The sequence below is a fragment of the Fistularia commersonii genome, chromosome 12 (assembly GCF_037954325.1).
Source record: "Fistularia commersonii isolate RoL2024-O1a breed Wild chromosome 12, RoL_Fcom_v1.0, whole genome shotgun sequence".
Classification (NCBI taxonomy): domain Eukaryota; kingdom Metazoa; phylum Chordata; class Actinopteri; order Syngnathiformes; family Fistulariidae; genus Fistularia; species Fistularia commersonii.
Genome location: NC_141295.1, coordinates 14,198,838 through 14,323,252, shown reverse-complemented (window position 1 = coordinate 14,323,252; position 124,415 = coordinate 14,198,838). Strand labels below are relative to the sequence as shown.

At 40.1% G+C, this 124,415-nt stretch overlaps 7 protein-coding genes and 1 long non-coding RNA gene across 13 annotated transcripts; 5 read left to right on the top strand and 3 right to left on the bottom strand.

Moving 5' to 3' along the window:
* Window positions 1–3,093: 3,093 nt before the first annotated feature.
* LOC147228937 (uncharacterized) lies at window positions 3,094–40,165 on the bottom strand. The gene is made up of 6 exons (XR_015106967.1): window positions 40,039–40,165; window positions 39,327–39,467; window positions 30,646–30,823; window positions 18,954–19,011; window positions 4,094–4,184; window positions 3,094–3,625 (listed from the first exon to the last, which is right to left on the bottom strand). It is a non-coding gene; the product is annotated as an uncharacterized LOC147228937 (long non-coding RNA).
* A 2,547-nt stretch (window positions 40,166–42,712) lies between these two features.
* On the top strand, window positions 42,713–55,121 carry psip1a (PC4 and SFRS1 interacting protein 1a). Of its 4 annotated transcripts, none has more exons than XM_086157265.1 (17): window positions 42,713–42,850; window positions 43,228–43,300; window positions 44,181–44,257; window positions 45,322–45,460; window positions 46,161–46,250; window positions 46,601–46,741; window positions 48,010–48,069; window positions 48,153–48,213; window positions 48,339–48,432; window positions 48,859–49,042; window positions 49,164–49,243; window positions 49,423–49,478; window positions 49,917–49,987; window positions 51,239–51,340; window positions 51,454–51,655; window positions 52,462–52,558; window positions 54,529–55,121. In XM_086157265.1, the coding sequence occupies exons 2-17, from the start codon at window positions 43,229–43,231 to the stop codon at window positions 54,557–54,559; spliced, it is 1,557 nt and encodes a 518-aa protein (XP_086013391.1). In that variant the 5' UTR covers window positions 42,713–42,850; window position 43,228; the 3' UTR covers window positions 54,560–55,121. The 4 variants fall into 4 exon arrangements, with proteins under 4 accessions (XP_086013391.1, XP_086013393.1, XP_086013394.1 ...); XM_086157266.1 differs by having other exon boundaries at window positions 42,804–42,850; window positions 43,577–44,257; XM_086157267.1 differs by lacking the exon at window positions 46,601–46,741.
* A 115-nt stretch (window positions 55,122–55,236) lies between these two features.
* snapc3 (small nuclear RNA activating complex, polypeptide 3) lies at window positions 55,237–60,631 on the bottom strand. The gene is made up of 9 exons (XM_086157269.1): window positions 60,395–60,631; window positions 59,267–59,350; window positions 59,081–59,159; window positions 58,885–58,989; window positions 58,437–58,586; window positions 58,245–58,327; window positions 57,387–57,545; window positions 55,604–55,711; window positions 55,237–55,521 (listed from the first exon to the last, which is right to left on the bottom strand). The coding sequence occupies exons 1-9, from the start codon at window positions 60,619–60,621 to the stop codon at window positions 55,374–55,376; spliced, it is 1,143 nt and encodes a 380-aa protein (XP_086013395.1). The 5' UTR covers window positions 60,622–60,631; the 3' UTR covers window positions 55,237–55,373.
* Window positions 60,632–63,034: 2,403 nt separating this feature from the next.
* On the top strand, window positions 63,035–68,447 carry LOC147228934 (tetratricopeptide repeat protein 39B-like). 3 transcript variants are annotated; one of them, XM_086156174.1, is made up of 18 exons: window positions 63,035–63,118; window positions 63,366–63,397; window positions 63,594–63,698; window positions 63,823–63,954; window positions 64,096–64,172; window positions 64,533–64,662; window positions 64,750–64,855; window positions 64,984–65,049; window positions 65,404–65,512; window positions 65,596–65,663; window positions 65,900–65,959; window positions 66,088–66,249; window positions 66,323–66,414; window positions 66,493–66,613; window positions 66,692–66,803; window positions 66,882–66,999; window positions 67,248–67,364; window positions 67,521–68,447. In XM_086156174.1, the coding sequence occupies exons 2-18, from the start codon at window positions 63,366–63,368 to the stop codon at window positions 67,633–67,635; spliced, it is 1,722 nt and encodes a 573-aa protein (XP_086012300.1). In that variant the 5' UTR covers window positions 63,035–63,118; the 3' UTR covers window positions 67,636–68,447. The 3 variants fall into 3 exon arrangements, with proteins under 3 accessions (XP_086012300.1, XP_086012298.1, XP_086012299.1); XM_086156172.1 differs by having other exon boundaries at window positions 66,323–66,613; XM_086156173.1 differs by lacking the exon at window positions 63,366–63,397 and having other exon boundaries at window positions 63,039–63,118; window positions 66,323–66,613.
* An 808-nt stretch (window positions 68,448–69,255) lies between these two features.
* Window positions 69,256–76,931, top strand: dnajb14 (DnaJ heat shock protein family (Hsp40) member B14). Its single transcript, XM_086157263.1, has 8 exons — window positions 69,256–69,425; window positions 72,321–72,489; window positions 73,061–73,206; window positions 73,361–73,549; window positions 74,039–74,124; window positions 74,951–75,060; window positions 75,638–75,810; window positions 76,080–76,931. Exons 1-8 carry the CDS (start codon window positions 69,293–69,295, stop codon window positions 76,202–76,204), a joined length of 1,131 nt encoding a protein of 376 aa, XP_086013389.1. The 5' UTR covers window positions 69,256–69,292; the 3' UTR covers window positions 76,205–76,931.
* A 1,019-nt stretch (window positions 76,932–77,950) lies between these two features.
* Window positions 77,951–83,699, top strand: pla2g12a (phospholipase A2, group XIIA). The gene is made up of 4 exons (XM_086157277.1): window positions 77,951–78,339; window positions 78,614–78,690; window positions 80,075–80,240; window positions 81,184–83,699. Exons 1-4 carry the CDS (start codon window positions 78,087–78,089, stop codon window positions 81,300–81,302), a joined length of 615 nt encoding a protein of 204 aa, XP_086013403.1. The 5' UTR covers window positions 77,951–78,086; the 3' UTR covers window positions 81,303–83,699.
* A 395-nt stretch (window positions 83,700–84,094) lies between these two features.
* Window positions 84,095–88,447, top strand: LOC147228931 (caspase-6-like). The gene is made up of 8 exons (XM_086157262.1): window positions 84,095–84,167; window positions 84,316–84,348; window positions 85,238–85,277; window positions 85,359–85,508; window positions 85,607–85,683; window positions 86,138–86,313; window positions 86,391–86,541; window positions 86,631–88,447. The coding sequence occupies exons 1-8, from the start codon at window positions 84,137–84,139 to the stop codon at window positions 86,864–86,866; spliced, it is 894 nt and encodes a 297-aa protein (XP_086013388.1). The 5' UTR covers window positions 84,095–84,136; the 3' UTR covers window positions 86,867–88,447.
* On the bottom strand, window positions 88,318–99,773 carry LOC147228930 (calcium uniporter protein, mitochondrial-like). The gene is made up of 8 exons (XM_086157261.1): window positions 99,487–99,773; window positions 91,269–91,338; window positions 90,991–91,158; window positions 90,111–90,215; window positions 89,851–90,011; window positions 89,547–89,750; window positions 88,714–88,830; window positions 88,318–88,564 (listed from the first exon to the last, which is right to left on the bottom strand). Exons 1-8 carry the CDS (start codon window positions 99,592–99,594, stop codon window positions 88,487–88,489), a joined length of 1,011 nt encoding a protein of 336 aa, XP_086013387.1. The 5' UTR covers window positions 99,595–99,773; the 3' UTR covers window positions 88,318–88,486.
* Window positions 99,774–124,415: the final 24,642 nt, after the last annotated feature.

Here is a 124,415-nt window from a genome sequence, read left to right as displayed (position 1 = left end):
GTAACAGATCGGGGTCTCAGCGAAGCAACTTACAGTGAAAGAGCACGCGCAGTTCCATCCCTGCGCCGAAATGTTTGTCGGAAAAGGAATAAGATCATTTCAATATCAAAGGAACATGTTTGCTTAATTTGCATTAAACAGGGGAGGTTGGAAGCACATTTGGAGCAAAGAGGAGGTCCTTATCCCAATCAATCAAGACATGTTACTTGTGCAAAATAATGTAATTAAAAATGCACCGATATGTCGAGTTCTCAAAAATATCCAATTATGATTTCTTTTATTTTTTTAATTTCATGGTACATTTTTATTTTGCTATGACAGTAAAGTGAAATAATATTATTTACTGATGAAACAGTCAAGAAATGCATCTCCATGTACTGCTTGTGCGGAATGAAAACTGAAGAGACAGTGAGATTCTCAGAGAAATGTGCTGAAAGTGTCAATGCCGCTGTTGGAAGATGGCGAAATTGCTTATTTTCAGATTCAGCCGCATCAAGCGGGATTTTTTTTTTTTTTTTCCCTTTCCGGTTGTTTGTGAAAGAGCTTGCATATTCATGGCTCGCCTGTTTTGAAAACCTGTCACTGAGCCTGTTTCATAGCCCTCCCTGCCTTTCTGCTCAGAATGGCTGCAGATGCAAAAACACTCCATCAGACTTAACACTGTCCAACTGACACTGTGAGGCAATATAACTGACAGCCAATGAAGTCTTGCCTAGCAAATGAACCGGACATAATAAAATCCTGACACGGGGGGGGGGGGTCACCTTCTGTCACTGCCTACATACCCACATGCTCAGAAGTTACACATCAAAAAAAAAAAAAAAAAGGGAAACGCGCTTCCATCTTATCGTCATTAAATTCTCACATACATATACAAAGGCACAGACCATCACATGCACGCTCGCGCTGCTCTTCTATGGCTGGGTTAAATCCAGAAAAAACCAAACTGTGTATTTGACCTGCCTCCCACCTCGGCTGTAAAAGAGCGAGCGAAGGGAGGAGGAGCTGGTGAGCGCCGGGCTGCCCACTTCTCAGACAAGAGCAACTATGGATTTATGACTTAAACTTGGCTAGTTATAAGGTCAATACAATATTGAGATGCATGGGAATTATTCCCCTTCTGTTTGGACAGCTACTGCCCTAAGTCTGAAGGATTAACAACTGGGTGAGTATTTTTGCTGCTATGAAAGTTCTCATTGGTGAGGTATCCCCCTCGTAGTCGTGCAAAACAGAATAGGTGTGTGATGAGAGATTCACCATGATGGTTAACACCAAGGCTGAGCTATTACAAACAGTGACTGAAAACATTTTCCTGCGTCTTTTTATTCCTATGCATATATCCATATTCCTATGCATATATGTGCTTTTATTGTGCAAGCGACGTGCGATATCAACCCCCCCCCCCCCAGTTCCATCCTCCCACACTATATGACTGCTGTGTTCCCCCCCCTCCTCCCAAACCTTCCCTCTGCTGCACAGCCTCTGTACTTGGAGCGCTCTGCACGGTCCCCGTGGAATCTCCTGTGTCAGTAAATTACCTTATAAGTGGAGGCATTGACTGTGGGGAATCTTTGATACACATTCACGTACAGTACAAACACAATTGATCTTGCGCAGAGCACTGAGCGAGAGAGAGAGAGAGGGGATGCCGAGGAAAGATCTGCACATGTATGACAGATCACAGGCCTTCTTGTGGAATAAGAACTGTGTGTGCTAGGAGGAACAAAACGCTCTTTTGATAAGGATGTGACACGAAGCAATCTTTCCCTGGAGCCAGCCACTGAGCACTGAACACTATCAGCAATCTGGGAAAGGCTCAGAGCGGCTCTGTAAAAATGTAATATTATCCTATCTGCGCAGCCTCTTTGGGCAAAATGTGCCCGGTCGTATTAATTATACTTTTTTTTTTTTTTTTCTCACGAGCAGATTTCCCCCCCGAGGGATGATAAAATTATGACTCCGTTTTATGACAACATTTGCGGCTCAATTAAAAAAATGTTTATGTCAATCATCCCCTGTGTGGGTGCAGCCGGGTTCACCGTGTGCACAACTGGTGGGAGGATGTTGTCATCCGCTAGCCATGCGGTGTCAGAGACCTCAGGTTGTCATGACAATACACAGGGGTCAAACATCAGCATTGACTTTCTCTCAAGGCAATATTAATATTCCAGCCAGTCTCTGTATTTATTGGTAAAAGGAATTATTTACTCATATTATGTTTTTTCAGAGTTAGGGGAAAACATACAAAAATCAGTGAGTGACGAATCGATTCCTCCTCCATTTATATTTAAAATTGGTGAAGATGGGGGTTGTTAGTCGGGTTCAAATAAATACTTTCTCTCAGATGTGGATACGAGCTCAGACAGCAGTCAATGATATGTTTGAAATAAAAATAAATGAATCGGAGTGTTTTCGCTCGCACCGAGAGGAGAGCCCTAATGAGAGTGATCACAGATGCCAAAACGAAACACTTCAAACAAGGGCAGCTTGTTCTTTCATACATGAACAGTTGGAGAAAAAAAAAAAAAACTTTCACAAAATATTCCCTTTAAAGAAAAACAAAACAAAGAGATGAAAAAAAAAGATAGTGAAATTGTGTTTGGTTAAGAGAAGAAAAAAAAAAAGTCAGAGAGTGAGCCATCACGACTTATTCGGTACCTTTCGGGGGAATTGGTCATAATTGCATAATTTGTGTGCGCTAAACCCCAGGAATCTTGAAAATCACCAACCATGTTTGCAGGGATCACAAATCTCCCCGCTCACGCTCTCGGGCAGCGGCCTCACACTGTTATACGCAATGCAAACTATATTCTAAATGCTTTAGCTGTCCATATATAGATCAGTTGTGAATATAAACAAGTGAGTGTGTGAAAAGTCCTTCTTGGTCTATTTAAACCCTCCCCGCAGGCAACAGTATTTACAAGGAAACGGTTATCATTTAGTCTCTGTTGCGGATCAAAATGTCAAGCTCCACAGAGAATCTGAGCAGTGCTGTTAGGCCAAAAGTGCAGTTTTAGAGCCCCAGGAATCCTAGAGAAAAAAATGATTTGCAAATGCCCAAATATGTCTAATTGACCTGAAATATAGCCTGTGTGCAGGAACTGTTTGAAATCAATATGAATAGAGAAAAGAATGTCCTTGACGGAACATTTCAGAGAATCACATGTCTCTCTCCGAGCAGCAATGTGAAGTACGAGGGAATTATGAGAGCGATCGCCAAATCGTGAGAGGTCATTACGGCGGTCGCAGCCAATTAGCGACGACAAAGAAATGCATTTTTCCACCTTTTCCGCAGTCGTACTTTAGTCATACGAACGTTCGGAAGACATTTCTGAGCGAATTCACACATAACGTGGTCCCTCTCTATTTGTTTGCTGTGTGTGCTTAGTGGGGTAAATCAATAGGCAGTATTCCCAGCCTTGATTGGATTCACAATTAGCTGTAGTAAGACCAGCGCCGCAAGTATGTTAGATTTATCAGCCAAAACAAGCCCAATTGTCTTTCCCTCACATGCGTTTCCACCGCACGCCGTCCTCCCTCCAGTCCACACGGGTGAAGGGTAAGGACCGGCGTGAAAGTTCTTCCCATGTTGTGGGCGGGCGGGCTGTGACAACTCCACGGTGCTCTTTGACCCGGGAGGAAGAGAAAACAACATCAATGGTAATTCCCCTTCAAACACATTAACTGGGATGAACTGGGTCCCACCGAGGCCCTCTGAGTGGACTCACATTGATCGCAGAAATCCATGAATAAATTTAGCACTAATTGATTTTTTTTTCCTCCTTAGAAAATAAATCTCTAATTCTGAGCAGGAGCAGCCAACGTAGCAGATTGTACACCCAGTTTCTCTCCTTTTTTTTTTTTTTTTTTTTTTTTAATTTTAGGAAATACGCTTTAAGAACTTAATAGGTAGCAAAATATTCAACTTCCCTCTTCTATCATCTTACACACGAGGTTGGTTATTAAAAGTGCAGCAATATGGCGTCATCATTTTCTGACCTCACAAGACTCCACCACTAAGCTCTGTTAATAAATAAAAGATTATACTTGTATTTATTATATTTATCTAAAAAAAATAAAGCATCGGAGTTACCTTTGAATTCCTTTCTGTGGGGCCTCGCATTAAACATTGGAGGGGAAACAGTGTCGCACGTGTTTCTCACAGGCTCCCCGATCTTCTCACCCTGCCAGTCAAGAAGAGTGATTTCCTCAGTTACAGAAAAGAACGTGCACAAAAGGCTGCAAGCATTAAATGCGGGTGTTGGAAATCTTCCCAATTGAGCTTTTTTTTTTTTAATCTTAAATTGACAGGCATGAGTTTTCTAAATGTATTTATTATAACAAATTGGATTTGTTCTGTGATTTGCAAAACGTTTATTTAATGAAAAAAATCCTCACTGTCAAAGTCGGGAAAATGTTTTCATTTTTTTAATAGGTAAAAATTAAAAATAACACAGGCCTAATTAAAGAAACATTCACCATATGTTACACTGTATTTGTTGTGATTTTGCCTTATTATGTGCGCCTTTTTAAGCGTGAGATTCCACAGTTTGATTTCATTACCGCTTTTACCTCCTTTTCCAAAGTGCCCCTTCGGCTGAAATCACTTTTTCACTTGTATGTCACAGCTTTGCAGATTCTGTAAATATACTTTGCGATTTCAGTTTCGCACAGACCATCTGCAATGTCTGCGCGGAAAACGGTGGATAATAATAGAGCGGTTAAATACGCCACTTTGTTTATAACATCTGCAGCAGATATTATTGCATATTTCAATTTGTCAAGTGAAACAGCCAGGGCGCTCCTTCTTGGTGAAGGACTGAGAAGAGTGATTTGGGAAGTTGCAGATTCAAGTATCATACTGCCACCTACTGGTGAAGGCCTTTCACGGGGGGATAATCAGTGAGAGTGCACTCAAATGAGTTCCTCATGATTGGAATTATTCAGTGACAACCAGAGGTATGACATGTGATTCAGTGACATCTACGGAGGTAAAACATCACATCCCGTCAAGGGGATGGATAATATCATTGGACGTCTACAGTAACAAGGGGAGGAAATGTCCATGGGTTGCCCTGAGTACGCCCTGTGTCCTGTGCCCTAAAAGCAGCTGACACGTGTTTATGGTCCATCAGAACTTTCCCGAGTAACCTCGATTGCTCGTTCGTGCAAAGTAAAAACACATTCCCCGAAAATTTCATTTTTTTTTTTTGTTTGATGGATGAGTTGTTCATATAATGGCCGGGCATTACCTCGGCAAATAAACCAGACTTGACATTGCCCTTTGCCGGAACATCTGGGATGCCCCAGAGATCCGATCAAAGGCCTCGCGCGTCCTTGGACTCTATCTGTGCCAAACATGCGCCGAAAGCTCCGGAATAGCCGTCCAACATATTTCGGTCGTCATCATCTGCTCCGGCCGCGTTTTGTTAGTCATCATTCCTGTTTGATTTCTTTCGGTCGATGTTTTGGATACAGTAACAGGGGCGGTGCGGCTGGACCGGACAGTAAATCTATTTATCGGCTAATTATTTCACAACAGAATAAACTAAACGGAGGCGGGAATGTGAAAATGGAGTACGACGGCGTGCGATGCTCTCCGTGTTTGACACGTCAGACCGAACAGCATATCAAATCTGCTCTCATATAGCGAATACTATTGGGGCTGAGCTACACAATCAACTTTACTTGGGCTTTGTTTGGAGAGAGCCAGCCAACTGTATAACCTTAATTAGTCAATCTGTATTCATTCTAGTGATTACCATGCCCCTGCACAGTAGTGAGAAGAAGCATCTGTCACTTAAACTCAAATGATTTCTCAATCTTTCTATTTAGTCTAATGCATTTATCATGAGCAGAGACGCAAACATGGGATCTCTCAAAGCAGACAAACGAAAACACTCATGGAATACTGAATGAAAAAAAAAAACAGCATACAACACCCTTAAAAGTTTGTTTCATGCCAAATCACATATTTGTATATTTTTACCGATCTGGTGAGTCACACTTAAAGGTGAACACAGTTTTGAAAAATGTTCTTAATAAATTAATTTAGTTGTAGAAAAAAGGCCAAAATGAAAACTCTCTGACATCGCCTTTTACCCAGGTTCTTGACTTTCATTATGTTTGCCATTTCTAAATCTCCCCCAAGGCTTTGCATCTGCTGCTCTTCAGTGTGCGCAACTGGAGAAAGAAGCAGGATGTCACTTTGGTGAACCGGCCTCGGTGGAGAGAGGAGAAATGACGCAATCATCAGAAAAGTGGTTGGGTGGTGAAGCCGGGGCCTCGTTGCGGGGGCAGGTTGCGGGGATCGCCTGCTTCTCGGCAGATGTGCCTCGGTGTCACTCCAAATTCAGCGCCAAATGAATCACCCGGCAGATGTTTAACATCAAGGCTGGGCTGTCACATCGGTCATATACAAATCACTAAAGCAAGAGCTCACACGTACACACACGCACACATCCCGGCAATGCAGAAAACATTATTGGACGCAGAATTGAAGGAATGACTGATACAGTCATGATCTCCAGAACTGCTGTGAGTGTGTTATTACTCATAATTAGAGTTAAGAAATAATCCGCCAGTTGAAAACATATAAATAAGTTTATCTAAATAAAGTACATTCTCCAAAAACTTTTCACTTGAATTCTAATTTCCAGTTTATAAAGTCAAATAATGACTACGATGAGTTAGATGATCCAGATGATACACAAATATACTGGAAAAGTTTAGAACAAAATTCCATGCATATCCATCTCATACGTGTGGTATTTTATTTACCAAAGTGCAGTTTGTTCCTGTTTACCTAGTATGTGTAGAACAATTTTTTTAGAACATTGTACTGTTTATTTTTTCAGACAATGTATTCTCAGATTGTACTTTTTTGATGTCTGGCCTGAACCATCCCAGAAACCATTCATCCATGATTAAAGACTACATGCAACAAATATAATGTTTATCATTTGTTTTTGTGTTTCTTCCAGAAGTTGCGGTTCATCGGTGCAAACTTTAATTTATTCATTCATTGTGGAAGTGTAGGGGTGCGGAGTTCTCAACCTGGACCTGTCGCCAGTCCATCACAGGGCCACCTATGGAGATATACAACCATTCACACATCCAAGTAAATTCAGATTCTCCAAAGAAACCCCCAGCATTTTTTTTTGGACTGTGAGTGGAAACCGAGGAACCCGCAGCAAACCCACGCAGACACGGGGAGAACATGCAAACTTTGAGCCAGAACATGCAAAAATTGAACCAAAGACCTTCTTGCTGTGGGACGGAAGTGCTAATCGAGCACCTGGCTGAAAACAGATGTTCCCAATTTCAGTGCTACGATCCCATGCTGTGTACGTGACCCCCTCAAATGTAGCATTCGAACAATTGAAAGAGAAAAAAAATACAAAAAAATAGCAAAAATAATAGTAATGGATTAAATATATATCCATCTATCTATATATATATGTATATATAGATATATATAGAGAGATATAGATATATACTGAGAGAGAAATTTTTTCCCCAAAATCAACTTTCAAAATGAGAAATTTAAGAAAAATTAGCAATAAAAAAAATATATATCTATATATATAGATATATATGTGTGTGTGTGTGTATCTGAAAATCCCACAGGCTCATTCAAGAAGAGCAGGTTCAAGAACACGACTGATCCTGTAACAGAACCGATCGTTTCACACGGCAGGAATTTTCTTCCTCGTGCCTCGCTATCAAAAAACATCATTGCATTAGAAATAAAAAAATAAAAAAAGTAATTGAAGGTAAGGAGCTTTTAAGAAAAGAGTTGCTGGATCTTTGAGAACATTCTTGAGGCCCTTTTTCCCCTCTTTTGGAGAAACCCGGGCAGATAAAAGAAACACTCGGGTGGATTAAAGTGTTCAGAATGTATCAGCATCAAACCACTGGAGTTTTTGCCCTCTACATTTTTCAAACACAGTCAATAGATCTAAATATTTCACTGTGCCCTGGCCGATTTATTGTTTGATGTTTAAAAACTTGTGCGGAATGAAAGAAAATTCATTAAAGGAGAAGGCCCCAGAATGAGAGCCCGCGATCAGCTTTGAAAGTCTAGTTTAACTGGGATATTGATCATTCTCTTTCTTCTGTGACAAAGGCCACCAGGGATGCTGGAGGTGTCTGTGGATGAAGGCGCACAGCCAATAACACCAGACGTGAGTGTGTGTGCGTGTGTGTGAGCATGTGTGTGTGTGTGTGTACACTGCGGGTGAACCTGGGAATTACGCTACTGACACAGAAAAATCCAATAACTCAAAGATGACCAAACAAATATCACACCCTTGATTTCTTGTCGGCCAGAAGTAAGTTTTTGGTTCACGTTCTGCTTTGGATGCAGCAAAGCGTGCTGCAGGAAAGCAAGACAGATGATACGAGGTTTCTGAAGTTGACAAGAAGATGGTGATGAAACCTGAAAGGAATCTGAATTCACACCGGACAACTATTTGCCTAAAGAGTGATGAGAACCTTTCCCCGTCCTACTTAAATGTGCAAAGAGCACGTTAATTACAAAACAAACATGAACGCCTGCTTTGTCTCCTAATAACATATGTCAGTCGATGTACTTTGCTTAGAATTAAGACTGACAGAGAACCAGAAATCATTCATTTATTCATTAACTATACAACTTCTTTTGCAGTCGGGGCTGCGGTGAGGAGACTCGCTGCCAGTCGATTGCAGAGCCACATAGAGACAAACCACTCACGCTCTCAATAACACATCATATAGAGCAGCGGTCGGGAACCTATGGCTCGCGAGGCATTTATGGCTCTTCCGGTGACGGCATATGGCTCCCAGACAATTTTGAGTTGAGAAAAAAAATCAGTTGAACTGATTTTAAATCACTTGTTATATTTTTTTCCTGACACTGTGTCATTTTAAAGTAAACAGAAATTAGATTTGAAGATAAATTTCACGGGTCACCCGTCGGTCGGGTCGGGAACCGAGCATGTCCGAGTCATTGTAAAGGTGAAGAACTCAATTTTATCAGATAGCCGACTAGTTTATCCTTGTAGTGGAAAAAGATGGCGAAAAGAAAAAAAAGACAGGAATGTGCATTTATATCAGCGGTATGTCTAATATGCGATGATAAAATTGCATCGATGAAACGGTCAAATATAAAGCGGCACTTTGAACAAATCCATGCAGCACCAGAGGTCGCATTAAAAGTAAGACATATTTAGTTTATCATACATTAAAAATACTATATGGCCCTCAATGAAATATATTTAGAAATATTTGGCTTTTATGGCTCTCCCAGTCAAAAAGGTTCCTGACCCCTGATAGAGACATGCAACCATTCCCCATGTCCATCCATCCATCCATCCATCTATCCATCATCTGCAGCTTATCCTGCACTCAGGGTTACGGGAGATGCTGGAGCCTATCCCAGCTGTCAGCGAGAGGCGGAACACACCCTGGACCGGTCGCCGGTAAACCACAAGGCCACATATACAGACAAACAACCATTAACTCGCTTATTCTGGGTAATTTTTTTCCAATTATTTTTCGGATTAACCTGCTGCGTGTTTTTGGACTGTGGGAGGAGACCAGAGAACCCGGATGAAACACACGCAGACACAGGGAGAAAATGCAAACTTAAACCAGGGTATTTGTGCTGTGAGGCTGAAGCACTAACCACTGTGCCACCCATACACCATCTCATTCATAGGTCATTTGGAAACATGCAAAAATTCACTCTCGTTCAACTAGAGACATCCAACCATTCACTCGCTCATTCATGTCATATAAAGGCACTACCTTTCAATCTTAAATTCCTGTTATATATGCTGGAAACATACCTCTTCACCAAGCACTACCCCACTAAAAACAAAGAAAAAAAAAAAAGAAAGAAATGAATGTATGTGTGTATATGTTTTTGAGATGGCTATTTGGTAGAGGGGTCACTTCTGACTTCCGACGACTGGAACTTCATATCTTTGGTGACTGAATTGCACCTTTTGTAAGTCGCTTTGGATAAAAGCGCCAAATAACTAATGTAATGTAATTTAATGTATACAGAGACATGCAGATTTTTACTGTCATTCTCCGTCTGGGGAAGTTATTGTCAATGAACCTCCTGCAGGAAGTTGCACTCACACAATGTTTGTGTGGTTACAAACCTGAACATGCAAAATCCACACGGAAAGGCCCCCTGACCAGAACCAGAAATCATTATTTGAATATTTTGGGATGACTATGACTTCATCTATTTGTTTCATCCTATTTCTTGCGCTTGCGATCACTGCCCGCTCACTCTGTAGACACATTGCACTGATGAGACCTGGACCCCTCAGTGAACCTCTCACTTTCCTAAAGTTTGAAGAGAAACAAAGTATGTTATTGCTACACCTGACATGGATTAAAGATACTCGATTTGTGATGGATCTTATTTCCTAGGCATCTCCAGGGAACGAAAAATGTCTTCGGAGCAATCTGCAGACAACGAACCAGATTTTAGAAGTATTCAGCAGAGAAAGTGAAAATTTAATCACGAGTTATTGAAGCAAAGATCGCCATCAAAGATAACTCCTAAATTGCTGGCAACTTCCTTGACAGCAGGAGACGGACAAACCATCGCATAATTAATTAAGTCTTTAGAATTTGCAGGCAAAGTGTTATTTTTTTTTCCCCCGGAGCAGCAAAAAAAAATTAAGACGTGCAAGGCTTGACAACCGTCGGCGGCACTTTGGCACGACTGTTCGGACTGATTACTTTGAAGATAAATATAAGTGCACGTTACCAAACACCGGGGTGTCTTTCAGAAGGAGAACTCCAGAGTTGCCTGGACAGAACCTTTGTCTAATTCTCTGTTGGGTAAACATATTAGAAAAAGGGTAAGGCCTTTTTTTGCGTCATGATGTAAATAATTCAAATAATTTATTAAATCTCTACTCACTTGCTGCTGCACGTAGGGATGATTAAATTGGCTGTGCTTTGACATAAGGCCGACTTGGAGCTGTAGCATTCAGCAGACAAAGCACTTCTCCTGGCAGGCACGGGGAGCTTTAATAATAATCACTTGTTGGCTCTCACATTGGATGGACGGAGTTTCCATTAGATATTTTTTGGTTTAATTTGATAAAAGCACTGTGAGGAACCAATCAAGACAAACGCAAGATTTGCTCCACGTGTCTCCATCGACTTTCTTTTCACTGATTATTCAAAACTAAGGAGGCGGAGGAGACAGTAAAGAAAGGCTGAGCCACCAAAATGTTAGATCATCTAAAGTAGGGTACCTTTCACATTCAACCAGTCCCTGGTTCGATTCTGATGAATGCTCTCCCCGTGTCTGCGTGGGTTTCCTCCCACTGGCTAATCAATAAAGTAGAATAAAAGCCCAGGCGTATGAATGAGAGAATGAATGGTTGTAAGTCTATATGTAACATGTGAATGAGAGTAAATGGATAAATGTCTCTATATGCGGCCCTGTCATCAACTGGCGACCGATCCAGTGTGAACCCCGCTTCTCGTCCAATCACGGCAGGGCTAGGCTCCAACCCCCCCCGATAACTCTGCCTGCAGGAAGTGGAATACATAACGAATGAATGAATGAATATTTTCTGAGCACTGTTTGTGTAATTAATAAAGTTCACTATTTGCTACATCGTGATAAAAATAATTTCATGAAAAAGTTTGAGTTCTGGTTTAAATGCTAAAATTTTATACATCCAACAGGCAGCAGGAAATATTGTTATTATCATTATGCTTTAGATCATAACTGTATGTGGGGGGATTGATTTGTGTGAGTGTGTGTGTGTGTGCGTTTCAATAGAAAATATTACTTCATGTTATTATCATCGATTCAAAAGCCCGCTTCCGCAGACCCTTGCTCTGAATTAGCTTTTCTCACATCTGTGATCATGTTGTAATACAAATTTTTATCCTCTCTTTCCAAGCATCATTTGTAACAATTTGACTTTTTTTCCGGCTCCGGCCAAGGCTCCGATACGGTAAACCACCTAAAATCTACATGCTTTAAGAAGTGATTGACCGGCTGGATACGTTTTCCCAGCTTCCATTTGTTGACCAGCGAGTTTGGCGGTATCTATCTGAGTTTGATCCAATGCCTCCTCTTCTCCCTGTCTCGCTCCTCTGTCTCCTCTGAATATCCCTCCCGTCTCCTGCCTGCAATATTGATTGGAATCGCCGTTGTGAAATTGAAACAGCAAATCAGTAAATATGAAGTAAATATACAGTAGCTGGCGAAACGGGTCCTTCGAACTGAAAGCACAGGAAGGCGGTTGGGGCCGCCAACTCCCCGGACCTGGTCATAACGCTCCCTAAAAAATTGATTTCCTTCATTAAAATGAGTTGAACTAGGAGAAAAGGTTAAACCGAGAATGTACCATTGATGTTGCTACACAGGCAAAGAAAAAAAAGGGGGAGGGCAACAAGAGATTGTCATTTCCAATGAAATGCTTAAAAATGTGATATATATATATCACAGTAGAAGCCGTATTTTCTCACATTTTTATATACACATTTTTGTATATATATATATATGTATATATATATATCACACTATGTGTATATATACATACATATATATATACATATATATATATATAGAGAGAGAGAGAGAGAGAGAAGGAGAGAGAGAGAGAGAGAGATAATCTAAATATTGTATGACTGAGAAATATGTATTTCCCAGAATATTAAAACTTAGTTCTTAAAAATCAGTTTATTGGCATAAAAATTCAGTAGTGTTTTATTTACATCTGTATACTGTATGCCATCAGCTCCGCAATGCAAGTACTAATTGTCATTTGCATTTGTGATACATTAGGGTTCAATTTACAGTAGTTTTTTGCAAACACATCACATGCGGAAAAGTTAATTTCACCTTTCAATTATTTTTTGTGCATCCGCTATATTTGATTATTCATTTCTCCACTGTCGAAAAGAAAGCGTCCGTTACCGTCCTCCTTTCAGTGTGTCCAAATCTCCTTTGAAAAGACACGTAGGACACAGCAGGGGGCCTGATGTTCTCCTTTTTATTGACTGACACGGCTGATGAGAGCCTATCCTGCTCTTTGGCAGGAGGGTAGGCGAGCGTGCGGAGGTGGCGCCCGCCGGGGTGCACGAAAGGGACGGTGCGGTCGTCCTTCATAGATATTCCATGCGCAGCTTTACCCTCAGCTGCCCTGTCAAGGTCTGCGTGTGCCCCACCGAGGGAGCTGAGACAGGGTCATGGATGACACCCGCCTCTTCGCCAGACGTGACAGCACAGCTGGGCCGCTTAATGACAGAGGGGCCCGGCCCAGCTCACACCTGCCCATCCCGGGCAGGGCGAGCGACCTCACGGGGAGAAAGAGAAGCCGCTGCCACGTTGGACGGGCAGATGTTCTGGAGAGGAGACAGCAGAGACAGCTGCACTACAGGGACCCCTCAGTTTCTCATCTCTCGCCAGTAATTGAAAATCATGTAAAAGGTCAATCGTGTGATACTGGCTGTCCCGCTCTGCAAGTTGTTCCTTTCAGCGAGAACACGACAAAAACAACACTGACTGGATAACAGGTTTTGCCTCAATTACTGCCTATTTAGCTATGGATGTCAGTGTAATGACGATATCTGTAAACATTCCAAGAGAATAAATCTGCATACACAAAGAGGTACGGGCCATCTGTTGGAGGCCATGCTTAGGGGTCCCTGAGAGAAACCTAATTATTGGGTACATTACACAGACACTGTTATGACATTTGGACACGGTGCAAAGGAAGACAGTGATAGGAGAGGGAAATTAAAAGATGGGCTCCAAGCCTCACGAACGTTTTGATGCATGGCAGGCTGATGGTGCACAGAGTGGGTCGCGGGGTTTAGCGCCTGTCCCGAATACCCACAAATACTGACCCTCTCCTTAAGTTCCAGCGTGATGAGAAGTGGCAAAGGTCTAACCTCCACGGGTTTGTCCTCGTTCCGTGGTTGTCTTAAACGGAACCAGCTACAGAGCTGTCATGCGGCATCAGCCTCTCCGGGATAAACCGGAGATTTCCGACCCTTCACAGACAGAGTAATGATCCAAATAGACAAAGAGGACTCATCGTGTAACACCGAAGAAGGAAATGAGATAAACTTTGGCCACTTTTGCATGAAACTTAGTTGTTCTTTGCGGCGAAGTGTTTAAGAAAGTTGTTTTTTTTTTTTTTTTGCTATTTGACCTAGATTAAGTGAAGTTTTATGGAAACCGGGAAAAAAAGACACAGATGTTCTAGATGCTTAGACTGTGACAAACAGTGTTTTCCAGTTTTGGACAAGTAATAGTATATACAGTATAAATGTAGCGTCACAATGCGAACTGAATTCAACTATTTAAAAGTTTGAAAAGCTGTTGCTTTAAATGAGAAACATCCACGCAGCTCACCCGCAAACATGTGGTTTGGAGGGAAGTCTTTACATTTGAACAAAAACAAGTGCAGCAACTTGAGAACCAGCACAAACAGGAAGGAAACAATATATTCCATAAACTTCCAACAAATGAGAATGTTATCAACAACACTTGTATTTTGCAGGAAAATAAGACAAGGCTCCTCGAGATGCCTGTTTCTGGTTTTGACTGACCGTAGCTTTTTGCCAATAACAATGTTACCCGCAATCACGATCAAAACCACACGCTCTTGGCGCGTCGCGGCGTCGCAAATTATGTTTTGATTCTGAGCAAATGCAACAGCCTCCCGTCTGAGGCTGTTTTCTCTTAGTGTCTGTTGCATTGTCGTGAACCGATCTAAGAGACTGTGTTTGTGCTGCAGGAAGGACATTCGGAAACATGTCAAACGCGCCGGACGCCTCGCATGACAATTTCAGTGAGCACATATAGGCAAGGAAACAATTAACTCGATAAAAACCAACAGAATGTGCGCTCGCCCGGCGAAAATCTATTTCGGACACTGTTGATGCATGGTGGACTTTCTCCCCCCCCTAATTGCCTCCCATGTCTGAGAAACAAATACATAACAGGTATTTATAATCACCTTTAATACTAGAAGGCCTCAGTTTAAACACACAGGGTGTGTGTGTGTGTGTGTGTGCGCGCATGTATGTATTTGTGTGTATGGGCCACTTGTACCAGGACGAAACGGCGCAGCCGCGTGTGTGTAGCACACCACAATGCACATTTCAAAGGCGAGACAGCTCCTGGGCTTGCTGAACTTTTGCTTGTTATCAGGAGCTGAGAGTGAAATGGAGAGAATTGATCTTTTGTCTACTGGAGGTGCACTCCCTTGGGCTGGGCTGCTCACTCGCTCGGCTGCCATACAGAGGGCTCTCTTTCTCACCCTCCCCGCGACCACCTCTCTAACTCTCTCTCGCTCTCTCTCTCTTTTTCTCTCTCTCTGGCTCTCTCTCTCTCTCTCTCCCTCCCTCCCTGCATGGCGGCTGCCTCTCCTCCAGCTGACACTTGTCCTGCCGTTACTGGGAAAGATGCGCGCTGAGCTGCTGACACCAGGATTGATCTTCCTCCTTTTCCCCATAAGCTCCATATCAGGCTCCTGGAGACTGGTGGAGACAAAGAATGGGCAGCGTGGTGGGGGGGTTGGAGGAGGTAGGGGGGGTGTTGGAGGGTAGTGGAGAGAGGCATTGTCATCTCACATCACCAACATCACTAACAATGTTTGGTGCAGAAAAAGAATGCAGAGCGCGGAAAGTTGACAGTTTTATTGTCTAAGACGGACCGAAGCTCGTCCATTTTGCTAAATTGTTGCTCGCCGCTTGTGTTTGTCGAAGGGAAAGCAGATGTGGCCGTGGAGAGGGAAACCGTAAATGTAAACCTCCAACCTCACCAAATGAATTGATTTGCCAGGTTCAGCAAAGCGGACTCTGCGAAGGGGATCGCTCGTTGTCTTGAAAACGCGCCCGCAAAGTTTTTTGAGGGCAGGCTAAAAACAAAAAAACAAGTGCTTTGTATCCTTGTCAGAGGAAATAAAGATATCAACAGTATTAAACTGCCTTTTTTTTCCCATAGTATTGATTTTCCTCCAATGCAAAGTGTTGATTATTTTAATGATTCACCGGATCCGGAGTATTTAGTGTATCCTGAGATCGCGGTGAAGCTCTGAAAATAGCAGCGATGAGAAAAAAAAATCATCATTATAAAAATGTGAGTAGTTTACGGCTCAACAAAACAGCCAACCACCAGGCGCTGGTGGTGGACGATACGTCATACATTTAGTCATTATAGTCCTCCGAAAGAAGGAGAGGTGTAGAGAAACAAAAGTAAATTGTCTCGCACAAATTGCAGTTTCAAAGTGCTTTACAATAGATTGCATTCATCCATTCGCACGTACTGATGGTAAAAGAACTTGCAACTTGGAGTTCAGTGTCCCCTCGACACTTTGGCGAAGAGACAAGAGGGGTCCGATTGACGGGACGCCCACACATTATTATTAAAGTTGTATCCACTCCTTCCACAAACTGAAAGACCCCACATGGGAATCGAACCAGGGACCTTCCTGAAGCAACAACCATTGACCAGCATGCCACCCCGAAGAAACATCATTTCTGCAAAAAAAAGTCACGTATTTAGTTGAAATTATCTTCCAAAAAGAGTAATTAGTAGAAATATTGAGAATGATAGGTCTGCATTCTTTGACTCTACGGTCGGGCGATAATCCAGTTCACGTGCGACGCAGTGGAAAAAGGAAGCAGAGTGTGCTACTCAGTCACAACTGGATGTTGCCACTTGGAGAATTTGAAAACAAATTGTTCCAGCTTAAAGTCTCGTCCACTCCGAAAGTGCAGCTCCTAATTTGAATAATATTTGACTGTATGAATATATAATCATGTGTGCGGTGTATAATTAGCCGCGGTCATATTACTTACGCTGCAATGATTCAACAAAATAAATTCTATTTTAGTAAAGTACTTTTCGGGAGTTATTGAATTAACTAATTAATTACACGTTTGTTTACAGCCTCATTAGCGGCATTTAAGCGGCTGCTGGGATGATAAATAATAAAGCAGTGTCATTTTTTCGATGTTTCTTTCTGGATGTCTCCATCGCGTTAATAAATAGCTGCTCGAAGAGAATTCTTGGATCTCTTCCAGCATCAAACCAATCAGACTAAAACACCCTCAGCAAATTTGGAAAAGCAGCGTGCAGACGCCTGGTGGAGGAAGCATGTATTCACGGGGGCTCTTGGCAAAAAAAAAAAAAAAATTGTATTGTGAGTGTTAAGTGCGTGTACGCGAGAGGATTTGACTGGGGATCGTACAGTTAACAGTGAGCGTTATTGGCGTTGCGCACAACGCAAGCCAAGGGGGGGGCGGGATGGTTTGCAGATCGGGAAAGTCTTCCGACAGGCACGGTAATTTGCGGGTTGGTCAGTTTCGGAGGGGCCGCCCCAGTGCCCTAGGTAAGCATCTGAGAGCAGAGCAGAGTGGGGAGGAGTCATACTAGAAGACATGAATCAAGTTTAATAACAAAAGGTACTAATTGCCCCCCCACACACAATCTGCTGCCCCCCTCTAACCCTCATCCCCCATCCCCACGCTCTCACCCTCCAACCCCCTCCAGCGCTGAACTCTAATTACGGTGAGAACAGTGAGTGTACTGTCACCCGATATTAAGTTGTTGAAGACCGGGCCGGGGTAATCAATAAACACTTTGGTTGAGGAGGAGAGGGAGCGAAAGAAAAGAGAGGATGGAAAAGAGAAAAAAAAAAAACGAGACGCCCCGTCCACTCAGTGGGAACCGGCAGCACCCAAAGCCCTCATGGCTCATGAGAAGACCACTGGGACGGTCCAACAATGATTGCCGAGCAATAATCCTGAGCACATCCCTCCTCATCAGCCACAGTAACACACACACACACTGACACACACGCACACCCACACAAACAGACACTTTAATGCGAGTGCACAGCGCAACGTAGAGCCCACCATCCCCATGGGCTGCCCGAGTACCCGTGTGTCTGAGAGGAAAGGTGAACACGGTCACCCTAATTACAGGGGCCCCGGCTCTCTCACACACTAACACACACTCACCAGGCATAACTAAAGACTGGCCAATTAGGGCGAGAGGGAGATAAGGGAAGTTTTATTTGTATACTAATTAAGCCCCTGATGAAATTCAAAAGGGATGCGGTAGAGGGGATTGAGGGAGGGAGCGGACGGGTAATTGTGTGTTTGAGAAAAGGTTGCTTTAGGTGCAGTTATCTGAGAAGCGCAGCCTTGAGATAGTTGCCCCCTAATCCCGCGCTGAGCCCCGGCGCGGCGCTGCAAGGCCTCTCTTAATTTGATCTGTTACATATGAAATTGTAAGCTCTGACAGCAAGATCATCAGCAACATTTTGCTGCCTATTTTATCTTTATTTTGAAAGCGTTAAAGTTAAAGTTGTCCTTTTATTACCCTATTCCAACCCGCCCAACACACACATTAGATAAATGCTTGGACATATGGTTTGTAGTATCAATGAGGGGCCGCTGGAATATAAACCGCGGTCCTTAACCTTCATACCCTTAGCTCTCTTCTGAAGATCTTATTGAAGATCCTTACTGGGTCAAACTGTGGAACTTGTAGCACTTCCTCATTACCTCATTGCGTAGATTTGACTCACGGCAGGACAGAAATGATGAATGAAATCTTTGAATTGCAAGGGGCCTTTCAAAATGGGCAATCATGCACGTAAATAACGTCATTAGTTTTTGATGTAGAGGATGTCAAAAGTCTCGCCTTGTTCTTGATTTACCCTCTTTCGGAGTAAAAATGCTGAGCAGCTTGCCTGTTAAATATGAACAACGCGTAATATTTTTTTCCCATTTCCACAAATTCAAAGAGGTCATGTAAATGAAAAAAAAATTAATCAATAGCACAAATTGAATTAAAAATAAAGGTAGATTATGAGAACAATCCTGCCAACACGGTAAGGGAGCAGCAGGAGCAAAGATGAGAACGTGCCAATATCAGATGGGAGGCTGCCGTGACTTACCTGCCGGCCCTCTTCGGAGGATCCATCATCGCCATGATCCACGTGCCCGTCATCACTTCTGAAAATACAGAGACAGGGTAGTAAAATGACTACTATTTTTGTGAGAATAATAATGCTCAGGTTTTTTTTTTCTTTTTAATGGATAGGTGCAAGAAACACAAATAACAAAAAAAATAGAAAATAAATTCACTGTGTGCATGCATATTTGAATATATTATGTTTAAAGAAATCTGGTAATAGCTCTCTTCATGTACTGTAATTTCATTTTAACGTAATAATAATCCTAAAAGTCAGATCTGCCATGTTTTAAGGAGCCATTTGCAGGAGAGCAATTTAATTGAGCCTCATTGTCTAAATAGACAAAAAACAGCTTTTCTGACTAAACAAGATATATTTTTGCACAATTTTTTTCTGAATAGACAAGTTTAGAGACTTTCTATTAAGCACACTTAAGTAATCCACATTCACGCAGCATATGTTCTGTTAATTTGTGTTTATTTTATATGTCTGCGATTGGGCGTTGATATATTGTAGTGTTGAATACTATGGTCAAGTGGTTGAAACTGTGAAACAGACTGGCTGCAGATTGGATTAGTGGAAAAATATAGCAATGTGGAAATAACATTTAACTCAGCGCTGGCCAGCCTGTGGCTGTATCACATCTAGGCTGGAAGAAAAAAAAAAGATTTCAGAGTTGTTATGTACGGGGTTATAACTGGAGAAGGGTTCGGGTTCAAATAAAGAGCTATTTTCTTTCAATTTATAGTATCTGGAAGGAGAATTTCATGTTGAATTTTTCTACTTTTTCTGCCACATTATGAACCACAAGACCAAACTCATGAATTCTTGAATTCCCCACTGCCCGTTCCTTTCAACCGGACAAGAGGCACACATATATCTTACTAAAGTTTATCCCATATATATGTGGTAATTAACAGCAAAATATATAGATTGATTTCAAGTACTATGGGCAGAAAGGGATTTTTTTGCTTAATATAGTTGTGTTAAATGTGCTGGTTATCCTTTTTCAGTACTAATAGACTAACAAGTCTAGTTTTTCCCCCCATGAACCATGAACCAAAACCAGTTCAGTACAATTGCAATTCAAAAACAACAAAATGACAACTCAGATGTCCAGTCTGTTTTTTTTTTCTTACCACTGAACACCACATAAAACAAATCAAACACTGGCAAAATAAGTAGAACTTTAAACCAATTCGAGCTCCGTTCTGCGGTGGCGTAATTACACCGGGTGACGTTTTTACATGCGTGCAGAGTGGCTGTTCTGCTGATTTGAACAGTCTAGGAGTCTACTTGACTACTCGGTTTGACCCAACCAAGCTACCAGTTTAAATAAAAGACTACAAACGGTCATAATAATGATGATTGTGTGGAAAATAAACAACTTATGAGAAGAACTTTTGGGAGAAATGTAATGATCAGATCTAGTGATATGAAGTACTCTAGCAAAAACCCGGTATATGAAAAATTTGAATGATACTTCTATTGAGTCCATGAAAAATAACACGTATTGGATCTGTGACTTTTAGGATCTGTACTTCAAATGCATTACAGTATGGACAGTCTCATTTAAGCATTTCATGGATCTTGGCTCATGAGTTATTTCAGAATACGCATATTACCATTCTGTCACATCTCGTCGTAACTCACAAATCAATTAAACTTGGGATACTTCAAAACTAACCCAGGGAAAACGAAGCATGTCGATGAGCGGGGACCCCGTCTTTCACTTTTAGCCATCTCAAGGCATCATCTTCAGCGGTCCCCCTAAAAGTGCTACTTTAAAGATCAACCTGGCGTTTCGGCAGCAACCTCAGAAGACGCATTTCATCCCTTATTAGAGATTAGCTTCACAGAGGCTCCCTGTGACGTGTTGTCACAGTAAGCCATGTTTGGTCGGGTATCAAAGCGGGTGCCCCACCGAGCTTCGGCAGACATTCCCCTTTATCGGGTTCGTGAAGCAGACCGCATGTGGCAGGCGCTTCAAAAACTCACACCATCTCTGTGATTTGACACCTCACAGCAGGGGAGTGTTTTGCTCATTTTCTGAGACCGATTTCTTTTTTTCAAGGATTCTTTGTCATTGCGAACGCTTCCTGCTTCAAATTGAATTTGTCATCAAGCAGATGGAAATATTAATATTGTGGAAACGCAAGCTCAGATAATTAGCCGTACGCGCTCTTCTGTGCGATGCCGAGCGAGAAGAGGAATGCTGTACAACCCGGATAATTGACCGAGAGGGGCTCTCGTTCAAGTGCGGCAACTTGTGGAGTTTTTTTTTTGTTTTTTTTTAAGACAGATGCTCAGGTACCTCAACTATCACGAGCTACGACAAGACGCACCATTTGGATTTCTATCACAGCGCGGCGAGAAACACAACATTTAGCTATGACCATTCGCTTGCCAGAGAGAGGCACTTGGGGAAGATTTGAATAATTCATCCACGTTAAACCCATTAAGAATATCCATGTGGACATTTTTTTGATGTTAAAGACAGTGTATGATCTCGGGGTGCTTTCAAAGCAGATCTGGCTTCACTTATGGTGTCTGTTTTCCCCCCGAAGCGACAAAGATCAACTGGCTCTTGTGTTAATGCTTTAGAAGTGTACAGTACAGAGGTCTTGGCTACAGTTGGCAGGCCAGTTTCCCCTATCAGTACTCCACAGGTCCACACACAGCCTGAATAAGGTCTCTCAAAATCTAGAGAATGACAAATTACTCCGTACATTTCACGTAAGATGCATGTTAAGGGGGTGAGAATTTAAAGAGCTCTCACTGTCAGACGACTTTGAGTCTTCGGTTCAAAAACTTTTATTCACATCTCCCTTTTTCAAAAGTTGATCAGCTTGATGAGAGTAACACTTGAAATACAGCCCATGTGAGAATTGCCACTTCCTACTTTCTTATTAGTTCATATGAAATTAATGTTGTTTACTGATTTTCTGCAAACACATCAGTTCAATCTTCATCCATCTGATAGGTTTCCCCTCTTGAATTTCACACTTACACGCACGCACACACACACAAAAAATATTTGTAGGTGATGCAAACCCTGGCAACAACTGCAGGGTCAAAAGGGCTGTAAGATCTCAGAGAAACATAAATCATCAAAAATCTTTCACAGCATTCTGCAGTGAGTACAAAACAAAGAGCGTGCATGTGAGCATTTGAATGAAAGGTAATTCAACACGGCGCTTTTCACGGATTGCAAAGAAAGAAAACATCCAGCCATTGTCTCCTGCAGCACGAGAGCTGTCAGAGCTTTTTTTTGTTTTTTCCCGGTGGTCACTTCACTTTTCAAGGATGAGGGCCGGTCTGCGCCCCCCCACACAGTGAGGGAGCAGAGCGGAGAAGATGGGAGGGGTGGCGAAGCCAGTGAGGAGGAGGCTCACCTTTAGGGTTTGGCTGTTTCTCTCAACCCCGGTTGTTTTGCTATCAGACCAAATCTTTGCTGGCATGAGACGCTTGTGTAGCTTACAGTTAGCGTCCCTCTCTGTGCCAATGCAAACTCCCAAAAACCTTATGAGCTACAAATTACCGCTGGTCCGACATGCTGCAGGGTGGTAAAAACCGGTCCTTGTTCACATATTTCTGATGGTGCAATAAAAGCGAGGGGGGGAATAAACGCGAATGAGGCAAGCTCTGTGACCTCGTGCTGATTCCTGCAGCGCTTATAAGCGGGAGGCCACAGAGGAGGGCCCTGGAGAGCATCCCACACAAGAGCCAGCGACAGACCCCGCGCAGAAAAACTGCCAAGGAAGCACATTAAACATAATTACTAATGAGACCACTCGCGGCCCATAGCCCCATCACCACCGGCAGTCTCGTACCCACTGGTTATCTCACCCTGCCTCCTAAGTCTCTGCTTTTACTGGTGGAAATGCAGTCTTTCCAAGAAACTGGTCTGTGTGCAGTAAACTCAAGGTAGTGAAAACAGAAAAAAAAAGCCCTGTGGTATTCGCTTTGATGAAAGGGAAGAAAATACACAACCGAGGGATCGTTACCTTCCAAAACCGCCCCTCCATTTGCCGCAGCATTAGTTACAGATTGTTGCCGCTAATTCACTTTCTTTACGGCCGCTGTCATCGAAACAGTTTGTTTGATTTGGGGCAGAAAAACAATGTGTGATTTGAAAAGGTTGCGAGACGGGCTTCCAATGTTCGCAACGAGGCTTCGCCTGCAGGGGGAGGGGTGGGGCTCATCAAGCATTCATTCATTCATACCTAAGTTAGTGTGTGTTCAGATGAAATGTTTGTTTTTACTTCTGTCTTTGGGAGTTCCTTGAAATCCACACAATCGACACGACAATCGCTGATGAAATTGATTATATAAAATCTTCAGATGTGCATTCATTCATTCATTCCCTCACAGGGCCACATATGGAAATATACAGCCATTCACCCATTATGTAGAAGTACAATGACTGACTTTCTCATTCATATACTGACATGTAAGCGTTCACTCTCTCTCATCCACACAGCTGACAATGTCGGGCCCCCGATGAAACTCCTGTATGTTTTTGACCTTAAGAGTTTTTGACCTTAAGAGGAAACCAGAGAACCCGGAGGAAACCCACGCAGACACAATGAGAACATGGAAACCCCGCTCAGAAGGGCCCTGCGTCGGAATAACACCTAGGACCTTCTTTTTGTGAGTCTGAAGCGTTAACCACCGTGCCATCACCAACCCTTATCTTCAGTCGATGACAAAATGTCATCAAAAAAGGATTTACATCTTTTGAACTGCTTGATAAGATAAGATAAGATAAGATAAGGTAAGGTAAGATAAGATAAGATAAGATAAGATAAGATAATACTTCATTGATCCCCATAGGGGAAATTCATAGAAAGGACAATAACTACAGAAAAAAGCTGCACTTCATTTAAATTGGTCGGGGCCCGAAATTTCCTTTGGCCAGTAACTTGTGCTATAAGACTCCAAATTTAACTTCACCAGAACATCCTTTGAGTTTTCACAGACCTCTGCGATAGGGAGGCTACGAAAGATAGGTTATAATATCCCCGAAGCCATTCTAACTAAAACACTGCACCGTGGTGAACTTACTCTTGGCTTCACTGTCTTATATCTCCTTAAGTGCTGCTTCACCTCCTCCACAAACTGGCCACCAAAGGGCAGTAAAAATTTAGTTGTCATAATCTGCCCATAAGAATAAGCGAACCTCTTAAAACAGCCAGGGTACATTCACTGTAGTCGACAGAAGGTATGAATTATGAATCAAATAACTTGGACACATCTTGATTACGATCCTCTTAAGTTTAGAGTCTAAATAATCATCTGCTTGGACTCTGCCAAATCAATCAATCAGTCAAACAAGATACCAGAAAGTGACTGAGCCTTAATAAACAAATCAGTTTCCTACTGTTTTATACCTAGTTTGTAACTCTTTGAAATATTAAAGTGGGCCTCTGGCTGGACTAAGAAAACTCCAGTGCTGAACCAGAGAACTCTCACAAGCTCAGATATCATGTTGTTCTTTAGATCTAACAATAACAATAAAAACCTAAGTGAGAAGCTCTACATGAGACCTCGACGCTGAACCAGGTTTTCTAAAACGCGAGAGACACAAGAAGCAAAGTAGAAAAAGCACGGTGGTCTTGTGTTTAGCAACCTTTTACTGGACCCACGACACTCTACTATTATTCCGGCCCTTTAGCCATGTACTTCTGTCTAGAACAAGGTAGTGTAATTTAGAATGCATTTCAGAGCAATCAAAATTGGCCAGGCACAATTACTTATTCCCCCAGTGGGGCCGCCTCAATCAGTCTAAGTATGTAATGGGTTTACGGCCTTGACGCGGCAAACATGTCCTGCCTATCTGCCTTGTGCTCTTCTCAAGGCTGTGGTTATTAATTGTGGCTAAAGTTGATAAATAAAATCACCAGTGCTCTTAATGCTAATTAGTGTTTGAGATAATATTTATGATTTCATAAGCGCATATTTCTCCAAAGGCCCAGGCACTGTGCCCCCTATCCATCGGTCATAGGCTGTCTTGGATGTAATCTATCTTTGGGGAGAGGAGAGGCCAAAGAGGGGCAGAGGAAACACAGGCAGTAAATACTAATAGTACTTAGTGGGTACTTTGGGACCAGGAGTATTTCAAGCTATTTATTGAGTTGGGCTGCTAAAGCAAAGAAATATACTTATATGGAGAAATATATGATGCATGGGATCTTTAAACGAAGAAACCTTGAAACAGTGTGCTTGCCAAAAATATCCACTGACAACCATACTGTTTGAAAAATGGAAAAATAATAAAATCAAATCAGGCCTTTGACAATAGAGTTTCATCATTCGTATGATGTGTGGACATAAAGGTAGTATTGATTAATAATAATAATAATATATTGATCTTTTTTATTATTGCTATTATTATTATCGTTCTTATCATTATATTATCATTATTGTTGTTGATAATAGTAGTATTATTATAGTATTCATATTAGTAGTATTAATCGTATTATTATAGCATGTAAATGATACATACATAATAAGAATAATGGTCAGACTTATCATTAATATGATAATTGTTATTAACTAATTATATTACATATCTCATCTAACCTTTTTGTGGTTAGTAAAAATGGTGGTAGCAGTAGTAACTTGAGAGATGTTTGACAAAAAAAGGAAAACATATTCCGTCATTCATATTTCACAGCAGGTAAGGAGAGGTACAGCTCTAGGTACGCACCTAGAGGTATCGCTTGCATGACGGTAAGTTCTGGTCAAGTGCATCGTGTTGTTCCCTGATACATACGCTCTGGCAAGAATCTTTTTCTTTCCTACTCGCAGGGCAGACCAGATAGAGCCTTCGAAGTCAGGGGTAATTCCTAGTGCTCCCAACAGGGTTCGCGATTGCTGCCAGTACATTTTGGCCGTTGTAAAAAGAAAGCCCACCAGCTGTCTGCTAATTACTCCAACATTCAACAAAAGACGAACTTATCTTTCTGCTACTTTTTGTTTCAAAACTCCTTCTCTGTGCTATAAATGCTTGAGGACATCAAATAATCACTCTTTCTGAATTAGTTTTGAGGAGACTACTGTTGAAGTTTAAAGAACGTTTTCAAATCTTGATTCAGCGTTTCATACATAGAATCTGCCTCTGGTGGATAATTTCACCTGGGTCATTCATTCATGCATATTCTCCGCTCCCATACTTTGATGCTAAGCAGGTAGCATTCAAGGGGTTCATCAGAGCCTTTTTTTCATTTTACAGAGTAGCCAGCAAACCAGGGGATGAACCCAACCTTAAAGCGTTTAGCCGCAACCCAAGAACAGTGAGACGAATGAGGCTCAAGCAATGAGGAAAAAGTCTGCAGCCTTAAGTGACAAGTGTTTTTTCATTCCCTGATTTTATGTGAAAACCAAAACATTCAATGAATGGTTATAATTGATTGTATCGGCTTGACAATTATTTAACCTCTGCATCACCTCCGGACCCTTTTCTGGGCAGCGCGGTATATTTTGATCCGCCGTGTCTTCCCCGGGACTTTGTAGCCTGCAGTGTGCTGCTGAGATGATCTTGACAGAAACCGCTTCCTCCCGCTAACACAGGCACTGAGAGGAACTTCAGCTGCTTTTTTTTTTTTTTTAAACATCAAGATACAGTGGTGCCAGTGGCTCCCCGGTCTGACTATTGATCCATGTCACCACATCAAGGTGAGCATCAGCACTTGCAGAATCCATTGCGGGACCTCCTGAAAGAGCAGAGCTGTCCACGGCTTTAGGCGATGCCCGAAAGAGTGACAAGTGATGAAACCACTTCAAGGGGGCTAACAGTGGCCACAGCCCTTTCTAGTCCCTGCATCAAAGCTGAGAGCAGCCTCTGGCAGTCCCCCTACCTCCTCCCCACCTTTTCTCTCCCCCTCACTACAGTCCTCTGGGGTAGTTGGTCGTATTCTCCTCTCCCGATGCCGTCAATGTCAAAGCATGAGTGAGTCCAGTCAAAGCTAGTCGCCCCCACCCTCTCCCTTCCCCGACCCCCCTTCAACACACAAACTTGTTTTTTCCCTCTCTCCCTTTAAGTTTTCCTCTCCCTCTGATGCACAGGACCCATCCCCTCTGCATGACTGGTCTTAGCTGACAAGTGGAAATCACAGAAATCCTACTGGCAAAAGATTGAGAGTGAAGAAGACTTCAGAAACGTGTACCCTACAGCGATCAGTGTCCTGAACTACAGAATGAAGACACCAAGTATATCTTTTTTGCAACAAAAACTAGACAGTGTTCGCAAAAAAAAAAAAAAAAAAATTAAAGCAAGGTTAGTGATTTTTTTTTCACTTTCTAAGATAAATAAGTGATAGAAAAAAAGGGAAGAGAGGGAGCTTTACTTTGCCAAAAGGGACCTTGGTTTTTGCCCTGTGGGCATGGCAGCTTTCATTTTCCTCTTTCCTTCGTTCAAATTCCCTGCCGGTTTCTGGAGTTATGATTGAGTTTCATATATTGGAGTTATATCTGGCAACCAGACTTGTTTATCTGCTGGGGCTGATAACTGTGCCGGCCAGAGTGCGAAGCAGAAAAGCGAAGGGGGGAAAAAGAGTGCAAAAGGGAGATACAGAGACACATACCTCTGGAATATTTTCATCTCCCCCAGTCTTTTCTCATTGATTTAGCATGTCTTCATCAATCTGACCCGGTTAACACATTTTTCTTTATCTCCAGCTCCAGCTCACACCTCTGTTATGGACTTGACAGAAGCACCTGCTTGACATGTGTCCGTCAAAGCAGCTGATTCATTTAGTCTTGTCACATTATTTATGTGCATGCAATTATTAGCTTTTATTCTTATTTTTATTCAAAATGATGTATTTCAATTGCCTAACTGTCATATAATCCCCAACTAGATGCTCAGTTTCACCAAGCAGGGACAATGGGAAAAACCAAAACCAAATCATTACTCGCTTACTTTTTATTTTTTTATTATCATTTCAACGCTACCTGCCTTGTCTTTAAGGACTAGCTTTTGAGTCCGGTTGAAAGAAAAAGAGAGACAAAGGGATTTAGGGGAGGTTGAAAAAAGGGGAGTAAGAGACAGAGGACTGGGGAAAGTGAAAGGTAGAAAGCAAGCAGTGCTTGCTGGACCCTGACTGCGTGCGAGGCCTCAATTATTCATGCGGCAGTGCACATGTCAAGAGCTTGCAGACAAGCACAACAGCAAGGCCGAGCACAAATCAAGCAGCGCATCCGCTGCCATTGCCCACAATGCACCTGGAGGAACACACCTCGGCCCATTTCTCTGTTGTTCTCAGATAAACATAGAACAAGGATACCTGAGCACTGTTTGATTCTCCTCAAGAGCCAGCAGCTGCTGGAATACTGTGTGTTTCTTCACTTTGTTTACTTGCTTCTTTTTTTTTCCGGCCAAGATCTCGGTGCCAGTGGGTTCCAATCTTTTCATGGCTCATCAGCTCGCTGTTTCATTCACTTTTATTCCCCTCAAATAATAATCGCGCCCACTCTGTGTTTGGACTCCACTGTCCGCTGGTCCCCAACATGTCTACATTAACTACGGCCAGAAGGATTGCCTCCTCAAGCAGTGGAAGACGGCTCCAGACATCCATTTCCATCTCGTCAAGAGTTTATCGACCGCGTCTCCCCGTCTCTAACATTTCTTATCTCCGCACACTTCAAAGGGCTTTCTCAAAGAGTCGTGACTTAACTGTCGAAGTTAAAGTGGTGAGCCGCGAGAGGGATTTGTCACTTCAATATAAACGTCAAGTCGTTTTTTTAGACAGCTGATTCTCGAAGATTCAGCCATTTGATTTTGCAGAATAGCTACTTCATTTGTCACCGATGACAAGGCTATTTTTTTCACTTTATCTCATATCATTTCAATTCTGCTTTGTCACCTTCCAGAACTGACGTTCATGCATGCCTGTTAAATCTATCAAAAACTTTTAGATTTGCAGCGATGAGATTATTAAACTGCCAAATGACAAACTTCGATGGTCTATAATGGTATTTTGTGTTTTAAAATGTACCACATAATATAAAGCTTTGCCTGTGAGCTGTCTCAATGACCTCAAAGCACATAATCTACCAGGACATCCAGCCAAACCAACTTCCAGCCTGTTTGATGTCCTTTTGTGATCGCTCCTTGTTGAGGTCCACACTGTGATTATGCCTGGGGCAACTTTGGAGCCGCAGCCTCTGGTTCCCATGAAATATACCCCAATCTACATAAACAACTTGGCATTTCTTAGAAATTAATCGCCAGTATAAAATGCCCAAAATTCATTCTGATGTTAAGATTTCCTGGCATTATTCCCTGTCATAGAGGGATGACCGAATATACATCAATAATATACTGAGTAATTTTCAACTGAGTTAAAAATAATATTCAGCATATTTATCATATAATCACACAAACACACAGCTAAATCCTTTTTTTCTACAAATATACAGTATGATTGTTAAAAAACAAGACAGTGAATATTTTGTGTGTCGATGTAATGATAGTGTAATTTTTCTAATCAAAAACAATCCCAAACTATCCAAGAAGTTGCAAATGAAATGTCAACAAATACGTAAATGAACTGTTGATTATAACCAGGTTCCTTCATCTACTTAGCTTGTCAGCTAAGTAGACTAATCTTTAGTTCATAGTTGGATATCACAAGCCACTTTCAGTTTACAGTCACTGGAATGGGGAATGGACTTGACCACCAATGGCACCCTGTGTTTTCTATACTCCGAGATTAGCAACGGGTTAAAATTCTCCCCTTTAAGCCCCGAACACCAAAACAAGTTAGTGAGGTGATTATTATTTGCTTATATCTGTAGGGACGCTTGATAGCTTATATCAGATGTTCTTATCTCATAAAGTGGAAAGCCCAGATCAGACACATGTGTGTGTCACTTTAAAACATGTATTTGCTGAATTGCCAATTTAGGTTGTTCAATTGTACCTTTTGACATACCACAAACATCCAAAGCATTAGCTGTTGAGCTAAAAAAAACCAAACCACGAGACACTTCAAAATATACATAGAAGGGTGAACAGCCTGCAGGGAAGTAACAAAAATTCAGTTTTCATTAGATTAGCTTAGCTTGAGTGCATTGCCAGTCTAGAGTTAATCAAACTATGATTCAAGTCACATTATCCAAACCGGGACTAATACACACTTACAACTCCTTTTCTCATCCCCGGAACAACGAGCAGCCCCCCCCTCTAGGTGAGTGGGCTCTGTCGGAGCGCTGCGTGGACACTCAATACTGGCACAGCAGTGCTCTGCCCTGCGATGGCATCAGTGACTGCTTTATCAGCATCCTGTAATTTATGTTGCGTTAATTAGGTCCCTGTGGCTGTATCTGACTGGTAGCAGTGTCGAGTCCCATGAAGGGGGGGCACACATTAAGTCGCATCAAGATGCCCTCAGCAGCAGCACCAAACTCAGATACATGCGTGTCATAATTAATGACAGTGAACTATTAATGTGTCTGCCATCAATATTTGTTGAATGTGCCGTCTGCATACATGCAAGCCCTCCTGGCTTTGTATGTTTACCTGCAGCTCGTCTTGCCGTTTATAATAAAACATTCAATTTCAGGCTGGGGTCTTCGTTTATTTCCATCAGCGATGAGGACAAATGTCACTGTGTGGAACCCGAAGCGAAGCTCAGCTGGCAGCACCGACCCGGCTCACTCATCTTACCTGCTCATTAGCTCAGGTCGAGGTCAGAGGGGCAGACATGAGGAGAGCAGCGGCGCAGCGGCACTGCGGTGCACAGGGGCCAATGCACGCACGTGCTGCTGCTGTGTCATTAGCTCACAGTTTGCTGCCGAGGGCTGAGTGTATGTTGCACGACGCGCCACTCCAGTGAGGATCTAACCTGCACACAATTACACAAACATAACAATGGAATACAAAATAGCATGACACAAAAACCAATACGGCATATGCAGTAAGAGAGGGTACGGCTGCACGCATACACACGAAAGTATAATATTAACTGGAAAATGTTAAAGGTACTAAGAGCCATATCGACACAGTGGAAAAATATAAACGCTTGAGTCTCCATGTGTCAAATATTCATCTGGTTGCAGATCATTGTGTCATATTCACCTGCTCCAAAACTGAATCGCAGATTTTAGTCACACTGAGGCACATGTGCACGTATCGTACATTCTCAGGAGGTATTGTTACTGACAGAGTATGTTACAGATTAAATGGACCAGCTTTTCCTTCTCGACTCAGATTAATATTTGTGATAAGCCATATATGTTACTGATAAATTGATGAAAAATATGGATATTTATTCTTTTAAATTGACCAGGATGTAACCCAGGTTAAGTCTCTGTCATCCTTGTGTGATAAAAGTCAATCAATTCTGAGCATTATGCACTGTACTGATTTGCTTTGACCGAGCCTTTGCATAGCATGGAAGCCTTCTTCTCTATATTTCTGCTGACATGTGGGGAGGGGTGAGGAGCTATGTTATTCATAAATGGAAAAAAGTACAATTTACTTCCAGATATATATCATTAATCCTGAACAGAAGAGCTGTGGTCACTGATACTTGAATCAAATGTTTCTTCAACTTATGTAATTTCATTTGATCTTGTAATAAGTGTTGTAGCACTTGTGATGCATTCCAGAAAATAAAACAGTTTCACACCCTTTCCTATAAATAATTTATGCATCCGAAGAAACGAAGGAATAAATATGCCTTTTGAACGCATTACAGAGGCATGGCCTGACAAGTAGCAATTTTATTTTTCCTTTTAAGCACGGTATATAGAATGTTATAAAACTCCCCCTCAAGACATTTAAATTGCTAATCACCGCATAGCTTTAATATCATACAGACAATAAATAATTTAGATAAATGTCCAGTCGGCATAATTCATTAATTCTTGCTCAAATCCCTCTTTATTTTCAATCTATCCAACCTTGAAAAACTTTAATCCAGTAATGTTAAATGAGATAAAATCATAATTACAGCAGCTATGCCTGTTATTTAAACCAGATCAAGGACAAGAAGGACTAAGGGGATTGAGGAATGTAGCATGGGCAGCCGTAGAGCCAGAGAATTGTCAGAGGGCTGCAAGAGGGCCAAACATTTCCAGACCCTTGGCATAATGTAGAGGTTGGATTTCGCACCCATAAAACCACGAGTGTCTTGATAAACTTTTAAATTTGCCAGGCAGGAAATGGCCGATGAATCTAACCTTGAAGGAAAACAAGCAATGACCGTTAAAAAAAATAAATCAGGATAACATTGTCAGCCATTGTCCTGTTGATAGACAGTTTTGGTTTGTGACACCTAATCCAATCACAACTTTTTGATGCCGTCAGTCTGACAGGCCTTTCGTATGAATTTTTGACACAAACATTTAAACAATTTGCCTAATTGTGCCCCAGGAGTCAAGTGCAACCGAATGCAACACTGTTTATCATTTGTACTGTCCAACTATTGGGGGATTTTACGTCACACTTGCATCAGTGAGGTTTGAATAAAAAAATGATGTGTCTTCTATCCTGCAGTGTCTTGAACTTCAAGAATAAACAAGGAGTAGGTGAAGTGTGTGTTCTGACCGAACATGGTGTATCTATGACTCTGTGGTGAAGACAGAAGGAGTCAGCGTTGGAGAGAAAACTGGAATTCGATAGCAGTCTAACGTGTGTCCTGCAGGACTTAGGCTGGTTGTGTACGTTGTGAGGACATGTGTTCTGTGTGTGGTGGTGGACGATGGCCAGAATAGCAGTCATCTGTGTTTTTTGCAGGAGACGGCCAAGAGGAGCGTGCCTGCTTTATAGCCACAACCTTCAGTGTCTTGCCCAGGCCCAGCCACCTTAGGCCAGAAGCAGAAGTGCAGGAAAACCACTGCAGGAATAACAAGTCCAAGATGTTGGATAAAATCAAGTCTATATTCACAAAAGTCAAGAATCAACATGAAGAATGTCAATGTTTGCGCAGAGAGAAAAAAAGACATCTTAAAATATACATTTATTCAGAGCCTGTGCAAGATCAAACAGCAACATTGATCTGCTCTTCCTTCAACCCTTGGTCTGCTCCCTCCCCTCGATTCCCCTCCTCACCGAGTATCGACTCTCTGCATGGGCCATCGCCATGACAACTCCAGCATGGCCTGCTGTCACCCCTCTGCAGAGCAGAACCCTGACTATTATGGGATAGGGTTCATATGACTGCCTTGGGCAAAGATGTGTTAGAAGCGCTGCACAGAGACTCATTCATACACACTTTCGCTCTCCCTCACAGTCACACAAATACAATTACAACCCCTTCAGTTGGGCCCTTCTGTCTTACAGAAGTGAGCCACTGTTTCCCAGGGGCCCCTTCAGACAAGCTGTAGTGTAATCAAGACTATGAATGTGAGCTGAGTGCGTCAATATTCCAGGATCCCCTTGCAAAGATCTACTAGGAAAATTAGATTAGGCGCTGTAACTCATCAAATCTAATTAATCTGTCTGCTTCCTTGTCAAGACATTTTGCAGTGATTAAATGTCACCCAACTTCAAAAGTGGACCGAAAAGTTCTGAAACACCGCTGCTGAATCTATGCCTGGCAGAAAAGTGGAAATAAATAAATGAATGAATGAATATAAATTCAAGACATTTATTACAACTCAGAGAATGCTATTAAAGACTAATGATGCTGATATTTTATAACATTATTTTTTCACTCAAAATTCTGCAGAAACTAACCAAATCTACTGTGTTATTTGTCTTCATAACATTTTTGGGTTATATTATTTAATTGGTAGAATGCTACATATGTACACACACATATGCACATAAATATGAATATGGTATTATTTAAGATACATATATATGTGAGTGTGTGTGTGTATGTATGTATAAACACATATATACATATATGTACACACACACACATAGTCTTAAAAGTATATTCCATACATATATATATATACATATATATATATACACTCACACACGCACGCACATGCGCACACACACAAAGACAAACATACATACATACAACCATAAATGTATAAGTATTCTTAAATAAGAGTCAATAATCCATTATTAAGTGGAGATGAGTTTGAATCATCCATCCTTTATCTATACCTGGAATAACCCCAGCTGAGATTAGGTGGGGTTTAACCTGTACAGCTTACCAGTCAATCACAGGTCTAACATTTAGAGAAAGACAATCCTTCACTCGCACAGTTATAGCTGCAGGCAATTTGGGTAATAAATAAACTAACGTGAATGATTTTGGCTTGTGGAAGGAAGCAGCGCAGCAGTTATGAACTCAGAGCCGGCTTGCTGTGAGGTAACAGTGCTAAGCAGTGCCCCACCGTGACTTGTCACAGTGTGGGTTGATGCATTCAGGGTGAGTCTATGGAGCAGCAGGGTGGTGTATTAGGGGTCGAATGAGAATAAACTGCACATCCCATCTCCAGCGTAGTAAAGGATCATGATGTGTTCTGCGTCGAATAATGGCGGAGGTTGAGGACGGAGGCAAATAATGTATCAGACTGCGGAGCCAATGTAATTTTTTTGTGTAATAGGATGGTTTCAATGTAGCTTGTTTATTTTGATAAAGATAAATTCCTGACAACATGAAAACGGTCTTTATGGATAATGGAACTCGACGCAAAATCAAGGAAAACCATCACTGTAACAAAATTAAAGTGTAATTTAAATGAAATTCTGAAAATGCCAATCATTACTGATGCCACTACAAAAGAATTATATGACCATAAGGTAATTGCATATCTTGATGGTAACTGTCACTAAAAACATGATGGACAGTAGACGGTTGAAGACAGTCATTAAGTTATCAGTGTATATGCTGCAGAGGAGTTGACGGTTGCCAAATTATGAGACAATTATGGGAACAGGAAAAAATGTATATGAAATCAAATCAATGATTTAGAAATATGTTAGTCACTTGGGCTATTTCCGTTAATTTGGGTACTTGGTATATTATAAATCCACGTTGGTCTGGGCAAAAAGCAGGGTTTGGTCCAGTACAGTGGATATGGATGCAAAAGCACCCTGTGGAAGCAGAGCTGAAATCGGTTGAAGAGGCTGATCAATACCACAAGGAACAAATAGAGAGATTGATGGGCATCCAAGAGATCTCAGTGAAGTAAATTACATTTGAGACTTAGACACTGATGCATGGAAAAAGAAAAGGTGTGTGCGGGTAGGAGGAGGAGGGTAATGCACTAAATTCATAATAAACACATAAAGCATCTATGTTAAAAATAATACGTTTTAGTTAAAATGTGATATAAGTACCAGATAGACGTTTTTCATTTAATTTTCCTCGACCCACTGAATACTCAAGTAATTGATTACCTGATTTGAGGATGGTGATTTTTATAAGAATATAGTCACAAGAAACGAAACAGGTCATGTCATGTTTACCAAGGGGATAAGGTCTTTCTTTGGAATTTCACCAAGGTAAGAATGTCAGTGCTCCAATTTCGAGAGCTAAATCACCTCCCCTGGCCAAAGCTTATCAACCTTACAGTACTTTCTGTGACAGTATAGATGGTAAGTGACCAGTGGGTGGCCCCCGCGAGAGCCGGCCCAGAGGTCAGTCGGTCGCTGTCCCTACGAGGCAGCCCTGCCGCGGGGTCACCTGCTGCCTGCATTTCTCTTGTTATTTATCTCTCTCTGAACGTTCATCCCTCTTCCTGTCAAAGCCCCTCCTCTTCCATCTCCCCATTTGGCCCTCTTCTCTACCGGGTTTGGCACTAGTCCTCTGTTCCTTTCGCCAATATCAGCTACCAGGGCCAAGGCATGCAGAGTCGACCCCTTTGCATCACGCCCATCCAGGTCATATTAGATCCAGTTTCAGGGGCCTTCCTAACGATGGGGGCCAGGCCACAGGCGAAAAGCAAGAGACCGTAGTGTGAGTTGCTTCGGCCGGCTGGCAGGGCTTCTCTCAGAGGTCCATCAGAGGGGTAATTACTTCCCCAAGTTGGGCTTGGAACTGGACTTCCTGCCCCCTCAAGTCTCCATGGACTGGCCAGGACGCAGCACCCCCTTTCATTAGAAGAGCAGCTTTTGGAGGGAGAACCTCGAAAACAGACAAAGGGAAGCCTCCTTTGGCCGGTGATAAATTGGTTTGCCTTGCAGACAGGGGAGGGGTGGAGAATGACACTCAGAGGACATGAAGGTGATGAGGAAGTCACAAATACAGTGCATGAAAGGAGGGATTTTGCAGATAAAAATATCTCAAAGTACAGACAAGATGAGACACACAAGCTCCTTCTGCCGTCACACAGGTCCGTGTCTATATTAGGCCTTTAAGCCACGGAGCACACATCAAGGACAGAGTGAAATGTGAAAAAGTGGTGAGCATTAACATCAATGTGGCAAATCGCAGTCACAGGAAAGTAATTGCTATCATCTTCGCCTTGTCATTTAGCAACGAAAATCCCGAAGCCAGTTACAGGATCGTTTGCCATCTACTACCTCCCGGTGATCCCAGCCAGTATAAAGTGACATTTCGAGAAGAAAAAGGAGTGAAGCGAACATGTAATTAGCAAGCGGTTTCATGTTAGTGCTCTTTGATTTATAATTCAGCATTGCAAGCACCCCTGCTACCCAAGGCTAGGCGATAACTCGGAATTAGACCTGCGACTGGGAGATTCTGCAGCGAGAGAGGGAAGAACCTGACTAATTTGTGCTCTGTTTGAGGTGGGTTTAAAAAGGGAAGGAGACGTGAGGTCCATACCTGTACCTAGTGGGCATGAGATCATAGGCTGTGCCATGGAGAGGTGAGGTGGACTGTTATATAGACCTCTCTTTTTCTCTCCCTTTCATATAAACCAATTAAACGAATGATGGTCATACGAATGACTTCTCCGATGAACTTAAGGCAGAAAGTTTGATGTGATGAGAAGTGGCGGCACTGTGGCGCAGTGGTTAACCCACTCCCCCTCACAGCAAGAAGGTCCCTCATCCAATCCCGACTGGATCGGTTTTGGAGTTTGCATGTTCTTGCCGCGTCGGCGTGGGATTTCCTCCGATTCAAGGAGACCCTAAATTGCCCAGATGTGTGAATGAGAGAGTAAATCTACATTTGACAACTGGTGACTCAGTCCAAGGTGTAGCCTGCATATTGCCCAGTGACAGCTGGGATATGCTCCGGTCCCGCCACGGTAGGTAAGTGGTATCGACAATAAACGAATAATGAGAAATGATCCTTGATATTGTGACTGTAGCATTTTGTCACCTATCATAGATCAGCAATAGGGGACATTAGCCTATTCTTTATAGTTTCTGAGAGAAACTGGAGGCAGTGATGGGAATTGAACAACGTGGCTCCTACTTTAACAGCATCTAGGATAAGCAAGGCTTTTCTGTCGGCAGTGGCCTCGTTTTTCTCCGCTCAACTTGGTACATACTGGATTCTTTTTGCTTCCCCTTGGGTCCAATGATCCCCTGATCATCCTATATTCAGACGCCCTTATAAAGCTAATGTGCTGATTTTACGTTTTCAACCTGCCGTGATCCCCCACAATCCCTTCTGTTCCCCGCGGTTCCGCTTTCAGTGAGGATCCACTGCCGCTTTGATCACAGTCCCCGTTAAAGGTTTAAAACGTCTCAATTCCTGACGATTGTTGGAGCCTCTGTGGTTTACTTAAAACATTTCCCCATGCCCCCTGTCCAAATTCACCACTCCTAAATGAGGTACTGTCTCTCCCAGCTTCCCATCCCAGCGCTGCTTTCAAGTTCCCCCATTTGGGTGCCGCAGCTGTAAGCCCTAGATTTTGTCTCCTCCATCTTTGTCAAGCCCATTTGCCAAATACAAAAAAGACCCAATAAGCTAGGTCTTCATTGCTGCTCTCCAAAGTAATCCCCAGATCTCCCACTCTCTCAAAAAATCAATGCAAAGGTTGAGATGAGGTGAAACTCCCGTCTTAACTCATCGAGCTGGGAAGTGAAAAAAATCTTAGGATCACTTTTTTTGTAATCATTGTGGCTTCATGATGAAACTAATTGTCCTATTTCATACGTACGCCGAGCTTTTCAAGATGTCCTTTATCACCACACACTAAACAGTGCAACTAGAGTTATTGTTATGGTCGTGCTGCAATAACTTACTATTTTTAAAAGCCACAAAAACTCATTTTTGAACAAGATGTGGTAAAAGGTGTGCTGCGCAGTTACAACAAAGCAAAGTGGTTTGCCCTCTTACGCCGGCCTCCTACTATGGCCCTCATTCTCACCACCTGTCGAATATATCAGCCCAAAACTTACAGATTTATTTTTTTTAGCTCATGAGAAAAATATCTGGGTCATTTTGGCTTATAGTGCATCGACTTTCTTTGCCAGCTTCTCATTTATTTGGGCTCTCTGCCATTTCATGCAGGGCAGGTATCATACTGTTGGCCTGTGTGAGATTGTTTGCTGGAAATGAGTTCCCACAGTTTATATGTATGGAGGACTGCTCAGGGCCATTCAGGATAGAGGCGTATAACTTGATGAAAAAAGGTTCAAGTTAGAGTCTCTTAAAACTATAAAAAGTGAAATATTTGTGTGTTTCTTGTAATGGGATCAAAAAGATTGATCAAATGACAAATAAGGTCAACCGGAGCTTAAGAAATATCATCGTGATTGAAAGTTGTCTTTATGTCAGCTCAGATTTACTAGTTGTGTCAAGACAAACCAAACTGCTGTCTCGGCATTGCTGCGGTCTGGTCGAAAAAGAAGGCGGGTGCTGGGACAGCAGTAAATCTGCCAGGCAGGCTTGGCTAATGTCATCCTGATGGAGGCTCCAAACCAGTGGGGTGGGATGTTCCTCTACAACCCTCTGCCCTATGGTCTACCATCATAATTAATATGTTGTTGTATCAAAGTTGAAGCATTTGCCTCCAAAATGTCCCGCACCCAGCCCACTTATTAAAGACCTGACCTCCAAGCAGCTGAAGGTTGCTCGGCAAACTTGGCACACCCCCGAGTGAAAACATCTGCTTTCCTCACAGGCAGAACTGCCACGGACCCCACGTCTCTGCTGGTTCCCGTAGCCCAGCAAGAGAGCCCTTCCCCTGTCCTCACACACTGACCCCCACATTTATAACTCTGCCCCCACTGCCACTGAGACCCTTTGAGCCTAGGGCCCTGACCTGGACCCTCTCCATCACCTCAACCCTCTCATGTCCACATGTAGTACCAGTGTGGACACTTTACTGCTGAGAGGACTGCTCCTGTCTTGTTATCCCCGTATCACGGCCTGTCAAACGGAAGAGAGGGATGGGAGGAGGAAAGACAAGAGGAAGGGTAGGCAGGGAGGGAGGGAGGGGGCATCTGCATGGATCCCACAAAGCGGCGACTGTTGGAACGCTGACAGAAGCATCTGTCATCCCCTGCCTTCACACACTCACCTGCTGTCTGAGGGCCTGACTCTTTCGGTCTTCCTCCCACTTTCCTCCCCTTTCCACCTGCCTCCACGAGCCTTCTTGGTGATTGTGTGAAGCCCTTGGACGCCTCCTTCAGAAATCCCACATGCACTGAACACTCAAGTCCTTAAAGTAATTAAATAGACAGAGAAGGAGAAACAACATTTAAAATAAAGTTTTCATACCTCACATGTGTTATGCACATTTTTTTATAGTGAACTCATAAATGATAATCACAAATTTACATAAAGAAATAAGTAAGTTCATTTTTTTAAAGATGCCCAATATTTCATGCAGTGTATTTTAAATTCAAAAAATGAGCCAACTTAGCCAAAATGTATTTTAAAGTCTAATGACAATACTTAATTTCTGAAAAATACAGAGTTTTATTTTCAGCTATATCATATTGATAAGGCAGTCTATTGCTATTGTTTTAATTATATTTTCTTTCATTTTTATATTCCGGCTGTCATTTATTTACTAAACAGTAGTTAACGACAGGATTTCTGTTTATTCATGGTAAAAGTCAACGGAAAGAGTTGCTATGCAAATAAATTCTTGACACATTTGTCAAATTCACCCCACTAAAGTATAATCCACAATAATAATCAGCGTCAAGAAAACGTGAGGTTATTCTTTGCTAAGCAGGTATTTATCAACCAATATTGCTTCGGTGTTAATGAATGTACTGACCCACCTTGTGACTACTTTATCATTCTCCAATGGCATTCGCCTAACATGCTGAAGAGTTGCCAGCAGAACGAGGAAAGATGCCAATCCATATGTATGACACGTGCATAAAACACACACGTGCTCAAGGACACCATCGCTCATTTGAGTTCAGAAAGGTGCCCTTCAGAAGGATGCCACACAGGAGTATCTAAAAACAACAAATCATGATTTTTTATAAGTTAGAAAAATCTTTGCCTTTTTAATTTGGTGGTATGTTGATGTTTAGATGGTAGAGGAGCATCCAAGATGACTTAGAGTAATGGTTCTTTTGACTTCATCAGACAAATTTAATTGCAATTTTTAAGACAGGAGGGGAATATAAATACAAACCGACCTGATTTAACACACAGGTTTTTCTTGGCATCGTATTTATAAAATGCGATTCTAATAAGTTATTGAAATTGCAAATTAAAATCACAAGAGGCGCCCGTGTTTGCCTGTGCAGTGGCAGCACTCACTGTTTCTTGTCTGAGATGGCTCATTTCCATGCTGGCCAGAGGGCAGCATGAAAGTAGGGAGGTGGTTTTGAATGGCACTGGTCATATATAAAGTAGCTTCTCTCAGCGTGAAAGCGAGGACACAGAAAAGAAGAGAGGCAAGTTAACAAATGAATGAGGAAGGGTAACAGGACTTTGTGGCCCTCTGAGACTGAGTGGGTTGGGATGTTCTGCCAACACTTCGTCTGCCAGGGTGAAGGATAGACACTCATTCATGTCCACAAACACACTGTCATCTCTCGATAGCTGCATCCCTGGCCTCCTCTCACCGCGTGTGTGAGCAGGAACCCCACTAAGCTGGCTTGGGTCCAACACCAAGGTCTCTCACCCCACAGGCTGGGCAGGGGGCCTGGTAGCTCCTCTGAGTTATTCCTGGACATAAACGTGGGTTCCACCTCTCCTTTTGTCTCATCCACTCCTCCAGCCCATCCCGGCCTCGTCTTCTCCCTTAACCCCCACTCTGGGACCATGTGGCCAGTGAACGTCTTCAGTTATCTTTAACACACACACACACACACACAGGCAATTTGAATTATGTAAGCTTAATTGCTTATGTATCTGTGCATCCACAAAGATCGAGGTCACCTTCATATATGTCCACAATCTGCTGTGTGTTTTAGCACATAATGCCCTAAAGTAGAGCACAGATTTTTGTCTTTTTACATTCCCTCAGACTGCAATGACCAAGAAAAGGTAAATATTTATAAGCACACATATGCAAACAATCTTTGCTTGGACAAACGGCACTATATTTTGTTCAAAATGTTGTATGATATGTTTAATTTGCTAATAAATAAAAAAAGTTATCATTTCTAAGTTAATACTGACAGCATTTTGAAGCAGTTGTGGAGTAAGTTTGGAAGCTGTCGGCTCACAGCAATTAGATTCCCAATTTGAATCCACTGTGACCCGGGGCCTTGCTGTGCCAGCGTGGGTTTTCTCTGGGTTCTCAGCTTCCTCCGACAACCCAGTAACATGCTAGAGGTGAATTGCAAACTATAAATTGTGAATGTGAGGGTACACGGTTGTATGTTTCTATCCATCGCCCTGTGGCGCTATGGCGACAAGTCAAGGGTGTACACAGCGTCTCGCCCTATGCCAGCTGGGATCGACTCAAGACCACTTTCAACCTTGTGTGCACAAAACCGCATGAGAGAATAGTGAATAAATTGACATGGCGATCAAAATATTTGTTATATTTTAAACAACGACCTTGCAATGTTCAAAGACAGTACCCGAAAAGGTTGGGGATCAATAAAGTATTCTGATTCTGAAAATACAATTGGTTTATTAAGACTGCTGAAATTGTAAAAATTAGATGTGTTTGTGAAGTTGTATAGACAGCTTGAACAAAGTTACAGTGATGGTACTGAAAGTATATTAACATATTTGGTTTCTACTGCAAGTCTTATTTATTAAAAATTTTTAGGTGATTTATTGATATTTCAATACCTGTGTAATGTTACCTTTCAGGTACTGTCTTTGAACAATGCATGGTTGTCGATTGAAATATCAAATGAATTTTCTATGGCGAATTTCATTATTTTAAGTGCAAAATTGTTTGTAGATAATTTCGAAGCCGTGAAAGCGTCACATTTGTGGAGTTTTCGTGTGCAAAATTTGACCATTAAGGCGAGCAAAACATACATCCTTTCCCATTCCACTTTGCATGTCGTTGCTGACTTCACCACCAGAGGTCGCTGTACAGCAAGCAGAGCAAAAAAAAAAAAAATCATATAAGAAGGGCGTCATTTCTCAGTGAAGCAGAGTGTATATAATAAACTAACAAACTGTTTCTGAGTAATCACGTTGTCTTTTACTTCTTTTAAATAAAATTAATATCTGACAAAAGCACAGACTTGCCCATCGTACATTTCTTGTTTCCCCTCAAATCCACAAGATAGCGTGTTCCGTCTGGAATTGACAGCTCACTTCCTCGGCCACTTTTTATCGCTCGCCTGCTTCCTCGAGGTCTCTGTTGCGTCCTGTCGCTTCACTTTCCCCGAATTTTACAACTTTTCTTTCTGTGAAATTAATTCAAATTGGAGAAGAGAAATATTTTTTTTCTCGCTATTTGGGACCAGGTGTGTTGTTTTGAGCAACACGTGATTCCAACAGTGCCACTCCCCCCTCACCCCCCCATTCTAGCGAATAATGGTACAGTCTGTTGACGTTACGCGCGGGAGCGGAAAACGCTTTACTCTACGGAAAGGGGGGACGAACTCATCTTCAACTGGATTCATTTGCACGATATCTTCGCCGATCGAAACAAGTTACAAGGTTTTATCTGCTGAAAGTCGTTTTTCTGGCAGTGGGAAATGTCTGTGATGTAGTTTTTTGTTGTTGTTTATTTTTCCAGTGATATTAGCATTGCGTAGGAAGCTATGAGCTAGCATGTTGATGATGTGGCTCCGTTTGCATCTTGGAGCTTGTGATCCGACCTTCATGTTATTAAAAGTCAGATTAGTCCAAAACGCCCCATGTCTGTATTTATATAGTTACTTTTATCGTGCCGATCGCGCCTCGGTGTTTAAAATGTGAAAGGATGTGGATGGTGGTCAGGGGGAGGGGCACCTGCCTCCATGCACGCTGGTTTTGCTGATGTGAAAGGATATGCAAGTAACTCAAGCAATGTTATGGCTCATTTCATCCTGCAGGATGGCTCGAGATTGGAAACCTGGTGATCTGATATTTGCCAAGATGAAGGGCTATCCTCACTGGCCTGCAAGAGTAAGTCTCAAGCATTGCAACATTGTTTTGTTTTGTCCTTCTCCCTTAAAGTGAACCATGTGTGCGTACGTTCAAATGAGTGTCAACAAACATCTACTGAAGAATCAATAAGTAACATACATTCATAGTCCTTGAATCAAAGCAATATTCCAGATGCCATTATTCAGTTTACAAGTTTATAAGGCAAAGCAGATCTAGACAAGTTTTAAATGTGCAGAGGACAGATGATAGTTTATAACATGTTATTATTATATATTATTATCTTCTTCTTTTCAGCTCTTCCCTTCAGGGAATCAACAGTGAATCAACCTTCTCCATCAACCCTATTCTTTGTATCCTCCTCTCTCACATCAACTAACTTCTTATGCTCAGTTTCTCTACATCCATAAATCTTCTCTTTAGTCTTCCTCCTGGCAGCTCCAATTCCAGCATCAGTCCACAAATAGATTCACTATCCCTCCTCTATACATGACTAAACAGTCTCAGTCTGGCTTCTCTGACCTTCTCGCCAAAACATCTAACATGTGCTGTCCCTCTGATGGACTCAATCCTGATCCTGTCCATCCTCATCACTCTCAAACAGAATCTCAACATCTTCACCTCTACAACCTCCAGCTCTGCCTTCTGTCTTTTCGTCATTGTAACTGTTTCTAGACCATACAGCATCGCAGCTCTCACCACTGTCTTGTACTCCTTTCCTTTCATTCTGGCTGATAGTCTTCTATATTATTATAATGTTTAAAATACAAAGAGTTTAATAAGGGTCTGTTTTTTGTTTTTTGTAATCAATATCACATTCTTTTCTGAATTCTGTGCTTTGATAATGCTTTATCACCTGTTGCTGAAAGAAAGTAGTAGGTTTCTGTCATCTCCCTGTCAGATTGATGAAGTTCCAGACGGTGCCGTGAAGCCGTCCAATATCAAGTTCCCCATTTTCTTCTTTGGCACTCATGAAACGTAAGTAACTGATTGTGGTTCCCTTTAAATTAACAGGGTTTCTGTTTTTGTCTTATCATTTTGGCTGAGATGTTCTAATGTGGCTGAGGATCATTCAATTTTTGTTTAGCCTGTTTGAAAAGTTGAAATTGCATAATTTCATCAGAATTATAATCTATATATGAGCACCTATCAGAAAATTAAAAAATTAAATCATTAATGAAATTGTATGCCTCAGTTTCATTAAATCAGTTGTGAAAACTTTAAGCCCCTTCATATTGTGACCACATATTCAGGCAATGATATATTTAAGTATATGGCACATGAAAAGTAAATACTAAATTTCGCATCTACCTCTAGGTTTTATATTCTCACTGGTCTGCCTTGGTCTGGGGCTCTCAGGCTTTTGTTGTCACAATGATTGATAGTGTGTATGTGTGTATTTACCGCTATATATATATATATTATAACAGACGTATTTAGCACTAACATTTAGTCAAACACAAGGAATAGAAACACTGATTGTTTCACAGCAGTTTAAAGCATCAGAAGGCCAGGTTTTCAGGTAAAAGTCATTACAGGAAAACTGAAGCAAAAGTCATTATCATCTTTGCCTAACCCAGTTGTAAAAGAATTATTAGGTAACGCTAAATGTTTTAATCGAAAGTTTAACCTCCTCAGATCTGGTATCCACATGCCTGGATGTCACATTTTGGGTTTACTTTATGTTCTATGGAAATTCCAACCAAGAGTCCCCATATACAGACATCCTTTTTCTCAAAAGCTACAACATGTCAAAAGATGATGCTTAGTTTTAATTCTTAGCAAGTAGCTGTAATCCCTGAAAGCAAAGAGAAAATGCAAACCAAACAAGCACTGGTGTTTCAGGAGGTAAATGTAATGTTATTTTGATATTCATTCGGTATCACTGTTTTTTTTTGTTCAAATACTATAAATGTAATGTCAGGTTGTTTTCGTTCTTTGGGTTTATCGTTGAAACACAAAGGGAGCCAAATATGTGTACACAAAATAAACTTTCATGTTGTGGTGAGTATTAAAGGGCCTTGATCATCTGTATATTGCAGTGCATTTCTTGGACCAAAAGACATCTTTCCATACTTGCCCAACAAAGAAAAGTATGCCAAACCCAACAAGAGAAAAGGTTTCAATGAAGGATTGTGGGAGATTGAGAACAACCCCAAGGTTGAGCTCACTGCACCAAAGGTACATCTTGTGCATTTATTCTCCAGAACATGTTTTCAATGTTGGTTTTACCTGTTTCTACTTGTGCAGAATCACAGTTGTTGTAGGTAAACCCAGCTCATATGTCAGGAGTTAGTAATAGCTGTGGATGAATGAAAACTTTTATGTACCACAAGTTGAATCAAGAGACCAAATGCATAAGTGTTAGCTCGGTCAAGCATACAAATGACACCTTTTTTTACTAAAGCATGTCTGCATTTATAAGTGTTGTATCTGCATAGACTTGTTTTGAAGTTTGATAGAAACCCTTAAAAAGTGCTGCTCTACCTATGAAGGGTTTTACTCTTTAACCCACAATTCAGATCTTCTTGCAAACCATTTAATATCTCATCACTTTGGAAAAACGGTATCTGATCAGCAAACTTCTGTATTCTGTATCCTACATTGTCATTTTGGTTATTGACACAAAATTGTTTTGTCCATAAGGCACAAAGAGCAATATACTTCATTTTATAAACAGTGTAAGAAAATATAAAAGCCATTTTTCTCACTTCACTTTGTGCTAGTTTTCGATGGGCATTTCAGTTAGGCCCGTTTTTTTTATATATACACACACACACACACACACACACACACACACACACACACACACACACACACACATACACACATAATAAATGCATTGTAATGATTTAAAATTACTGTTCATTTTTGTTTAAAGCCCATTCCTCCAGAATCCTTGACAGAAAAGGATTCCGACACCGGTCCAGAGGGTGAGGAGGATATAGATGACAAAGAGCTAAAATCCAAAGTAAGTATTTGCTTCGAAAATGTCTCAAATTTAAGTATGTACACATACACAAATGAAAGTCAGGTGCCTCACTACATTGACACGCTATTGGTTTGCACCTGTGTTGTCAGCTTCCTTCTTTTGCTTCCTTTTCTAGTCTTTCTGTGTTTGTCTGCTTCCTACTGAATTACAAAGGTAGTAGCAAGAGTTTTCCACTGCTGTGTCATTCTACATTGATATCTGGAAGTAAGGCTGACAGGCCTCTACTCTCGGAGTAGTGTGCGGAGCAGAGCACTCCTCATTTCTCTCCTTTTTTAAGACTGTTTATCCCCACTGCACTGCATCCTATGCTGTTTTTTGGGTACATTCAGGTTCCGGGAAGTGAGGCTGAGCAGGAGGCTGAGAATGATGATGATGATGATGATGAGGAGGAGGAGGAGGAGGAGGAGGAGGAGGAGGAGGAGGAGGAGGAAGGGTCTCTGATCACTGAGCAGGGTCCTCAGAACCAGGATGTACGTACTTTGCATGTTGGGATAACACAAGCGGTGTAGGTTATGTCATACCCTTCCTACGGGTACTCTTGCGGGTTCTTACTATGGTTTGTTCCTGTTTGACGCCAATCTCCGCTTGTTGCTACAAAGTTAAATTGGTGCCCTGATGTTTTGATTCGAGCGTAGTCTTGGTTTGCAGTTTTGATACCAATGAAGTGATTATGGACTTAAGATGGGTATTTTCAAAACATAGACACTTCATGATAAAGATAATTATAATTAACATGAACTAATGTCAGGTAGTGATCTTGATGCGGCCTGGCTATGCCTAAAATAACTGGAAAGTGTTTTTGTTTTTTTTTTTGCTGTTTTCCTTCTCATATATTACCCTTGTCTCCATCACTACTTGTCTGTTTGTTTTCATGCCATTCGTTTTTACATGCTGCTCAGTATAACTTTCTACCGTTGCACTTAGTTGACATTATTTTATTTCTGCATGGCTTTCTGTGTGCTTTGGAGAAAGGTAAGTTACTGCTAAATTAATGTACATGTAACTTTTATCATGATAAAACAATATTTTTAACTTGAGTGGCATTTTAACAAAAACAAATGTTGTCTGAATTTCATGTATAGTTGTATATAATATATATACCTGTAGTACCAGCCACAAGAAAATAGAAGAGTTGTGCGCACTTTGAAAATTTGATTCAGTTAAGCTCAACGTCAGCGATATTTTCCATTAAAGATAAATTTGATTTGCAGCAATACATGAACAAAAATATATTGCTAATGGATAGCCAAGTAAATAAAAGAGTACTAATATAAGGTAAGTCATCATCACAACAATGAAGTTTTTGCAACATTTATTGACAAAAAGGTGGCTAATTTTTCTTTAAAATGATAAGATTTTGTTATTCATTCCTCAATTATTTTTTTTTTTTGTTTGTTTTTGAGATTCACTTTAGAATTCATTAATCTGTAGTGTTTAGTTTGCACAGTCTTTCAGCCTGAAGAGGAAAGAGAGGCATTGTCAGTGAAATGCTGCCAGACTGTAATATTCCAGTTATACACTAGATGCTGCTGTGGTCTCCTCTTGCGTTACAGGACTGATCAGGAGAATATTTAGATCTTCTTAAGGGCATAGACATATTTTATATCTTTCTCAGTCGCCACTTGTACATATTAAGTAACTGGGAAAAATACATATAGATATTAGATTAATGGGGAAAAAGGCAAGGTATATAAATTGTAAAATAATTAAAAATCTGATAAAAGGTGTCACATTGTAGGATTCAACACAGAGAGAATCCACAGATGTTACTAAGACCAAGAAATCAAGAAAGAAAAAGGTTGGTGGTATGTCGATCCGGTGATCGTCTCTAATAATTGCAAAAGATTTCTAAGGTTTGTTCGTTTCGCTATGTTTGTCCAGAATGATGCCGAGCAGGAGACCGAAATGGACGAGGCTCCGGCCAGTCCTGTTAGTCCATCAGGTAGATTGTATTTCCTGTGACGTCTTCATGCATATAACTTTCCTTAATTGAAAAAAACTAAACTTAAACTAAATTTGAACACCCGGCTCTGTTAGGCATGTTTTCATCTGTATCTTCGACTTCAGGTGGTGAGAGTGTTAGACGCCGAGGCAGAAGGCCCAAAACCGAGAAGATGCTTTTGCTCCAGCCAGACCACCAAGATTCTGGAAATGAAATGATGTAAATATGAATAAACAAAGGACACGCATTTAATAATTAGTATAAGTTATTGTTTCGCAGTCTTAGCCATTAATTCAAGATGGTTTTTAAAGTTAAGTTCACTGTCCCGACTGATCGCATCAGTGTCTTTGCAATTTATTAATATATTAAACTCATTGCAGCACACGTCTAGGGGCTACCCCTCCATCGAGAGATCATACGTCATTCTCAACAAAAAAGGCTTTTAAAGAATAGTTTTTCTGCAGTCGACTTTATTTTCTGTTTTTGTCATTGTTTTAGACATACATTTTAGTTTCTTGTCATCATATGACCTTTGTTGGTCACAAATTGATGTTAATGGAATTATTCATCAAGACTGCATACGATTACACGCTTTTTAATTAGCCCACTACGGTTACACTTAAAAGTTTAACCCCGCTCATTTAGGGATGCTGCTGAGTCGGATAGAAAGAGGAAGCGGACAGCGGAAGACAAGTCAAAGAGTGGCGAGGAAGACAAAAGAAAGAAAAAGGAGGATAGCAAAGGAAAGGATGCAGAGGGGAAGGAACCTGATGCCAAGAGGAAGAAGCAGACAAAGGATGATAGCTCCTCTGGCTCAGACGATGAAGAGGCAGGTCCACAAAAGTGTTGGACAAACAAATGCACTTTTTTTTTTTTTTTGGAAAGGTTTTGTCATTTTAAATACTTTTAACCACAAACTAATTAACTTAATTTTGACATCTTAATTCCAGAAGAGCAAAGGAAAAAAGAAACCGCAAAACACAGAACTAGACAAAGACGTGCGGCGGCGGAAGGCAGAAGAATTTAGAGAGTAAGTGTGTTTATCATGACCCGCAAGCAGCCTCGGTGATAATTGAGTAGTTTCTATGTAGGGCTGACCAGTAGTCACAAATCCAAAAGTTCTCTTCAAAATCAAATCCATCCATTTAATAAAAATCCTTATATCGCTTTGTTTGTTTGTTTGTTGTTCGCTGTGCTTTGTCACTTCAGACCAAACAAAGATGAAGGAAAGAAAAATGAAGAGAAGACGGGAGTCAAGAAAAAGGGTGAGTAAGATGTTAAGTAGACTAAGTCTTTCATTAATAATTGAGAGCCATTGTGATTTATTGTTAAACTTATTGAAGAAAAATCAGAAACATCTTGTACCGGACTCCTGGATTTTGGGTCAATTTGTGAAAGGGAACTTGCAAATAATAATAGCAGCTTAATATGGCAAAGCTAGTTGACAAATATCAACCCTATTAAAGCGAATGTCATTTAAGGTCATGACTTGCTCTGAATTTCTTGTATTCTTACTTTGTGTGAGCTGGCCTGCACGTAGACGGAAACAATTTTGGTCTTGTCGGGGGTAAAGTTGTTGGATAAGAGGTATCTGGAAGAGATGACATAGAGAACATCCCTTGAGTCATACTAATGTTGTCATGGATGAAAATAATAACCGAGCGCCTGTTTGAATCATGCCTTCCGTCTCTATTGCTTTGCAGAAATATCAACTGACCTGAAACTCCAAAAGCTGCATAGTGAAATAAGGATTTCTCTGAAAATTGACAACCCCGTAAGCCCCGCATATGAAAATCTCACACTTTATTCATTGTGTGATGAAAGGTGTTATATCTGTAACTAAATTGATTACTGAGACTCCTCATTTTGTTATTGTTAAAAAAGCTGTGAAACCTTGGATATTCCATTAATAGCACCATGTCTGATAGATTCCTGTTCACTCTATTGATCCAAACACTTTCCAACCTTTCTTTCGTGTCACAGGATCCCCTGTGTGACAATGCTATCTTTATCTGGTTAATATGAAAATATTTTAACCTGAATTAGTCCATGACTGTTGCCTGAGACACACTGTGAATCTCCTCACTGTGTTAGTGTGCATTTGGATCATTTCGAGCTCAGGTCAGCGCATGATGTACGCACAACTATGCCCTCCTAAACATTCTGACACAGAAGCTAGTCATAAACATGAATGCACTGAAAGTTTGACCTGAGAGCGATGTGAGTTACTTTATTAGTTATACCCTATTACCTAACCCAAATAGTCCGGGGACACGCAGTGTAACCAAAGTTTAACGCTGGAATGGCTTGTTGTAAAGTGAGGTCAGCAGTCTGACCTGAAAAAGATAGCTGTTGAATAAAAAACAAAGTGTATTAAATAAATGCATCTAATTAGATATTTTCTTTTACATGCTAGATTTAATATTTACAAGATAAATGTGCCCTGGGGAAATATATTTTTTTGAGGTATTTGGATAGCTAATCATGTCATAGCTTTCATATAAACTGGAATCAATCAGATGAAATGCCTAAAGGTCAGGGTTATATCTGAACAGTAGGCCAGTGTTTGCTTGCAGCTTTCAGGAATGGAAGACAACGTACTTTGTAATTTTTTTCCCTCTGTTCTGACAACTTTAGCATCATGTTGTCATGTCATCCATCCCATTCTTTCAATACGGCATACCTCTTCAAGGTCACTTGATGGTCAAGGCCACTATGACTTCCCATCCATTCTGTTCTCATAAATATGCTCTCTCAGGCAAATGTGGAGGCCTTTTCATTATCTGTGGTGGGGGGATGTCTGAACCGATCACAAACTGGGAGTGAACGAAGGGGTCAGAACCACCGCTCACTATTTTTCAATCTGATCATGAGCTCTTGCATGATCATGATTAGAGTTGATAATGTGCCCGCATAATGAGCTCATAATGAAATCGTCTCTGCACACTTGGAACAAATTAGATTTCAGTGTCTCATTCTCTGATGCCTCTCGGATCACCTCATGGCCTCTTTACTGTCATGTCAGGATGTCAAGAAGTGCTTGGAGGCTTTGGATGAGATCGGTGCCCTGCAGGTTACGACTCAGCACCTGCAGAAACACAGTGAACTCATCGCTACGCTGAAAAAGGTCACTTAAACGTTGTACAGTTGCATAGAAAATTAGTCAAGAAAAATGTGTTTTCCCTAGTTCTTGTTTGTCTTGTAAATGTGCTAAATAGTGAAATGTGTTCTGTGTTCTAGATCCGCAGATTCAAGGCCAGCCAGGACATCATGGACAAGGCCACCATGTTATACAACAAGTTTAAGAGTATGTTTCTGGTTGGAGAAGGTGACTGCGTGCTAAGCCAGGTCCTCAACAAGTCCTTAGCTGAGCAGCGACAGTATGAGGAAGCGAAGAAGGGGAATCTGAAGAGAGCGGATCAGGCGAAAGAAAACAGCTCAGGTGGGCAGCAAGGTTTTTCAAAGTGTTTTCAATTTCAGTCATGTCACGTGCACTAAATGGTATCAGATAAAACAAAGCAAGCACAAGTAGTAAGAAAATGTGATTTAAGGTAACAGGTCTGAAGGACATCCAGCAAAGTGTGATGGATGAAGTGGAAAAGCAGTTTTGCTATGTTCTAACACTATGTTGTAGCATCAAAAGCGTAGCCATGCTTTCATTCATTATCTGATGTAACAATGAATGCATGAAATTAGCTCCTGATGCTTAATAGTAGTTGTGGGGAGACGCTCGGATGTTGCGTAACTCTCATACTACAGATCTGTAAATGTCACTTAAGTAAACAGGTTGTGTGGGGCGGAGGTTACACGTCATACGTCTCGTCTGCTGGTCATTGATAAATCGATTATGAGCAGCTGAGTCACACATCACTACCGACAAAAGGACACACACTGCTGCTTTCATGCAACATGTATTCTCCTTTTCAGGAGAGTGTCACAGGACCTCTGTGGTCGCTATTCTCAGAAAAATCTTTCACTTTAATCAGGTCTCCACCCGCATCCGTGCTTTCGTGACTTACACCAGCTCATGAATACTGTACTCCCACTAAAATAACCGCCTCTGTGAAAGGTTTCTTTTAAGAGCAATGCATGCCAAATGGATGGAAAATTCTATTCATCCCAGCATGGTCTGCAGCTTGACATGTGTCATCACATGCTCCTGTGCGTCCTCTCCCCGCCACGGTGGTTAAGGTTGCTCATTTGTCTGATCTACTGTGACTGAATCGTGTGTCTCTGCTCTTAACCTAGCCAAGATAATCAATGGTGATAGAAGCCCAGAAGAGAGTAAGCAGGAGACGGAGAAGGTGAAACTGCTCGAGGACGCCTCCGCAGGAGAAAATCCAAGGTAGTGGGATCAGTGTGCACAATGCGTGGATGTCTGCGCGCCTGTGGGGGCTGGTTTGTTTTCACCATGTTTGAGGACAACATGCGGCAAATAAGTTTCCTCCTGCGTCACAGATTTAAACCTACATCTATATTTGCCAGACTCCCTGTCGACCATGGGTTTTTGCTCTTGTTTTAGTTGAGGTCAAATCGAATTTAAGACACTCTGTAGTTTGTTTTTTTCCCACATACCCATACTTAAGAAAAGTCAGTAAGCAATTGATCGTCCCATGGCAATATTTCTAATTTTCTCATTAGCGGCCTTTTTATCTGTACTGTGGATGAGTAACTTTTGGAATGTCTGTGCTATTTGGGTCACTGTTTTCCTTTAAGAAAGCGGGAACAGGGTTCCGTGAGCCTCAGTTTAAGGGCGTGTTAGTTGTAGAAAACTACACCGAGGTTCAAAACATCAAATTTGTACCTGAATCAGAACATTTCCATCACCAGAGATTAATTTATGATCTTTCAGTCTCACGTTATTCCCTTCCCTAAAGGTCTAAATAAGGCTCTCACACTCGTCATAACAAAGCCCATGTGCTTCCAGATCCATTTCCGTCACGCAATCAGGCTTTTATTTGTGGTTCTCGGCTGCATTGAAGGCTTCTTTAAAAAGGAGAAATCAAAAAATAAAAAAATAAAAATGAGAAATTAATCGAAATTAATCTGGAAAAAAAAAACACCTGGTAGCTCCAAAAGGAAAAATCAAACAGCAGTGAATACTTTGGGCACTGCCGATGGGCTACTAGGTGCAAATTCTCTTGGATATTTGACCAAAATCTCCCCCACCAACCAGTTATGTGCAGCGGTTAATGCCGGTTTCTTACTGCAAGAAAGTTCATTGTTTGAACCTGCCAGTCAACAGGCCGAAAAGCATGCTTGCAACTCCAAACTGAATCTGGGCGCAGATGATAAAACCTTGTGATTGTCTTAATATCATGGACAAGCTCTGCCCATCTGGGATTTTCCCCAACTTCCCATAACCCTAGGATAAGTAAGGATAAGTTACATAGATAACAAATGGAGAGTAGGAACAATGGTGGCAACATATGTATGTTGGATGATGAAAAAAATATATAAAAGGAATTCTTCATTTGTTTCCAAATGTTCCTTTAACGTACATTTTGTCTTTTGGACCATTTCATAACAAGAATTTGACAAAATCCAATCCACTTTTAATAACACTCTATAAGCAGTATCCCACTGATGCTAATTATATCTGTTACTTCTAATTGTGTCACAGAGGCCCAGAGCTGCATGTGTCAATCAAGAAGAGAAACCCTTAAATCACTTAGAAAAGGAGAAAATATTCATTATAAAGCATGAAGGCAAAACTGCTGCCCAAAAGAAAAAAAAAAACTCAGGAGGAAATCCAACCATGAATACATTCCTAAATACCGTAGCAGCAGTGTGAAGACGTGGCTAACTCTTAGCTGCGTATGATCCACTGGCTCAATGGGTTGCTGAACACTATTCGCTGCAGGGTGTAAATCAATATTTGCATTGAGTAACAAATAGATATAGATCGATCATTACGGGCTGTTAGAGGGGGAAAAACATCTGCAAAAGTTCAGCAGTAACATTGAGGTTCTTCGCTTACATCACCAAACAAATCCAACATCTTAGAAATAAATAAATACATTATATAAATAGGGTTTATGTATATATAGGAATATACATAAAATTAGGTAAAAATAAGGACATGAGTGGAGGTAGTACGAGTAACCTCAAACGAAGCCCTGGAGAACTCTCTGGAATGGTTATACTGTCTTACAACTGTGAGAGGACTTAGGTTTGGCTTTTCTGTCTTGCTGTCAGATAGTGATTATTATCTCTCATGAGTGACTAAAGCTTTTACTATTTTATGAAGACACAAGGAGACTATGGACATAAACTGTACACATTAACTTTTTCTTTCATTTATTCTGATTGCAGTGCCCCCAAACCTCTGGAAGAATCTACCTGACTCTCCTACACACCTGAATACTGACATTTTTGCTGCTCTATATATGTTTGGCTCTCAGCCTGTTTTCCTATCCAGGTCTATTAACAACTAACTGATTTTCAGTTAAACCCAGCATCATGACTGACTGCTTCATTCTTTTTAAACTTGTTGCCTTTATGCCTCTCTGCATCGAAGGAATTTGAATAATGATTGATGTTAGAGTAAATTCAGGTCTCGATGAGCATAAGTACCGTTTGGTCCCAGATGTTTCTGGATGTTCTTATCCATTTGAATGTTTGTTTTTGGCATTTTCCACGGCACAATGGATTAGTTACTATTCAGAGCACTTTTACACTGTCCATTAGTAGCTGAATAATCAATCTTTCAAACACATTGTCACGATTCATATTTTCTCAAGACGCACGGACGAACAAGTCTGGAGTTGGCCAGACATTATTATGCCAAAATGCTTTGTGCTCAACCATGCAAGTGTCTTTTTAAATGTTTTTTTTTTTTTTAATCATGACATGTAAATAAGAGTATTTTTGTGCCTACCAGTGACATCAGATAATAAAGTAGCATGTATACTGCACCACATTGTCTGTCATTAATAAAGTGCATTTACATACATCTCATAATATAAAGTGGGGATGTTCAACAAATGGAAAGTGTCTACTAATTTAGAAATTTTAGTTGCTTTATTACAAAATTCCATAGAAATGAATGCAGCCTTGTAAAAATACATATACTCCAGGACTATGTTACAACATGCAACTCTTATACGTTACATCATTCAACTATGATGCAAAACCTAATTAAGCCTTGCATTAGGGGATTAATTGAAAGCGCCAGGGTCCACATAGGGGTAGGCGAGGAATTTCCCCAGCTTCTTGCCTTGAGTGTCGTAGTGCAGCATCCGGAAGCACTTATTGCAAAACAAACAAGGATCGCTTGGAGCAAACTGGTCCTTAGTAGTTAACCATCTGTTCAAAAAAATAAGTATGTTGTTTTACTGGATTATACAAAAAAAGAATGCCTTTAACTGTTTTCCACATTTTCACTCACCTGCCGATGAAGAGATGGCACACAGCGCACTTCTGCGTGATAACCCTGTGCTTGTGAATGAGAAGTGGATAAAGCTTCTTATCCAGGCAGTCATTCTTGTGGCTCAATCTGGGGAAAGGAAAAAAAAAATCAAGGAGACTCAACAGTGACAGCTTTGTCTCATATTTGTGACATTTAAAACCGCTCTCAAATGTGGTTTACATGCTTTTGAAAACAATAAATTTGTTCAGATATTTACGCATTTGGTCCACCCTGCTCCCTCCCAAAAAATTCAAATCTGCTATAAAGCCTGAGATGCTCATTAAGTGCTATCTTTTGAGGACAGTCAAATCCTGTGTTATAAGTGCTTTATTTAAAAGGCTTGTAGCCATGATTTAGAGCATAATGTTTCAGACAGTAGATAGCCAATAAACTGTATCAAGTAATACTGTATGAAACCACACTATAATCATAGCATGTCTGTGCGTCAAGGTAAAGGGTATGATCATGGGTTTGAGAGCAATATTTTGCATTGAAACACAGGCCCTCTAAATTCAAACAAAAATCTCATTCATAATTAGTTTCAGCAAAATAAAATGACAAAGATCTACTGGATGGTTATTTTGATAAAGCATTTTTACTAAATTCACAAAATTTATTCACTAAGAAGGCAAACTGACAGCCAAATAAAAGATTTCAATGAGGGAAAAATTAATTCTGGATACTTGTTTCAATGTTTTTCTTTTTTTTTCCCACATGGTCTAATATCAAAGTGTTGTAGACAGTCTGAAACAAAATAAGCAATATGAAAAAAAAAATGCTGACGTTATAAATTAAAAGAAGAACGGTCTGAGTCCAATACAATGTTATTCCTGATAAATTGTGCATAAAATTATGGTAAATAACCAGCACAACTCCTGCATTGTGGATGTTTCTCCTGATTCTCAGCCACCTGCACTGATAGTATTAATATAAACCCTGCAAATCAGTGACTGATCGACAATATATATTAATCCAAACAGAAGTGCAGAAATTCTGTGGGAATGAACATCCATATTAAGTCATTTTTGTCAGTTTTATCATATTAAGTAGTTCCAAACTAAAGAAACCTCATAATAGGGATTTTGATATAGCTTGTAAGGGGTATTTCTTTGTGCTTTGAAGCACACTGCAAAATATTACAATGCTAATTTTTGCACGATGGGGTCGATTAATGACCTGCCAAATGCTGAGTCCAGTCACAAAAATCACTGTGGTGCTCCAGCACACAGTAATGCCAGCAAGAAGTACTGGACTGGTCAGCACTTAATCACAGGGCCACATTTACAGGCAGACAACATTCACTCGTTCGGGGCAATTTTTCCCAGTTTCCTCAAATTAGCTTGCTGTATGTTTTTGGAACAGAGAACCCGGAGGAAACGCATCTAGACAAGGGGAGAACATGCAAACACCACACAGAAAGCCCCCCTTGTTGGAATCAAACCAGGGTCCCTTGTGCCGTGAGGCCAAAGCACGACCCACTCCATGTGGTCAATTTATTTAAAAAAAAAAAAAAAAAAAAAAAAAAAAAAAAAAAAGAGCCATCCATAGAGCTTATCATGTTTATGGTTTGAAACCTGTACAGTTTTGACTGAGAAACTTCCCAACTCTGGGAGGATCTGGTTTACCACCCCCAGCAACTATCCCAAGAACAGACTGGGTTTGGGGCACTTAAGCTACGTATCCCATAATGCAAAGAACCACGAGAACCACGAGTGCTTATTGGATTTTTTAACACAGATCCCCATCAGGGATCACCGCTCACCTGATATCTGTGATGATGACAAGATGTTCACAGTCTCCCTGGTGACAGTACAAGTACGGGAAGCCCACTTTAATTTTCAAATCTGTGAGCTTGGTGTCCTCCATCTTAGCCTGGGAATATGGCGGGAAGTTGTGGGCCTTCGCCCACTCAATTATGGTCCTGAAGGACGTCCAGAAAGAACATCACAAAACTGAAAAGGTGTCAAGTGTCAGAGATCTAATTTTCAGGAAGCTACACGGACCTACAAATCTTGTTGGATATGCAAGTGGCGTCTCATTTTGTTTTTCAAGTTTTTTCAAGAGTGTTGCTACACCTTGTCTTTTCTGGCACAAGATTCATCCGGATAAACCGCAATGTTCTGCTGCAACAATTTTTCCCCCAGTCCATTGAACAGTAAGAACATTTTAGGGAGTTCATGTCCAAGTTCTCTTAAATTATCACTTTTATGTGAAATTAATTTAGCAAGGACCTTAATGCAAAGTCAAAGCCAGAGCCCCTTAGAAAGTTTTTTTGTTTACAAAATAAGACTTTCACAACGCTTACAAACACTGAATCTCACACAGAATTTGGTCTTGCAAAGGTCAAATTAATGCTTTTTCACAATTAATCATAATAATTTACCTTGAATAGTAATGCAAGGACACTTATTCATGAGTTTAAGGGATTGTGTCAGAAGCCTTTCTAAATCTCCACAATCAAATCTTTGTATTCTACGAGCCTGAATTCAAACAAGGAAAGGTTACAGATCAAACTTACATTGATCGCATTGTGATCAATTTTCTCGAGACGAGTAGGAATTATAGTAGGAACGCTGAAATTATGGCATCAGCTGTGACAGCTAAGATGTGAAAAACTCACGAGCTGATGTCTTGGCACTCAGGGAATCGCATGTCATTGTAAAAAACTCCTTCGAAGAAAAAGAAAGCTGACTTGTAATGATCCTAAAAAGAAAAACATGTTTTTTTTTTTACATCACATATAAATTTATTTAAAGATCAATTCCTAAATCGAAGGATGAATTTGACAAGGAGCAAAATGAAAATTACTCACTTTACATATGAAATCCGGAGCCATGTCTGGCGAGTTGCTGAACTCTCCACACACTTGCAGGTCACTGACACAACAAATGCCGTCCCTGAGGTCTGTCAAGGTGTGAGAGCCGGTCAACTGCAGGGTCATGAAGGGTCTGACATAAAGGAACTGCGGGAAAAAAAAACAGTTGCTCAATGCCAAGGCCTCTGAGAGAGAAAACGATGCTGCTATCTTATTTTTTTATCAGTTATTCAACCATGTGTCAAAACACAAAGCCAGTTATCAAAAATAATGCCAAGATTAGCTGATACTCACTAACCAAAAGACTTCACCGAATGGTGCAGGGGAAAAGAACCCCCTAGCTTTACAAGTGAAATGTTAGCATTATAAAGGCTGTTTTTTTTCTTCATTTTTTTGTGAAAAATACAAGAAAACAAATAAAAAGAAGACTTGACAGATTACTCACCCTTTCAAAGGTGGCTGGGAAATAGGCGTTGATGGTGAGAATGACCTCCCCTTCAGGGACCAGATCGTCCTCTGCATCTGGTGTCTGACCAATCATCAATCGTTCCTGGAAATCACACATAGGTAAGCCTTGTATTAAAAAAAAAAAAGTTTTTTTTGTCAGCTTCGCGGAGCTCCAAGCATTTCACAAGGCCCACCAGTTCATCTGCATAGAGATCGTGCCTGTTCTTGCTGATTTTTAGTGAATCTTTGTAATCCTGTTTCTTCTTCCTTTGTCTGTGCACAACAGAAAAGTAGTGCATATTATTGACTCACGTGAAGACATTGATTATAGATAGCTGGCACTAACTTAAGCAACTAGAAGAAAAATTGAAAAAACGTACATTAGTGTTTTCAGCGTTGAGTCTGGAGGTACAAGAGACGTGTCCGGCTGCTGATCTTCAGGGTAGCAGCGAAGAGAATCAACACTTAAAAAGATCAGAAATGATGCTCTTATACATTCGGCGAGGATAAGAAAATATGCAAAATACAATTTGATTATTTTCCAAATGTGGTATGAACAAACAGGAGCTGTGTGTAATATTGTAAACATATTATGAAATCAAGTTAAGAGATTCACAGTGAAAAAAGATTACTTTCATTGAGGCCTGACACTTCATTACATCTGATCTTTTGTTTATCTGACCAACTAATGGTTTGCAAAGTGCTGATTTCAATCCATGTGTGTAAAAGTTGATTAATCTGTGAATCTAAAAGCCCAAATAAGCATGTATCTTTTCTTTTCAAAAGATCTTTGACTTTTGATGTTTCATTGGCCATAATAGAGGTTAAATACGTGTATTCTTTTCCTTTTGACCCTTTCCTTCAGCGGGCGCCACAGCAAATCATCTGTCTCCATCTCACCCTTTTCAAAGCATCTTCTATCTTTCATACCAAGTAAATGCCCATCCTCTTCTGTCTGTCTTTAGGCCTCCTGGTTTGCTGTTCCAATTTCAGCATCCATCTTCAGATATCAGGCATGTCAATAACTCTGGTAAAACTAACTTCCCTATGAGTTCTACTAATGAAATATATATATACACACTTAACCCTCATATTATGTTAAGGGTAAATTTGACCCATTGGGTCAATGGGTGAAATGGGTCAAATTGACCCTTAACATAATATGAGGGTTAAGAACCTGTGACTGATGTGCTTAGTTGAATGCTACCAGAGATACATAGGGACACTTTCTGTGATATATGGTTGTTTAACTTGGATTTAGCCCTCAAAATCCAAAACAAGACACACACACACACTGTGAGTAAGGCTTAATTGACGGTTAATCTGCAATTCATCCTAATCTAAACTGCAGAAATTGGGTAATTTCCAGACTTTTTTCTTCGGAAATCAGCTCCTGTGTTTGTTTATATTGATAATTAATAAATGAATAATTCACTGAGGTTAAGAAATCCCTGGGAAGGAGGGGTTTAATGCAATTTTCTTCGAATGTAACGTTTATTCCGGGTTACCTGCATACGTTTTTCAGTTCACTCATGGTGTCCGCATCCACACCCATGTCTCTGGCGAAACTTTCGAAGAAGGTTTCCTCGTCTTCTTGCTGGTAGGAAAAGTCACTCGGCTTCAGCCTCTTTAACCATTCGTGCCTGAAAGAGTCGACATGAAATACGGTGCTATTTACATCCGTGTATTCGTAGTCTGGAATATTTTGCCCAGTTGAGGTTTCGGGCGCCGCCATGTTTCCCGGAAGTGACTACCTGCGGAGGATTGTGGGTAATGTAGGAAATTCATTCACAATTACTATTACATTGTTTCCATACATGAAGTCTTTAAAACTTGCCTTATAAATAAGCTAAGGCTGATGACAGCAAATCTCAAGTCAAATAAGTGTGTTAGTTTTTTTTGTTGTTGTTGTCATTTCAGTTACCATTTCGAGGCAAAAGGTTGAGGTTTGAGCTTTTCATTTCCAAAATAGATTAGTGTAATACATAATAATCTCAACCAATATATGTTTAGAATGTAATTTATAACAATGGAGATCTGTTACAGTGGCAATTGAATAGAAGAAGTTACAAAAATCAAAAAACGGAATGTAAATAATCAGTTAAGTACAATACATCAGTAAACCGGGGATATGTGTAAAAAAATCAGTAAGAACAAGCCAAATGTATATCAAATGTATCAGTGTCACAATGAAGCAAAGTTGACCATTGTGAAATGCACTGCACTACTATACTATGAAATAATAATGTATCAGGGTAAAAATATAGCCCATCTGATGGTAAAAATATCTGATACACACAGTCATTGAACACATCAATTCCAATTTAAAATCTTTAATTCTTATAGGAATGGAGCATTTGCAAAAGCAACACAGCAAACGGATTATGAGGGAAATGCTCCCCGGACCAAAATACAGAGAGCCTTTTATCCCTTCATCCAACCGTTGTTCTATCCGGACATGTGGAAAATTTATGCCTACAAATGGCTCGTCCAAACGGGTTATCTTTTCCTGTGGTTGAGTTATTTTCCTAAGAAAAATTAAGAACTGGGGGGGAGGCGTCATGCCATAATGAGCCTTTTAATGACAATACCCCCATGAAGCTGCATACCAATGTTACCGAAGTCAGAATATTCACGTCTGCATCATAGCAACAGTATCAAGATGCAAGTTGGAAGTCTTTGTATTTTTCAGTCACTGTCTTGACCTGCCCTCATTTTCTGTCACACTGTTACCCCAAACAGGATCAAGTAGCAGCAATTGGCTTATTTAATAGCTTTTTAAATCTCTTAAGATGCTGCAGTTGCTGCCCGAGAAGACCATTCCATGAGAAACATTATTTTAGCTTCAGTATCAGTTATTCATTCATTATTTCAAATTATTAGTTAACTTAGAAATGTTGGCAGCTGACATCATTGTGTTGCTCTTACGTCATCATCTAAGTCTCTTTGTTCATGCTCATTGATTCCTCTCTTTTAAAGTCCACATATGTGCTTTGCCTATGTGACATCACTGCTGCCCCTATGTCACATTGTGACATAGCAGCCTTCCAAAATCACTCCTCTGTTTGCAACCTGAAGAGACAGACTCCTCTGCTTTTTTGGTAAGTTGAAAGTTTGGCGATATCATAATATTGCACAGGTACTCCCATGAAGATTGCAAAATAATTATTTTTTGTGTTACCAGAATCTTCCGAGGCACAAATAGGCTATCCTAGAGTTTCTTAGCTGTAATGTACCGGTACTGTAGTTCACCACTGAATTATGGACGGTACAATAGTACAGCTAAACAATAAGCAAAATCATGGCCTTTCCAAAAGACATCATTCAACTCTGTAAACCAAGACATTCTACTTTGAGGATTAAGTAGCAAAAAGTAAGTAGTAAGTAGTAGTAGTAGTAAGTAATCAGAGTAAAAGCTTCACCGATGTCACATTGGTGAAGCTTGCTTAAATTCATTCAGCAACCAGTTTGACTTAAAGGTTGCATAATCACATAATTCTCTTTTTGTGAATGCTACATGAGGAAATTATGTTGAGAAGTCTCAAGATACTTTTGTGTGAATGGACATTCGCAGAAAGAAAAAAAAGCAAAGATAAGCTTCAAACAGTGGAGAGTAGTCTATCAAGAGAGTTGAAAATCCACCATGAAGAACGCATTGATGAAGGAAATCACATGCACCCAAATGCATGCATTTCTCTTGGCTTCGTGTTGAATTGAGCGATTGTGCCTTTCTTTCATTTCCCTCCTCATCTTTAGCTGTTTGACACCTGACCACTGGGCGGCGCCATTTCTCACTTTACCGTGTTCCAAGGGTGAGCTGTCACTCACACCTCAACATGCTCCCACATTAAGGTAGTTTCAGGTGTGCTTAAAGTCATTCCTGACACCAGTTAACGTTTTGACACTGTTTTCCGTTTGAAGATCATAACTATATTTGTGATCAAATTCACATTTTTACTCATCCAAATGTTTCGCCGTATTGTTTGATAATGGTCAGTATTTAGAGGGCTTGTGTTTACAATGATCCACTGTGATATCAGGAGACACACTTGTGGGCCGGCTCTAAGAATTAGATCCACTCACTCCCAGCTCCTGAACTCATAAATACCCTGAGTGAGACGTTTGCATGAGAAGAGTGCTTCTCCTGCCAAGGTTTGGTGATCATTGGTCATCCTAAAAAAGACACCCATTCTTCCATCAATCGCGTTGTGCAATAATTATTTGAAAGTGAGGTAAGTGATGATTTTTCTTTTGCTGCCACTTCTATTTTTAACAAAATTAATCTTAATGTGCTGTAATGAAATGTACTTAATGTAAATCCATGTTTTTCTTCTTTTCCTCCCTTTTTCGTCTTTTCCTTTTCAACACAATCGATCAGTCTACTCAGTCCAACCCTATCCTCTGCATTTTTTGCTGTCACGCTTTTATTAATCAATACAGGCAATATAGCTGACAGGTTCTCATTGGTTTTGTTTTCAGATGGATTTAAACCACTGCAATGGGAATGGAATGTAAGGAAAAAGTATAGTTTGTAGGCTTTTTGTATTTATGTCTGTCACAAAGAAATCTGCTGCCAGTATTATCAATAGGGATATGATAATTTATTTATTGATTTAATGGGGGGGGCAACACACATACTGGTAATGGTGTCAGATGTTTGTGCTGCTTTAAAAAAAAGCATCAGCTATGGCTCTTTTTTTTTCTCAGAACATCCAGCATGGATTTAGAGACTGCACTGATGGACTGCAACAGTGCCCTTGAACTCTTTCTTAACAACCGGTTCGCTGATGCTCTGGCTCTTCTAAAACCCTGGTAAGTAACCGCTTCATCATTTTCCTTTTAAAAGTTGTGGATTTGCTCTAGATTGAGATGTCGGACTAATCTTGTGCATGTAATATCTTTGCATGTTTTCATAAGTTGCATTTTTCTTTCTTAGGAGGGATCAGAGCATGTACCATGCAATGGGCTACAGCAGTATTTTGGTCATGCAGGCAGGGATGACTTTTGACCCAAGCGACATGAATGCTGCCATGGCCTCACTGGGTGAAGCCTTGCATACATGCCAGAGGTATGCTGCGGTTATAGACAAAGTAACAGTCTTGATAATAAATGTGCAGTTTTATTTATTCAGGGCACACTCCTTGAGTCATACACACGAACACAAACACATTAACATACTGATCATGTTGCTATGTGTGTTCTGACATAGATTTAGAAAGAAAATTGGATTTATGGAGACTCTAACAAGCTTTTGGTATAGACAGTCAAGTGAGAGCCTGACAGAAGGTGAGTGGCTTTCCTCTCTTTGCTGTCATTTAATTTTACTAATTTAAGTTTCAAAATCCAAATTCATGTTGACATACATTCAATGAAAAAAATACAACAATCAATATATAGATCGCCATACAATAAGTCATTATGTCTTACATTTTTTTAATCCAAATACTGCTCCATGAGTAGCCCTCAGTTTGATACAGCAGCCCCACAACTTGGAGGTTAAAAATTGCATGTTAAAATTAATAACTTTTTGTGTGATATTGCACTGCTTAATGACAATAAATCATCTGTTGTGGCTTGAAAAACTGCCTGCAAATACGAAGGTGGTTTTTAACACACTTCCTGGTGTTTGTGATATTTAATATCCAGAGGAGATGCATGCAGAGCTATGCTATGCTGAGGTTCTGCTCCAGAAGGCTGCTCTTACATTCCTGGATGAGAGTATACTCGGTTTCATCAAAGGAGGAATGAGAATCCGAAACAGTTATCAGATTTACAAGTGAGACTCTTAAGCGTATTTCCACAACTGAATTACATTTCTAGAAAAACATATTCAAATTATGCATAAAATGTTGTCTTCAACCAGGGAATGTCAGGTCATGGTGAATAATGCTAAAGAAGAGGGAAACGAGTATAGCACATTCCATCATTTCAGGGGCGGAGTCAGCATGGGCGTTGGGTCCTTCAACCTGGTGAGCAAGACACTTGCAGTCATGATATACATCAATAATAAAAGAATCAAAAAGTGGGAGCACTGCACTGTTTAGAACGGGCATCTTAAATAACTTATTTTTGTAAAATAAAACATACTTTTTTTCAGATGCTGTCTCTGCTTCCAGCAAGAGTTCTCAGACTGATGGAGTTTTTGGGTTTCTCAGGAGATCGGGTAGGCACCAGTATAAGCAATTCTAAGTGTTAGACATCACAGAAATTTTGTGCGTGTGTGTGTTTGTGTTTGTATATAACATTTGTTTAAATTTTACGTAAACTTACAAGATTTCAAAAGTTTGTCTTGTATTTTCTTTTAAAACTTTTTTTGTGCGTCATTTTTAGCTTATTTTCTGCTTATTAAGGTTATTTTTTTGTGGGATTCTCCTGTATTTGTCTCACATGTTTTGAATAATTAGTCATCTCACCTGGTGTCTTTTTGTTTCAAGAAATCATTGAAAAAGATGTTTGCGGTATTGGTCCATATCGGCTGGTAACGGGCAGCGATAATTTTGTGTCAATCATTTCTCAGGAGTTGGGTTTGTCAGAGTTGAGAGAAGGAGCAGCCAATAACAGCCTTCGCTCCATTCTCAGCACTTTAACCCTGCTGATGTTCCATCTCTACATTACTGTGATTTTGGGTGAGAGCACTGTTAGTTTTCAGTTTGAAAAGAAGTATTTCCTCAATTCAAGTGTAACTAAATGTTTTCTTTACCATCATTAGGTTTAGGTGAGGGGAACATAAAAGAGGCCGAAGCCCTTCTGAAGCCATACGTTCAAAAGTTCCCAAACGTGAGCTGTTTTACCATATCCCCTCTGTATTTTTATTTTTGACAAGTTTAAACAATATGACATTTGTGTAATGATACAGGACTTGCTTTACAGAATAGAAACATATTGTTAATAGGAGTACATAGAATATATATAAAGTAAAGTTTGGTTTGAGTGTTGTATTTTATCATTCCTGATCCCATTTATTATTCCTCTTGTGATCATCATTAGTTAATCAGTTGGTATCTTGTCCACAGGGGGCCCTAATGCTTTTCTACACAGCAAGAATTGCATTGCTCAAAGGAAACTTCACATTTGTAAGTAACAGTGACCTTTGCAAATCTGAATGTCTGCAGTGGTTAGTTAGTTTTTTTTGCCCCAGTTTGTGGAGAGATGCCAAAAAGGAAGAGAGACTGAACTGATCAAAGCGTATGACTTCCCTCAGGCCCAGGAGAAGTTCCTGGCATGCATTGCAGCGCAGGAAGAGTGGCGTCAGATTCACCACCTGTGTTACTGGGAGTTAATGTGGGCTTATTCCTTTGAACAAAACTGGGCAGAGGCATACCGTTACTCCGACCTACTCTGCAAGGAAAGCAAGTGGTCCCAGGTAACCAATGGACATTTCACTTGTTTTCACCCCTCAACCTCTTTTTACATGCTGTCTCACTTCTTCCCTGCAGGCCATCTATGTATTCCAAAAAGCCTCCATATTGAGTATGATGCCAGAAGAAGACGTAACAAAACTGGGAGAAAATATCGTGAAATTATTTAAGTACGATCAGAATATCCACCCGCAACTTTCTGCTTTTTATGTTGTGTATTTTCATGCATTAATTGCAAGCACCCGCAGGCAGGTGGACGGTCTCCGACTGAGAATTGCTGGAAAGTCCATTCCAACTGAGAAGTTTGCAGCCAAGAAGGCACAGCGATATGCTTCCTCCAATCCCGTGAAACTGGTTGTTCCTGCTTTGGTGAGAACATGTGCACACTGGTTGTTTTTTAATGATTAAAATAAGCCAGTTCTTTAATTTAAACTTTTTTTGGTACAGGAAATGATGTATGTGTGGAATGGGTTCACTGTGGTCGGCAAAAGAGCTGACCTGACTGAAGGCATCTTGAGCACTTTAGAGACAGCAGAGGAGCAGCTCAATCAAGAAATGAGTAAGACAAAAGGCACAACAAAGTGTCAGTGTTTTTATCCTACTGGATGAAACTGATATCTTCTGGCCTGATCTATAGACATATCAGTCTACCACCTGGATGACCAGTGCGTGGTTCAGATGCTGAAGGGTTTGTGTCTGAGACAGTTGGGGCGCCTTACCCAGGCGGAGTTCTGCTTCAATCATGTCATTTCTCGGTAAGGTTCTTTTTACACATTTATCACTCTCAATGCAAAGCACCACAAGTAACGGTCACTTCACGCTGATATAATTCCACAAATATAATTTCCAAGAACCTTGCTTAATTTCAAGAAACATAAGCAGGGAAAAACCTTTTAAAATTTGGTGCAGTTCCGCAATTTTTCATTTGATCAATAATAACTGAAAAACAAGAATTCATTACACATTAGCATTTGAACTCATCAATCATCTCATTTGTTTACAGTGAAAATGACATTAAATATGACACTTACCTGGTGCCATATACCATGTATGAGCTTGGTCTGTTGCACAAACAGAGAGGTGATATTGACAAAGCCATTTCCTTGATTGAAAACGTCAAGTAAGTGTTCTTTTGGGTTTTACGCATTTATGGAAAGTTAAATTATTCTTTGCCACCGATTTTGATTTCTGATGGTAGAGCAATCATGCAAAAGTGACCACAACTGTAAAATCTGAAAAAATATGGCTAACTGGTGCTTTACTCTTACCTTCATAGGACAAACTACAAAGACTACAACATGGAATCAAGGTTACACTTCCGCATCCACGAAGCACTCAACTCTATGAGCTCTGCTCCAGCCAAACCCCCCCCTTCACGTATGTCAGCTTGAAAAACCCACAGCACATTGGGCTTGGAGTTCAGATTTGAAAACAGAGGGGGGAAATGGACAACCAGACCCCTCCCCCACAAAAATATGCAGCCTTTTATCAGTGTGACTGTACCTGCAAACTGCAAATGGGCATCCTGCTTTGAAAGGGTTAGAGCAGTCATCTGGGAACCAAGGCGAAGACACTGAACCCCTAACCGCTCCCCCGGCGCTGTTAGGCAGCTGCCTACTGCTCATGGAAATGCAGTGGTTGAATTCTGCCAAGGCTGTGCTGTATCTGTTTGTCTGTGACCAAATAAAGGGCTTTCTTCAACAGTAACAAACCGACCATGATACCTTGTTAGGTAGCAAAGTTGAGCTCTTTTTTGCAAGAATACATATTTACAGTGACATTTCATCTTCTGCAGGAGCAGTTAAGTAACTACTGCAGGTCACAAAGGCTTAACAACGAGACCAAGATGTATATTTTTAAAGAGAGCTCACCTAAAACTTAAATGTTGCTTGCTTTGTTTTTTTTTCATGTTTTTGTCAGCACAATCAATATAAAATGATTCACTGATTAATTTGGTGAGATTTGCCACAGTGATGGCCATCTTTAATACATTAAGACTTAGGTTCATGTACTGTTCAAAGTGCCAAAGGTAGAGTGGAGATACTTTACTGATCCCAAAGGAAATTTAGGTGTCAAGAAGTATACACATTATACATATTGCACAGATCAAACAACTTGCAGACATCTGCATACATACACTTAGCAGAAAAAAAATAAAGAAAAAGAAATATCTTCAGAAATCATAGCAGGGCTCCTCAAGATAATTCACTGATGTCTGAAACAACTTGATGACATTTCTGGTAAATAAGCATCCTGGGACAACCTCCATTGACTCCTGTTGTATTTGACAACAGTGGGTGACCTAGCTCTGAATTTTCCATAACTTCTCTCAACCTAAATGAATATATAGCAATACTGATACGCAAAAATAACTTTCCCCTTTCTGTTTGTTTTTGGATCGCGTCTTGGTACAGTTAAGCGCTATTCTAATGTCCCCCCCTTCCCTGTCAATAGTTAATAAATCCTTTTAATTGAAGTATGGATATTATCTTCCATTATAGAATAAAGACCTTAAGCTAATGAGTTCACTTTGTTATCCCCTTTTTAAATTCATGAATATATGAAGTGCTATAAAAGAAGGGACATTCAAAGGCTGTAAAGTGGAAATCTTGAATGTGTCTCGAATGTTGGACCAACATTATCATGAAAACATTGTTGATGTCACAAACCATGCTCTTAGGCTTGAATGTTGAACTAGATATCGAATCTACTGTTCAATGAACATAGAAAAAAAATCGAAACATTTATCAATGGATGTGATAAAGTAATACTTACAACTTGCAAATAAATCCCTTTACACAATGAAGATGAAACAAAATGTTAGGGTCATGAAAAAAAGTAAAAATCTTTCAATCATCCTTGAAGAATAAAAAAAAAAAAAGAATTAAGAAAAAGGCTTTTATTACAAGTTTCTTGAAGTTGCGCAGACGTCCCCGCCGATCACGTGACTATCAGAAGCTCCCTCCGTGCGTGTGTGCGTGCACGCGCGTCAGTGAGGGAGGGAGCGATGATCAGGTGACCCTGCCGGGGGGAGGAAGAGGAAACAAGATGGAAGGGAATAGAGACGAAGCCGAGAAATGTATCAATATAGCGTTGAGAGCCGTTGAAGCCGGAGACAAAGAGAAAGCTTTGAAATTTCTCAACAAAGCAGAGAAACTGTTTCCAACCGCCAGAGCCAAAGGTAAAACGCTTTCCGGGGCTGACGGGGCTCCGCGGTGGCTAACCCGGCCGAGAGCTAACTCAGCAAAATAACCAGCTCCTAGCAACTTATTGACGTTACCTGACACTAATTGAAGAACAGCACACATCTGGACTTTTATATAAAGATATACAGACATTTGAAGGACAACCAGGTCCAGAGAATAGAATGACACAGGAAGTCCAGACAATCCCGAGTGTGCTTATTTGCTGCTAGGCCGGGTGTTGCATTAGCTTCTGTTTCTCGCTGTCTAATGTTGTGGACTTCTAAGTACATCCCATGCTAATATGACAATTAAATCACGAGATGTCAAACCTGCGGTTCCCGGTCGTTTTGTAGTGAGCATAATTGTAAACTGTCAAAACACTAAAATTAAACACATGGCTGGTCAACTACATGCCCCTTTAACGTGAAACGTCATTCCTGCAATCATTCATTCAATCATGCTATTTTTTTTACCTTGCGCACACTGGAAGTCCGAGCTAGTCACAGGCCTATTAGCTTTTAAGTATTGCCATTTACATAGGGAGGTGAACGGATGCAGGGCTATGTGTTCATGCTGTCCTCTGCACATAGCATTTTTGTCAGTGCTGTTGCCGATGATAAATGTTTCAAAATCTGGCCAAATTCCGATTAATTGCTTTTATTGGTCGATTCATTTTTGCAAGATGACGGTGTTGAGTCACGATGGAAAACAAGTATATCGCCGTGCTGATCAGTTTGCAGTTTAAATTTATTGCAGGGCATTTTGCAAGGTTATGTACAAGAGGCTCAGGGAACTGTACATAGCACATCATTCGTCTGAGCTTACAGTCAGACAGGTGTAACTTCTGGAACACTTTTGAACCATAACCACAGTTGAAATCATCATCTATTAGTTTTATTCTATTTATCACATAACATGAAATGGGCCAATATACTACATCTCACTGAATGACCAGTGTAACCATCAAAAGGCTAGAACAGCTGGCTAAAACTCCAAACAAATTTGTATGACATGAGAAATCACACTGGTATGTGCATAATTAGGTCAATAGATACAGTTCAAACCTGCAAACACTGAACATTCAAAGTGTATTAATAGAATAGTTGAAACTATTCACACTTTTGGTTAGTTGTTCAGTTGTTTATGTGACCATAGTTCTAGCCACAGCCAATTTATACCTTATATATAAGATAATGGGATAGGCTGCATTCATTAGATGCTTAAGCACCTGTATTATCAAAGTTCCTTGGGACAGTTAAAGACAGGGTCATTGGCACTAACAGGTTGAGAGACGTATGAGAATGTACCTCTTTCTTCTTTTTGCTGCTAGTAGGAGTTATCGCCTATCAGGAGTCTGGTGACAATCAAGAAGTTAACTTTGTTTTAGAGACAGACTGTGATATCAAGTGGAAGTGGAAGGAGTTTTTACAAGTAGATAATTGGCTTTTTTCTGAATTGGTTGTGTCCTGAATTCTGAAATTAAGTTAATTTCAGAATTCAAACATGATAATTCCTTCAAAATTATGATTAAGTGTTAATAGGAAAACAACCTTTTCTCTGATATCATAAAATACTTAATTCCCATGAGAAGCTCTCACTTGTATCCAGTTTTTGTTGTTGCTGCTAATTAATTGTTCACTGTAAGACGTTTTCCATTAAATTGTATCAGCCCATCTCCCCTTCATAGCTTTTATTTCCAGGATATTTTTGTCCCATCTTTTTGCTTTCTCTATCAGTATTTGGTTGTCATAGTGATACTTTGTAAAAGTAGTATATTATTATTTTCTTCAATATTCAGAACATAAAGGTCTTTATTATTGCTAATTCTACGTTATGGAGAGAAATAGATGAAGAAAAAGGATATGTGGGTTGTACTGGAATCTTTTTTGAATCACATTGTTTTTAATTGAAAAAATATTGCAACAGGGAATCTAGTAAACTGTCACTTTTGTAAATGCATGCTTTGACTGATTTTAATCCTATTTTCATTACCACATTGGCAGTATGAATATATGTTTTTTTCTTAAAATTTCACAATATCTAATTTTCTTGAAATTCAGAGACTTAATTCTTAAATTGAAGAATTGCAAAAAGACTTTTCCTTCTTCTTCTTTTCCTCCTTTCGGCTTTTCCTTTGAGGAGTCGCCACAGCGAATCAACCTTCTCCATCTCACCCTATTCTCTGTATCCTCCTCTCTCACACCAACTAACTTCATATCCTCTCTCACTACGTCCATAAATCTTCTCTTCGGTCTTCCTCTAGACCTCCAGCCTGGCAGCCCCAATTCCAGTATCTGTCTAACAATATATTCACTATCCCTCCTCTGAACATGACCAAAACCATGTCAGTCTGACAAAAAGACTTTTCCTGATCTGCTGCCAAATCTTATCATGGTAACTGGACTTCGTTTCTTTCCTTGACGATGTTTCCCCTCTCATCTGAGAGTCTTCTGCAGTTTAGAGACAATTGTTCTTGACCTGGATGACCTTCTGAGACATGTTTTTTTGAAGTGTGTTCATTGAGGCACCAAAGCTATTTGGAAGCACTTTGAACTGATGTCCTAATAGGTCACATGTACCGCTATGGACTTATTTAGATCTAAGACTTAATTTGCCACTATTGTGCTGTGAATATTCACATGACAGAGGGTCACTTTTTTCCCCAATAATCCTGTTGGACTCTTACACTATCAAGGTCATCTTTATTGTTCATTTTGTCTATAGCAATGTGCTTGCATCATATAGGCATGTGATGCCAGCAAAATTCATCATGCAGAATTGTGAAACCACTCATACTAAAATACTCAGAGGTTTAAACATTATCATGTTCAAGTGTAAACTGGATTCCTTGATGAAGTCCTTTCTTATTTTGTGCATTTTGCTACCTTCAGCGCTGTTGGACTCATTAACAAAGAATGGGAGCACGGCGCGTAATGGTGCGTATCGCAGGAAAAATGGCACAGATAACAGCAACGCACATTCAGAAAGAGAAAGCCAAGAGGCTGGAGGTAGTGACTCTTCTAAAGGCTTCTCTAAAGACCAGGTCGAAGGAGTTCAAAGGTGAGATTGTGCCCTTCAATGTTTCTCATCTGTTTATCTCCCATTAGATTGGTTTGTAATCTATCTCTCCTTAAGCGACTGCTTTACTTCTTTCGGGTAACAGCTGCACTGCTTCAGTCTAACTTGATAAGACCTTCTATCTGTTGCTAAAGGAGGACATTTGTAGTCTCTGCAGTGTTTTGCACACACAGCTATTGCCATGGGAACCCTTTGAGCTTGGTGTGTGTGTGTGCCTATGAGGGGAAGAATGGTTTAGTATTAGAGCTGTAAAATGAGTGCACCAAGCATGCTGTTTGTCAAGTCATGACAGACCTAGTTCCTAAATTGAAGTAAAACTATATAAGTCACTCAAATTTGATTACAATTGTGAGCAAGAATGTACTGATTGGTAAATTAAGAAGCTTAATTGGAAAAATGTTATGAATTTATGAACAAACCCAAATATGCTTTAATGTCTTGTGTGACTGAGTATTGGACCATCGGTGCATCACTTGACCTCCATTTATACACCTGTTGTGCTTCAGAAGGCAGCACAGAAACAACCTCCTCACCCCTTTTCCCTCTTTTCCAGAATAAAACGCTGTAAAGACTACTATGAAGTGCTTGGCGTTGGCAAAGAAGCCAGTGAAGATGAGCTCAAGAGGGCATATAGAAAACTTGCCTTGAAGTATCACCCTGACAAAAACCATGCACCTGGAGCAACAGAGGCCTTTAAAAGTAAATACATCTTTCCTTTACTTATGTTTCAGTGATTTATTTTCTCCAAACCTGACTATAACATACAAACACATGTTGTCAACATTCTCAAAAAGACTGGGGTGTAGGCATGTCCTATAAACACCTTTGTTTTCCTGCTTTTTTTCCCCCCAAGAGATAGGTAATGCATATGCAGTGCTTAGCAATCCAGACAAAAGACGACAGTATGACCTAACAGGAGGGGAAGAGCCAAGTAGCCCGGGCCACACACACGGTGGAGGCTTTGACTTCCACAGAGGCTTTGAGGCCGACATCACCCCAGAAGACCTCTTCAACATGTTCTTTGGAGGAGGCTTCGCCTCCTGTACGTGAGCAAAATTATAGGTATCACTTTCAGTCAAACAGTCCAACTGTTATCGTTATGGTCAAAAGTACTTTTTAACTGTAATTTCCCTATAAGGGGATCAATAGAGTATGTAACATAACTTATTATTTTAGTGAGCACATTTATGCAGATTCAGTCATGGCTTTTTTTTTTTTAATTTTTTTTTTTTTATGGAGTTGCTAAAATTTGCAGTAATTAATTTTGCAAATATAACCAAACTATTATGTCTAATTCTCTGGTATTTAATGTATTCCCATAAAACCATCTTGGGCTTTTAATTGGAGCCTGATTGAAGCTGTGTCAAATGCCTTTTGAAAACAAAATTTATTTAATTTTAATGACTTTGTTTTTCACCACTATTTAAATCCCAGATCAGGTTTGAGTTTTGTAAATACCATGGAGTAACATTGATATTTGTGTAGAGACCTGATCTTCAGTTAATGACTGACGACCCATTTGTGTCTCCAGCAAGTGCACACACCTTCTCAAATGGCAGAGCAAGCTACAGCCATCAGACGGATAACAGACAAGAGAGAACAGAAGACAGGGGAGATGTAGGTCAATGATTTCTTTTTTTTTTATTATTTCTGTAACATGTATATTCTTTTGCATGTGAGGTTACCCTCTCCTTCTATACTGGTACCGGTCCGCAGATCATGTGGTACCGCTCTGCAAAGAAAATCTTTCTTGGTATAAATTACAGTTTTTTCATTCGACCCTCTTTTGGGGGTCTAATACTATTGTGAAAACCAACTGTTTCCACCTTTGCCTTACTGTTGCACTTGATATTTTAATTGCCTAATAGAAAGTATAATCGTTGTTTTCAGATCAAATACTGTGACTGACAAAAGTTTTAATTATGTGAACTCCTGCGCCTCTAACGGGTCTGCGGAAACATTTTCATGCATAAAACTGGTCACCGGTACAAAAAAGGTTGGGGGCTGCTGCACTACACAATTCCAGCTAAACTTTATTGTTTTTTCGTGTATCCATAAGGGATAGTTCTTTTTTAGTATCTGGTTTGGTGAGGCCCAAGCTAGCCTAGCCGATAGAAAATTATGATTAATTGGCCTAAGAATGTATCACTGAGCAGTATGATGACATTAAAGAATCACCATCACCCCCTTGAAAAAAAGAAATAACTTTCAAGGGCGCTACATGTTAGCATTGTTCCGGCTGTGTCTCTCCAGTTTTCTTTGACCCTTCCCGTGTGATTAAAAAGCGATAGACAAAGCAGAAAGTAAATTGTTTATAAATCAACTGTTTATACGTGACACAACGTCCTTGAGAAGGCCTTAGTAATGCTGGAACTATGTATTGGAAAAGCACCATTTGACCGTATAGGAACCAAAATTCATATTTTACCATGCTTGCCTCTAGGGTGGTTTCTCAATGTTTATTCAGCTGATGCCCGTCGTGGTCCTGATTTTAGTGTCTATACTAAGCCAAATGATGGTTTCTCCACCTCCCTACAGTCTGTACTCGAGACCGTAAGTACTCAAGGCTACACACATGCACACATGTACACGCTCTGTCACGTGTTAGTCTCTGTTAGTGCCTTACCTTTTTTCTTCCTGACCTTACAGTGCCATGGATAGAAGAAAAAATCTTTTGGGCTAACCAATGTATTACGCAGCTAATTTCATGGTCTGATATCCACTTCTCACTGATAGATCCGCATCGGCATATTTTTTCACCAGTATGAAAACTTTAAAAGATCTGATCGGCCTTTTGCATCCATCTTTCTGTCTTGAAAACCATTCTGACAATTACAGCCACATATAAAATGTCTTTTTCTGACAAAAAACCTCATCAGAGTTAAAACTTCACCACAATGAGATTTTTAATGTATGCTGCCAGCCAATCAGTTTGGTGAACCCACATTTTAAAGACACATTAAACGACAGTATTTTATTCTGCTGACTGGGCAGGATACAAATAATTTTGTTTTGAACTTATTTTCATTTGTTGTAATCATTTTGAAACTAAAATCAGGCTGTAACACTTAAAAAATGAAAACTGCAGTCAGTGCTGTCACAACACCATGTACCCTCTAATCTTTCACAGGTCCACGGGTCAGACCATAAAACGACAGACAGAAAACCTGCATGTTGACTACTATGTCACTAGAGATTTCAAGTCAGAGTACAAGGGATCAGCACTGCAGCAGATTGAGAAAAATGTGGAGGAAGACTATGTATCCAATGTCAGAAATAACTGCTGGAAGGAAAGGCAGACAAGTGAGTAACTGAAATTCTGTAGAATAAGGCATGTGTAATTGTGTTGAAAGTGCCTATAATGTCAATATAACCTCATTACTAATCCAGATGAAATCCCCACAGCACTAAGGGGAGATTTTGGTTTAATCTTTGAGTGCTTCTGATGAATATTTGACTTAAACTTAAGATTAATGGTTAAAGCCTTTGTTTATTAATGTGTCGAAAGTAACAGTGAGTGTATTTTACCTTTTTGCCCCCCACTCATATTGCTTTCTGCTTGCATCACCCAGAGACAGACCTCCTGTATGCTGCAAAAGTCTACAGAGATGATCGTATGCGCAAGAAAGCAGAGCTCATGACCATGGATAACTGCAGGGAGCTGGACAGACTAAATAGCCTTTTCAGAGGAGGATGAGCTGGACGCTTTGTAGATCTTGTAAATGTTATTGAATAGATGTGTATGCCATGTTTTTTAATGAAGGATCTTTACACTAGGAGCAGAATCGTACTGAAAATTAGCTCAATTGTAAACTTTAAAATCACCCCTCTCCTTGTATCCCTCGCCAGCTTCTCTCCCTCTCACTTCAGTCGCCTTGTCGCATCTTAAAGAACCATTCTACACACATCATAGAAAGTCCCAGATCTCTTTTTTTAAATTTTTTTTCTGGAAACAAGAAGGACGAGGATACTTGATTGTAAAACCATGTGCTTGAAGGAGCAAGTTCCTGAGAGACACTTCACAGTCTTGAAAGTCACCAAACATCTGGAATGATATGCTTCACTTCGATATCAACGGATGATTGCACAGATTCATCAAAAGATGCTATTCTCCTCATAAATTAAGTTTTGAAGAATACAGAAAGAAAAGGACAAAGTCTCCCTCTTATCTCCAAGTGTGGTTGAAGATCACTGGATGGGAAGAGTTACTGTAATTTTGCTACTAGAGAACATTTTATGTTGTAAACTTCAAATGTGACATTTGCTGGGACAAAACATAAAAGGACCTGAGCTATTATTCATAGTTGTACATTTTCATTTCTTGAATGTTTGAAGTTTATGCAGTTATTTAAGTAACTATAGAAGAAACAGTGATTTTCTTCAGTGCTCACCTAATCATTGAAATAAAGTTATCATTACCTGGATACCTTTTTCTCTTTTCTTTTTCTTTTGTATTTTGGTTGTAGTGTCCATGTCACTAACTATGGTGCAGTGAAAGTTAACCAGGCAGACGCAAACGTAATTGATATAATTTAATTTGGGGATTTTTGTGAAACCTGTTGAAAATGTGCTTACCATTGTACAATCCTATGTCCAAATCATGCACCTGTGATGTTGTCTAGAGGATTTTTTTTAATGTTGAAAATTATGAAAAATAATGTTGGTCATTTTGCAGCGTTCACCTTTTTTAATGAATTTTCAAATCTTTTGTTTTAATGTATGGAAATGCTAGTACTCAACTGACGGTCACTTTTGAAATGAACAAGTACTTAAATATTTGGAATATACCTGATGATTTGAAAAGAAGAGAGAATCAGATTGCCATTAGAATTGAATAGTTTTTTTTAAGTTATTATTGGGGGGGGGTTATATACATACATATTATATATATGAACCTCTCTTGTTTTTGGCCTTCCTTCTTTGTTTTAATACAGAGGCCTGGTTTACAGTAAGAATTTAACCCAAGCATAAGTCACCTAATAGATTTTAGCAGCCAAATAGTCTTAAATGCTCAAATACAGGAGGACATTTATTTTTCTGAATCCTGAAATATCTAATACATTTATCAATGTATTTTCTTTATAAACTTTTGCTGCTCAAAAAATAATTATTCTTACTTTCTAAAATGTTTTTACTTTAAAATAATTCATAAAGAAATCTGCCCAATTTATATGCATAGAAACATGCGAAACACCGCTCCCACTTGATGTTCGTTGGGTGGCAACTTACATTTAGACAAAATAATAAACTCCTTCTTTTTCGTGCCATTTATATTTTGCCACGAGCATTATCTTCTCTTACTAAATATTCTAAATGTTCTAAAAGAAACAACTCGTTAAATATGGTGTTCATATGTACGTTATATAAGTATTCTTTGACTTTTTAATTTCGAAGTCGTCGCGATTGACGTATGTCGTGTCACGTGACTGCTACGCACCCGGAAGTACAAGTAGCATCCAGTCGTTGGCGGCTTGACGAGATATTTCAACCATAAAGTGGCTCCAGAAATGCCACCAAGACGCTGTTTGACTAATATTTGGTAAATCTTTCTTTTTTGATTCTAACTACAGTGCCGAGAAATGCTGGCTTCTCCCACCGTCGTCAAGCGGACCATGAGAAACAACATCTTTGTTTTCCTCCTGGTATTGTACTTCTGTGGCTGTCTCCCGTATGTGTCACCCTGCAAACAAGAGTCGGCGGCGGAGACCCCCGACTGGAGAATGACTCTGAAAACCATCCGCAACGGTATTCATAAGATCGATACGTACCTGAACGCAGCACTGGACCTGTTCGGTGGCGACGACGGTCTGTGTCACTACAGGTGCAGTGATGGTGAGTAGTGCTTGCCTCACCCTTCCACTAGTCAAAAAGTAAATCCAAAACAAATTGGACTTTTGTGTAGAACCAACACATGTCCAGATTAATTAAGGAGGTGATGGGTGAATTAAATCAAATGAATTGTAGTTTTGTAGACTTCACAAGATCTGTTCTGACCTTTGGGGGTGGAGGGTCACAGTTAGCCTCTTACTGTTATGGTTATCTATAACAGCTAGATAACTGGCAGTGGCACCATAGATACATGTTCACCTTTGCTCTCCTCTTATAGGATACAAGCCGATGCCTCGTCCCGGGTACAGGCAGCCGCCCCCCAATGGATGTGGCTCTCCGCTGTTTGGATTCCAGGTAAGTGTAAAGTGTCCTGTGTATCATCTGTGACATGAGGTAGATCAGTGTTTCCCAACCTTTTTTGAGCCCCAGCACATATTTTACATGAGAAAAATCCCAATGGCACACCACCAAATGAATATGTCAAAAATGTTTTTGATGAAATAGAATGAAACTGTTGTCTCAATTAAGTGTGAAATCTGTCTCTGTTTTTTGAACACAAAGCTTATATTCTTGCAGGAAGTAAGGAGAGACACACATGAAGATCTTTTTCAACTGCTCTGAGTCTCTTTTTTTTAGTCTTTATGACAGTCATGCTTGAAAAGCCCAGCTCACATAGGTATGTTGTGGAGAAAGGGAGCAGAGCTGAAATAGCCCCATTTGCCAGATTGGGGAATTCCTTAGCAACATTTTGCCAAAAACTGCTCAAAGGTAGATCGGCAAAGCTCAGCTTTAGACTCCGATTTTGTTGTAGCTCAGTTATTTCTTCCTGCTTCTGCAAAGTCTTATCTTTTCCGACTGCAGTTGAGCTGTATGGATTCCTAACCCAGTCAAGGCAATCAGTGGGAAGTGAAGGGAAATAGCATGATAGCTTCTGCTCAAGAATCTGCAGATGTTTACCTATTGTCTCACATAGTACAGCACTATGGACAGCCTGCCATATCTGGCATTTCTGGGCATGTGGGAACATTTTAAGGTTGGCACTTTTCCACATTCAGCATTTAATTGTTCTGCCTGTTGCTGCATGCTGCCTGTATAGATAGACGTACAAAGACACATTATTTGCGTTGCATAAATAATTTTTGGGACCAATTAGGTGAAAAGGGCCATTTTTGCATGGCACACCTGATGATCTCTCATGGCACACTAATGGGACGCAGCACGGTGGTTGGGAAACAAGATCATGTAGGTGCACATTGGAATTAAGTACTTTCCAAGGGAAATATCACATGAATTTTATTGATGTATCAATTCTGACTAAGAAGGAGGTCAGAGTGCTTAAGATAGCATATTTGGAGCGGCAAAGGACAAATCAATGAAGAGCATGTTTGCCATACAAAGAAATTACATTTCAAGAGTAGAAATGTAGAAGTCAGAAAGTCCAAATACTGTTGGATTGTAGATTACACAGGGCTTCTGTTTACCTTTAAAAAGAAAAAAACATTGCAAGCTTGTTATTAACAGCTTTCTGTAACTTAATGGGGCATTTAAAGGGAGCAGTGGTAGAACATCTTGAAATAAAGAAAGAAAATACAGCTTCAAGTTTTTGAATATCTGAAGGATCACAGTCAGTTTAGTCACGGTTTCTGTTTGGTGATCTCTGAATCACATTCACACATTTCAATGTCCCAGCATCAGCATCAAAACAATGATTTAAAAATAACTAAACTCTTGTTTCCAGTTTGACATTGGTATCCCATCCATGACCAAATGCTGTAACCAACATGACCGATGCTACGACACCTGTGGTCAAGAGAAGCACGACTGTGACAAGCAGTTCCAGGACTGTCTGGAGACTATATGCCGAAACGTGCAAAGGACTTTGGGACTGGCTCATAGTGTCCAAGGTGAGAAAGTGAGCTGCGGCATGAGACTGCACCACGGCCCTGGGTCATTCGGTCATTGAGCATTTTTAGCAGATGATTGAGAGGCTAGCTGTTACAGTACCAGATCTCAATCGTTCAGTAGCAAGCCTTTCCCATTTACACTCTTTTAAGGCAGTTCTGGTCAAGATTGATGTCAACTGACTGTTCAGCTGATTCTTGGTAGATAAGCCTTTGTGTAATGGATTGTGTGAGTGGACTTAAATCACTGCCATTTACTCACGTCTGTCAAAAAAACATATCTTATATTTTAACATCCCTTTTTTTTTTTTTCAACTCTCTTAATGTATATTATGAAAGTGTTGAACAAAAAGCGACTATACATTTTCATTCATCTTCTGATTTTTCTATACATGCATTATAAAAACAACAAAATAACAACAGATAAATCCTTTTTACTTTCAATTTAGTTTAATCCATTACACACAGTTGAAACCAAATAGTTTACATATTTGATCTCACACATTATGTTAATTCCACAATAACATATGAAATTAAACATGCCCAAGAATTTTTGCTCAACTAAGTATGCCGCGTACTATTTCCAACAGAGGGCACAACAGACTTTATTTTCCAACTGCATTTTGCTATCAGAGGTACTACTGCCAGACTAATTATGTGTAATATCATCTAATTATAAAAACAATTGCCCAATACATTAACTCATACCATGGTGATATACTATAATGCAGGGTCTTTACAGAGAGTGATGCCAATTAACTACAGCAGTCTACAGCTTCTAACACTGATAAAAAAAAAGCAAAAATTGTTCATAAACGGGTTAAGGAAATCTGTGTTATCATTGAAGCGATATCAGTATGATATCTGTAGCTTGATCATGTTCTCAGACATTTTGCACCACGTTTTGGCTCACATCCTTTCTCCATCCCGCTTTCCACCTTTTCAGCATGCGAGTCAGCAGTGACTTTGCTATTTGACGCCGTCATGCACTTGGGTTGCAAGCCATACCTGGACAGCCAGCGGGAGTCCTGCGTGTGCCAGTATGAAATGAGGCGGGATCTATGACATTATCGAAGGAACCGACATGTGGACTGGATCCCGTCAAACACCCAGTGACGAAAGGGCAACCAGCAATGTACTCTTATTTTAGTCATGATGACATCCTCAGGGGCTGGGCTTGTTTCGGACAACAATATCTTTAAAAAAACGCCATCTGTTAAGACTTAAAAAATGTGAAAGCTTTTAGAGTGGCCAATTAATTTGATGGCCCTGAAATTAATTATTTATGTTTTGTATGTGATTTTAAATAGCAAAATAGTTGTTGGTTTTTAAAAAAAAAAAAAAAAAAAGGAAAATGTTGGTAAGGGTTTCTATGACTTTAGCTTACCAGGGTAAAACTGAGTTTATAAAGCCTGCATTCTAATGTAATTAGAAGTAAATAACTATTGATACAATAACAATCTTTTGTCCAAGGTGTCAATCTGCTGAATATAACAGTGTGAAAAAAATGTGCAAATTGTAATTTCAGGTGAAAGTTGAATCTTTTTATCATAAGATGGGGAAATGCATTCTCCGTTTTGGTTTTCAGTCAAATGGTGACTGAGCTAATGAAACAACTATGTACATTAGATTACTCTCAGGGTTGAGGGCTGAGCCTTGTCCTTACTGTATTTTGATCTGATAACTTATTTGTCTAATCTGTGACATCACTTATATTTTATCTGTATGCTTCTTTTTCTGTTCGTCTCATCTTATTTTTATTTATTTCTGTATGGAGCATTTGGGATCGTACAATATCCTCCAGGATCAATAGAGTATTTCTGAATCGGATTCCGATATACGCAAGCTTCTGTTTCACTTCAACATTTTAAAGCCTAATATTGGGCAGGTTTATTAATATTTAGCAGCCTCCTCTTTATGCGTGTCATTTTCTAGCTGTACTTGATGAGCAAAACATGATTGCAGGTCAAAGCTCAGCCCTTATCCTCATAAAGTAAACCTATTCAATGTTTCATTGTACATATAAGGAGGGATTAATACAGGAAAAATTATCATTATGTAGAGACTCCCAACAGAGCGCTACAAGTAAATTATACAGGTGAGGGTATGACCTTTTAGATGTATTATTGTTTTAATACTCTTTAAATACTTTTAAATATTTTCATGGATAACTAGTTGACTCATTTTAAACTTCAGGATGTAAATTGTCTAATGAGAGGTAGAACAAGATTATCAACTATTTCCTTTTATGTACATATCTGCCCAGGGAAAATCCTGCAGGCTAACTTCCCTTAAAACGAAGCTCATGTCAGCGTTATTTTTGTCTTCTTTAGCAACATTGTGCAAAACCAATTTCTTGGAATGAAGCAGGAAGAAAGGCAGGGAATGAGGCACAGAAGAACACCTTATACATGATTCCTTTTCTAAATATGGGAGGAGTGTTTAAAACTAGAATTACCATTTTCAAAAGTAACATTTCAAATGTTCTGTTGTGGTTTTACTACTTTCTTTATTTCAAAAATACATCTGGCCATACTCCTGTGTCTCACGTTGAGGGTTTTTTTTATTGTCCTTACTCCATCACAGGGTATAACTCCTGTAAAAAAAAAAAAAAAAAAACGCTTTAATTCTAGTTGCGCTAGTGTTTGCTGCTGTAACTACAACAACGGCAGCATAAAGTTTCAACATTTTTGTGAGAGGGATGAGTTTTGAGTGAGACATTACTAGCTTTTTGTGCATTATTTGCTTAATGTCAGGTTATATTACCAGCAACCAGAGTGTCCTCAAACGCTTATTTTTATTTGGGAATTAATTTTTAATCGAATACAATTTTAAAATTAAGTACAGTATGACACATTTTAAAGACACAGTTTTAAAGAATTGAAACTATACTAAGCAAATAGCTATGTGTAACAAAGCCTGAAACTTTGTCACATAGGTTGATGTGATTGCCATTTACTCTGAAAGTATTTTGCGATTGGTCATTAGTTTAATGATGATTTGATTATTTTGATGAGGATTATGTTTTTTTAACTACAAAAAGGTATGTAAAACACCACTGGTGTACATGTTCTTTTTTTGTAATGTAAATCTTTTTCTTAATATTCCACCATCTGCTTCGCTTTCATCGTTCGTCGTCAAACATGAATGCGCAATCTGTTTTAGTTCATCCTGTCCGAACATTGCTTTCAGCTGAAAACTTTTTCAGGAAACATCAAATTCAGCCCTCCAGGTTCCGAAGGATTTTCCCACACATTGGTGTATCAAACATGATCAACACAGATAAGATATATGAGTTTTTGTTCTTCTCAAAATGCAGATTTTTTTAATAATATTTATATTATATCTGATACAATGTTTTGGGGTTCAGTGGGCTGTGTATATTTTCTAAAGACAGTAAAAAAATGTACATATGGGTTTTTTAGATTTCCAATTAATAAAAATTAGGGATGTCTCCAATTGTTTAATTGTTTTTTTCTTGTTGTATTAACAGTTGAGCTTTTTTAATATATTTACCCCATGTTGAATAACATTCATTAAATCACTCACTCAAGCAGGGTATAAATGACTTCACTGCTTGATTTCCATATATTACATGGCAATAAAGAAGAAGTTTTAAAACGAGTTTCAAATTAGTCTTTGATAAAGTGGATGACGAATACTAATATCTCCATCTACCTTGTGATCCACGAAGGCCGAGGCCAAACCCAGGAAACGATTTACAGTGCCATACTCACTAACTTGATTGGCGTGGATAGCAGCCAATCGCCAACTTTTCTTCAAATGCTTAACCAATTATCTTGAGGAAAGGGCGGGGTCCAGACCCAGCCCTATATATTCAAGCCTGACAAAGGTGTGTGAGTAGCAGAAGACGGGCACACGACGTAGACCGCTTGAAAATGTCCAAGGCGTCAGAAGACAGCGGCAGTGGTAAGTCGTAAAGATAGTTTTAAACTTACTTTAAAGTCAGAATGCTTAAACTTGACTTACGTGCGTTAACAGCGTCACGTTCAGTTGTTATTTAATTTGTTATTTGCTCCGTAATGACTTCTAAGTGTTTCCATGTATCCCATCCTAGCTGCCAAAGACAGTACAGTGGTGGACAGTACGGGTGAGTGTTACACTACTAATAGTAATAATAATAATAATATACTATTACTACTACATTTAATTATGTATTTACTTATTTAAACGACTCAGAGGAGGGACGCATTTGTTCTCTTTGATTTTTCTTAGTAACTTGTCTAAAATATGATTCCTTTTCAAAACTAATCATCTAAAAGCGATCGTCTTGGAGTTCAAAGTGATGATTTCCAAAGTTGTTTTTTTTTTTGATTGTTTTTAAAAGCTGTCGACAACTGACGAAAAAGCGATCTATACACGAAATCATACATGTTGGTTTAGGCGATGTGATTTTTTTTTTCTTTTTTTTTTCTTTTTTTTGTGATTCCAGAAAGCAGTTTCTGGGTCAAAACCAGGGCATGTCCCGCGTATAAACCAAACAACAATACTTTGAATAAGAAGCAGTCTTCTTCAAGCAAAGAGACCGTAAAATACGGATCGGTAGGCGACTGCAGGGCCATTTCAAAGATAGCAACGTGCGTTCCGGTGAACATAATAAAGAGAGGAGAATTGCTGATTTGAATGTTTAGAAATTGAAAGCAAAGATAGGCGAGCATGACGGAGTAAAACTTGCGTAACTAGCGTGGGGCGAGGTGAGTGTCAGTTTCAGCCCTTTGGTTTATTTTGCAGCCCTTCCCATCTTTCTCCAGCTGTCAACTGGCTATTGAGGGCCATCAGGTTTCTAAGCTGACAGAACAATGACTGCTTGACCTCATAGCTGCAGGGTCTATCCACCTGTAGTTGTACTACACAACAATGAAGCAAAAGCCTGAAATGCTTCATCTGATTTTGACATTTTAAGTGGTTGTTCAAAAAAGAGAAAATCGTTTGTCGTTAATATGCTGTGCATATCTTACTGTTTATGTCTTCTTCCATAGCATGCCGTGAGAACCTAACAGAGACTGACGCTTTTACAAGGTAAACTGTGCATGGGATGGGAATTCCCATGGAAGATCTAGCTTCCGTACATACACTGTGTTTGTTTCCGTTGTACGACAGCTATTCTGATATGAATCCCGCCGAAGAGTACAAGATGGACTACAAACGGCGAGGTCTTGCACTCATCTTCAATCAGGAGAACTTCTCCTGGCGCCTGGGGTTTTACCCCCGATACGGAACAAGAGCTGACCGCGACAACTTAGAGAGGAGGTATGACTAAATTTAGCGCCCTCGTCCTTTTGTGAACATTTACTCTGTCTCATTCCTCTCATTTTTACCCCATTTCTTACCATTGACCTCTCCTGCAGTTTGAAGGCGCTGAACTTTGAAGTGAAGGTTTATGATGACTACAAACAGGAGGAAGTCATGACGAAAATTCGTGAAGGTAAACAAGTTAACCCTTTGTTGTCGCTCTCAAATTACTAAAGAGACTAAAACCCGTCTGTGGTGTTGTGTAGATTCAGTGGTGAAACTACACAAATCCTTTGCTTGAGTACAGAAATACTGGGGTCCAAAAAACAGGCACATTAAGTAAAAGTACACTGGCCATATCAGCAAATTCTTCCTACAGTATTAAAAGTAGTAATAGTATTGACTGTATTATTGACAGTATTATTTTTTTAATTTTTGTTTTTATCACAAATGAATACGTTGTAGTTAATTAAAGGTACCTCGGAATAGATTTATTGTGTATGTAATGCTTTGAATGAACTGAATATGCATCTCACATCTTTACATGTGAATAAAATGGAAAGGTATCCTATAGAAATTGAAACAGTCTTGCTGGAGTCCTGATTTCAGTGACTTAAAAGCATAACAAATATCTGATGTCCCATCAGCTGCAGAAGCCAACCATGCTGATGCAGACTGCTTTCTGCTCATCTTCCTGAGCCATGGCGAGAAGGAAGAGGTTTACGCCAACGATGGCAAGATTAGCATCCAGGATATCACATCTCTCTTCAAGGGAGACAAGTGCAAGAGTCTGGTTGGGAAGCCAAAGATTTTTGTCTTACAGGTACATGTTAAGACAAACACTTCTATCCAGTTATTATACTGTACTTGATGTTTAATCTCTGCCGTGTTCATCACCAGGCCTGCCGTGGAGACAAGCATGATGACCCTGTGACACCCAGTGATGTTGTGGACAGTGAGCTGAAGATGGACGAGGTGGTGGTGGATGCCTGCGCTGTCTACACCCTTCCAGCTGGAGCTGACATCATTATGTGCTACTCCGTGGCTGAAGGTGAGTTTGAAGAATTTTTCTTCTATTTTATTTTTTCATCACTTTAGTTGTAGTAATGCTTCTGATACATCAACTGTTTCCTTTTCAAGGATACTATTCCCACCGGGAAACTTGTAATGGCTCCTGGTACATCCAGGACCTGTGTGAGCTGCTTAAAAAGTACGGGGACTCCCTTGAATTCACCGAATTACTTACACTAGTCAATAGGAAAGTGTCCATGAGGAAAGTGTTGAACTGTAAAGATAAGAGTGCAATTGGGAAGAAACAAGTACCTTGCTTTGCATCAATGCTCACCAAGAAACTCTACTTCAGACAAAAAAAGTAATAAATGATAAAACTTTTTTTCAAAATGCTTTGGAAACCAAACTAAAAAGGGAGGAGTTATGTTTTTCTACAATTTTCTACTGTATTGTGATCACAAATAATGTCCTGTAAATGGTCACTAAATTGATAGCCTTTCCTTTTGTGATATAAAAACACATGGTGTAAATAACAGGAAACACCTGCTTGAGACATTGTGACTGAAACCACTTAAAACTCCATTGTCCAGTTGTCATCAGTTACCTTCAGAAACTGGTTGGATTTATCATCAGAGCAGTTACTTGTAAACATAATACCAGATACCAATTGGCACTAAATATCTCAGATTGTTTTGTAAACGACTCGTGAGTAACTCCGGGAAGGATGTTATCGATACGTTGTAGAAGTAGTGGTTGATTGCAATGTTGACAATGTGTTTTGTCAACATTGCAGCAATAATGTTTTTAATGTGGTAATGTGGTTCAGGTGATACTCTAATTTCTTCTTTAAGGAGTTCTTAGCCCAAGATGAATGAGCTGTTGACAGTTCAGAAACTATTCCATTTGTGACTCTTTTATATTTGTGATTTATCAGATGCACCAGATTTTTTTTTAACGTGCCTTTGGCTCAATTCACATTTTGTACTTTCATGAAATTTTTTATCCAAACTGTAGAATTTTCTGTAACCTCGGCTTTTCCTAGAGATATGACATATGTCCCATTTTTCAGAACTGCCACACATATCACAAACATGCTTTTGTGTACAACCAGCTTTCTTGCCTTAAAACCTCAGGGGAAAAATTACGTTTTTAAATTGCATGTGTTAAAAGTGAAAGTCCTTCCTTGGCTGTAAAGTCAGTTTTTAGTATGTCAACAAGCCAGACAGGTGTTGGATTGAATTGTATGAATGCCAGGTGACTATTATTTGCTGGTAAAAAATAACCAGAAAATGTCAGGGTTAAATATTTAAATCAAATGATCAAGACATTCATAGATTCTCCTGGCCCATGAATGGGTTCTTGGTCTCTCAGGTCGTACAGTCTAAAAAGGGAATTTGTGTTTTAAGTGCGATTATTGGTACTAATTTGAGAAATGGATTTGCATTGAAAGCAGCTACAAGCGATTCAGGAAGCACCTCAGGGAGGGCCGAGAATTTTGTATGACTTAATGGTTTTTTTTTATTTATTTTTTTTTTTTAACTATGGCTGAAATAGTAATTCAGGGGAAAAAACAGTATCTGCACCATCCTATGCATATTCTGAATTTTTGTTGACACTACTTGATCTTCGCACTATAGTTTCTTTCATATTGGGCTGACTTTTTGTAATGTCCTGATTTTATTCCTACATGTTTTTAAACTGTACCATTTAAACTTTTTTTAAAATTGATTTTCTTTAACAACCAAGGCCTATGTCAACAGCGGTCCAATGAACAAAGACTTTTTTTTTAAGAATTAGAAAGTCAGTTTTTCCCCACTGCTCGGGAAATACATTTTATTTCTGTGATCTGCAATGTTTGTACTTGTTGAAAAGATAAAACTGTTATCTTTGTAAACAAAAGTACAGAATGATATGAATTCTGATTAAAAAATATTATCAAAAAAAAAGTTTTTTTTTGTAATGTGGATGGATGGAATGGTTACTCCTCATGGCTTGGCTTGAATCTGTTCCAGTGGCAGCTGAAGTTGAGTTGGGTATCTCAGTCGTTTCAAGTCCTCCTCCACCTGATACAATAAACAAACATTGGTTTAATCTTTACAGCAGACGCCAAAGCTTGTGTCACACTATGACCTGCCAAACGTGCGGCTCCGTTTGACTGGTCTGGTAATGTTTTTACTTCAGAGGCCAATGAGGAAATGAAAGGCTTACAAACCTGTGCAAGTTCATCTCTGAGCTCATTGTATTTCTTCACGTTGAAATTCTTATTGCTGGCCGCCTTGTAAAAGTAACGCAGGAATTGTCTGTCCTTGGCATCTGGATATACATAATCCTAAAGCAGATAATTAATTTAATGAGCCTCAATATGAAAATATCAACAGGCATTTCTTTAAGCTAAAGGTATAGTTTACATTTTAAAACATTATCATCTGTGAAGTCTTTTTTTCCCCCCTCCCCAATATGATAATATCAAATTTAATTACAAAATACATTGAATTGTTTTTAACTATATAAACTGTCTGACAACTCATGCTACATAAAAAAAATTGCCATAAATTATCCAAAACTTTTGCTACAAGCTGCAGAAAAATTGCTATACTTAAATAGCCAGTGTGAAATGATCTGAAAAGAAGTTGGAAATAACTCTTAATTAACATAAAACACTGGTAATATTTCAGAAGGTAATATTAAGTGATGCCTTCTAACCCCTAAAATATTTGAAGATCTGATCAATAGCCCTGTATCACATTTTATATACTTAGATGTGAGAGCTGCTGGGGTAACCGCGAGTAAAATCATGTCACTCCCAGAGGCCGATGATGAGCACTTCAATAAAAGGTGCATTAAATTGATGTTACAACAATAAATTCCCCATGACAAATTTTTGTTCATAGTATATCATTTTAAATACTTAGCCAGATGTGGTAATATATATATATATATATGGCTTCTGACACGCCCCATTCATTACACAGTCCCACTATTAGTAATGCAGACAGATGTTTAGGTGCAACTGTAGGATGTCAAAATCAATTGCATCAAACTTACCTGTTTTGTGAGGGTGTAATAGGCGAAGGCTCCCATGCTGGTGCCATAAGTGATGAAGTAAGTCACCGGCTCCATGACGTCCCATGAATAGACCCACCAGGTGAGCCAAGCTAAGGCGCCGCCTTGCACAGATAAGAGTGCCAAACCGGTCCACATGGCCCTGGATGTGTAGAAGCCTGCTGTTTGGGACAGCTGTGCCTTCATCTGTTATCATATGGGGATGGGTGAGTGACAAGCCACTGAACTAACAAGGTGTTGTTCATTCTTTAGCAGCAAGATAATGAAGTGACAGGCTAAAGCACACCTTTTCAAGAGGTGACAGCTCCTGTTTGAGGTTGTCCAGCCTCTCTAGCAGCTGCCTCTCCTTTAGCAGGTGGTGCTCAGGCAAGTGGAGGGCTGTGTGCATCAGGTGCACCACATGCTTCATGTCCTCCAGCTCCATGGCATGCTCACTGGATGTACAAACTGCAGATGAGGGGAGAAGAAACAAATGAATTGTGTGGGGGAAAAAAATAACCTGTCTCCGCAAAAAGAGTTTTAATTACAGGGGGAATGGTTTTGTACCCTTTTCTGGAGCGCGGACATTATAAGCCACATCATTGATGACCAGCTGAAAGTCCTTGTCCAACAGAGATTCTATCAGTGTGGTGTTAGCGACCCGCTCGCTATCTGTCAAGAAGAAATAAATATGCACTTAGTCATCAATGTGCATGAATATTTGTCATGCAATGCTTGACAGAAATGGACAATAAAAACAAACATCCAAATGAGACCCCTGTAAAATCACAACACGATAACAGCAGCTTTATGGCGTAAGCTGGCAGATTTCAATATTGAATAATGCGTAAAAATTTGAAAGAAAGACTTGGTTGAACTTTACCACCACTGTGTCTATTCAGGATTTTTTTTAATAAAGCCCAACACTGGAGGCTTTACATTACAAGACAGGCAACATACTCTGCTCTGGAGTTATCACATCATCTACACTTGGATCTCTGGGCCCACTGCTGCCGTAGTGCCCAAAGTCCGCAATCCGATATTCTTGATAGTTCATTAAAACTAAATCCCTTTTCCTTTTTGCATTTTGCTGAGGAATGCAGGATACTTCTGCTTCTTCAGATCACTAAATTCCGTTGAACATCAGTGACTAGATGACTGAAAAAGCAAGGAAACATTATAAATCATCACTAAAATTCTAATTATGAATGGGCACATATGTTGCGCCACTTTTTCTTTCATTTGGCTGAATAACCATTTGAACCCTGAACAGTGTAATTGCACTGTTTATGGAGTAATGATTTGTGAAATCACCCATGATGCCATAGTTTTCAGATTTCACTTCCTTAGTGTAGCCTGTTGGACAAGGTTGCCAAATAACAGCAAAACGGGACAGACAACATCTGAAGAATGGGATCTCCCTGGTGCTGGTGTGTATGTGTCCTACCCTTGGACAGAACAGACACGGAAGCTCCGGGGTCTTCTCTCTGCAGATCAGCAATGAGATCTCCGACATTCATCAGCATGGGCCGGAGGTAGAACAGGCACTTTTCGTTCCTGGATGACAGTGGGACTTCCAGAACCAAGCGACCATATTTGTACTTCATAGACACATCTGCAGAAAAAAAAGTTAGATGGGAAGGTTGATCTGCAATTTTCTATGCATCATCCTGTATGCACATATTAAAATGTGGTAGAGAGGTGGATGCAGGAATGGTGTATTACCACTAGAGAGTGGGAGAGTGCTGCAGAAAGCAGTTTGACATTTTCCAAGAAGAAGCTGCTGCTGCTGAACCTGGAGGGGGAAATAAAAGAAAGTTAAAATGTGCGTCCCTCCCTTGGCAAGCCATCATGTTTGAAGACTGCTGGGTAAATAGAGCGTGAACACCCTGAATAATAAAGTGGGGGCCGGTGGTCAGCAAGTAAAAATTGATTTTTTTGAAGCCTCCTTTGGGTTTGTCTTGACAGTGCTGTGACATCACTGTAAAATCCTCCTAATACAGCCTTTTCTCCAAACTATCTCACTCCTCTGCTTAACGGTGGATACACAATCTGGCTTGCATCCTTTACAATGCCACTGTGTTCACAAGGCCACATCCGCAGGGAGCAACTCATCTCACTAGTCAGCAGAAGTGCTTCTCTCTCCGGTAATTGAGATTCCTTGGCTGCAGCCATTGTCGTTTCAAATGCGACCCCAAATCTCCTATCTGTACCAACTTTGATTGGGAAAAAAAAAGAATTGCACGGCCAGTGTCACCAATGTGGTCTTTATTTGGTATAAATACAATACCTCAAGTTAGAACAGCTAAGAATTCTTCTTTAAAAAAAAATAAATAAAAAAAATCAACACTATTGTCAATTTTACTTATTGGCCTTATTCCCCCAGGGATTCCTGATGAGTTACCTGTGTGGTTTAGAGGTGGGACTATACAAGAGTCACAGTCGGGTGAATACATACAAGCTCTCCATTTAAATGCAGTGAAAACCCACTAGGCAAACTTGCATTAGCTAATGTGATATTTCAGATCTTTAATGGATGTGATGCATAGTTGGGAAACAGCAGAACAACAGTTGCAAGTGTGAAATGCATTGTATTTTTGCATGTGAAGAACATGAGGAAAAACACAAGGGCTTGAATGCATTCAATTATGTGGTACCAGAAAATTTGGAAGAAGTTCCTAAACAGTAATGTTTATCAATTCCACTCCCTGATTCAATACGTTTTTTTTTTTATTTGTACATCTTACTACGATCCACATTTTCCAACAGGCATAATAAAGTGGACATATATGTGAATTCAGTAAAACTCCCGTAATTGAACATGTCCCCCTCACTCTATTGATTCATAAATCAAAATGTACATTTGTAAAAATGTATGTGGACCAAAAAGCAAAGTAGGTTTTGACTTTACTTACAATGTCAGGGCAATCATACGGGTCGCTATGCAAGAACATTGAGTTCTGTTCAGACAGTTTCAATATTAAAACGTCAATCTATTTTTCCTTAGCTATGAGTAAAAGGGGCCCCAGTTGAGTACATAAGCTCCAAATAATGTCCGATAATGTGCCAGTCAGTCTTTCCTTCCCTCTTTCCTCCAGCAGGGAGTTTGTTGAATCAATATCACATTATCTGGAAACTCTGGAGCCACAAATTAACATCAGAGGTGAACTGTAAGACAGTAGTACTGAAATAGGAGATGGAATATTGGATTTCCTTTTACCAGGTGGACACACATATGCAATCCTCATTGCTTTAGATGTGATCCATACCACCTTAATGCATATAAAAAATGTGTTTAGTATAAGGCTAACAACTTGTTTTAACTATTCCCAGAGGCTTACAAAGATCTCTGGGTCACCAGATTTCACCAAAGATTTTGAGCTACATTATCAACTCATATTTCATAACATTTAGACAATCATAGGGATTCATTTTTTAAAATAACTTGAATAAGTTGGAGGTATGTTATACTGAGTAGCTGTCAATAGGAACAGGAATTTCTCAAAGTTCAAGACATAAGGACAACAATCTGATTAATGCCAGTGGCTTAACATGAAAAAAGTAAATTTATATTTACACATATACATAAATAAATAATATACAAATATAACTGATTGAAAAAGAGTTATAGGAAACCTAAAAATTAGTCGGGGAATTGCGATATTTGAAACATGCGTCCAATTTTAACAGTCCAATACCATGACTCATGGAAACTTGGTACCAGCTTCCTCTGTTTAGAGAGAAGTAAGGTCTCAGCAAAAATGTAAAATGTATCAGCTTGTTCAATCAGACATGAACACAGTTTGCAAGAAGGGGGTTTACTTTCAACGCAAACAGGCAGGCCATCTTTCCATTCCAATGGCGGCACAAGCAGAGGATTAACTACCAAGCAACACTGTCCTTGAAATCCCTTAGCGTGTTGTTGCAGTGCTTAATATTGACCCCAGAAAACAAATACACAGCAAATATGTGAAACAGGTTGGAACAGCAATACGCCCCCCATTTAACTGGAGGCGAGGGCTTTATTAAACGCAGTACTGCAGGCTCTGACTGCAAAAGACACAAGGTTGATTCACTGGGTATAAAAAGCCATACGTGTCTGTCTCTTATTAGTATCAAACAAAGTTTAACACCAGTGAGAGTTGAGTAACATTTGCAGTCCTGCATATTAATGCTCTGCAAATGTGCAAATAACAGAGCTGATGCTCACCCTCAAGAATGGCTAATGTGTTTCTTTAATAAATGTGTGTACAAACAAGATCACTGACTGACTCGAGCCAGTTTAGATGCAACGAGTGCATAGGGACCCAATCCCATTCCTCAGTACAGAATACCTGCCAAGAGCCCTACTGCATGAATTTATCATTCATTCTGCTTGGAATATTTAATCTCTTTATCTCAAGGTCTCTATAATGACTTAAAAATTAAACCTGCCTTACAACAATCCTGCTGCCTTAAAACAAAGTTTTGTGCTTAGTGCTGAGCTGACTGGTCTTGCTGAGGTGCCCCTCTGTGTCAACTGGATAAATAGAAACACAAATAGACAAATAAATGTATACACAAGATTCTGAATTGAGGGCTTTCAAGCTGAAACTCAGTCATAACTATTCCAAATGAATATAGCCTGTAACACCTGGATTATGGATCTTTTTATATAAAAAAAACGTTTCAAAGGAGGCTATGGGCATGCTCAGTGTTGGGGAGGCTAAAGGAATGCAGATAAAGTTAAATAACCATTAAAAATGACATGTACAACAAACTGAATGTCTGCGACTGGATTAAAGAGAAACAGTTAGAAGATACAGTCAATTTGAAGAGTATTTCTACAGTGTGAAACCGAGGACTGCCTTTAAACAAACCTTGGTTTGTCACTTAATTTTGCATCTGGATTTCTGCCAGGGATATTTGCTTAGAAGCATCTAGGAATGTACTATAAACCAAGGGAGTAATTAATTCGACAACCCATTACTATTCCTATAATAAAGTGGTATGATATATTTTTGTAATCATTCAGTGTGTCGTTTAGTCCATATAATGATTGATAATCGTTTACATTTTTAGTGCCTGACTACAAAATAAAAGTACCCAAGGGCAGGCCTGGTGTCATATTATATATTAATTTGACTTTTGTTTACATGAAGTGACATAACAAGTGGTTGCTAAAGAGTGAATGGTCGGAAAAAGACCATTTATTATAATCACACATGCAATCTGTCATGGTCATGTGAGACCAATATAGCCTGCGGGAAGGAGAGGCTCTTTCTCGTGTTCAGAATCCACAAAACTATCTCTTCAACTGCTTATGAAAACAGCCATTTCCAATGATATACTGATCACTGATCAAGTATCAACAGTCAGAGAAGGAGGTTGCGTCTATCCAGCCACTGCCACATATTTGTGGGGACACTTTGAACCTGCTGGCAAAGCTACTCTTTATCACCAAATTACTCACTGTAAAAAAAAATCCTCAAAACATCAGCTGATATTATTTACCCCTTGAGCTATGCATTTCTTATTAATGTCATGCCAGCAAGGAAATGGGGAAAGGCAATGAAAACAGCTGGAAGTGAGCTGCGTGGTGAGAAAAACTGCCATCCACCCCCTCTGCCATGCAGCAGGCTGGGACTTTCTGCCGGAGCATCGATCAGAGTTATCATAGTGACAGGCAGCTCTATATTCCTTGCAGGGTCTCAGCAGGTCGTTCCATTATAAATCCTGTCATAGCTGTGCTACATCCTTTTGCATCTAGAACCTCCTGAGGTGATACCCTCCCACCTTTGAAGGGCTGACACTGCTAAGAAAAGAAGAAGTGACTTTCCTGCATAAACAAACATAATCATTATAGAAATACTTACAGTATCTTAAAAGGAAAGCACTGAGGGAGAGGTGAGGGGGAGGGGTGATTAATAGCCTGGGGGTTGAGGTGAAAACTAGGACTGTACAGAAGAGAAATTCAATTACTCCATTTTGACATCATGACTAAGTGCCGCCAACAGCTGTCCGTGAAAAAAGACTTATATTGGGACATTTGTCTTCTGCTATTCAGTTAATGATCCTTTGGGACTCAGAATGGAAAAAATAAAAAAATAAAGTAGACTAGGGTTGACATCAGGTCAATATTACAGGAATTGAAACAGATAGATTGTGCAGGTACTGCAGCATCATGTCCTGTATATTCAAGAAAACAAAATAAATTACAGATACACAAAAGTTGATAAACAACAACACTAATATAGCCATCGAAAATCTAGAAATTATGCTTATTATGTATAATGATAATGTGAACGACCTTAACCAAACATGCCTTACAGTTGTTAAAGTTCTCATTAGATATTCTGCCATGACCACAGAATCTTTACTGCTTTCAGGTGAGCTGAAGCTAGAGAAAAAAAATACTATTGTAATAGAAGTTTGGGGAAAAAAAGAGACATCACATTATATGTGCTGTCAGGACATAACAATTTGTGTCAGTATATCAAAGCTTTAATTTAGCCAGAACAAAAAAAAACTCGTTAAGATGTCCTTTAGCTTTGTATAGAAGCAGTTGTTTATCCTCGAGTGCACACAGTTCACAGGGTGAAAAAATGACGATTGTTCTATTTATATTCTAGTGAGCATGTCAATTTGAAAACATTAGCAGCAATGATTTGAGAGCTGAAGGGTGAAATTAATGTTTTTGCACAGAATTTTTAACCTTTGATTAAAAAAAGAAAACAAAAACAAAAACACTTTTTCTATGTAGATTCCACACAGACTCTGCAACATGATGATATTACATTGCCAAGACATTAACTTCCGCTCAGCTGGAAAGGTATGAAAGACGACTGATAGTTGGTTAAATGACAAATGTAATCAGCAAATGAGCTTTCAGGAAAAAGAGCCCTCATCCTGAGCAAACATGTCTATAAAATTTGAGGCTAACACGGTAGAGGTATGACTGATCACTAACAGTCACAAAGGGGCCTAATGTTACAGTGCAATAAGTGGTACAGAGACACAATCCTTTACTGAACATCAGCAACATGAGAGATAAAGGAGAGGACCTCTCTCCCCTCTTTGTCAGTAGAAGAACATTGATTAAGGATTCCAAGTTGCTGGAAAGCCTCGTGGATGAAAACTTCCAATGATCTCGCCACAAAAACTTCCAGTTTACCTCCACAACTCAGAAATACTATATAAAGCCAAGCGGTCGACAGAACCACTCACTCGAGGCTTCCCCCCACTGCTCCATGGAGTGCATCTTCACAGACTGCATAACAACATGTTCTGCAGGGTCAAGTAGGTCGTAAACATATCAAATCAAATCAGACTCCCTTAGTCCTCACTGGAAGATATATTCAGATCACGCTGCCTCTGCAAAGCATCCAGCAGGATATTATTCATCCATTCCTACATCTATTGTCATGGCTCAAATCTGGATGCTACGATAGGGTCAAAAGCACTTCAGTTACAGGCTCAAGAAACAGTGATGGTTTTTAGCCAAAACCCATTATTGAAATGAAGCACACACTTACCCCGGGGGAGAAAAAAAACATAAAAAGTTAAAGAAAAAATTGTATGCAGTATGGCTGAATTTCAGAATGCAAAGCTGAACTGTTGTTATATAGATTATCTTTTACCTCTGATTACAACTAGCAGTGTGATATAATTTAATATTCTAATATTACTCAGATACTATTTTACTATCATTTGCAATAACTTCAGTTTTAGTAATGCTAAAGGATTTTTTTCCTACACAAAATTTTTATTCATCCCAAGCATCCATATTTATCACTGACTGTTCAGTGCAGCAGAGCATACCAGAATGAAGGCTGAATGCTGAAAAGGAATGGGCACATAGAGATACAGTGATATAGGCATTTATATGGTGCAAAGGTTGTATAACCATCCAGACTTTAGAAAATGAAAGAAGACCCCTAAAACAAACATCATCATTGCCTCCATTTATTTGATGTCATCTGTTTCTCTCACCGCCACGGATCATCAACCCAACATGAGGTTGCAAGGCCCCAAAATAACATTGGAATCTATTAAATGTTTGACTTGAAAATCGTTACATGAATCAACAGACTCCAGGGGAACAGTTGAAGAAATGTCAGCTATAGTATCTTACTCTACAGTTCCTCTGTCTTTCCTTCCGACAGCAGTAGCCTGAAGTTTTTTCTTCGACTTTAGACCTTGGAGCACCCTCACAAGTGAAAAAGGTGTTTTGGTTTGAATCCCTACAGTCGAATCTTAAAGCTTCACCTTGTATGATGTTTGTAAGGCATTTGACAATAGACACATTTTTTTCCACCCCTATTAAGATGTGAAGTTTTGCTATGATCCTAGAAATGCATATTTTAAGAGGCAGCCCTGGGAGCAGGGTGTGAGCCCATTAAAATACATTGAACCATACAAGGGTACAAAAGGATATTAAAGGGTATGTAAACGCTGAGAATGAGTTTCTGTGGACTGTGGTCTTATGCTTCCTCTAGTCTATTTAATTGCTGCCCATGGCATCCTAATAAAATTGTCCCAGTAAAATGGTCTTCAACTGAAATGATTAATTCTGACAAAGGGGAAAGAGGCAGGATCTGCTGGCCTGAAACCCACTCCTTCTTGGAGAATAGTGCCAGCTCAAATGCTGAAAAGGTGGACAACGACAGATGGAGCCAGCTGTCAGGCAAAATCCTCTAGACAGAAGGTGTTGTTTGTCTGGGCTATCTTAACATTCTGAGTACAGAGGCCTTGAGATATCCAAGTCTCGGAATTCAAGCTGATCAACACGTGAATCAAAAAGTGCAAGACAGATTGAAAAAAATAAAATGCCATCTTTTTTTTGTGCCGCCTAGCCCCTTCCTGCATTCTGTCTCATTTCAAACTCTCAGACTCTACAGTGCAGCAATCCATCACATAAGCAAGTGCAGCTTATCCTGTGTTTGAATATTAAACATTTGGTGCAGCAGTAAGGCACTGAATGGAGACTTGAAACAAAGATGCCAAGATTCATCACAAATAATTAACAAAGCAGTGTTAAGGAACATCCAATGTAGAGAAGATTATATATTAGCTATTTTTAAGAAGGGAATACTCGAGTTACAGATTAATTTTAGAAGCCTCGCTCTTGGTGGGTTGGGGTTTTCTCGGCAAACTTTCCCAACACAGCGAAAAAAAAAAGGCAAACAGCAAGAGAGAAAACCCTCACCAATGAAATGGTGAGCCCCAAAACAGGACAATGCAATTTCTGAATTACTGCACACACAATTCCTAAACTACTGATCAGTACATACGAAGTTGTGCAGAAGCTATATTCCGTATCTATAACTGCATTGTGTGTAATGTGATGGGTCACAACAGTTTTGTGTCAGTATATTGCGCAATACTTACACTAATCTTTTTGGTTTGAACATACTCAAAGTTTGGCAGTATATTTTGCATCCTACTCACGACATTCATAATGCAACTGGCTCCTGGGCAGCTACCTTGGAAGTAATTAATGAGCCCTTCATCGGTGATGGGATCATATACAGTAAAGATCGGGAATGTATACATGTTTAGACTTCCTAATACACTGACATTGGAAAAATGATTCAGTAATTTATGTATTTATTTTTTGTTCTCGAGGAAAATACACTGCTACGATAGTGGGGCGGAATGGGTATCTGTTGCAGCCTGTACGAACACCGCAATCAAAACAAAAGGAATGAAATTTATGAACAACTCACATTCACCGCGAGTAAAAATAACACGCTTTAAACTACGAAAACTAGAGAAGGGGCGATATAAAAACAGAAAAGTTGAACAACTCTCCCCAAACCGGTGACGGTCCGCCGCTAAAGCCCGGACCCTTTTCGATAAACAGACTGATCCAATCTGTCAATCAATCGAGATGTATAGCAAGAGGCGAGCGTTACGCACTGGAAATTACATACTTTTGTTTTATTCTGTAAAGTTATGTTACCTTGAAGAAAACTGTTGCCGGGACAGAAGTTTTCCGGGCGCAGCGAAGAGGCTCAAGACTTCCAAAAAGTCTCGCCGTAACTTTACCGAGCACTCTCACGGAAGCCATCGCCAGCGGTCGGAGGCCAGTTAGCCGCGGAACATTAGCATTCCAGGGGCGGAAGCACCTCCGGTAAGTGTGGCGTCCCAGTGAGAAAAGGTGCTAGCACTGTGTTCAATGATAACATGCAATGGCTGCTGGGCGGAGAGGCACACCCCAGACGGAGCCGCATACCATTTCCTCTTGACAACAAAACCCCGGTCGTCGCCAGATATCCCTCCCTCCCTTCCTCCCCTTCCCTTCCCTTTTTTTTCTTCTCTCTTCTTGTTCTGTCCTTTACTTGAACGGTCCTGGGAGGGGGAGCGGCTGACATCCGAGCTCAGCTGGATTAGCGCCTTGCCCATTGCGCTAGATGCTTGTGTTATATTCTTAAAAAAGGGCGAGCCGTTTTAACTTGCTGGCAATAATACAAACTCATATTATAGAATTTCACCTTTTATAATATGCATTAGTTAAATACACCACAGTTTGAATTGAAAAAAGAAAAAAAAAACAGATTTAAAAGAACCAAAAACTTAGACTGTTCAATAAAGCCAAACCTAAGTGTGAGCGTTTACCGCCAGCCTCTGCCATGCAACCGCTAGGGGGCGCTATAAACCATCTTCCGACGTTTTAGACATTGCCGCAGTGGTTTGGAGAAGTGCTTAAAAACACTAACAAACAAACAAAATTAAACCTGATGTATGCTTGAAGTGTCATTGAATTTCGTCAGGAATGCAGCCTGCACCAAACAACTAACATGAAGAGGATAGATCCAGAATGAATCCATTAGTAGCACAGGTCATGTTTGATGTTTTGGAGATAAAGTTAAAAAGAGATAGTTTGAACATTCAGAGGAGGGATAGTGAAAATGGTGAGGTTGGAACTGCCAGGCAGGAGGCCTTGGACCATTGCAGAATGTTACATTTCCATCGAGACCTTTACGGCAATACACTCCATGAAGCTGCTCTGAGGGATCTAATGAAGTAGAACGTTGGGGCTAGCAACTAGCTGCTGGTCCATTTCCTGGATGTCAAAAAATGCCATGAAGTTAGTCGTTGTAAAAGGAGATGCGCTGGAAGTTGCTGTCATGACCCCTGAAGGCAGGGACAATCTAGGAAACTTTTTTTTTTTTAAGAACTTAGTATAGTCAATTTCAGCTTTACATTTCTACATATTGTTGTGACCCTGCGGCACTCAATGGAAGTTCTGAGTTCTGTGTTTTCCGATGTGTGAAGGGGTTTGGAGTGGAGGGAACAAGGGGGCGTGGTGGAGTGTGTGCGCACTGAGTCGGAAGATGAGTGAAGCAAACATAAAGATAAAGTTGGTTATCCGCCGAATTGTCATCGTTGAGCACGTGCATGCGGACATTACATTGGTGTCAGAAGTAAAACACCAAAATTTAACCGACTGAACTTCGCTAGCAGTGAGCCACATCGGCTAGCTCCATAGGTAGCGCCTTAGGTATGGCGGCATGGTGAGAAAAGACTGATGCTCCTCTGTCAGTCAAGGAGGAAGAGGAGAGGGGCGACGTTTTTGCTGGTATGTCGGGCGTGAGGTTGAATCTGGCTGTGCTGCAGAGCATTATTCTCATCTGAGACAAGCAGTAAAGAAGCTAGCTGCTGATGCTGGTTTCGGCTCACCAAGTTTAATGGGAAAATGGCCGCCAGGGGTCACGCGGGTTCGAATTAATGCAAAGGTGATGGTGCCTGCTGTTGTCAATGTCATGTCAAGTTGCTGAAATGCTCCTGTAGGATGAACTGAGAGGCCTTCCACACCCAGTTTGAACTGCTAGCACGGGCTGCAGGCTGGTTGGAGGACAGTAAAATACTCCAGCTTGCTGTGTCTCTCACTGAGGAAGCGTCAACATGCCCGCTAACGCTGAGCCCTTCCGAAAGGGATAACTATGGGGCCAGAGCTGGTGCTCGACAGCGGCGGTTTAGACAGTGTCACCAACCTGATGTTCTACGCTCTGAGTTATTGAATAGGCAGCCACACTACCAGGCCCAGGGACTGTCCCCCCTGCCATTCCTCCGCCTTCTCCATTCCAAAACTCACCCCCTGTTTGTCAGCGGGCAGTTCCAAGACCGTGAGTGCAGCCACTCTCATTCTGTTAAAGGTGACCGGAGAGATGGAGAAAGCCTCTTGCTCGTTTAAAGGACTTTTTCTGCGACCCCTCAGGGCGAGGGTTTTTGTTAGGGGGGCTGGAAGATAAGTGAAGCCACTGTTGCTTAATTGCGAAAATAAAGATAAAGTTGGTTTACTGCCAAATCTTCATTGTTGAGCACATCCATGTGGACATTAAAATATTTAGAAATTGTTCCTGACCATGTTCAGAAGTGAGCACACATAAACATCCTCATAACCACAAAATGGTAACAATATGTGCCATTGACTTAATTTCATCATCATAATTATCATAATAAATCTGACCCATAAGTTCATATTCAGTTTATGTATTAAAATATATAGTTTATGTATTAAAATATTAAATGTCCAATATGCTACCACCTTGTGCCAACAGGAAAGAAAATGTCAGCGTCAAAAAGATCAAACTTGAATATTAATTGTGTGATTGGGGCCTCCAATAAAGAACAGGACAACAAACATCCTCCTCAGGGTCAGGAATACAAAGTCACTGTGACTTGTCTGCTATTAAGATGTCCCATTTTGCAAGGAACAAGGAACATGGCATTTCAGGACAAAATCTTGCAATAAGTGGCCTTTGTGGTCTCCACAGAGACAGAAGCCAGAGGAGAATTGAGGCACCAACAGCTACAGGATCCAATGGTTGCTCCATCAGAGCCAAACAGAAAGTGACAAGTGAGTCACTAAAAGCATCAAAGGTATGTCAGTGGAACAGCCCTGTCTCAGAAACTAAACCATATAGTCAAAATCCTGAAAAGAGACTATTAGTACATCATATTCAAAGATTTCTTTCTTTTTGTCATACACATTCTTAAATTAATATTTTGTTTTTTTTGCTGTCGTGGTTTTAGAACACATTAATGACATGTAAATGTAAATGACATTAATGACATGTGCTTTATATTAATGATCTTGGAAAGGAACAATGGGCTGTAACTGTATTACTTAATTACATTTGATAAACTTTGAAATGGACGAGTTGGATTTCACTGCCTCCACTTGTGAGTCAGGTTGGACTTCATGATAAAATGAGCGAAGGTGTCATTATCCTTGCTTGGCAGAGTGATTTGTCAGACCCCTAACAATCCTGTCTCAGAGGCAGTTCGGAGTCTATTTTAAATCATGTTGAACAGGAATGTCTCAGCTTGTGTTTGGAGTCCTCTGCATGGAAACCTTTGCCAATAAACAATGGAATATAAAAACAGGACAGGAATTTTATCATATAAGATACTGTAATGTGCAAAGAGACAGAATAATAAAAATTAAATGTGGTGCCTTCAAGTGATGGCAGTAGAAATGATTATATATTTAAGACTAATCTCAAGTTTGGGGTTTGGCTAATCAATGGAGTTGCTCTCTTGCCCATGTTTATGCATCTAATATGTCAAGGTGGCTTGCCGGTTCTTTATTATCTCTAGGGAGTACAGACATAACTGAATGTACCATAGTATAAGTAAAACATTTGGCTGGCTTTTTAATGAACAGAATAAATTTGTTGTTGCGTTGTTTTCCAAAGGCCGAAAGGTAATATGGCTGTTCAAATTATATAGAGAAAATTCGTGTATAGCTAAATAATTTATCCTATGTATGCGCCTCTATGTGTGTGTGAGTGCAAGGGGTGGAGAAAATAGTAATACAGCTTGTATCTTTGATTGTAACACACAAACAAAGCTTCAGTCAACACAAACTATACAATCAATTTGGAATCATTTGAACCCAACACTCTTTTTACCAATTCTATGTTGTAGCCTTGTTCATTTAATAGGCAAGTAAGAATCTTCAGGAAAATGAAATCAAATGTGGTAAAATGGAACAAAACTAATACAATTGGACTAGGGTTAATAAATATTATGACCCTGATGTGACACTTTTGATATGTTTCAGTATCTTAACTGGAATCCTACCACGGTGAATCTAATTAAGTGGAAATTGAATGAAAAGGCAAATACCACTGTTGGCCGCAGAGTCAACCAAAAGCTGAGCCATCAAGTTGAAGGACCATCTTTCTGCAGAGCCCAGTAACAATATTGTGCCAGAGTGAAGTTGTGGGCAAGGCCACAAACTATCTGCACTATTGCCAAAAGCACAACAGCCTCCATAATTCTTAAATGTAACAAGTTTGGAACAACAACTCTTCCCAGAAACAGCCTCCTAGCCAAACAGTGCAATCAACTGAAACGTTTGAAATTTCCAGAGGGACAACCATTCATGCAGCACTCAATCGATCAGGGCTTGATGTCAGAGTATCCATATAGAGGCATCCTCATTGAAAGCCACATGAAAAACTGGTTGGAGTTAAAACTGATTCCACGAGATTTTCCCTTTTGATGAAATGAAGAGCAAACTGTTCGGCTTCTTTTTGAATTGCTTTAGAGCAAAGGTGGTGTTTAATGTGTTACAGTGTCAATGGTCACTGATGGCGGCGAATGTGTGATTCAAAACTTTGCATGGCATAGACTGAAGACTAGTCAGGCAGAGTGAGAAGTGAAGTATTACCAACACAGCAGCATTGCAAGAATAATTTTGACATTATCGTATTGGTATTCTTAGCACTCACTTCATATCCGGCCCCCTGGTACTTGGACCTCTTGCAAAAGAAGAGATTTTTAAACTACTATAGTAGATGACATTGGTCAGCACCGTCTTGATTCAGAAATAACTGGCGAGTTTGAAAAACCAAAACAGGGATAGAGGAATAAGATTAAACAAATACTGTTTGCAAGTTCTGTCACAATAAAATAGAATATTAAAGAAGTGCTATTGTAGCTTCTGAATACTGTTTTCACTGATTGCTACAATGCTGCCCCAGAATAGCATGATCTTTGGCCATACGCCATCCTAGGACCCAGCTGTGGAGCACCTGCAGACGGAAGAGCAACATCAGATCATTTACATATGAGTTCATGGCCTTTCATCCAAATGAGGATCGGTTTTATATTTTATTTTAACCTCACACAGCAAGATAGTGAAATGCTTTTTAGGAGAGTGCGTATAGAAACCTGGGAACCTGTTTTACATAAACTATAGTTTGTCACAGTACTGCATAGAAATACAAAATATTTTAATAAAGTGCAAAATTGTTTTTTTCTTTGTAGTTACAGGTTATTGTATATCGATTGATGTGGTGAGATGGGCAGTGAGATGATAAAATTGAAGAAGCGGAGCACATAAAGAATTTGTGTAAAAAACATACACTGCTTTATTTAATCAACAGTTTAAGGGCCCTAGATTTTTCAATAACCTTTCATGATTCATGGGTTTGGATTTCACCTCTTCATTAATTGTGCCATTTAGTGTCCCTTAGCTGTGCACCCAGAGAAAGAGTGATACGATAAAATTTGTCTTTATTTCTCAGTTTATTTGTTTCTGAGCCCGGCTTGTTGAACTGTTCGGTAGCTGTTTGTTCAGATAAGACTTGGCAATTGTTTTTATTTTAGTTAACTAGAATGATATAGAGTGTTTCCTTTCTTCCCTAAATTTCAAGTACAATAATTTTCTTGCCTTTCCTCATTTACATCCTGGATAACGGTTATGTTGGGGTGGATGGTAATGATTTTCTGAATAATTGATTAGTGATTCAGTAATTTAAAAACACTATGCAATAAAAATATTTTTTCCTTTGGGTTACTGCTCCTTTTCATAAAGGTGGCAACAATTTGCATTAATATTCAGAGTTACCAAATGAGATGACACCATTGTAATTAACTAAACCTTTGTAGATTGAGCAAAATAAGGGGCAAATGAGGGCAACATTCAAGTAATTCAAAGTGTGAGTCAACTACTTTCTTGGCTTACATTCTGTATTCTTGCTAGAAAATGGTTCTGCAGAATTGGAGGTGGACCGTTAAAATATATGCATGCATTCAACCCAAAAAATAATAACCTATTATTGATAGTTATTGGTAACACTTGTTATTAGTATGTAACAGTAATGTGAATCCAAAAGTGCCCCTGTTAGGAAGGAAATATCTGAAATCCTGTTTTTCTAGGCACGTACCAAAATATATTGAATGCTCACGGGGCGTAATTTCCTCTGAATATGCTTTAAAATAAAAAAAACAAACACATCCAGCTTTACAATTGCTTGACTCCAGTGTACCTCTCCAGATTGGTGCACTGGATCTTGCTGTATCCAGGCAGGAAGATTGCTGAAAGTCAACAATACTCCCAGAGAGAAGGCAAGGGGGGGTTAAAATAAACTCTGCATTCAATCAATACAGAGGAGCCGGTTAGACTTGTCATTCTTGGTCCTTGTATCTTATAAATGCACAACATGTAAGAGTGGGTGTCAGTGAAAACATGTTAACATTCCTCAGTTGAGACAATTTATTTAAACTTTAGACAAGATTTTCGTTCTTCAATTTAGCAACCATTATTCATCTCCCGTGTGCCAGATTTATCCTCTTGTATTGGCCACGAGCTGCAAAAGAATACATTCAGTTCTCTTGCTGACAGGGGTTATTTATGGGAAGAGTGCCAGTATTTTTTTTCCCCAACAAGTTGGCTTGCATTCTTCAGATAGATAAAAGATGGTGCACATCATTTACAAAATTTGCCCAGGTGGATGTTTGTGTGCAAGGTAATTACTGAAAAGCACAATCATGCACTCAGCAATTCTACACTATCCAAATCAGAGAATTTACTTTTAGTTTTCAGTGTTATTATATCCCTTTGAATTGTAATTTTAAATGGTGTATGATATGGATTACATGCAAAAGTCAGAATCTAAAATATGAATCAGTATAATGATAATGATTCTAACTTCTAAATTCTGGTTCACAGTATTCTCCTTCATTCTACAGCTCTTTTTCTTTCCCAATAAGCATGTGTCTTTCTCCGTTATATGTACGACAGGAACTAGAACTCCACAATCTGGTAAGTGGGATTGACAAGTACACAAAGGACATACCACTTGACTGTCAAATTTGCACACTTGAATACATGTAGTTAGTATTTATTATTTGGCAGCTAATATTCAATACCTCATGTCAGTGAAAACCCATATTTTATTCTAAAAATTCTACTCCTTGTCTGTCAGTGATTGTCTACCTTGTACACATGAGAAGCAGTCTGCACCCTATATGCAATACATAGTATCACAAAGTTCAAGTTATGTAAATATAAGTTATACATAAGGCGGGAAATTCATAAACAGTAAAAATACAAATTATTTTGATTCCTTTTAAACGATTAAAGAGAGAATTAATGAGTAAATGTACCAAACCCGCCCTGTACATGTTGCCCAGTGACTCTTTGTCACCACCTTGTGGGTTCAAACACTCAAATACTCTGGATATAAATTTGCATGCAAAAGGTAGATTCGTTCATGTCTGTACCACTCATCCTGCACTAAGACCAGGATATGAATACTTACACGTATTTATGACAGCAACAAAAATGTGATTTATTTTATTCAAATTTGAGCTTTGGGTGAGATTGAAAAATTCCTTTTTTCATATACGTCTGTCTGCACATCACAGTAAATCCAACTATCTATTTTGACAGACTGTCTCAAGGTTTAAGACATAAGGTCACCTTGTTTTTTCTATTTTCTTTTCATTATATATGAGCTAAATTTCAAATGTCCGTAGTTATATATATAGAGGGCTAGTTTGTAGAATTTAGGATGGAGTATTGGTAAGAATATGACTCGTGGTGAAAAGGTAAACAGCTTCTTCAAGCCTAAACCTCACATATCTCAAAGGTTATTAGATACTAGTTGTGTCCAACTCTGATGCTCATCCATCAGATTGAAACTCTAGAGCAGTAATTGGAGCCCAAGGAAAATAACATAGATTTTCAATTCTTTATGGTCACAAGTGTCGTCGGTCATCAGATTCTTTGCAGTTGTTAAGTTATAGGCTCTTAGGACAAGATTCTTGTGTCCTTGAGGAAGAATCTTACCTCCCATATGTTGCATTTTGCCGTATTTTTGCAGCAGGCACAGTCCTCTATGCAGGATGATTGTTGTATATGTCGTGTTCTTGAGGAACAATGATTACATTGAGTAAACTTTTGGGTGGATTTTTATATAGTAATGCAAGTAAAACATAGCAGACCTAAACCATAATAGTGTTTGCAAATCATATAACTCTGATTGGCCTCACTTGTCTTGTCTTCATTTTTTGTTTTTGCCAGAATTTTTGTGGATGCTCACGTAATTTAAGGCTTAGGTTTATGAGTATAATTGGTAATGTAGATTGTGTAAGATGGTCAGTCAGTGGGAATGGCAGTTGTTTGAAGTCCTGAAGAGTGCCGGGCTGAAGTAATTGTGTTTGACAGGCGGTGATAATGATGAGGTGCAGATCTGATCAGCTGCAGGGCTGCTGCCTCCAACCACCCGCTGTTCGCTTTCACTTTTCCCATCTATCTTAATTGACCCAGCCACGTTTCCCCTGAGCCCTTTGTTATTATTTATTAATAATTCATTGCTAAATAATTCACACCCTTAGACCCACAGTGTTAATTATGCATTGTGGGTTGGTAGTGTTTGGTGTGGGTGGGTGTTGGTCGCGTTGAGCTTCCTCCATTGTGTTGAGCAACCAAAAACAGAAAAGGTTTATTTTGTTGCGAATACTTTGAGGTTTGGGGCAATCGAGGATGTGTGTCAGTCTACTTTTTGGTATGTGCGGTAGTGAGTAATTTATAGAATTTCTCAAGATATAAAAAAAGAGATTTGTTGTTGGTTATAGGTATATATAGGTATAGGTATAAATGGTTGGGCAGTTGATCATTTGGAAAATTCTGTTATATTTGAAGGCTGTCCCACAGCAGCTTATCGCATTTTTCCGTTGACACTTTAGAAATTGGAAAGGTTAGGCTTTAGAGTGCCCTGAAAAAAAGATTAAGATTAATTTTCTTTTCAATTATAAATGTCTGTGTGAAACTTCAGAAATCAGCTGACGTTGGTAACTGAAAAAATGTGCTAGAAACATTATTTCAAATTCTTAAATGTAAATTAAAAGCAAAAAGGTTCTTCCTAATTATGAGTCATTGATAGACAATGGAGCTTAAAATTGAAGTTGACATTATTTGTCCCCCTCTAAATACAATTTATGAACTCAAACACTCATCCATCCCTTCAAGGATAGTGTATGGAATGTGCAGATGTTAACGTTACATTAAGAAGTAACACAAAATGGACAAAGCTGAAAATAAATGCAGAAAGGCATCATTTTTGATTTCTGTCTAACAATTTTACACATTCAGGTAAAAAATTTGGCTAAAAAATGTTCTCTCAAATAAATCAGCCTTGATGCACAAGGCATGCAAATGTTATTGTGTACAACATTAAAATGGGTATGGTCAACAATATTAAAAACAAAGCCTAGAAGTAAATGAATTATGAATGGAGTTAAACATTTCAGAAGGCACGGAGCCTGAATTGAGCTGGGCTTGCAGTAGTGTGGCAATCAGCAGAAGAGCTGTCCAGCAGAGGGCAGCATCAGATCACCAGATTGTACACTGCGCACAATGGAGCCTCCAAGTGAGCTCCAGTTACTGTTGATATGGAATCATGTGCTTTGTTTATGTTAAATTATTCATGCAACCTTTCATTAACACCCTAAACAAATACAAATTGCACGGCGGGGTGGGAATCATAGCAGTCACCCTGTGCCAAGGAATGTTTACTTAAGAAAATGTCAGCTGGATGACATTTCAACCGTCTTAATACATGATCTAGACAGCATTGTTTTAACCAGGCCCACACCCACCTAGTTTCACTGCCCACACCCACCTAGTTTTACCATCTTATTTATTACAGATGGGTAACAGATTAGACTAACAGTCAATTGAAGTGTGTGACCCGGGTGTTGATAAGCACAAGTTGACTATCCTAATATACAGAGGACCATTTTTAAGAATTGATTTATATTGCAATTTGTTGATGGGAAATCAAATGACAGATACACATAAAAAACAGATTAAGTGTGTGATTCCCTAGCATATTGGAGAATAATTTAATTCTCACTTTATTCAAGTGCACTTCAAAATTTAATCTGACTCAGATTCAGGGATATGAGTTTTGAATCTCTGAGCAATAATCAGAGAATTCTGCATTGTCACTAACACTGTACTATTTTTTTTTTTTTGTAATTTCATTGTAATTTACAAGCACATGTCGCTACTTTTCCAATGCAACCTCAGGGCAGCACGGACGAGTGTCTCCCTGAGCCAGCCCCGGGGGGGCACGGCCAGTGTCTCCCTGAGCCGGTCCCAAGCCCAGATAAATGAGGAGGGTTGGGTCAGGAAGGGCATCCGGCGTAAAACTTTTGGCTTAAACAAACACGCGAATCAAACCTAATAATCTCACACCGGACCAATTGAGGCCCGGGTTAACGACGCCTGCCATTGGTACCAATGACCTACAGGATCCCAATGGAAACTGGGCTAGTGTAGGTCACAGAAGGAGAAGAAGAAGGCATGTTCAGAAGCAGACAGAGAAAATTGAGGAAATTGAAGGTGTGATGCTCAATGATGTTAATGTTATTCCCCACGGGTGGTATGTGAGTTTGAGGAGAAGTTCTGGGATGAGTTAGATGAAGTGATGCAGAATATCCACAGATGATAGAGTGGTGCTTGGTGCAGAAAAGACAGGAACATAGGGTAACTCATAATAGCGGAGGTGGGAGCAGGCAGGTAGACTACATCTTGTATAGACGAGGTAACCTGAAAGAGATCCGTTACTGCAAAATAGTTGTAGGTGAGAGTGTAGCCAGACAGCATAGAATGCTAGTCTGTAGGATGACTGGTGACAAGGAAGATCAAGAGGACAAAGTGGTGGAAGCTGAAAAGGGAGGAGTATTGTATGGTTTTCAGGGAGGAGTTGAGAAAGGCTCTGAGAAAGGCTCTGGTCAAGTAGCCTCCAGATGATTGGACAACTACAGCTAATGTTATCAGGGAGAGCGGTAGGAGAGTACGTGGAAGGAAAGTGGAGAATCCGGAAAGTTAAGTTGGTGGAGACTTGGTGGTAGAATGAGGAAGTGCAGGAGTATATACAGAGAAAGTGGTTAGCAAAGAAGAAGTGGGACACTGAGGGGACTTAAGAGAACAGACAGGAGTACAGGGAGATACAGAGTGAGGTAGACATAGAGGTAGCAAAGGCAACACAAAGGGCGTACGATGACTTGTATGCTCGGTTGGACAGTAAGAAGAGAGAGAATGGTCTATACAGGTTAGTGAAACAGAGATAAAGATGAAAAGGATGTATAACAAGTCTGGGTGATTTAGGATAGAGAGGGCAATGTATTGACAGATGCTAGAAGAGTGATGGGTATATGGAAAGAGTACTTTGAAGAGCTGATGAATGAGGAAAATGAAAGAGAGGCAAGGGTAGAAGAGGTGACTATTTTAGAGATTAGTAAAAGTGAAGTGAGGAAGGCATTGAAGAGGATGAAGAGTGGAAAGGCAGTTGGTCCTGATGATATACCTCTGGAGGTATGGAAGTGTCTAGGAGAGGCAGCGGTAGAGTTTCTGACTGGATTATTCAACAGGATCTTAGAGAGTGAGAAGATGGCTGAGAAATGGAGACAAAGTGTGATGATGCCCATTTTTATGAATCAGGGAACGTGCAGAATTGTGGCAACTATGGAAGGATAAAGTTGATGAGCTATACAATGATGTTATGGGAAAGAGTAACGGTAACTAGACTGAGCAGAAGTCGGCATTTGTGAACAGCATGATGGCTTCATGCATAGAAATAGTACTACAGATGCAGTATTTGCTTTGAGAATGCTAATAGAGAAGTACAGAGAGGGCCAGAAGGAGTTGCATTGTTTTTTGTTGACCTAGACAAAGCACACAGATGCCAAGAGAGGAACTCTGGTATTGTATGGGGAAGTCTGGAGTGGCAGGGAAGTATTTTAGTCTGGTACAGGACATGTATGCTTGCTGTGACACAGTGGTGAGGTGTGCTGTAGGGGTAACAGAGAAGTTCAAGGTGGAGGTGAGGCTTCATCAGGGATCAGCTCTGAGCCCCTTCTTGTTTGCCGTGGTGATGGACTGGCTGACAGATGAGGTTAGACTGGAACCTCCATAGACTATGATGTTTGCGAATGATATTGGGATCTGTGGTGGGAGCAGAGAACAGGTTGAGGAAAACCTAGAGAGGTGTAGGTCTGCTCTGAGAAGGAGAAGAATGAAGGTCAGCCGCAGCAAGACAGAGTATTTGTGTGTGAATGAGAGGAACCCGGGTGGAACGGTGAGGCTACAGGGAGTAGAGATCAAGAAGTTGGAGGATTTCAGGTACTTGGGATCAACAGTCCAGAGCAGCGAAGAGTGTGGAAAAGAGGTGAAGAGATGGATTCAAGCAGGTTGGAATGGGTAGAGAAAAGTGTCAGGGATACTATGTGATAAAAGACTATCAGCCAGAATGAAAGGAAAGGTGTACAAGACAGTGGTGAGACCAGCAATGCTGTATGGTCTAGAAACAGATACAGTGATGATGACTTGATTATTTCTAATCGCTTCATTGTTTTTTTAAGGCAATTTTTATCAGACGAAGCCAATTTAGTCTTGATATTCAAGAAAAAAAAAGTTATTGAAAAATACCTTTTTAAACAACTACAACTTTACTACATTGGCAAAGAATTGGTGAAGATGAGCCAAAAACAAAAATGTATATTTTTAAGTCGCCACTGTGATCCACAACAAGAAACGCATGTACAAATGTACAATTGTATGATAAGCTGTATTATAGTGATCCATTGTAAAGAATAACAATTTTCTTATTCCTCATGTTTGTTGATATGATCATGATGCTCAATAGAATCATTTAGCATTTCAATCAATAATTTAATCAATATTTTCAAAGGTTTTGGATCTTCAAACTACTTAATGAACTAATTATCCTCCCAAGGAAAAAAAACCAATTTGACCGGAAATTCCAGCAGTCAAAATAACATTTATTAAGTTTTAAGTGACACATTGTAGTTTTGATCTTGGGAAGCTGGAGCTCAAATTATACCAGAACATAATATGCACAAATCTGTGTCTTCAACTTAACCAACTGTGATTGTGGGAGCCCAAGTAGTCCTGGAATTTAGGGGTCAATAATGAGTCTGATATTTGAGACTCAAAAATCTTTTTACACCTACAAATTGGTTGATGTTTGAGCCATATACAGTACAAATGCAAGCTCGCAAGATTTAATTCCAGCTTTTGATACTATTGGATAGTTCTATAACAAGAAGCTGCACTGGACGTCAATTCTAAGTCAGGAAGAGTGTCAGAGAAAGTGACAGGCAGAGGAAAGCCAGGCTGACATCCGAATCTTGGACTCAAAAGAAAAATACAGCAAAACAAGATGTTAATGTGTCATGTTGTGACAGCACTGACATTCGACAGACAATGGACATCGGATAGGTTTGGTAACTAATCAAAAACCAGCAAAATATCAAAATTGTTGGCCGTCAGAGGGCCTGACATCTTTTATAATCTTAATTGAGCTCTAGCTTCCAAACAAAATTGGCATGCACTTTTATGCCTGCCAAATTTTATTATTTAAAAAACTGATCACATCTTTTCAGAAACAGATATCAATCAATTTGGACTTCATCTAGATTACATGCTGATATCATCCAACCAACATGGCAACATTTTTTACCTGTCAAACTCTAATTTTGACTATGATTTGTTGTAACAGTTTGATGGCAAAGTGGTGGCTCAGTGATGCAGTGTCTAGTGTTTCCGCTACACCGTAGAAGGTCCCTGATTTAATTTCAATAATGTGTTTTTGTGTGAAGAGGTTGCAGGCTCTTCCCAGGTCTGCGCAGGATTCCTCCAGGTTTTCCTCCCAATGACCAAAACCAGGCAGCAGATCCATTGGAGACACAATGTGGCCCAGGTGTATGAAAGCGAAGGTGAATGGTTGAATGGTTGAATGAGTGACAGCTCGGCTGGGCTGCGGTACCATGGCAACCCTGAGTGCAGATAAGCAGTATGAGCAGGATGGATGTTCAGTGAAAGAGTACGCAGAAATAAATGCTAAATTTTAGTGTCAGGACATACAGCTAATTTTGTTTTTTCATATTTTCCTTTTATTTGTCACGCATCATTGGTGATTAATGTTCATGAAATTGGAAGGTAGATTTTGGCCTGTTTGTTGACTTGGATAACTGATCATACTGAAACAAATGCTTATAATTAATTTAAAAACAACAACAAAATTTTGAAAATTATGGTTCTTTTACAAGAAGTTAGAAAATCACATTGTCTATCTTTTTTCTTATTTTTCCCCTCAATTCAAACATTGACACTGTGTCAAGTCGCTCGGGCAATGCTAGTCTTCTGAGCATTGCCTCGTTGCTGAGTCTCTTTTAAGCTGAGCAATATATCAATATCAAAGCAACTCTGAACCCAGTCTTTTAAAAGTTTAGATTTTTTTTTTGTTGGGGGAAATGTCTGAGTTAGGGAAAAACAACTTAGTAAGAAAAACATCTCCCCAGTTTGTGTTCCTGCAGGGAAATGTTTAACTGAAGCTGTCGACAAGGTCCATACAAGTCTCCTGCTACCACAGAGCACACAGGCTCTCTTTCACGCTGTGGTGGTTTGGGACCAAAGAGGAAGGGCCAGCAGAGAGGAATCTGTCTAGCCAAACTCAGTGTACACGCTGCGTGTATTTTTGTAGACATCGCTGTAGACTTCACTTAATGTAAGAGTACATCAAAGCATCCTCTGCTCTTCTTCTTCAGCAAAATCCGTCTCTGGTCCTTATTACCAAAGTGCTCATAAATGCCTTTGGGGAGTTGAGAAGGGGGGGGGGGGCGACACAAACAAAAAACAAACATGTTTGCTTTTATCTTTCAAATAACTATTTATGCTGGTACAAATGAGCAGTCTGAGAACCAATCATATTGTATCATAGTTGGTGAAGATCCACATCGACTGCGAAGAACAAAAGAAAGAAAGTACATCGAAGTAAATTGTTTCTGTGATGTTTGCAATAATGTCATCATGACTATAAGTGGACTACCAACCTTGGAACTGTCATTTTTTTTTTCTTTTTGATTCAGCAACTAGTTCAAAAAGTGCCAGCGAACATGAGATTAACAAATGGCTTGCACCAGTCTGTTTTTGATTTATTTTTGATGGCTCTGATTTGAGCATGGAAGTAAAGAGTCTGCTTGTATACTCCAGCGGACCGCGAAGTTGGGACTGGGGAGTAAACAGTCTCTCAGTGGCACCGAAGCCTTTCCAGCAGGATAGCGAGTGTAACCCCATGGTGATCCCAGAGAGTTCTGAAGCCAAAGATAGTGAATAATAGAACAAAGTGAGGATGAGTCTTCTGAGGTTCCACTGCTCTTCAGCATCCCTCAAATTGCGGGGAGGGAGTTGTGGTATGTGTGTGTGTGTGTGTGTGTGTGCGTGTGTGTGTGTGTGTGTGTGTGTGTGTGTGTGTGTGTGTGTGTGTGTGTGTGTGCGTGTGTGTGTGTGAGAGAGAGTGAAAAGAGAGACGGCGAGAGGAAGGGAGCCCTAATAGTAAGTTATTTAAGCTTCATCTATTCAGGAAATCTGATTGAGATCATGATCTGTGTTGCAAGTTAGATATAAAAAACAGGTAGCGTTTCTTCACAGTTACTAAAACACGATTTGCTCATATTGTAGTCACAACAGCCATTACACATATATATGAAGGAACAGTTAGCCTTGTGAAAAAATAACCCTGAATATGTTTTAAAATTATTAAAATTCCAACAGTTTTTCAACAGAGGTGTGGATTTTACTCCAATGAGTTAGACATGAGTCAAATTCATGTCACACATCTAATGACTTCCGGCTCAACTTGGCTGCAAAACTGTATGGGGGTTTGGCTTTTTTTCAACACCAGTGATTTGTGACTTAAGCTGGAAGCGAACCTTCAGACATGAAAGTGTTGGTTTTCTCCACGAGCCAGAAATGTGAAAATAAATGATGGGGAAAAAGTTTTGAAAAAGTAAATCAATCAAATTTCTCTGGTTACAATTAAGTGCGGAGGAGAACTGAAAAAATAGAATAAAATAAAAAAAAAGACAGCCCTGTGATTGATTGGCGACATGTCCAGGGGAACCCCCCTGCCTCTTGCCCAAAGACAGCTGGGATAGCCCCCAAACCGGTAACAAAAAAAACGCTAAGTGAAGGATAAGCGATATAAATTTTAATGAATGAACTGAAAAGAATAAAAAAAGGGCATTCCACTTTCTTTAGAGTATTCCTTTTACTGCCTTACAATTATTTTCTATGTCCTCCTATCCTAATTGATTAATCCTCTAATTGATCTCCCATCCTCATTGATCAGTCAGCTATTTCAACTTCCAATATAATTGCTAAATAATCTGATGATAGATCAATTAGTTTGAGTCACATTTAAAGAAACAGTCAACATTTTATTCTATTCAAATTGCATTCTTTAAACAAGGATTGGATTTTCCTGTTTCTTTCCCTTGCTAAAACCCAAGTTTAGTTTTATTTGGGTTTGGGCAACGAGATGATGTATTCATGGGTTTTTGGAAACGCACAACCATTTTCTGTTGTTTTTTTTTTTATGTTTTAGGGACCAGTCAACAGCTCATTAAAAAAATAACTGATTAATCAATGTAATTAATGTAAATAATCAAATGTCACAATCTGATTATTGTCACATTTATGGAGACCTCAGTTTGTTCAGGACTTGAAATCCGCAGTTTCTGACTTAAACGTGTGACGAGTTTAAGATTTGCCTTGGAACATGAATGTGAAAGCCTGATCTGACGTAAGACTTCATACCATTTCTAGATTATAATGTTTGCAGAACAAATAACCCACACTGATTCAGTTTAAATGGACAAGGTACATGTTTCTGAGAAACATTTGGGGTATAAACCTAACAAAAAGACACATATTTTTGCGATAGTTGTATTCTTAGTGGTTTTCCAACCAAAGTGAAACGTACCTGACATGTTTTTTTCCCGACACAACATCGCTAAACTTTCCTTGACGCCCGTCTGCAAACTGACTCAGTGACAGTGGCACAGAGTGATGAAGTCTACGTTCATATGACAGCATCCAAGCCTAATCCCATGGAACTGTGGGGTCCTTCTCTTTTTTTATTTTGCCTTTCAAATTCACCACATCCACCGCCCTACGTCTCTCTTCTGTGTGTCTCCAACACTGAGAACTGACATGCGGTAAACGGAGAAGTATTCAAAGGCAAGCTGGGGCTGCCTGTCTCCCACAGGGGTCTCTTTTTTTACCCCCCCCCCCACCGCTGCTGAGAAATCAAAACTCTTTGGACGTCGCATAGGCCGATTGAAGTTCGGTGTCTGCTCTGGAGCGGTCCCTTGCCCGATGATGGCAGGCTTCATTAGAGCTGTCACTCAGGCCCTGGCAACAGGGCAGCGCCGCAGGGCACCCTTAGGGCCCAATCACTGTTGGGGTCCCCGGGAAAGGCCCATCAAACGACCCTATAAGACGGTGCTGTAGTGCTGCATGCTTCATGCTCATCCCCCACTGATCATATGATTAATAGCACAGCTCTGTTTTGAACTCTGGCGCAAAGCTGGAGTCTTGTATTTTTAATCATTCCCTTCTCATTGGCTCAGGTATGGAAATGTGCACCCCCGAAGTCTATATCAGAAGAGACTTATTGAACATGATGATATAGGAGAATAAAACTCTCACAAACCACTCTCCTGTAGTGGAAAACAGGAGTCGGTTGCTATTGTTTGCCCGATTTCAGCCTGCATTCCCACTGCGTTGCAATTACAATGAGTCACATGATGCAATGAAAATAAATGAGCCAGTGGGTGCTTCTCTGTCCAACAATCTCAAATCCTGAAACAATGAGATATCCACGAAATCGCGGTACACAATTCAAATACAGGAGCAAACAAAACCCAAACAAAACAAAGCAACCGTCTTTGAAGAGCGAAAAACTCAGACTGCCTAAGTTCCTTTCAACAATATACAGAGCGCAATATTCTCAGTACCAGTATGTTATTCAGAGCGTTCCTCCAAATATTTGGAGAGAAGGAGGAGAGATGAAACGAGGTAGAACAATGAGACTTTGGCTGTGTTATGGCGTTCGTGCACCTCGCCCCGCCAGCCCTTTGTAGTGTGTGTTGTGTAGTGTCCATGTCCCCAGTCGGTCCCCCCCGCTTGTTCTGAATCCAGGTGGGGTCTCAGTCTCTCCTGCCCCGCTCCCACCCCCACCCCCTTCCAAACAAAAAAAAAGCACAAACCATGCATGTAAGCGCTTTTTTTTTTTTCAGTCCGGCAGGGTCCGTTTTCCAAATCTGACTTTCCTCATGAATAAATCTATCACTTCATGTTAATAACACAGTGAAGTGTCTTTTTGATCTGCTTGATTCAGATCAGTGATATATGTGAGGGTCTTTTGAGGCTACAATAACTTTTTTTCCACAAAGGAAATAAATCAAAAAAGCTTAGTCACATAAGAAAGTGCTGCATTTTAATATAAACATATTTTATCCATATTAATTTAACCCATGTATTATTGATCATAAACAACTTCACTACTGTCAGATGTTGTAGATGGATGAAGAATGATAAAGGCTGTTGCTAATTTATTCAGGCTGTCTTCTAATGGAAACAAGTAAAATATTCTCTCTGGGCCGCAACAGTGAACATATCCCGAAAGTTGAGCCCGAAAAACTTTTGGGTTTGTTGAAACTCATTTTATATGTAAAAAGTTGCTTTTAAAAAAGCCCAAGAGTAACATTTAAGAGACGTAAGCTGTCCGTTTCATTTATATGTCAAATTCACATCAAATCGGCAAGATAAAAAGCCTGTTTCCCCTATTCCTTTACATGTAGTACCACAACAGCCCACTGGGTTATGCTGAAATATAAATTGCATAGAAAGGAAGTTCTCTAGGCTGGAACACAGACAAATAAAGTAATGATTTCTCTGTTAGATATTTGGCTTTGGGTACGGAGTGATGCTTGACTTCTTGGTAAAAGATGATCATTAGCTTGTAAAAGCAATCGCAGACATCTCTTATCCAAAAATCAAAGGCAGAAAGTAACAAAACAAGGTCTGACCTATATTCTTTTCTACAGCAGCATCCCGGAGGAGCGACAAGTACCGAAGCATCACACCACCCTCCTCACAGTACCGTAAGTCAAACAGCACGTGGAAAAGGATGCAAATCGTCCATCCTCTTGGGTGTTTTGCATACCTTCCAACACATGTAATTTAGCTATTCAATTTTAAATATGAACGCCCTCCTATTATCTCCCTTCTGTGGGCGAGTAAAGGGGTGTCTATGGTCATCGTGTAAAGGGCTGTGTCTGGTGGAGGTAATCCTTGGTGATCTGGCCTAATCTGTCACAGATATGCAGTTGAAGTGAAGAGAAGCTGTTAGAGGAGAGCTGAGAGGAGGATGAGAGTCAGAAGCTGGGGAAAGGGGGGGGGGGGAACTGGATTATGGCAGTATGTCTGCATTAACTCACTGGCCTTATCTTTTAAATGCTCTGCAATAACAGCTTTGGCTTGCACACGGGGAATGGAGCAGTGTTCACGCCTCAATGTTTATGTGTGAATACGCCGGAGCGCGAGTGTTTGTGCAATGCCAACCGAGAGCGCACCATGTCAGCCTTACAGGCCGAAGAAAATGTCTCCATTATGGAGAAAATCACAACTAGTGATACCTTATTGGCTTCAAGGCCTTCTGAACTTTTGAAAACTGTATCGCTGTTTTAATGAGATTCACTGTTTCCATCTTAAATCTTTCGTCAGGGCATTTTTTAATTTGGTCCTCAGAGTAGATTTGGTTGACTTTCATATCTAGTGTAGATATAAATCATCCATATTTTAGATACACCCGGCGCTGCCAGAGCAGGGCTATAAGGAAAGAGCGCAAGATAAGTACTTAAGTACCTAATTTTATTGAAACACAAAGATCTCAGACAAAAATCACTAATCTGACCTTTTATATTTGATTTTTATAGATATACATATCTTACGTACTTTTCGATGCTTCTCTCATCATCCTCCTACACTTTCAAAGTTTTTTTTGTTGATTTTTAAGTGATTTCTAGGAAGTCATGTCAGACTGATTTCATGTAATTTCCTGCTGATTTAAAGTAATTTCATGCTAATTATAGGTAATTTTTTGGGCAATTTTCTTTGATTTCATGCTGATATTGGGTCGTTTTCTTGCTGACTTATAATGAAACAAGAAAAAGAAATAATTACAAAAAAAAAGCAAAAAAAAAACAGACAAACTTTCCTGTTACTGACTTAATTATGAAACAAATATTCCCACAAGACAATATCCCATTTCTGGATGCTGGCAATGAAAATATGTGTCACAATTTTTAAAATAAAAAAACAGCGAGTAACACATTACATATTAATATATAGCTCATCCTTTTATTTATCTGACATATTTTAGATAGAAAACTACCTGGAATTTTACGTTTGAGTTTGAGATATATTTATGAGATGCCGCAGTTGAAACTGTTTCACGGTGTCATTTGCACCCTGAATGCGACCTGATTTACAAAGCAGCACAGGAACTCAGACATCCTTTACACACACACACACGCACACCCAACTTTTTCTAATGCCGTGTGTGTCGATCACACTGATGTTGATTGATGCAGTTAGCGTCGCTTCTCATAACACAAACAGTCAGACAACCAGAAGCACGCACAGTCCTGCACTTCTGCAGTCCCTCATCTCCAGTCATGGGAGGGTCATCTCGTAGCCCTAAGAGAGAGACTGCGTGGATGCTCTTGTGTTTATGTTTGGGAGATTAGCAATGATGAAAGAATGCCTTTTCAAGTCTAGGCTAGAGGGGCCTCTGTTCAATGCCCCACCCTTTCAGCAGACTCACACTCTTATTCCCACACACGCACACATCCCAGTGTGTGCACTCAAACATGGACACATATATTGAAGGGATTTCATCATAAATCCAAGATCACACATTTGCACATAGCACATCATAAAACTCATAAAGACTGCAGACACCACATTACCTCCATCCCTGACATTGATTAAGACCTCTCATTTCGTTTGGACCGTAACACTGAACACAGGCGTTGCATATACGCATCATCCTCGTCCATCCTTTTTCTTCTCGCCTTTCCATTCATCATTCGGTCTCTGTGAAAGAACCTCATTGTCTCATGCCGTCCGTGAGTAGTCTCAGCTCTGACGCTTTTCCTCTTGTTTTCTTGGCGCGTGTTGAAGCTCTGTGTTTGCCCCTTAAAAGTGTGTTCTCATCTCATCACCTTGTGGCGTACCAGATTATATCGGGGGTTCCCCACAACCGTTCCAGGAGACAAGCCTGGCACTCCCAGTCTTCCTCGTCATTATTGCTCCATACCAAACCAAACAGAAGTTCTGAGGTTTAAAGCTGTGTCTCTCATGCAGTTAGTTGTGGATTTGGATGAGGGAATTCCTCCATTTGAGGGGACAATCCTTCCCAGGAATTTTATATCCCATTCGCTTAAGTACAAAGAAGGGTTTTCCAAAGAAAACATTGCCATTAAAGTCAGCGCTGCATCTGGGCCTCTCCCCGAAAAGACTCTCAGGTCACATTCCCATGATCATATTCACTGTTGAAATATTCTGTTGTCTGAAATACATCAGTAACAAATTTGTTTGACCAGGTATAACAAGCTCTATTTTGTCTTTTATGAGCTGTATTTTGTCTTTTATGTGGCGCGCATTCTGTTTTCTTTGGCTCCTTGTCAATACTCCACATAACATTTTCACCCACTGGAGAGATTAATGCTTGGGAAACAGCTAATACTGCACGCCAGAGTTCATGCTTGTCTTTTAAATGACTAAACACTTTGATATTCCTGAGTTTTATTACCCAGCGTGGTGACCGTGTCCAGCTCCTTCCTTTGTTGTCTCGGAAAGTAAACCGTTCATTCATCAAATGGTTGGAACCACGGCTTTAATTGAAGTTTTCGGTACGATCGCTGATTCTGGGGTGGGTTACGGGCGGCTGTTGAGGAGCAAACGCCCTTAGATCTCACCTTCCAAAACCAGGAAAAGATTGTTTCAGGTGAAGTCAGGACAGAGTTTTTCACAGATACAGGTATATGGTTAAAACATCCCGGAAAGAAAAAGAAAAAGAAAGCACTTAATAAACCGTTATTTCCTTGACGAGGCGGTGTCATCGGGGTGCCCGCTGATCTTAATGCAGAAGGAAAAAAGACAAAGATATCATGAATTTTCGGAATTTTAAAAAGAAGATGAAAAGATGCCTCGGTGAACCTGGAGGCATTGGATGACTGTGTGCAACATGATATGACCTCTGCGGCAGCTGCTGACATGGCTTGATGTGAAGACTCGGAGGTTGAGAAAGGAGTCAGGAGCCATGGTAGTGTGAATAGCTATGTCTGTGTTGTGGCGGTGTGGGGTCTGTGTTGGCATGCCTACCCAAAAATGCCACAAGGCAAATGATACACCACCCTCCATTTTTAGAATTGTTACTTGCACATAAAATTGCATTCCGATCTGCCTTTAACTCAGAGGAGAGACTTCTTGTGTGTTCTACCTGCTGCCTATCACTGCTGTGGCTGACTCATATCAGCATGCCATTAATAAAGCCCATTACCACTGTATATTTAGGGAGTTGACTGGCAGCTGCCTGCCTTCTCCACTGCCAGCGAAAAGGCCCTCAGTGTGAGTGTGAAGCACCAGATAACAGAGCATATTAGCTCAATAAACCTTTGTCCTTGTGAAATTGTATGAGCAGCCACTGGATTCTCGATGCAATTCGCACAAAATGCAACGGTACATAGCCCACAGATAGAATATTTAGAGCTTTCTGCAGCAGATGCAGTCAATATGCTGGGCAGGGCATGTGTTTGGATAGTGAGGCAGTTTGTTGATGTAGATGTACAGTATTTGTTGGACATGGGGAGCAGATGGCACTACCGTTGACCCCTCCATGTGTCTTCCTGTCCCCTAGCTGAACCACAGCGTGAGGGGGCCCTTATCTGGTCAAACTGGGCGGTGGGGAGGGAAAGGCTTTGAAGGCACGCTTGTGTGGCGATGCAATCAGGCAGACTGCTGAAGGGCTGTAACCCCCCGATGCACACACACACACACACACTCAAACACACGCACAAACAAACACAAAACACATATACGATCCCCTTTCCTGGCTTCCAATATCCCCATGCCCTTCTTCTGCTTGTCAATACCACAGAGAGATGCTCACGGAGTGCTCCAAGGCTCCCCGAGTGTTGTCGGTGCAGCTCCTGGACAGGCCTTGGGAATTATGCGGATCATATCACGTAGAGACCTTCTCATTCCCCAATCAACTGTTACATCTCAAGGAGAATCTCAAAGTGATAAAACACTTGCAGAAACCCAAGGGATTCCTTGCAAATTTTCCACCCTGGACAAAAAAATAAATAGAGATTATCTTCAGAGACAACTTGATCCCAGCGGACACCCCATATTCAAGACTCTGCATTGAGGACACAGATAAAGCCGGTCAGATACTGACTGATAAAATTTGAGATATATTTTTATTTTAGATAGACAGTATGTACAGTAAATTTTGATGGGCATACTTTAGCGGTTGGAGTCTGCTGTCATAAACTGTGTGTCCAGAGTGCGTCTTCAATTTCGCTCGCAATTACTGTCTGTTCGGTCTGGCAAATGAAAAAGTTGTGTTGTTTGTGCTGTCAGTCATGTTACACAGATCCGTGGTCGTTCTCGTACATTTCAGGCCAAAGAAAACTACTGCTCAAAGTTGAATGTAGTTGGTTGCATATAAGAACATTTGCATGTGAGCAAAACTGTATGCCAATTCCCCCAGATTTTTCCAATTATTTTTTTCACGATATAAAAGACATAATTTCATCTAGCTAACCACTTTGATGCTTTCATCTTTCACTAATATGTTCCACACTAGCATTGTAACAACACTCTCCCACTCACAGATATTGATTTGGATTAGGCTCTGTCACGTTTGGGGATTGCGTAAATGAGGCTTCTTTTTATTTTTTTTCTTTTATTCTCCCCTCACTCATTTTCGTTCCCCCTCTCGCTGTCACATCTCCATGCTGCCTCCTCGCAGGCCCTTTGAAGTGCCTTCTTTAATTTGGAGCTTAATGGAATCTGTGGCACTGCTGTGCCTATCGGTGGCAGGATCACAGATCCCAGGGTTCATTGCGGCGTGCACCCATTCTGGTGAGTGGGTGTCAAGATAGCCGTGAAACAATGGAGGAAGGCCGGTAGCCCTAGGAGAGAAACTGCATTTCCAATGCAGATCCCAGAGTACTAGAAGTCCCAGTTGAGGTTATTGCCGGAGTGTTTCACCGCATCCATCTGTAGCAAACAACTGTTGACTTAACAAAGACAAACCGAAACATGTTTTATTCCAGCTTGACGGCAATTTGCTCATTTGATATCATACATTTGACAATTACGTATTAAAAAGTGCAACAAAAACAGATGTAAAAATGTATGCAAATTGCTCTTTGTGGGTATGACATGGAACTAATATATCACTTCCTATTAAGAGAAGCTCTGAGGTTTGATTACTAGAATAGCAGCCAAGGTTGGAGTGGGAATAAGATCAAAATGAACTCCTTGAACAATTTTCAGTCCTGATCAATGTCACAAAATATTTAAAGAAAAAGTAGGATTCAGAAAAGATGAAATTTCAGCAAAAATCAATATATTCGACATAGCGAATATGCTAAATGTATTATCCATGTTTGAATATCTGATCCAGATATTTATGC

Excerpts from the sequence above, each read along its gene's own strand:
- psip1a (XM_086157265.1), top strand. The coding sequence starts at position 43,229 with ATGGCTCGAGATTGGAAACCTGGTGATCTGATATTTGCCAAGATGAAG. Across the intron at positions 46,251-46,600 it reads ACAAAGAGCTAAAATCCAAA|GTTCCGGGAAGTGAGGCTGA; the intron begins GTAAGTATTTGC and ends GGGTACATTCAG. Across the intron at positions 48,214-48,338 it reads CAGTCCTGTTAGTCCATCAG|GTGGTGAGAGTGTTAGACGC; the intron begins GTAGATTGTATT and ends CTTCGACTTCAG.
- snapc3 (XM_086157269.1), bottom strand. The coding sequence starts at position 60,621 with ATGGCGGCGCCCGAAACCTCAACTGGGCAAAATATTCCAGACTACGAA. Across the intron at positions 58,587-58,884 it reads TCCCAGCCACCTTTGAAAGG|TTCCTTTATGTCAGACCCTT; the intron begins GTGAGTAATCTG and ends TTTTTCCCGCAG. Across the intron at positions 55,522-55,603 it reads TGCCATCTCTTCATCGGCAG|ATGGTTAACTACTAAGGACC; the intron begins GTGAGTGAAAAT and ends TTTTTTGAACAG.
- LOC147228934 (XM_086156172.1), top strand. The coding sequence starts at position 63,366 with ATGGATTTAAACCACTGCAATGGGAATGGAAT. Across the intron at positions 64,173-64,532 it reads AAGTGAGAGCCTGACAGAAG|AGGAGATGCATGCAGAGCTA; the intron begins GTGAGTGGCTTT and ends TTTAATATCCAG. Across the intron at positions 66,614-66,691 it reads AACTGGTTGTTCCTGCTTTG|GAAATGATGTATGTGTGGAA; the intron begins GTGAGAACATGT and ends TTTTTGGTACAG.
- dnajb14 (XM_086157263.1), top strand. The coding sequence starts at position 69,293 with ATGGAAGGGAATAGAGACGAAGCCGAGAAATGTATCAATATAGCGTTG. Across the intron at positions 69,426-72,320 it reads TCCAACCGCCAGAGCCAAAG|CGCTGTTGGACTCATTAACA; the intron begins GTAAAACGCTTT and ends TGCTACCTTCAG. Across the intron at positions 73,550-74,038 it reads TGGAGGAGGCTTCGCCTCCT|CAAGTGCACACACCTTCTCA; the intron begins GTACGTGAGCAA and ends TTGTGTCTCCAG.
- pla2g12a (XM_086157277.1), top strand. The coding sequence starts at position 78,087 with ATGCTGGCTTCTCCCACCGTCGTCAAGCGGACCATGAGAAACAACATC. Across the intron at positions 78,340-78,613 it reads TCACTACAGGTGCAGTGATG|GATACAAGCCGATGCCTCGT; the intron begins GTGAGTAGTGCT and ends CTCCTCTTATAG. Across the intron at positions 80,241-81,183 it reads ACTGGCTCATAGTGTCCAAG|CATGCGAGTCAGCAGTGACT; the intron begins GTGAGAAAGTGA and ends CCACCTTTTCAG.
- LOC147228931 (XM_086157262.1), top strand. The coding sequence starts at position 84,137 with ATGTCCAAGGCGTCAGAAGACAGCGGCAGTG. Across the intron at positions 84,349-85,237 it reads TACAGTGGTGGACAGTACGG|CATGCCGTGAGAACCTAACA; the intron begins GTGAGTGTTACA and ends CTTCTTCCATAG. Across the intron at positions 85,684-86,137 it reads CATGACGAAAATTCGTGAAG|CTGCAGAAGCCAACCATGCT; the intron begins GTAAACAAGTTA and ends ATGTCCCATCAG.
- LOC147228930 (XM_086157261.1), bottom strand. The coding sequence starts at position 99,594 with ATGGCTTCCGTGAGAGTGCTCGGTAAAGTTACGGCGAGACTTTTTGGA. Across the intron at positions 90,216-90,990 it reads CGTGTCTGTTCTGTCCAAGG|ATAGCGAGCGGGTCGCTAAC; the intron begins GTAGGACACATA and ends TCTTCTTGACAG. Across the intron at positions 90,012-90,110 it reads TGTCCGCGCTCCAGAAAAGG|TTTGTACATCCAGTGAGCAT; the intron begins GTACAAAACCAT and ends CCTCATCTGCAG.